Source organism: Castor canadensis, chromosome 12, assembly GCF_047511655.1.
Source record: "Castor canadensis chromosome 12, mCasCan1.hap1v2, whole genome shotgun sequence".
Taxonomy (NCBI): Eukaryota; Metazoa; Chordata; class Mammalia; order Rodentia; family Castoridae; genus Castor; species Castor canadensis.
This window is the reverse complement of record NC_133397.1, coordinates 75,574,589-75,697,319: the sequence shown is the minus strand read 5'-3', so window position 1 is coordinate 75,697,319 and position 122,731 is coordinate 75,574,589. Positions and strand designations below refer to the sequence as shown.

The 122,731-nt window shown below is 44.2% G+C and overlaps 1 protein-coding gene, 4 long non-coding RNA genes and 1 other non-coding gene across 8 annotated transcripts; 3 read left to right on the top strand and 3 right to left on the bottom strand.

The window, feature by feature from the left end:
- Positions 1-685: 685 nt before the first annotated feature.
- Positions 686-41,632, bottom strand: LOC141415052 (uncharacterized). The gene is made up of 3 exons (XR_012440080.1): positions 41,334-41,632; positions 31,542-31,713; positions 686-1,006 (listed from the first exon to the last, which is right to left on the bottom strand). It is a non-coding gene; the product is annotated as an uncharacterized lncRNA (long non-coding RNA).
- LOC141415181 (U6 spliceosomal RNA) lies at positions 24,265-24,371 on the top strand. Its single transcript, XR_012440196.1, has one exon. It is a non-coding gene; the product is annotated as a U6 spliceosomal RNA (small nuclear RNA).
- A 2,651-nt stretch (positions 41,633-44,283) lies between the features above and the next one.
- LOC141414854 (uncharacterized) lies at positions 44,284-58,031 on the top strand. Its single transcript, XR_012439782.1, has 3 exons — positions 44,284-44,795; positions 45,827-45,907; positions 56,030-58,031. It is a non-coding gene; the product is annotated as an uncharacterized lncRNA (long non-coding RNA).
- Positions 58,032-58,488: 457 nt separating this feature from the next.
- LOC141414852 (uncharacterized) lies at positions 58,489-72,167 on the bottom strand. Its single transcript, XR_012439780.1, has 4 exons — positions 66,518-72,167; positions 63,361-64,175; positions 63,167-63,261; positions 58,489-60,596 (listed from the first exon to the last, which is right to left on the bottom strand). It is a non-coding gene; the product is annotated as an uncharacterized lncRNA (long non-coding RNA).
- A 142-nt stretch (positions 72,168-72,309) lies between these two features.
- Positions 72,310-119,766, top strand: St3gal5 (ST3 beta-galactoside alpha-2,3-sialyltransferase 5). Of its 3 annotated transcripts, none has more exons than XM_074050129.1 (7): positions 72,310-72,449; positions 99,469-99,592; positions 102,190-102,301; positions 112,871-113,214; positions 114,962-115,148; positions 116,486-116,644; positions 118,540-119,766. In XM_074050129.1, exons 2-7 carry the CDS (start codon positions 99,471-99,473, stop codon positions 118,786-118,788), a joined length of 1,173 nt encoding a protein of 390 aa, XP_073906230.1. In that variant the 5' UTR covers positions 72,310-72,449; positions 99,469-99,470; the 3' UTR covers positions 118,789-119,766. The 3 variants fall into 3 exon arrangements, with proteins under 3 accessions (XP_073906230.1, XP_020034610.2, XP_073906231.1); XM_020179021.2 differs by lacking the exon at positions 72,310-72,449 and adding an exon at positions 77,721-77,879; XM_074050130.1 differs by lacking the exon at positions 72,310-72,449 and adding an exon at positions 96,278-96,425.
- LOC141414853 (uncharacterized) lies at positions 80,618-92,962 on the bottom strand. Its single transcript, XR_012439781.1, has 2 exons — positions 92,162-92,962; positions 80,618-89,486 (listed from the first exon to the last, which is right to left on the bottom strand). It is a non-coding gene; the product is annotated as an uncharacterized lncRNA (long non-coding RNA).
- Positions 119,767-122,731: the final 2,965 nt, after the last annotated feature.

Below are 122,731 nucleotides of genomic sequence, written 5' to 3'. Positions count from 1 at the left end.
GGGCAGACAAGTTATTCCAAAACAGACCTCAGTATATTTTAAAAGAACAAATTATTACTTGAATATTTTTTTCTACAATGAGTAGAAATTGATCCTGAGTAAATGAACTAGCAGAAATAGTCCTACTTAATGAGAGGAGAGACTCAGGCTCTTGAGTGTCACATTTGCATTAGTTGATTTGTGCATTTGATCAGCCTTTCGTTCCTGACTGTGATGGCTCTAGGCCTCATCCCGAGAAGCCACTAGCCCAGGCTTCATTGTCTTAGGTTCACAAAACACAATCTCAAAGAAAAAAACTCATTAAAAATTCTAAGACAATGAACACAGAACACTAAACTCCAAATTTGGGGTCCCTTTGAGTATGTGGCCTGTGTGACAGCACTGGTCTCACACCATAAGGCTGGTCCTGCTTCAGGTTATTAACTCATGTCATATATGTCATACCATCAGTGTTGCCCTAAGGGTAGCTCACACCATAGCTGGCGATGAGAAGCCATTTGGTACTATGTGCACAGGCACTTTAAACATTCCAATAGTTGAATATTTATTTTAATGTATATTAGAAAAATATATGACTGTAACAAATGTATACAGTGATACATAGACTCTCAGAAGCAAATTCACTGAAGGAAAAAAATCAGTTTGTTTAAAGAAAAAATGTTAAGTAAATAATGATAATCTGTGTAGTACTCAGAGCTGACAACATACGAAATGGCGCTCAGAGTCTGGGAAAACCCTGCTAGGCTGTGAGTTCTTTAAGTCTGTGAAAAGGCTGGTGGGTCTCTCAGCAGCAGCAAACCTCTTGTCCAGTCTACTGCAGGTACCCGGTGTGGAGGTTGTGATCCCCTTGGGAATGGCCTGTCCACCATGGCAGGGTGACAGGACCACGGGAAGGGCCAGTGCCTGACTTGCACGCGCATTCAGCAGATGTTCTGTGTTGAGTGGTGAAAGACAGGGTGGCCAGGTGCCTGGGAGGGTCCATACTTGCTTGCAGCATACTCTGTGCCTAATGGCACACAATATTAAATAGAAAACAAAAATTAACACGAGAGTTAGAAGTACTTTTTTTTCTTTTTTGGAGTGGTAGGGATTGAACCCAGAACCTTGAGCACGCAAGGCAAGCACTCTACCACTGAGCTACTTCCCCAGCCCTTGATAGCATGAGCCAAACTTGTGATCCTCCTACCTTAGCCTCCCAAACGCTGGCATTATAAGTGGGCACGCCATGCCTAGCTTTTTTCTTCCTTTTTGAAAATAGAGTCCACATTTTCATTCTACATTGAGCCCCACAAATTATGTAATGGTCTTGCCTTGCTAGATCCTGAGTCAGTCTCACTGAGTGTCTCCTGGGGGTAGTGTGAGAACCTGGAGAAGTTTCTTAGTGAACACAGCCTCTGAGACAGGCCTTGGAGTCAAAGGAGATTAAGATCTGCAGGGACGGGTGTTAGGCACTCCTGGAGGAAAGACCCAGGCCTGGGACACCCAGGATCTACCCAGGGGCCAACAAAGATGTGGTCTGGTTGTGGCCCAGGTACAGAACAGGAGGCTGGAGAAGTTGGGGATGGGGACAGAAAAGGAGACTGGCTGGGAAGAGGCAGGCTTGGGCATCTCATGTGTTCTTACAAGTTAACAGTAACAGATTGCTTTATGAAGTTTTAGAGGCAGGGACTGATTTTCAACAAGACGTAATTCTGTGAGAAGAGAATGAGACAAGCTTGGCAGGGCATTCAGAGTCCAGAGCAGGAGAGAGGCCAGATGTGTGTCATTCAAGCCAAGGAAGAAGGCTCTGTGGCAGACATTCCCCAACTTTTTTGATTACATCCCTGTGAAAGATTTTTGAGGACACACCCTAATATAAGTGTCTATTATACATTCATGCAACTGTACTATTTAGGATGGATATTATGAAATAAAAGCAAACTGAGAACCAGATAACAAAAAAAGAATGTAAGATAGAAGGCTCTATGGCCTGGTCCTGCTCACAGTGGACTGCTGTCTTGGGCACATTGGAGATCTCAAGGTTGGCGTTATGACTGGGGAGCCCTTTTTCCATTTATATGTCCTCAGTGGCAGCTCAGGCTGTACTCCCAGACTTCCAAGTACACAGGGACTGGGCTTCGGGGCTATTTGTGTCCTTTATGTGTGTAGAAGAGACTGTGTACAGAGTTGTGCAGATAACTGAATCAGGTATGGGGCAGGAATTGCTGAAAGAGTTCAGTGTCTGGGAAGATCTCAGAGGGCAAGTATCATAATGATCCAGCTGGCAGGAATTCTACCTCTGGGTTATTAGGAGTGAAAGGAATAGGAGGCCTCAGCGGGCCCCAACCCCCTTGTTGGAGAAACCAGTACCAAACACCCCATGTAGATAAGATAAGCAATGTGGCAGGGCTCGGTTAGGGCATATAGAATGTGAGGAATGTGAGCGGGAGGTACGTGCAAGATGTGAGGTACGGGCAAGATGTGAGGTACGTGCAAGATGTGAGGTACGTGCAAGATGTGCTCTGCCTGCTTGCCCAATGTTGATAACGAAAATATGCACACCACCGCGGTCTATATAAGATTTCCCCTAAAGAGGCTCAGGGTCGTGTTTTCCTAACTGGTCATGCGTGTCCGTGTGGGAGCTCGACCCTGGCTAGCCAGCCCAATAAACTCTGCTTTGTTGATTGCATTCACGCCTGGCTCTCTGTCTCTCGGGGGAATAGGATTCCGGGTCCTAACATTTGGAGGTTCCACCGAAATTTCATTTTTTCTCGAGAGACAGAACCTGCCTGCGAGAAAGCAGGGGCGACCCCAAGTCCTAGGCGTTGGGAGGGGATCCCAGACCCTCATTTGGAGGAACTTGAGTGTTCCATTTGGGCCGCGGCGGGGATTCGGCCAATCCCCAGGGAGATTCATTCTGGGAATCTCGCAAAGAGGACCACAGGGTCCTATTGGGAGAGACTTTCCTCTCATCTGGGCTTGAGCATTTTAGGAACCCTGGCACCAGGTGAAGAACTAATTGAACTAGTTGACCGACCACCCGTCAAGTGGACGCCTTTCGGCCTGATATCCCAGTTGGACGGTGAGGAGGTTGAATGGGGTGCGCACCAGTGTGAGAGAAGGACCGGTCCGAGCGAGTGCTGGAGAGTGTTTTGTGTGTGTGGAATTATTGTTGTCTTCACCCTTTTTGTTCTCTCTCTCTTGGTGGTTGATTCTCCTTCCACAATGGGACAGGGACAAACAACCCCAAAGTCTTTGATCCTTTCTCACTTTTCAGAAGTTAAAGAAAGGGCCTTAAATGCGGGTCTGGTCATCAAGAAAGGTAAGTTCGACACCTTTTGTTCTACAGAGTGGCCCACCTTTGGAGTCGGGTGGCCCATTCAAGGTTCCCTCTCCCTAGACATGATCACTAAGGTTAAAGCAGTCATTTTTCAGCCAGACAATCGAGGCCATCCAGACCAAGCTCCTTACATTTTGGTTTGGGAGGATCTGGTGAGGAACCCTCCCCCTTGGTTAACAGTTTTTCTGACCCACCCCTCCAGTTCGGCCCCCGGGGCTAAAACCCCAGTCACGCCCGCCTTGGTCATAAAGGAGGAGGAAAAACTTCCTCTTCCCACCTTGACCGGTCCTCAAATTAGGGCATCTCCTTCACCATCTCCGGTCTTACCAGAGAGTTCCCCCCTTTACCCATCCCTCGCAGGGGCAGAGGAAGATCGGCCGCCTCCATATATGACTCCCTCTAGCCAAGCCAGTGCCCCGGAGGAGGAAATTTCCTCATCCTCCTCAACAGGACTGGCAGCAGGAGGAGAAATGGGTCGAAGACTTCGCCCCCGAGGGATCCGGGAAAGGGAAGGGGAAGACGGGCCCTCCTCATCAACACAGGGGGAGGAAACTGTCCCTACACTTCCAGTCCGGATGGTGGGCCAAGGGGGACCGGGAGGAGGGCAACAGTTTCAGTACTGGCCCTTCTCCTCCAGTGATCTATATAACTGGAGGACGCAGAACCCGCCCTTTTCTGAAGACCCCAAGTGTCTCACAGATCTCTTGGAGTCCATCATGCATACACACCGTCCCACTTGGGATGACTGTCATCAGCTGCTCAATACTCTTTTTACGACGGAGGAACGAGAGCGCATCCTCAACGAAGCGAGGAAGAACGTCTTGGGGGATAACGGGAGACCCACAACTCTCCAACAAGCCATAGACGAGGCTTTTCCCCTACACTGCCCTGATTGGGATTTCGGGACCGCAGAAGGTAGGGAGCGTCTTCGAATCTACCGCCAAACTCTTATGGCCGGTCTCCGAGCGGCCACTAGAAGGCCCACCAATTTTGCAAAAGTGAAAGCAGTCGTTCAAAGGGAAAACGAAAGCCCGGCCGGTTTCTTAGAGCGCCTCTATGAGGCATACCGTCAGTATACCCCTATTGACCCTGAGGCGGACCTCCACCGGTCTGCTGTGGTACTCTCATTCATCAATCAGGCAGCTCCAGACATTAGGAGAAAACTCAATAAGCAGGAAAACTTAGGGGAGATGACTACAAGGGAAATGCTACAGGTAGCGGAAAAGGTCTTTACCGCTAGGGAAACTCCAAAAAAAAGGGAGGAAAGACGGAGAAGGGAAGACAGGGAGGCCCAGGAGAAATTGAGAAAGGAGGACCGGGAGTTCCAGGCTAAGAAAAACCGAAAGCAACAGAGAGAAATGGCCCGTATTTTTCTAGCGGGTGTCCGGGACCAACCCAGGGGAGGGGGCCACGCCAGAACCCCGGATAAGGAACACTGTTTTTACTGTAAGGAAACTGGGCATTGGAGGAGAGAATGTCCTAAGTTAAAGGAAAAAAGAGGGTTTGGAAGGAGACCGGGGGAGAACAGGGAAAGGGAACGAGCAGTAGAGCAGGCCAGAGTCCTCCTAGCCGGAGAAGAGGACTGAAGGAGATGGGGCTCGGACCCCCTCCCCGAGTCCTGGGTAACAATACATGTGGAGGGGAAGCCGATGGGGTTCATGGTGGATACCGGCACCCAATATTCGGTTTTAAACAAGGCACATGGACCTTTGTTTTTTTTTTTTTGTTTTGTTTTTTTTTTTTTTATTTTTACTCCACCAGCCCTTTTTTGTGAAGAGTATTTTTCGAGATAGGGTCTCACAAACTATTTGCCTAGACTGGCTTTGAACCATGATCCTCCTGATCTCTGCTTCCTGAGTAGGTAGGATTACAGGTGTGAGCCACTGGCACCCAGCACATAGCACATTTTTACAGACTATTCAGTTGTGGCTAGAATTACTGGGGTGGCTGTTCGCTATGACTGCTGAGAAGGTTCTAGTTAGTACTTCCTGCAGTAGAGAAGCTGATTTTCTATTTCTCCCTATTCCAGTTGCTTTCCCCGTCCTTGGTGTATAGGAACACCAAGGTGTGTCCTAGGCATAGACATCTTCAGAAATGAATATCCTTTTGTCAATTTAGGTATTGACATCTGTACCTTATGTAATGCTTTTACTACAAAGTGACACCAAAGATAAAAGTAAATACAATGTACTTGACACTACTCCTGTGGAAACTGGGAGAAAAGAGGGGGCAGTGTGGCCAAAACAATCCTTACTAAAATTCCTGGGAGAAGGTGTCCTGGGGCTGATTTTAGGAGGAGTTTCTCTCCCTTTACGAACATTTTGCTTTTTTCTTAAGGTTTATTGTACCTCTTATTTTTGTTTTTGTTTTGTTTGTTTGGTTTTGGCATGAACAAGTGTTGTTCAGGGGGCCACCGGTACGCAGTTATGTACATGGACTACCAAAAAAAAGGTGAACTTAGGAAAACACCAGGTCACACACTCCTTCTTGGTCGTCCCTGAGAGCCCCGCTCCCCTGCTCAGACGGGACCTACTCACCAAAATAGGGGCCCATATCCATTTTGAACCAGATGGAATAATTGTGACTGATCGAAAAGGGAGCCCGATTCATGTCTTGTCTCTATCATTGGCTGACAAGCATCGTCTGTTTGAGAGTCAACAGGAACCAGGAGGGGACATGACTCATTGGGTAAAAAGATTTCCCACGGCCTGGGCAGAGACCGCGGGAACCGGCCTCGCCAAACACCTCCCGCCTGTAGTTATACAATTGAAGGCTTCTGCTCTCCCCATTCGGGTAAAACAGTATCCTATGCCTGAGGAGGCCCGAAGAGACATAGCCCCTCATATCCACAGGCTAATAAAGGAAGGAGTACTGCGGCCTTGTCAGTCTGCCTGGAATACTCCTCTGCTCCCCGTCCGAAAGCCGGGAAGCGGGGACTATAGGCCTGTGCAAGACCTACGAAAGGTAAACGAGTGGACGGAGGACATTCATCCCACCGTTCCGAATCCCTATACCTTGCTCAGCCACCTACCCCCCTCGCAAGTATGGTATACAACCCTTGATTTGAAAGATGCTTTCTTCAGCATTCCATTGTCAGAAATTAGCCGCTATTTGCTTTCGAATGGCAAGAAGATGGGGGCCAATCCGGACAGCTCACTTGGACCAGACTGCCGCAAGGATTTAAAAACTCTCCCACCCTGTTTAATGAGGCCCTGAGCCAGGACCTGGAACCTTTTCGTCGGGGCCACCCACGAGTCACTCTATTACAGTATGTTGATGACTTACTGTTAGCGGCAGAAACCCGAGAGGAGTGCATCAAGGCTACTGAACACCTGCTAACGGAATTAGGTGAGCTGGGGTATCGGGCAAGTGCCAAGAAAACTCACATCTGTAAAAGGTCAGTGACATATTTGGGTTATCGGATTGCAGATGGGGCAAGATGGCTGACTGATGCCATGAAACAGACTATTCTGGCTATCCCATCCCCGACATCCACTAGGGGGGTGAAAGAATTCCTGGGCTCCGCGGGGTTCTGTAGACTCTGGATTCCAGGATTTGCGGAAATAGCCAGACCCCTATATGAGGCTACCAAAGAAGCTCCGGATTGGAGTTGGGGAGAGAGAGAACAACAGGCTTTTGTTCAGCTAAAAGACGCTCTTTTACAGGCCCCTGCCTTAGCCTTGCCAGATCCTACAAGACCATTCACTCTGTTTGTAGATGAGAAAAAGGGGGTAGCCAAAGGAGTCTTGACCCAACAGCTAGGTCCCTGGAAGAGACCAGTGGCATACTTTTCCAAGAAATTAGACGCAGTAGCGGCAGGTTGGCCCCCCCTGCCTCCGCATCATAGCGGCCATTGCCGTGCTGGTGAGAGAAGCCGATAAACTAACCTTTGGACAGGCCCTCTGGGTAACGGCCCCTCACCCGGTGGAGGGAATCCTTAAACAACCCCCTGGGAAATGGATGATGAATGCCAGGCTCACTCACTACCAGGGGCTCTTGTTGGATTCCCCTTGGATCACATTCACAGATCCCGTAGTCCTGAACCCTGCCACCTTGTTGCCTAACCCGGAACTACAGACACCTGTCCATAACTGCAAAGAATTCCTCTCCGAAGCTACACAGGTACGGGCTGACCTAAAGGATACCCCCCTGTCCGGCTGCAAATTAAACTGGTACACGGATGGAAGCAGTTTTTTCCAAGATGGAGCCCGAAGGGCAGGGGCAGCTGTAGTCGACCAAGAAGGAAATACGGTATGGAGTAGCGCCCTCCCACCCGGAACATCAGCCCAAAAAGCGGAATTAATTGCCTTGGCAGAGGCCCTGGAGAGGGCAAAAGGAAAGCGAGTCAATATCTACACTGATAGCCGCTATGCTTTCGGTACCATCCATGTTCACGGGGCCATCTATCGCGAAAGAGGATTCCGCACAGCAGAAGGAAAACATCTAAAGAACCTAGCCGAAGTCCAGCGTCTATTAATGGCAGTGAAAAAACCGAAGGCAGTGGCAGTGATGTATGTCCCAGGCCACCAGTCTGCCAAGACGCCGGAAGCTATCGGTAACAACAGAGCAGATCAAGAAGCAAAGAGAGTAGCAATGGTGAGTCCTCCCATGGAGACAGGGCAACCTTCCACGGTTGCAGCGATAGACGTACCGGTCCCAGAGCTCCCTCCGCTACCCCCCCCACCGGACCAGAATACTCCACAGAGGATTTCACTTGGATGAGAGCCCACTCCCCCTTTAGAGAAGGGGAAGACGGATGGAAAAGCGACTTGGAAGGCAAGTTAATTCTGCCTGAAAAACTCGGACGATTCCTGTTGGCTAACTTACATAAGTCCACCCATTTGGGCAGAAAAAATTACTAGACTTGTTGACATCTGCGCAGCTCCAATTTCCGAACCAGACCATAGCAGTCCGCCAAATTGTGGAAGATTGTGCCAGCTGCACAGTCATGAAACCAGGACAAAGGGAGGGGCACCATACAGGTACTCGGGAACGGGGGAGGGCTCCGGGAAGAAGTTGGGAAGTGGATTTTACTGAGGTAAAACCGGAAAAGTTTGGGTACAAATATTTGCTGGTATTTATAGATACCTTTTCAGGCTGGGTGGAGGCTTTTCCTACAAAGAAAGAGACGAGTCAGGTAGTGGCAAAGGCTTTGCTAGAGGAAATCATACCCAGATATGGGGTGCCCGAGGCAATTGGGTCAGATAACGGTCCGGCTTTTGTTAGTAAAGTCCTGCAGGGACTAGCCCAGACTATGGGGGCCAATTGGAAGCTACATTGGGAATATAACCCCCAGAGCTCAGGGCAAGTAAAAAGGATAAACAGGACACTAAAGGAGACTTTAGCCAAATTGGCCCTGGAGACTGGCGGTGATTGGGTGACGCTCCTTCCCTTGGCCATCTTCCGAGTCCGGAACTCCCCTTATGTCCATGGGCTAACCCCCTTTGAGATCTTGTATGGGGCTCCACCCCCCATCATTCAGAGGACCTTAAGCCCAGAACTAGGTGATCTGGCCCCAAATTACCTGACCATGTTGCAGGCTTTAGCTAAAGTGCAACAACGGATTTGGCCCTTAATTCAAGCATACCACGCTGTTAAGAGGGACCCGGCTCCGGAACATGGCATAGTCCCGGGTGACATGGTATGGGTTAAATGGCATCAATCCAAAACCCTAGAGCCTAGATGGAAAGGACCTTATGTTGTACTGTTTACTACCCCTACCGCCCTCAAGGTTGACGGCATCGGACCTTGGATCCATTACTCCCACGTGCGTCGAGCCAATCATCAGAAACACGAAGAGGCCAGAGAGTGGACTGTACGGCGGCACCCAGACAACCCATTGAAGCTGAAGCTCTTGCGGCCCCAAAAACATGCAGAGTCTTCAGGAACCAACACGAATAAACTGGATGATCTCCCTGATCCTGCTCACTGCCCAGAGCGGGAGCCTTGCGGAAACCAACCCTCACCAGCCTTATAAACAAACCTGGATACTTACCGATGGGGAGACACACACCACCCTCAATGAGACCACTCACATCGCCCCCTTGGGAACTTGGTGGCCAAAACTACAATTCTGCTTCAAAGACATCAATCCTGCCTACAAGGCCGCCGCCCCGGACATAGCTCGACGCTGGGGTTTTTATGCCTGCCCAGGGCACCAAAAGAACAAAGACTGTGGGGGGATACAACACTCTTTCTGTAAGTCATGGGCATGCATCACATCTAACGATGGTGACTCAAAATGGGCAGTATCAAAGCCAGACCTGCTCACATTTGCATTTGTAAATGGGGCACCAAGGATAACACCCTGGAGAGGCAGTGGGGGGGGCCCGATTTTCATGGGGGGCACAGGTTTTGGGGGCCGAAGCCTTCCGAGTTCCAACCGGGGTTGCTGGCCCACAGATCTAGATAAAATCAAGGTCACTTTCACTGAAGCTGGCAAAAAGGACACCCCTGGCTGGATACAAGGAAAGATATGGAGACTTGTGTTTTATACAACTGGATATCCTGGCTCAACCATAGTAGTCAGATTAAAAATTGAGCCCACAGGGCTACCATCCACAGCATTAGGCCCTAATAGGGTACTTAGGCCACCCTATGTAAAGCCACCTCCCCGACCTTCCACAACTCACCACCTTTCCTTTACCACAGCTCTGGTTAATGTAACAACTCCAAGACCATTAAAAACCCGCCCTCCCAGGGGAAACCCAAAACCCAGTCTCAGGACCGGGTCTAAAGACCCCCTCTGGGACATGGTGGATGCTGCATTCCTGACGTTAAACCACACCAACCCTAGCATGACTACCTCCTGCGGGCTGTGCTACAATGTGAGGCCCCCATTCTATGAGGCAATAGGGCTAAATATCACTTATGATAACTCAACCAGTGACAACCCCACCCAATGTGCCTGGGGAAACCGTAAAAGAGGTCTAACCATACGACAGGTAAGTGGCCAAGGAACCTGCTTAGGGAAGGTGCCAAGGGATAGACAGGGTTTGTGTACTGTTGTTACAAAAGGAAACAACAACTGGGGCAGCACTATTAAATGGGTAGTTCCAAAGGGCGAGGGATGGTGGCTATGCTCACGGTCCGGGCTCACCCCTTGCCTATCAACTAAGGTGTTTAACAGCTCCAAAGAATTTTGTGTCATGGTGGCTGTGCTGCCCCGTATCCTCTATCATTCAGAGGAGAGTCTATATTCATACTGAAATACAAAAATGGTTAAAAAAAAAAAAAAAAAGAGAGCCTATTTCTACTTTAACCATTGCTACCCTGCTTAGCTTAGGGGTGGCTGGGGCAGGGACCGGCATAGCCTCCCTGGCCACTCAACATAAAGGGATGTCTTCGCTGTGCACAGCCATAGACAAAGATATAGAGAGAATAAAAACCTCCATTAGCCACCTAGAAAAATCCCTCACTTCTCTGTCTGAGGTAGTACTTCAAAACCGACGAGGTCTGGATTTGTTGTTCCTCCAAAAGAGGGGACTATGTGTTGCTCTAGGGGAAAAATGTTGTTTTTACGCTGACCATACCGGAGTTGTTCGTGACTCCATGTCTAAACTTCAAAAGAGTCTGGAACAAAGAAAACGAGAAAGAGAGGCCGGGGAAAGCTGGTTCGAGTCTTGGTTTAACCAGTCCCCATGGTTGGCTACCCTTTTATCTGCATTGGCAGGGCCAATAATAATCATCCTATTACTTGTTACCATAGGACCCTGGATTCTAAACCGACTTATGACTTTTGTCAAAAGTCGAATTAATACTATCCAACTTCTGGTCCTCCGCCAACAATATCAGGCTCTTCATCCCCTTGAGAATGATTCCTCAATTTAGGCCGTAAGAAAAGGGGGGAATGAAAGGAATAGGAGGCCTCAGCGGGCCCCAACCCCCTTGTTGGAGAAACCAGTACCAAACACCCCGTGTAGATAAGATAAGCAATGCGGCAGGGCTCGGTTAGGGCATATAGAATGTGAGGAATGTGAGCGGGAGGTACGTGCAAGATGTGAGGTACGGGCAAGATGTGAGGTACGTGCAAGATGTGAGGTATGTGCAAGATGTGCTCTGCCTGCTTGCCCAATGTTGATAACGAAAATATGCACACCACCGCGGTCTATATAAGATTTCCCCTAAAGAGGCTCAGGGTCGTGTTTTCCTAACCGGTCCTGCGTGTCCGTGTGGGAGCTCGACCCTGGCTAGCCAGCCCAATAAACTCTGCTTTGTTGATTGCATTCACGCCTGGCTCTCTGTCTCTCGGGGGAATAGGATTCCGGGTCCTAACAGGACACTGAGAAATCCAATAACTTGCCTGAAGTCATACAACTAGAGCAGGATTCAAACCCAGGCTTGGACAACCCCAGAGCCCATGTCTGTCCTGCTGGTTTGCAAGGCCTCCCCTCATCAACTTGGGGTCAGGCCTGCTTTATCTGGAGGACTGACTGGTTGGCATTGAGTGCCACCGTCAGAGCAGGGCTGCCTTCCTCAATGAGGAGGTCATGGCAGCAGAAGCTGTTGGCATCTGTTCATGCATGTCAAGGGTATCTTCCAATGAGCTCTGTTACCACCTTAGGGCTAGGAGCCTGAGGACACCGGAAGATAATTCCCCTCCTCCTCTCAGGCCCAACAACTCTGAGGCTCATTCCTGGCACTCTTCCAAGGATCCAAGGATGTCCCAGTTGATTTTCAGGTGCCATTGGTGGCAACCCACTCATTAGCATACTGGTTTCCTTCTCCTGTCTTCTCCCCCTTCCTTGTCTTATTCACTCCACGCCCCTGTGTCCCTTCTCAAATAAACTACTTGCACATGAGTCCCATGTTGTAGTCTCCTGAGAACCTAGTCTAAGCAGGCATGTTTGGGAAGGCAGCCTTGTGTCAGGAGGTATAATTTATGTGATTTAGTCCTTCATCCTAAACCTTGACAGATATTACCAATCAGTCACAGTGTTTTTTTCTAGAAGCCTGGCCATCTCAACATAGCACCTCAGGCCACTGTTAGCAATTGGTGACACTGACAAGTAAGCTGAACCTTATTTGCATGGGACAATACCTAGCTGGGATCCCTGTTGGAGGAAAACATCTGTTCATGCCAGCCCTTAGCTCTAAGTGAACTGATGCTCAGATTAACAGAAGGGAGCAAAGAAGGAGGAAAGAGAGGGGTCCCCTCTCACACTGCACCCCTACCCTTACAGTTTTGGTGACAAGTCTCAGCCAGCTACAGGAATGGAGAATAACAGAAATAAAACTGACAGCATTTAGTAAGTGCCTGAAGCCAGCCCCCAGGCTAAGGCTTTTATGGTCATAGCTAATACTCTCTAGCATTTGCCCCCCACCCCCAGAGCTGTACTGGGATGCAACAGCATCACAGCAAACCAAGGACCAAAATGCCAAAGCCTGATTCTTCTCACCACACGGGTGCTGCCCTGCACACAACATGGGCTTAAAATTCAGCACCAAATCGACAAAGCCTGTTATTTGGCATCAGATGTTTGGTGACCATATTCTATCTGAAGTGGTCTGATTGTCACAGATTGTGCTCTTTTTAGTCCAGCAAGCATCTGGGCAAGAAGTGCAGAACCAGATTTTTCCATATGAATACAACTCCAAACCAGAGAGTGTCTCTTTCTTTCCTTTTTTGTTTTTGAGACAGGGGATCATTATATGGTCCAGGCTGGCCTCAGCCTCACTATCCTCCTGCCTCAGCCTTCTGAGTGCTGGGATTATATGTATACAGTTACCTTCTTTCTTCTTCTCCTCTTTTTTCCCCCAGCATTCTTCCTTTCTTCCTTCCTTCTTTCCTTCCTTCCTTCCTTTCTCTCTCTCTCTCTCTCTCTCTCTCTCTCTCTCTCTCTCTCTCTCTCTCTCTCTCGTCACAGGGTCTCATGCTTTCTAGGGAGGCGCTCTACCACTTGAGACACATCTCCATTCCTTTTTGCTCTGGTTGTTTTGGAAACAGATTCTCACTTTTTGCCCAGGCCGGCCTGGACAACAATTCTCCTATATGCTTCCTGCTGTCACTGGGATAACAGGTGTGTGCTACCACAGCGTTTTTTTTTTCCATTGAGGGTCTCTCAAACTTTTTTGCTGGGTTGACCTAAAACCATGATTCTTTTGATCTCAGCCTCCCACATAGCTTGGGATGACAGGTGTGCAAACCACACCCAACTATTGAGCGCTCTTAATTGACAAATAACAAATTGTTTCTATGATATACTGAGGTTTTGAGATGTATGTATAGATAAATATTGTGGAATGATTAAATCAAGATAATAAATACATCCATTGCCTCACAAATTTATCATTTTGTGATGAGAACATTTAAAATCTATTCCCTTGGTAATTTTCAACTACACTATACATTAACTATTGTCATAACTATGCTGAATGATAGAGCTCCAGAACTTATTCCTCCTGAATAACTGAAACTGTGAATCCTTTGACAAAACTCTCCCCAACCCTGGGAGGCACCATTCTAGAATCTGCTTCTATGAATTCAAATTTTTAGGTTCCACATTCAAATGAGGTCTTTGTGTTTGACTTTCTGTGCCTGGCTTGTTTCGCTTAGCATAATATCCCCAGGTTCATCCATGTTATCACAAACCGCAGGATTTCCTTCTTTTTAAATGATGAATTGTATTCCATTGCAAATATATACCACCTTTTCATTACCCATTGGTGTTTTGTCCTGGCTTTTAAATTGGAGACTAGAATAATCCCTGTGTTTGGAGAGACAGGATACAAAGGAGTATCAGACGGTCCCATGGGTATATTATCCATCGGTGGGTATTTCTGAGCCACTGGCTTCTACAGGCCTTTCCATCAGGACCTCTAGACCTGTTTCTTTTGTGGAATGTGACATATTAAAACAACACATTTGCCTGCTTCCTGTCTGAGTCTAAAGAATTTCTGGGAGGTGCTTTAATCTTTTATTTTTTAATTTTTAAAAGTGTCTAAAACAAAGCAGACAAAAGCTTCTGTACTTCCATACAATTTGAATTTATTTGCCTTCAGCCCAGTTCTGTTTTCTCTGCTTGGTGATGCTGCAGCCTGGGCCTCCAGGGAACAGCTGTAGGCGCCCACCAGAGACCCAAGTTCACATGGAAGCCCTCAGTCAGTCTCCTGGCCTATGTCCCAGCAGATAATTTCCTAAAAACCAGCTCTAGGTAGACATCGCTTTCCCCTTTTAAGAACAGGAAACCTATCCCTAGTACTCCAGGTTAAAGACTCACTCTTGACAGTGCCCTAGAAGAATGGCTGAAAGATGAAGCTGGGTGCCCCAGAACTGGGAGGAGAGAGGACAGAAGCTCCTGGAGCACCAGTGGCTGTTCTTGGCTGTGCTGGCTTCCTGGATAGTGCTCTCCTATGAAGTATCACTCCACACCCCACTAGTCTTCCATTAATCCTGAGTCCTATACTACAGTGTTTGAAGGCTAGGCTTTGCCATTGGGGAAGTCTTGGTTCACTTCATCTAAAAAGTGGGGATCCAGCCCCTCCCTCTCAGAATTGACATAGGATTAAGTGAAATGAGAGAACATGGGAGAGCTCTCACAAGGGGCGGGCTGCCCCAGGTGAGGAGGCCAATGGTGTATGTTAACTGCCTCAGTGTCTGTAAGTGAGGATGCCCATATTTCCTTCACAAGGCATTCTTGTGAAATGCAAATAAATATTCTCCATAGGAGAATCTGCTCCAATAAATGGTGTCAATTCCAGTCATGTACTTGCCTACCAATGGAAATACCTTCTGAAATGTATTTCTCCATAGCCCACGTCACGATCTGACAACTAAACAACTATGTTTCCTGAGTGGTCTCTGCCCTCACCCCCCTTGCTCTGCCATGCCCCAGCATGTAACCTTACCACTTGTGTGTTTTGTTCACTGCTACACCTCTAGAACCTAGAACAGAGACTGGTCACAAAATACAAGTTCAATAAATATTACTGAATGAATGAATGGTGAACAAACGAGTGACAGAAACATTGTCAACAATAGGGAAACCACAGTCAGGAGACACATAACGATGTTTCAGTCAACAAGGGCCATGTATGCAACAGAAGATTATATCACGTAGTGACATAGTAGCCATCTTAGTGTGCATAAGTACACACTAAGATGTTTGCACAATGACGAAATCACCAGACATGGCTAAAGTGAGTGAGTGGGAGACTAGGATAGTGGAGTCCAAGGCCATTAAGGACTTTGACTGTTACTTTTCATGAGATAAGATGGCTCAGGAGCATTTTGGACAAAAAGAGAAATATGATTTGAGTTGAGCTGTGAGAGCACAGGCAGACTATGAGGTAATTGGTGAGAGATGCTGGAGGCTTGGGCAGTGGTAGAAGCGGTGGTTACTGATGTTGGGTTGTACATATATTTTGATCAATGGCACGCACACAGGGCATGAGGAGAAGAGAGGAATCAAAGATGATGCCCAGGTTTTTCACCAGAGCAACCAACAGGGGTTGCCCTTTCCTGAGATGGAAAACCCACTGGAAAGACAGATGATGCCAAGTTCGGGATGCCTGGTAGACATCCACATACAGAGGACTGGTTGAAGTTGGATATAGAGGTTTGGAGTTTGTGCTGGAAATCTAACTTGAGAATGATTTGGTCCTTGAGACAACAAGAGCTCACAAAGAGTGACAGAGGAGAAATCCATGGCCTGACCTTGGCACACTCACTTGTTTACAGTCAGAGAGATGTGAGAAGGAGCGGCCAAAGTGGTGGAGGAGACCCAAGGATAGTGCTTGTCCAAGCCAGGAGTGTGTCAGGAGGGTGGAGTGTTCTCCTCTGGAAAAAGGTGCTGCTGATGCGCCATATATAAGGTGAGATCCCAGAATCCCAGAAGTGGCCTGGGATCAGCAGATGAGTACAGCAGAGAGTTGGTGGTAGAGTTTGAGATTCAAAGGAAGATAAGCTCAGTGCATTTTAGGAAGAAAGGAAGAGAATGGTTTGAAACAACAATGAGGATTTGGGGACCAAGGAGGGTACTGCGGGGACTGGAGAGAGAAAAGCCACCACTGGAGGGGCTGCAAGGGGTGGTAACAGCTTCCCTAGGAGCACTTGTGATTTGGGTTTTTGTTGTTGTTGTTTGCTGGTACTGTGGTTTGAACTCAGGGCCTTGTGTTTGGTAGGCAGGCACTCTACTGCTTGAACCACAACCCCAGTCCATGTGTGAGTTAATGAATTTTTTAAATTAACTACTCTCAGGTGTTTTAAATTAACTCACTTTCAGGTGTTCAGCTCAGTTTCTAGAGACCCCATTTTCCCTTCCACCTCAGTTGCTTGAGAGACAACCCTTTTCAAACCCACACGTGATGCTAACCTTGGAACATCTATCCCAGACCACAATTACCCATTTGCAGACATTAGGATGTTTTTCTCCCCTTACTCAGTAGGTACATATTTATCATCTCCAGAGCTTGCATTTTAAACAGAGCTTTAAAAGCTTTGTTTACAAAAACATTCAAGTCTTCGCTATGAGGTCATATCCCTAAGGAGACTTACTAAATCTGTGTTCAAGTTTCTTTGCCTATTTTTTTTCACCGTTGTCATCAGGTGACCTTTACAAACATACAAACTAGCATTGATTGAAGGAAGGAATAGAGGGAGGTTAGAAAAGAAGGCCTGAAAGCAGAAAGGCAGGAAGAAAGGGAGAGAGAAGGGGAAGGTAAGGGAGAGCAGAAGAAAGAAAGAAGGGGGGGGAGGAAGAAAGTTAAGGATTAAGTAGTTACGACTGCTTGGTTTTGGTTTGTTATTGTCATTTGGCCATATTGGGGATGTCGAGCTTTAGGCAGGTGCTGTACTACTTGAGCCAAGCCTTCAGCCCAGTATATAAGACTACTCAGAATCAGTCTTCTGAGCAATAATTTTAAGAAAGAAACACTTGCCTTATGTTCAGCCACCTCTGGAACTCATTTTTGTAGTTCCAGTATCTAGAACAGCACCAATAAATTTCTGTGGAATGCATTAACCTTCTAGCCAAGCAAAGATTCCTCCATGAAGCCCAGCACCATGGGCTCCTGATTCTCGGAGAAGCATCGTCCCCAGACCCCATGCTGTGCCTCTGCCTGATGTCCAAGCTCTAACTTGCTTCTTTTTCCCTTCAGCATATGTATTCAAAAGCTCTTTGGCTTTTAGTAAATGCAACTCTACTGCTAATACATTTCAGAACTTAATCTCACGCCAGCCATATACTGGCATTGGACCCGGCTGGGCAGGGTGCCAGATTTGGAATGATGTTCTCCCTGCCTATGATCAAGTTTGGTTAAGAAGTAAGATATTCATTGCCAGATGCAAAAATTCCAGAATGTTTTTCCAGCTGCATTTAGGACTCTGGTAGTTTCTGTCTGTGGAGTTGGAGGTCATTGGAACTTGGAATGACATGAGGTAACAGAAAGAAGTGAAAAAACAGAAGTGAAGACAGGGGGTAGCAGTGTCCAGCCCGGAGGATGAGAAAATGAACTGTGTTGTTAGAAACCTCTTCAGTCTTTTGTACCTTTGACTCTATGTCCCTCCACAAGCCATCATTTGGACAGGAATAAGCTTTGAGAGTTCTGCAGTGTCTGTTTCCATAGCATGTGATCAGTTTTCAGATCAAAGCACACTGAGTTGATTGTTGTTGAGGAAATGCTGGCTAACCCAGGTTGGCCTCACACTACCCATGCAGCTCAGGCTGGCCTAGTACTTGCAATCCTCCTGCTTCAGCCTCCTGAGTGTTAGAATTATAAGCGTGTACCACCATGCCTGGCCAACATGGAGTCTGCAGCCTCTGAAGGGTCAGAAGTGCTTGGGTTCCACTAACTACTGTGCTTCAGTCATAGGGACACAGAGTGATGGTTATGGACAGGTAATCACATACCATCCCCTTGACTCGAGTTTCTAATGGAATCTTTATGTGAGAAGCCAGGCTCTTATAAGAACAAGAAAAAAAGTAAATGAAAGACCTCCCAGAATGAGACTCTTTTGAGGGTACCCGGATGAAATAGTTATCTATCTATAACAATATGATGGAGAGTCGTGTATTTTTCCTGGGTCCACACTCCCTTCTGGAGCCTTGGGAATGACAGGCTTTTGTAACACCACTCAAGCCTAAGGAGGCGAGAAATACTGTTTTACCACAACCAGGTGTAGCAGAAATGTAGTGAGAGGTTTACTCTGCATAGATTGACCATCTGATGGTATAGATGAATCACCCTGACACTGGTCACAATGAGAGCTAGTCAAATTCAAAGGAATCTGCCATTCCACCCCTCACCTCCCCCTGCCCACAAGCCAGCTGTGGAGATGAATATGGCTGGGAAGGCCCTGACACCCTTCCTGAAGGGTGGTTTGGAGGCTTGTGTATGAAAGGCCCAAGAGGCAGAGATATGGAAGGAGCAAGGAGAAACTCTGGGGAAGGCGGGGTAGTCTTTGCTTATCAAGAAGGTGACACTCACTGAGTCTTCCAGACTGTGGCATGGCCACACAGACACCTTCAACTGGGTAGAGGAGTTACACCAAACCTTGATTCCGTGGGTTTTCTGTGGATACAGCATGAAATGAGGAAGGGCCTGGGGACCCTTCCCTGTGATGGGCAGGCTGACAGAAAGGCTGCCTGGCTTGGGTCCCAACAGTTTCTTCCTTCACAATGAGTGCCAGAGCAGGGGTTACTCTCACCGTGTTGAACACTTCGTAAAGGCCAGGCACCATTGCATTCTGAATCCCTCCATGAGAGAAGCCAAGTCACTGTATAAGCTCTAGAGTGACTGTACTGGTCAGTTTTTAATTGCTCTAATGAAATACCTGAGACAGACTCACCCATAAAGAAAGGAAATTTGTGTAGCTCCTACTTTTGGAGGCTGAAAGTTCAACAAGCATCATCCAGGCTCTGGAGAGGGCTCCCCTTGTCTGTGTCACCTCATGGCAGACAGCAATGGCAGGGGCAAGTGTGGGACAAAGGGATCACATCTCAATACAGGAAGCCAGGGAGAAACTCACTTCTATGAAAATTCACTTTCACAAGGACGCAATGCAGTGTCCCCTTCTGAGGGTAGCAAATGCCATGACCTAATGACTTCTCACAGGTCCCATCTCTTAAAGGACTCATCAGTTCATTGCACAGGATGAAGGACCAAACTCCAAATACATGAAAGTTTGGGTAACTCTGACAGGCTTTCTTTTTCTTTTTCTTTTCTTTCTGTTTTTTTGCACAAGCTGGGGCCTATCTCCAGACTGAGGACACATTGCCCTGCCAAGGTCTTCCCAACAGAGCCATTTCCCTAGCTGAGTGGGTCACTTCAGGTACAAATCCATTTCACACTCTCCTCTGGTTTGTTCTGTGCTGCCAAACATATCACATTCATCATTTTCATTTAGGCATTTTGTCCAAGGTCAAAAACCCATGTCAAAAGAGAGCTGTGAGAGTCACAAGAATGAGAAGACACATTTTCTTATGGGACTTCCTCTGTTCAGTCCCATTCAGCCCTTGAAAAAAGACTTTCAGCACAGATCAGTGGTTCTATTTGGGGGGAGGAGTAAGATTATAGACAGTTCACTCCTACATCCCTCTCAAATTTTGTTGTTCCTAAAAATCCCCTGTAGAGTTTAACACATGTATTCTTGGGCCCCATTCCCAGAGACTGATTCAGTGGGTCTGCGTTTGGCAGGGGACAGAATTGTCCTTTCTGATAAACTCCAGATGGTGCACATGCTAGGGCCAGCAAGTCAGGCACTGAGTGCCCCTGCCTTAAGGATGTCACAGTGAGTCCTCTCCTTATTACCTGGTATTGCCTGCCAGCACTAGAAGAATGGGAGCTTTCTAGATTGCCTTGGGAACTCCTGGGAAATATAATTCCCTTGGGTGTTGCTGGTAAAGCAGTTGCTTGGCTAACAGCTCCCCATTCAAGGCTGCCACACATAAGGGAAGGGCCTGTCCTCTCTTGACAGTCTTAATCATTCACAGAAAGCAATAAAAGGGTGTTTGGATTAAATAGTTATTGAAAGCTCAACATAGAACTAATAATTCTAATAGCATTTAACAGTACTTAATAGCATTTAACAATGCTTAATAGTGCTTAACTCTTGCCCCAGGGCTCTAAGGAGAAGTGGGTCCCTCTGATCTCATTACTATTACCCAGGATATCATATTGTCCCCCACTTTCTCTTTCCCACACTCACTTGGTAGGGAGAGGAGAACAGAAGATTGGGAAAAGATGAAAGAACTAATAAACTCTGTCTACTGGTCATTTTGCTGAGTCCACCCTTGCCAAGATTTATATTTGACCCAGATATGAAGATTTGAGGTTGGCTAAACATATCAATTTTCTTATTTATAAAATATGGAAAATACTACTAACTTTGGGGTTGTCATGAGGATTAAAGTCATACCTAGTGAGTACAGTACCAGAGCCTAATCTGACTTCTTAGAACCTCAGAGCAGTGAACCAATAGCAACATAGTAGCTGCTCTTGTGAGTGAGTGCTTACCGGGTTCACTTTCTACAAATGGCTCCATGGATGATGCTTCTAAACTCTCAGAATAGGGCTGGAGGTATAACTCAGTGATAGAACACTTGGCTAGTATGTGTGAGGCCCTGAATTTGATTCCTAGCACAGCAAACAAACAAGCAAACAAATAATGAACCTCCTAATATGCAAGAAGGAAGATATTATTACATATTCTTATATTCCTCTGGAGATAACCCAACCCTACGCATTAAGTAATTTGCCTATGGTCACAGAGAGGGTTGAACGGGGTCTTACTCAGAATCCAGGAATCTTCCAATTCTTCTTGAGAAACATCAGATTGGTTGTAGTCCAAACTGGGTTGAGAGTGGGGAGATCTGGGGTATAGAACCATCTCTGCTATCATGGAGTTATATGGGCTTGGATAAGCCACTTTGCCTGTGTGGACCTCCATTCCTTATCTGTGGAGTCTAAGGCCCTTTTCCATTGGGTCATTGGCACCAAACTGAGTTACAGAACTTTCTCACGTTGCCACTGTGTCATCTGCAGGGTTCCAGCAGTAGACTAGGTTTCCAAGGATTATTTAGCCTCCTGTGATTTTCTCAGGTTTGGAGAGAAGGGGACTACTTGGAATGTCAACAGGGACAATAGGGTCTCAAAAAAAAGGAAAGGTCAGGTGAGCTGCTGGTTCTCTATAGTGAGTACTTGGGTCTAACATGGCTTCTTGACCTTTGAAGAAGGGAAAATGTAAGTAGTAAGGTATGTGCCCAGGTGAAAATATTTTAACATTAATTCTCTTTACATGAGATACTTTAAAGACACTGGGTCTAGGTATCAGGCTAGGATACACAACCAGTCCCCATCAACTCTGTTACAAGGCAAACTAGATAATCTATTTTAGTTTTATAGAGAACACTCATTCCCTAGATTCTACAATGGACATTTTATTATACTTCCTCTATCTGTCTAGTCATTGGTTAACCCATCTTATTTCATATGTGACCAAAATACATCTCTACCTCAGTGTACTTTTCCATAAACATTCAAGCATTCATATCAGTAACATTCTTTATGTAAAATTTATATACAGTGCAGAGTACAAATCTTAAATCTTCACTAGCTGAGTTTTGCCAAGTGCATTAAACCTGTGTAATGTAAACCCTCACCAAAACAATGTCTTCCTCATACCTCTTCTCCTCACAATTTTGTCTGTCTGTCTGTTTTTTGAGACAGGGTCTCACTATGTAGCTAGGGCCAATCCGAAATTCACTATGTATCCCTGGCTGGTCTTGTGATCTTCTGGCCTCAACCTCCCAAATTCTGAGATTATAGGCATATACCACCACCCCCAGCCTCCATTATGGATTAGTTTTGCCCAGAAAAGTTTTTTAAAATTAGCTTTTAGAGTTATAATTTACATATAATAAAGCAGAAACTCTCACTTTTGGTAGTATTGGGGTTTGAACTTAGGATCTTATGCTTGCTAGGCAAGTGCTCTGCCACTTGAACAGCTTGGATAAGTTTTAGCAATGTATTTAATTGTATAACCACCACCAGGATCATGCTGTAACATAGTTATATCACCCCAAAACATTTCCTCATGCTCCTTTGCTGCCTGTTACCTCCCCTAGCCCTGTCCCTGGAAACCACTGATCTTTTTTCTGACACTATGGCTTTGTCTTCTGTAGAATGTCACATGAGTGTTACCATACAAGATACAGACTTTTGCACTTAGCTTCTTTCACTTAGCAGCATGCTTTCAGATCTGCCCATGTCTGTAGGTGTGTCAGTAGTTTATTCTTTTCTATTTATGAGTAGCATTCCATTTACCTACTGATGAACATTCAGGTCGCCAACTTTAAATCTCAAATGAATACAACATAGGAGTGGTGTGGAGTTGAAAGTTGATTGGAAGAATTACTCTGTGCTCTTATCTTGTTTGGGGCAGACAGGGGAATGTCCACCTAAATGGGGTCAGCAAATATTCGGTAAAGGCCAGACCACCACTGCCTGAGGCTTTGTGGGCTATCCAAGTATTTATATCAACTATTCAACTCTCCCGTGGGAGCACTAAAGCATCCACAGTGGGTATGTAGACAAATGTGCAAGACTGTGTTCCAATAGAACTTCATTTATGAGCAGTGAAATTGGAATTTTAGACAATTTTCATGTGTGATGAAGTAGTATCCTTCTTTTGGTTTTTTCAGTTATTTAAAAATATAAAAATAATGATCAGCTTGCAGACTGTGCAAGTGTGGGGCAGGCTGGATTTTGCCCACAGGCCATAGATTGTGGACCTCTACTCTAGATGATTCAGAATGTTCTAGAAAGCATGTCTGCAATATTTAATTATAATCACTAGAAGAACAAAAATGGGGTACATAACTCCCAACCCAGAAGAGGAAAAAAAATGGAATTAGAAAGATTGGTCAGCTGAAGAAAAGATAAAAAATAAAGGAAGCAAAGGAAGAAAAAGAAGGAAGAGAAGGGGAAAAAAGTATCATAAACAGAAAACAAATCCACACGACAGGGATAAATTTGCTTGTAAGAGTGCCCACGGATAGGTCAAACTAGCTTGTAACAAGACAGAATTTAGGTCTAGGTGAACAAAAGAAAAAAACTGAACATGTGCTGTTTCAAAAAGTTATAGCTAAAACAAAATTATAAAGATATTTGAAAACAAAGGTATACAAAAATATTTATTACCTAAATGAGTATCAAGTATTAGGTAATTGCTGTAAAATAGGCAAATTGCTGTATTAATGTCAAGATATTACTGTATTGCTCTATGAAGTAAGTTGCTATAAAAACAGGAATAGCAATATTAAATATCTGCAACAATTTAAAATAAAAAAAATCCAAGATAAACAGGGACAATTCATATTGATAAAAGTTATAGTCCACCAGAAAGATATAGTAGTTATATGCCTCAGTATACCTCCCACTAGAATTCTGAAATGTATCTACTTAACAGATATAAAAATAAAACATTGTACCCACCAAATATTTCCCCTTTGCCAAACTCCCCACAGTCCTTTTAACAAAACTGCCAAGTATTAGACTACAAGGAGATTGTTTCTAAAAGCAGAAGTCAAACAAACATATTCTCTCGCCACAGTGTAATAAAACTAGAAACTAAAAAAGCGAAACAAAACCTAAGTAAGAGGTATCAAAAAAATGCTTGCATTGGAAGTTTCAGAGCAGCGACTCTTTTTTGGGGAGGGACTTGAACTCAGGATCCGGGCTTGCGAGGCAGGTGTTCCTACCGTTTGAGCCACTCCGCCAGCCTGAAAGTGTCACTGAAGCCTGCGTCAAATCTTTCTCTTCCCCGGCCCTCCCCCAGGAGCTCTTGTGTTAAAGAAGGATCTGTAGCATAGAAATGAGTCACAACTGGGGACTGACTCTGTTTCGAGGGCGTGTTAGACATGGTCCAAGGAGGTAGGAGAAGTTTATGACGAACAAGAAAGGCTAAGACTAAATGAAAGAAGCATTAAAATCAAGAAGCTAGGCTGGTGCTCGCTTCGGCAGCACATACACTAAAAGCGGATCGATGCAGCGAAGATTAGCACGTCCCCTGTGTAAGGATGACATGGAAATTCGTGAAGCATTCCATATTTCAAACAACCAAAAAAAGACGCTAGAATGAAAAGGCAGCAAAACAAACCCAAAGAAAGTAGGTTAGCATATAAAAATCAGCAGAGTTTAATGAGGTAGGACACTCACATAAAATTAATAAAAGAAAAAGCTTAATCTCTGAAAAGATCATTCTACTTACAAATCTAGATCTCATAAGTAAAAATATAGGAATAAATTTTTAAAAGATTAACAGTTGAAATGTGAAGGGAAACATAAATATTAAGATTTTAAAAATATTTCAAGAGAAGTCTGAAAAGAAATTATTAAAATAATTTGAAAGTGTAGATTGAAACAGAATTTTCTAGGAAAATGAAAATTACCAAAATTAACACAGGAAGTGATTGAATGCCCATATAGGTCAATAAACAGAAGAAATTAGAACTGTTGCCAAAGTTTTTCCTCTAAGGAACCAGCTTGCAGCCAGATGGTTTTACTGGTGAATTACATGGAACCCCAGGGACCTACTCATTTCTATGGAGCATAAATTCTTCCAGAGTGTAGGAATGGGTTGAAAGTCTACAAGGCTCAACACCAAACTGGAAGGGTAGCAGATATACCAGTTGGGTGCTATGGGAAGCTGACACTAACTTGAAGTTAGGATGGGAACAGTTCACACCTGGGAAAGAGAAAGGAGGGGCAAGCAGACAGCTTTCTAGTTAGGACACAGACCTGGTCAAGCCTTGCCGGCCCCACAAGAAACTCCACAGCCAAGAGTGTGCATTAGGGGAGCACCATGTTAGGGAGAAATGGTCAGGCCCTTGTTCCTTCTTCAGTCTTGCTTAGTCATGTTGCAGGAACCATGAGGGAAACAAAGTCACCAAGACCACTTTTACAGGAAGCAGGGAGTTTATTATGCTAGCCGACTCAAGGGAGACAATTTCTCAGAGCCCTGAGCCCTGATCTGTGTCAGGGCTTTGGTTAAAAACTTACAGTTTGCCCCTTAATTCCCCCTTACTACTCACCGCACCCCCCCCTTTTAGTATGTGGTTACAGTTGCCGGAAACTTTGCAAGGCTAGCAGGTGGCTGCAGTGTTTCAGAGCCAGCAGAAAGCTGCTTGTAGACTCAGAGTGTGGAAAGCAAGGTGAAAAGAAGATACAGTAAATCCCAGGAAAATAGCCAGGCTGGCCCCAATGGTCATACCTGGAAACATCCAGAGAAAAGCATAGCTTCATCTTACCACAGTACATACAAGTAAGCAATAAATAAATAAAAAGAAAAAGAAAACCACAGGCTAGCTAATTACTTTAAAATCTTAAAGGCTAAAAACCCCAAACAAAACAAAAACTATTAGCAAATTGAATTCAATGGCATTTTAAAAGAATTATACATAAAGAATGCAAAAATAATTTAAAGCAGAGACTCTATTAAGGTAATTTGCTATGTTGATAGACTGAAGGGGAGAAAAGATATTCCCATCTTTCATCAATAAATGCTTTCACAAATGGATTGATGAAATGTGTTTATTTTTAAATAAAAACATAAAAGTCTTAGCAAGCTTTAGGCAGAAGAAAACTTTTTGCCCTGATAAAGGCAAACTACCAAAATGTTTTTGCAAAATCCTATTTAATGTGGAAAAATTAAGCGTTCTCAAAAAAATCAGGAACAAGAAAAACATTGCTCATTACTACCATTACTACTTAATTTAAGAGTGTGCTGGCAATCCTAACCAATTCAATAAGGAGAAAAAGAAAAGAAAAGAAAAAAATATGAACTTAATAACCACCACTCATTGTTCTAAAATATGTGTGGTGTTAGTTGCCTAACTTTGTGAATTTATAAAATGAAATTGAATTGTCCATTTTAAATGGAATAATTCTGTAGTGTATAAATAAAATTTCAGTAATGCTATTAAAAGTCTCCACTATCTGTTACATAACTGCCTACATAGAAAAAAAACTTTTAAGTTATTAAAAGTGACAATTTACAAAGGGGGCCACGTACAAAATTAAGGTAAAAAATCATATTCCCATACACCAGCAACAGACAATTCGAAACATCACAAAAGAATCCCATCTACCATACGCAGAAACATTAAACACTTAAGAATAGGCTCAATAAGAAAGGTGGAAGACTTAAATTTGAAACTACACAACTTTACCAATGGACATAAATCAAAGTGTAAAACAAGCTGCTGTGCATTCCTGGCTCCCAGCTCTCCTTCAGAAATGACTAGGGGATTCCCTTTCTGTGGATATCACAGAAAGCACAAAGAATGCAACTTTGTGGTTCTAATGAACTATTTTAAGTGTTTTTTACAAAGCCAGGCAAACAGTGAGCATTCAGCAATTACAGTTGTTTTTCTGTATCGGGGCTTCTGAATCCTTGCATTCTGGCAACTTTGGATGGAAAACACTCAAAGAAAAAAGAAAGAACTGTGTCAACAGGGTGTCATAGTTGCCTACCTGCAGTTCCAACTACTCAGGAGGTGAGGCAAGAGAATCATATGAGCCCAGCGTTAGAAGCCAGCCTGGGCAGCATAGCGAGACCTCCACCTCAAACAAACAAACAAACAAAAAACCTATGTCCATACCAAACATACATGTACGTATGTAAATAGTATACCAACATGTATGTATGTAAATAATATACCAACTATTTACACAGCATTAACACTGAATTAGGTGTTGTAAGTAATCTAGAGATGATTTAAAGTATATGGAAGGATGTGCATAGGTTCTGTGCAAATGCTACACCATTGTATAGAAGGAAGCGGGCATCGGTGGAACCAATACACCCCAGTTACCGAGGAACACTGTATTAATTATTCTTCCGTATATATCCCACATGCAGCCAAAACTCAGGGTTATGAAAATTGAAAACTTGATCCTGTGGTGTTCACTGATTGAATGGGTTGACAGAAATGCTTAGGAAAGAGTTGCCATTTCCCTGAACTAACTATGTCACTTAGAGATGAGAGAGTCTCATCCTCTTTCTCCCCTTCAGTCTATTAATATAGCAAATTACCTTAACAGACTCTCTGCTTACAGTTATTTTTGCATTCTTTATAATTCTTTTAAAATACCATTGAATGAATACAAGAGCTCGCAGGAAAACAAGTCACTATAGTTCAGAGGTAAAACTCAGTGTGTGTGTTTTGGGGGGATATTGGGAAGCTGTCTCATTCATGGTGACCAGATCATGAGGCCCTGGGTTTCCTTATGTTCATCCGTGCTGCAGTTTGGCTCTTAAGTGTCTTCCAAAGGCCCATGTGTTGGTCCTTAGCTTGGTATTATGGGGAGGTGGTAGAGCCTTTAAGGAGTGGGTCCTCGTGTGAGGTCTTTAGGTGGTCAAGGGCGGGCTCTCAAAGGGAAGAGTGGGAGCCCAGCCCCCTTCTCATCCTCTCTTTCAGCTCCATCCATGAGGTGAGGGCTTTTGTTCTATCATGAGTTCCCACTGTGATGTACTGTCTCACTACAGGCCCAAAGCAATGGAGCCAACCAATTGTGAACTGGAGCCCAAACCATCCTTTTGTCTTCATATCTCAGGTATTTATTACAGTATTGGAAAACGGACTAGCACAATTCCCAAACACCCCAACTCAGGGATCTACTACAACTCCCTCTGCAAGGCACGGTGAACTCAGACTCCTCTCTAGTCATTCAAAGTTTTCCACAATCTGGCCCTGCTGGTGGGTGATGCTGGTTCTCAGCTTGGATTATCCCCCTTTTTTTTTTGTTTTTAAACTGTTTTCATTCTCCCTCATCCCCAACAGCCAGCACCTGCTCATTTTTTTTTTTTTTTTTGATTATAGGGTACAGGAAATACCTGAGAATTTTCTTTGCCAACAATTACTAGGATGGTGCAGGTCTGCGTAGGGCCTCGACACCTCTGCTCCATAACTACAGCTGACCTCTGTTCTAATTGGTTGGATTCTGAAGCTGCTATAACAAAACTCCACAGTGACTCAAGGACAAAAGCTGTTTGCTTGTTTGTTTTCAGGTGAAGTACTGATTTGAGGGTGGATATCCTCTAACTGGGTATTTGGGGCCTAGGGTCCTTCCTTCCTATGCTCTGCAAGTGCAGCACATATCTTCCACAATCATGTTGACAAGTTGGAAAATGAAGAAAGACTATAAAGGGACCTGCATGAAAGATTTGGGGACCATCAACAAGGAGGCTTGAAAATGTAGTCTAGCTGTTGTTCCAAGAAAAAGAGGCAATAGGCTTTGCCTATTAGGCACACTTTGCACTGTGCCTGTGCCATATTAGTTATTCAGTATTTTTGGTTACCATCCCTAGTCAGAGGTCACGAATTGGAGACTTGACTTTGCCTCTTAATAGTTGAAAGAACCTAGACAAATTTTTTTAACTTTTCTGAACCTCTGTTTTTTCATCTGAAAACAGGAAATGATAATCATGATAATAAATAATGCCTTTAAAGTTGTTTGTAATTATGCAAAAGATTATGTTTATAAAGGGACCTTCCAAACCATGAAGACCTTCTTCATTCACCCTACCTGGAATGATTTTTTTTCATTCCCTTTACCTAATTTCTATCCCTTTTTCCCACCCTGGATCTAATTCCCTGTTAGGAGAGAGTCCCCTAGGGCTAGGGAAATAGAATGTAGCTTAGTGGTACAGTGCTTGCCTAGCATGCACAAAACCCTGGGTTCAATACCCAATACCACAAAAGAAAAAAAAAAGAAAAGGGTTCCTAATCCATCAACTATGGCTGTCTGGAGTCCTAACACACTGAAAAGAAGACAAAATTCAATTGATTTAGAACAGCTTGGGAATTTTCATTAATCCAGGGGAACCCAGGAGCAATTCTGGCTACTCTAATACTTACTCATTCTACCAAATTGGTTGTCCCCTCTCCTGGTGAGTTTTGGAAGTGTATGACACACCTTCCAAAAGTACAAGGACTCTGAACCTTCCCCTTGGCTAAGGGGTATCCAACCCAACAACCAAAAAAGGTGAAAGACTCAGTTTCAGAGACATGGGAAAGCAGCTAGAGGCCCATACTTGAGACCATACTCAAGGAGCTATGACTTCAGACCCCCAGGAGCCCAGAGTGCCCTTGCAATCCTCATTAAAGTCCATTTCATAAATGCCACATGAGAGAATCCTCACTGAAACTCGAAATCTTCCTTTGGTTAGTTCTGTCTCTCACACAGATGATGAGTTATTGAGATCAGGGATTGCACCTTTTGATTCCACAACAGAGGACAGCTTTTCAGTAAAAATTTGTTCATCAAGGACATTCCATGGGGAGTGTCATTTCCTGGAATGAGACAGTTATGTCACTATTAGAATATTGTGATCCTTGAAGTCTGATGTCTTTTTTTTTTTTTTTTGGCAACACTGGAGTTTGAACTCAGGGCCTCATGCTTGCTAGGCAGGTGCTCTTGCAGCTTGAGCTACACCTCCAGAGTCTGATGTGCTTGAGCCTCATCTGTGCAGTTCTAGCACTGACCCAACTCGAGGCACCAATCAGACCAGAACAGGGCATGAGAGGATCACAAAGGGTTTCCATTCATTCTTTCTTTCAACAAATAATTATTGGGTTCTAAAACTCTGCTCAGCAGTAACAAGGTGTTAAAGAGAAAATGGAGATATGTAACACAAAGAATAGCTTCCAGCCTAGTAGAATGAGACCACATCACAGGTAGAGTAATAAAATTGGATGAAGAACAGGTTGAATTGAGGCAGGGTCGGCAGATGAGGCGACAGGGAAATTAAAAATAATAAATATTAAAAGAGCCAAGCTAGGTATAGTGGCTGATGCCTAGCTACTCAGGAGGTAGAGATAGGGAGGATTGCATTTCAAGGCCAACCCAGGCAAAAAGTTAGAGATACCCCATCTCAAACAATAAAAACTGGGCTAGGTGGCGTGTGCCTGTCTTCCCTGCTGTGCAGGAAGTACAAATAAAAGAATTCCAGTGCAGGCTGGCCCAGGTATAAATGTGAAATCCTATTCAAAATATAACTATAGCAAAAAGAGCTGATGGTGTGGCTCAAGTGATAGTGTCTGCCTAACAAGGAACTGAATTCAACCACTGGTACCACAAAAAAGGGGAGGAGCCAAACTCAGGAAGTAAAACTGAAAAATCAGAACACCAAGCTCTCTTCCTGCCTTCTCTTTCCAAATCTCAAGAAGCTGCAAACTTTTTAAATTGATAGAGAGACAGAAAATTGGAGGGCATGTTTGGCAAATAGAAGTCCTGAAACTCACACCTATTGTCCCTGTGTTTTGGGGAAGCCTAGAACCACATCTCCAAATTTTTGAACAATTACAAAACCCATCTTAGCCGTGTTTTGGGTAACACGCCCACCCTAAATCTATTGCCTCAATGCCTGGAAACTTAGCAAAATGATTAGAGGCTGTTAGACTACATGACCAGGATGTGACTCCTCCCCAGCTCAGAAAGTATAAAGACCCCACATAGAACCATCATTTTAAGCCCTCACTTCCTCCAAGGAAAGCCGGAACTTTTTCTACCTTTCCTATTTCTCCCTATTTTATCATGTTTTACTAAAATAAATCCTTGCTAAACTTTTGCCCGTGAGACTCTTCTTGTGAGACTACTGAAATGCTTTCTGATGTGGATCTCAAATTCCTGATAATTATGTGGAAATTCATGCTCCTTTTTTCCAGTAACAAAAAGATTTAGAATCAAGGTTAGGGACAGGCATGTGGGAACACGACCCAAAAGGAGGCTGAGAGCTGGGAACAGACTTTAGCAGCTGTCTTCACTTGGAAGGGGGCGGGACCACACATATTTGAAGACTGACAATACCAGGTGTTGCTAAGGATTTACAAAACAGACTCTCACATGGTGCTGGAATGATGTGTGTTTGTGCCAATCTTTCCATAAGACAATTTCACAAAGTGTGCCAACATTCAAAATACACACATAACAGTAATTCAAAACCAGGCATTTCTTTTGTGGAAGTAACTGGACAAATGAAAAAAAGATATTGCAGCCATAAATCACATTAATTTATCATTACTATTGCTATTACATATTCATTGTAATAATTGAGTCACATGCTTATCCCCGCACAAGTCACAATGACTGGAGGGATCAGGTCTACTGATGGACTAGCCTCATTCACACATCTTTTCTTTGATGCTAAGGGATGGAGGAGGATCTTGAGAGAGAGAAAGGAAGAACACTGTTATCTGAAGACTAATAATAGGATACTTACGGAGTAAAACACATGTCCAGCTGCCTCTGTCCATGGCTGCAGGAGTAGCTGGTACAGAGGGAAGACTATTTCAGGAATAAGCTATTCTTTTCAGAGTCTCAGAGAGGCTTTATAGTCTGTGCCAAAGTTCCATGTCCTGAGAGGATGAGGATGGAATGGGGAAGGTCTCCTCCTGAAGAAAGAGACCCATAATTATAAATCTAGTCACAGGAATAATCAAATAATTTGAAAGATGTGGTTGAGACTGTGAGGGAGTTGTAAGAAAAATAGAAACCAACAAGACAACTGAGAATGCTAAGGGTGGGCCTAGGAAAGGGCCCCATGACACATCCACAAGTATCACTATGACATTGGCTAATGTTGTATCATTTGCTGCCTGGTGACTTTGGACAAATGACAGAACCACTCAAGACCTCAGTTTCTTTATCTCTAAAACTGAGAAAAGAAACAGTCTGAAGGGTTAGCATTAGAATGTCATGAGTCTGAACAGGTGAAGATACGTAACAGTGTGCCGGCCAGTCAACAGGAATTCAATCTCTCAGCAAGGTGAAGGGCAGACCAGGATAACCTTCATATTTAAATAGAAGAAAAAAAATTTAAACAGAACAGATGAATTATGATGGCTCAGGAAGTGTGAAAGCCAGAGCTTTGTTCTAGGGCAAAAGTAGCCCTGGAATTTTGCTAAGGGGATTACAATTGTACTTTCAACTTGAAACTATGTTGAAAAACTAAAGCTTCTCCTGCAAGCCCTTAACCGTGAATGAATGGGACACTGTTTACTTTTATGTTTTTATTCTTCATGATATACATTCAAGGACTGATGACAGTTCACAATAGGAGCTCTTAAACTCTCCAAGGCAAAGCCAGGGCCCTCACCACTGTCATCCTGTTATTCCGTATTGCCCTGGGCCAAGAACACCCCAGGACTTGTGCCTGGCTCAAGTGCCCTTCCTTAGGGCTGAGGATGGACAACTTGTATAGTGGTGGGCTTGAATTTCCTTGCCTCAAAATCAAACCTAGTAGGACTTGCACCAGTGAAGTGGCAAATGCGTGGTGTGCTGTCCAGGAGGGAAAGAGAGAGGGTCGCCTCTGAGAAGGCGCTGATGCCGAGAGGGGACAAGATGTTCCCTTCTTAACCCTCACATGGTCCAATCTGTGAGGAAAGAGCATTGAGCCAGGAGCACAAAGGCACCTCTGTCTGTGTGGTATTGTGCAATCTTCTGGCAGTCCAAGCCTGTTTCTTCATCCTGAGAATCTGGCCATGCTATCTTCTCAGGGCAGCCACAGGAAATGGAAGAAAGCTTGTGGTGACAGATCCTCCAAAGCAGCCATACTCTGACAGGTGTGTGTCCTTACTTCCACCTCCAAAGGGGTTTACAGTATGTCACAGCTAGGGTCTGTGTCCCAATGAAAGAAGTGGATTGTCCATCTGGGTTAGATTACCAGGCACAAAAATGAAGCTAAGAATCAGCAGGCACTGCCTACAGCCCTGGGTTAGGGTTTTCTGATGGGGGCTCCGAAGTGACAGAGCTGCTACAGACATCTGGAGTGCCTTGCCTGAGGCCAGAGGGAGAACTGATCTGTCAGCCAAGAAACCCCAGAGGTGCCTGAGGAAGAGGCAGCTTCCACAGGGTTGTGGAAGAGAGTAGAGAGAAAGAAAACAAGAAGGTGAGCAGAACAGCTGCTCATCATCACATGTCTGGGGACTCAAGCAGCCTTGGGGTCAGAGCCTGGTTACCACCAATGGCCTCACTCCACTACTCACCCCCAGCTGTGGACTCCTCCTAGAAGGGAGGCCAAGACCTTACCAAAAGATAGTACTGGTTAGTATCCCTTGTCTAAAATGCTTGGAATCTGAAGGGTTTGGATTTTGGAATATTTGCATATGCTTATGAGCTATTTTGGTGATGGCATCCAGGTTTAAACATGCAATTCATTTATGCTCTTTTTTAAGGGGGTACTGGAATTTGAACTCAGGGCCTCACACTTTTTGGGCTAGTGCTCTACCACTTGAGCCATACCTCATGAAATTTATGTATGTTTTGGATACACCTTATGTACCATAGCCTGAAGATAACTATATACAATATTTTTAATGTGCCCATGTTTTGATTGTGACTTCCTTTTGCATGAGGTCAGGTATCCATCATGTCAGCACTCAAAAAGTTTCAGATTTGGAGTTTTGGATTAGGGATGCTCAACCTATAGAGTTCTGTGGAAACACAGCCATTCCAGACATCATTCACAAGACAATTCCTACCTGCCTGACTCTGTACTTGGAGCTTTAGGAACAAAACACAAGCTGCGAGAAATAAACAGCTGTATTTGCACAGCCAGTCCTGTAGAGGCACCTCCCTGGGTCTAAGCCACCAGGACTCATAGACGCCACTGTGGCTCACCACAGACACATCCCTGATCACTGATGTCCAAGTGGATGACCTGAGTGACATTAAGGGAAGGTTAACTGGAATGTGACATGGACCCTAGCATTGTGGGGTGGACACTCTGGAGGTGAGATAGGTTACTCAGCCAGAGAGAAAACACCAGATCAGGACAGCAGATCCAGCAAGCAGAAGGGTGCCTCTGGAGCATGTGTCAGGAGCATACCAGGTTTGACCAGGTGAGTTGGAAGCTCCAAGGTCAGGGTAAGGCTGAGTATGTGGTTAGGATGATAAGGAGAGAGGGGCTGCTCCCTTAGGGCCCATGGGATGAGCCTTCCTCTCCTTCCTCTTCTCCTTCCTCTGGCCTTCCTCCTTCCTTCCTTTCTCTAGCTTAGCAACTTTTTGCTGGACTATTTCTAAACAGAGGATTTCCCACAACCTTTAACACTCCAATGTGCACTGGGAGTTTAAAAACCACCTTGACTACTCTTACCCATCAATATTCCTTGGTTGTCACAAAGCATTTCTTCCTGAAGGACAGGAGCAGCTGCACATTCCAGCATGAGGCTGACCTTGTGTTAGTTAACTCCTCTTCCAGCATCATGAAAACTGTTGCTAGAAAACTCCCTGGTCTTATCAGTGTCACAGCAGCCATCCCCAGGGTGAGCTATTTCCTCAGAAGAGACCTATAGGTAACTCATCCAATGTGCTTGAGTTTCGTTCCCAAACTCGGTGTATATGATCTGATCATTCCCTCCTGTGTGGGGCCACAGACACCATTCATCCTGTACAGTCTCTTTGAGGTACTGCACCTCCACAGGGTAAACTGAGTCAGGTAGAGACCTGGTGAGCACAGATTGAACAGGAGCTCATGCCTCACTGCCCAGGCTGGAACCTTCCTACATTTCACCCCGTGAGTTCTCCGGGTTCCTTGTGCCCAGAAACTATGAGATCCTAATGAAATCTTTCTAGACAGCAGGCGCCTAACAAGTCTCCCTACCCCTACCACCATCCTCTCTACCATGCTGACTAGAACTATTTAAAACACCAATCTGAGCTGGTGGAGGCAGGAGAAATTTGAGTTGGATGCCAGCTTTGACTACATAGTGAAACCTGTCTCAAAACCAACCACCCAGCCAGCCAAACAAACAAACAGCCCCAACAATCTGAGCCCTTCCTGCAGATACAAACCATGTCCCATCTCATCATTACCTCCCCAACCCCGAACACCCTTTGTCCTGCTCTAATGATCTGCTCAGAGTGGCTCCACTTCCCCTCCTGGCCATCCCATGGCACAGCCACACCCTACTGCCAGTTCCTGATAACTCCATGTTTGCAAATGCCATGCCTCTCCTGGTAATCATTACTCATTCTCCCCTATCCTTAGCAAATGTCACTGCCCTCCACACCTTCGCCACTCCCAGGCAGTGTGTGGTTCTGTACTCTAGTCTGGCTAACAGTGCTTGCCACCCACACAGATGTTACAAAATTTCAGCACATACATGGGGATGCTAGCAGGGGCAGGGGTTTGATTAGCTCTGTCCCCTACTTCAATTCAGAGGAAGTTTCCATTTGAGCACAAGGCCAACAGAGGCAGTGTGTTATTACTGGTAGTCAGACACTACAAGGGCAAGTCCAGTTCAAGGACTTTGACCAGGAGTAGATGTCTGGAGTTAGTTACTAGTTAACAACCCTTGTAAAAATCAATTAGAACCTCTAGGTTCTAGGGTTCACTAGGATATAGGGAAACTTTCTTCGCAGAGAACTCCAAGCTTGGCAAATAGTGGTCTGTGATTGCTTACACCCCAGGTCAAGTCCCTGGCCCTATAATAACAGAGGAAGTGGCCATAAAAGTAGCCCCCACTATGGGGAGCCCTTTGATACATTCTTCTCAGAAATGACTATGGAAAACCCTGGACAGGGAATCTCCTTGCAGTCAGTAGGAAGGGGGTAAGGGTAACTGGGTTGGCTGATAAAGGGATGGCCAGTACTGCTAAGGGGCTGCCCAGCTGCAGCCTGTGCAACGTGAGCATCCCTGCAGTGCTGTTTTCCTTCCTCAGTCAGTGGGAGATTTCACTGCAGTCTTTCTGGTTTTCCTTTGTCTTTGGGTCCCTGTTGGGGGGGGGAGTTGCATGACAGTGATGATGGTTAAACTCTAGGCTGGAGGTGTGGCTCAAGTGGTAAAGTGCCTGCTTGGCAAGTGTGAAACCCTGAGTTCAAATCCCAGTCCCACCAAAAAAAAAGCAGCAGCTAAGATGATGGCTAAACTTATCTTTTAGCTGTAGGCTACTAAATCTAGGAAAGGTTGTTTTAGAATTTGATGAAGGAGGAGAACACATCACCCAGAGACTGACCCTCGGCTTGGAACTGGATCTGGAACTACACACGATTTTGGTTGTTACGTTTTTGTTTATGGAGTCAGTGTTCTATATTAGGCTGGAATGTGTAGAATTGTTTCCGTGGAAGAAGGTGATTGTGTTTGACTAGCTTCCCTCCCAGGAGGGACCTCTTCTCTGACTCTATGTGATTCTGGGGGTTCTGGGAGTCATAATTCCTCCACCCCATCTCCATCTCCATAGAGGGAAGTCACAGCCTAGACCCCTTCTCTCCACCCCTGGTGTTGCTACAGTTATGAGCACATGACCTAGGCAAGGCCCATCTGGATTGGCATAAGAACACCAAAGAGTTCTCCTTCACCCAGCATGAAAAAGATGTCAAAGCAGCTTTATAGTCAACATCAGACTGTCAATCCTCACACCACAGAGAGTTCCTAGAAATTTGAAAGGAAAAAAAATTTGAGAGGAAAACTTATCAGTTTTCCTTTGATCCATCCATGAGTTACTTAGATAATGTTTTTATTTTCAAGCCTGTAGAATTTGTGTTGTTACTGATTGGCCTCATTATTTCTGTTAGAGAATTCTATCTATATAAATGCTAATCCTTTGAACTTTATATTTATTTATTTATTACTTATACCGTATTGTGATTACTTCTTTGTATCTCTGTCCCCTCCACTATAGACTGCTTTAGAATGAACTTCATAATAGGCAGTGATCATAGGAAGCTAAGTGTCTTGAGGCCAGACATTTTCTAATTCACCCTTCCAATATTCCTGGGTGGGTGTATTATTACTATTTTCCATTTACAGGTGAAAAAACTGAGGCACAGAGGGGTTAAGGACATACAGCTGGTGCACAGGCAAGGCGAACTCAAACCTAGAAGCAATCTAACTTGAGTTGATAATACTGCTTGCTCATCTTTCTATCTTTGGTACTCTTCCTGCCAAATCAGGGACCCTAGGAAGTTAACTGTTGGTTGGATGAATATATAATTGAGCTCTAGCAACTGGTTATAAAAGTCTAACATGTAACTTTCTTTTTAAAAATGTCTTAGGAAATATGTTTTGAACTCTTTGATATCAGGGTGTATCTATGTTGTCACATGAATCCTACAATGTAAATCTCTTCACCCACACTTTTAATAGTGTCTTTTGCTGATTAGAAGTTCTTGTTCTTAATGTAATCTGATTTAACGTTTTCCCCTTATGATTAATTTATTATATGTGTCATGGTAAGAAACATTTGCCTACTTCAAGTTTTCCTACAAAAGATTTAAAAAAAAATCTTTTACATTTAGACCTACTGTCCATCTGGAGTTGATTCTTATGAATGATATGAAGTTGGGGTCAAGATTAATTTTACTCATTTGACTATTCAATGGCCTCTGAGAAGACCAGCTTTCCCCTTTCCCCACTACACTACAGTTGTCATTTTCAGCATCAGTCAGTGAATATTCGTGAGCTGATTTTCATCTCCCTGAAGGCTGCTGATGGTGAGTAGATTTTCATGTGCGTATTGATCATTTGTATGTCTCTGGAGAAATGTCTGTTCAGGCTGGGGGATGGCTCAAGTGGTAGAGTGCTTGCATGAGGCAGAACCCAATACTGTCAGAGAGAGAGAGAGAGAGAGAGAGAGAGAGAGAGAGAAAGAGAGAGAGCTACTCAGATCCTTTGCTTATTGAAAAAATTGCGTTGTCTTTTTGTTGAATTGTAGAAGTTCTTTAGATAGTCTAGACACAAACCCTTTATCAGACATAAAATTTACCAAAAATTTTCTCCCATTCTGTGAGTTATCTTTTCACTTTCTTCATGTTCTTTGAAATACACTTTTAATTTTGAGGGAGTCTAATTTGTACATTTTTTTCTTTTGTCCCTTGTGCTTTTAGTGTCATACATAATTCAAGATCATGAAGATTTATGCCTATATTTTCTTCTAAAAGCTTTATACTTTAAACTCTGACATTTAGGTCTTTGATATATTTTAAGTTAAGTTTTGTACATGATATAAGGCTGGGGCCCACCTTCATCCCTTTGCATGTGGATATCACTATTTCCTGAAAACTCTATTCATTTCCCCCATTAAATTGTTTTCACATCCTTGTTGAAAATCAATTGAGGGCTGAAGATATGGCTCAAGTGGCTGAATGCCTGCTTAGCAAGTATAAAGCCATGAGTTCAAATCCCAGATCCACCCCCAAAACAAAATAAAAAGAAAAGAAAATCAATTGAATGAAAATGTAAGGATTTGTTTCTGGATTCTCAATTCTATTCAATTGATGTATATTTCAATCCTTACTCTAGTACCACACTGTCTTCCTTTTTTTTTTTTTTTTTTTTTTTGGTACTGGGGCTTGAACTCAGGGCTTCCTGCTTGCTAGGCTTTGTTAGGCAGGCACTCTATCACCTGAGCCACTCCACAAGCCTACACTATCTTAACCACCATAGCATTGTAGAAAGTTTTGAGATTAAGGCTGGGGATGTAGCTCAGTGGCAAAGCATTTGTCCAGCTTGCGAAAAGGTCCTGAGTTCCAACCCCAGCATCTCTCCAACCGTCATCCTCCAAAAAAGAAAGAAATTGGAGGTGTGAGTCCTTCCACTTGGTTCTATTTCTTTCAAGATTGTTTTGGCTCCATTGGGTCAGAGATGAACAAAATGTCCTATTGCATAAGAGATTCTTTTCTTTATAAGACAGTTATGGTTGACCTTCAAACTTGTTCCCCTGTCACAACTAATAGAGGATTTGACAATAATCAGTGGTTCCCAACTGTGGACAATTTTGTGCCTCCCTTCCCTCCAGGGGATATTTGCCAATGTCTGGAAATATTTTGTGTTGGGAGAAGGGGATTGCTACCAGCATCTAGTGGGTGAGGCTAGGGAGGCTTCTAAACATCCAATAGTTTTGGATCCAATAGATCCAAAAAAGATCATCTGGTCTAAAATGTCAATAGTGCCAGGTTGAGAAGCCCAAAACAATAGTTCCCATAAACTTCCCTGGCTTCCAATCCATAGTCTGCTTCAGCCTGTGACATCTTCCCTCCAGGGCTGCCCTTCCAGGAAACAGGAAATTGAAAAGGGACTTGAAATTATGCTAAATAGTGTCAAACTCTTGTGACTGACTACAGGGAAAAAAGAAAACAATATTCATATAGGGCCATTAAACCCGAGGAATCTCACATCGTTGTCAGCGATGGGAGCAGTGAGCAGGGATGAGATAAGAAGCCATAAAGCACAGATGGAAGAAGAGGTTTATCCTGATTAGCAAGGACAGAGCAGAGTGCTGCAAATGAGTCTGACACAGTGTCCAAACCCAATGGGAAAGACTGCAGCTATCAACTAATGATAATTGATATATGACATGTTTGCTATTCCTGCAGTAATGTCTTGCTTTCATTTGAGAAAGGAAATGGTACTGACTGTCTCCTTTAAGTCATTTATTCTGGCTTAAGAGAGGTCATCCTGTTCTTAGAAGCACACATTGTAGAAAAGGGTACAAATCCAGCCAAGTGTTGGCCCATTCCTCAAATTCATCCACCACCCCACTCTGCCATTGTCCCATAACCATTTGCTACTCTGTCGTCTTTCCTGGCTTTCCACTGGGTGGCTCAGTGAGGAGCTCTAGATTCTCTCTCCAGATGCTCTCTTTGGCTTTCCAAACCCTCTGGAGTGTGTGCTACACTTCTTGGATATTGCCCTTTGGACCTTACCCTGACATTGAGTCCCTGATGCCATGTTTTGGACTGTTGGTAAATGATACAGTCAGTATCCACCTTGTCTCAAGACAAAACACAAAACACATACGGGTACTTCTAATGATCTTTTATCAGTTGGAAAAGTCTGCAGAATTGCCAGACTTTCATCAGAAGTTTTATCAAGATTGCTGTGAAGTATCTGGGTAAGAGATGACTGGATAATTGACTTGGAAAAGGATACTCTGATGGGTACAAACTAACCCTGACCTTTCTCCGGCTTGAGACATCCCTCAGCCAGGACTCCTAGATAAGGCTTTCAAATAGCATACAATATGCCTAGTTAAAGTTTCATTTCAGTTATATAAGGAATATATATGTATAAACATACATATCGATGTTTTAATTTGCTAAATCTAACAACCCCACTCCTGAGTGCAGCCAACACTGGGTCGCCAAGCAGACCTGGAAGCTCCCTGCCTGGGGGACCAGGGCTGTGTAGGTGTCAGCTTCCATCAACCTCTGCCCTGGAAACCAGCCTCTACCTGGTGTGGTTGTACCTCAGATGTTAGCAACTCCGTCATGTGCTGTGGTACCACCCACAGCTGATGCTGGAAGAGTGAATGCTGCCTGCCAGGCTTTGGGGTGTATGTGTGTGTGTGTGTGTGTGTGTGTGTGTGTGTGTGCATGTGTGTGTTGGGGAAGGGGGACTGCTCTTTCATGGTTCTTATGGTGGGATTTCCCCAACTCTGGGTGGGTTTTTGGTACCATTGGGTAAGTGAAAAGACTGACTTGCAAGACATCATCCCACAAGTGTTTTTACCAAGCAAGTTTTGCCTGGGACACAGATCACTGAAGGAGCTGGGATGGCCAGGCCCTGGACACAACCATCCATTCCTGTACATCTTCTATGTGCTCTAGACTGAGCCTGGGTTAGAAAGGAAGAGAAAGGAGACACTCTGCTTTCCTGCATTCCACTGGCCATTCAGGGACGGACCTGGGGTGGGGTCAGAACAGCACCAGGCAGCCTTTCCTTGTTCTGCAAGTCTTCTGAGACCCAGCCAGGCCCTTTTCCGAAGGACAGTGCCTAGGCCTACACTCCTCACAGAGATTCTCATTTGCCATTGGGCCACACTGTCTGCCTACATGGTCACTGATTTTTACTTTGCTTTGCAAAATTAAACTGGCTTTGTTACCTCACTTGTAATATGCACACCTGCTTCAAAGATCTGTTTCTAGCAACTTCTGCAATAAGAGGAACTGGGGATCCTTGGAGGAAGGACTGATTCTAGGACAGAGGCAGGAGACACCAGATGAGATAGGCCTGGAACATCTTGTAGTGCCAGAAAGTGACACACTGGTATAAAACACGTCCATCCACACTTACCAAGCAAACCCACGTGGTTAGGCGTATGTCAAAGGGACACAGAGAGGTACAGCTGAAAAACTGAAAACACTTCCAGTGGCCAAAGCAGGAGAACTTTAAGCAAAAAAATAATTGAAGTAGTAGGGCACCATAACCTAAAATACACAATAAGCATTGTGAGTCAGTACAGGTAAAAATAAATGATTGAATAAGTAAGCAATGGGATAAATAAATTAAAAAGCAATGGAAGAAGAGACAAATCTCTCATGTTAAAGAATTCTAAATAATTCGTGGAACCAGCTCACCCTCTAAGAAGTAAAGCACAGCTCCTGGCTCCTTTAGTGTGGACTGCCCACAGTGACTTTCTTACAAAGAGAATAATACAAGAAAGGAGAAAATAATACTTCACAGTGGAGAACCTTGACAAAATCTACAAAATCTAACCAAGGTTAAAGCAAGATATCAAGTTTAAAGTCGAGTAATGTTATATTAGCAGTGTGCACTCTGCATATGCTGCGATGGGAAGAGCACTTTCCCTCTGTGAGCTTCCTTCCAGTAATCTCCAGAGCAGTCAATTCATGTGAAAAACATTTGAGAAACTCCACTTGAGGGATAGTCTATAAAATATCTGAGAATGGTAGTCCTCAAAAGTGTCAAGATCATCAAAAATAAAGACAGAAGTCCAAGGAGACCTGACAACTAGATGTAATTTAATAACCTAAATAGGATCTTAGAACAGAAACGGAGCCATAGGTAATTACTAAGGGAATCTGAATAAAGTATGTTTCTAGATAATACATTATTGATATTGGTTCATTTATTGTGACAAATTTGCTGTGTTGATGTAAGACTGGGTGTGGAGACTTGGGGAACTCTGAACTGTCTTGACAAGTGTTATGTAACTCTAGAAGTATTCTAAAGTGAAGTTTATTTTAAAAAAGACAAAGAGGTAAATGCTGCTTTATTGAGTTTTCTGATTATGAAAATAAATAATACAAATTCAAGTAATAAAGAAAGTATAAAGACTAAAGTAGCAATCATTTGAAATCTTAGCCTTCCCTTCACATTTTGATAATTTCTTCCAAACTGTTCCTGTCCAGAGTGGAAAGTGAAAACCTTTTTATAAATCAAATTCAGTATGAATTGCTACTTTTTTTTTGCTGCCAGTATTGGGGTTTGAACTCAGGTCTTTGTGCTTGCTAGACAAGGGACTTTACTGCTCTAGCCATATCTCCAGTTCTTTTTACTGTGGTTATTCTGGAGAGAGGGTCTTGCTTGTTTTTGCATGTGCTGGCCTAGACAACATCTTCCTATTTTAGCTTCCTGACACAGTTGGGATGACAGGTGTGTACCACTAAGCCTAGCTTTTTTCCAACTGGGATGGGGTCTTGCAAACTTTTTGCCTGGGCTGGCTTGGAACCACGATCCTCCCAATCTCAGTCTCCCATATAGTTTGGGATGACAGGCATGTGCTATTGTACCCACCTATTGGATGAGATGGGGGTCTCACAAACTTTTTCTGGGCTGGTCTTCATCTGTGATCCTCCTGTCTTAACCTCCCAAGTAGCTGGGATTACATGTATGAGCCACATGTACCCAGCTTGAATTGTTCTCTTGTTATTGCTTATTTTTACGCACAACAATACATCCAGGATACCTTTTCATAACAACATCGAGCTACATAATCTTAACTATTATTTTAATAGTTATTTTATTATTTTATAATCTGCTTACGTAAGTTTATATGCCATGTAAGTGTTTTTCTTTTTTCTCTGAACAACCCTGCATTCACACACACGTACAAACAGCTTTGAACCTTTGTGCAATTATTTATACAAGTTCCTGGATCTGGACTTGGTAGGGCACAAGTGATGGATATTTATTATCATGAAATATATTGCCAGATAACCTACGGCAGTATTGCTTCATTTTCACTCCCATCAGCAGTACGTGACCATTCTTGTGTCTCCACATCCTGATAAAACTTGATCTCTTCATTCTTTTTAGTATTTTCTAATCTGATAGTATCAAACAGCTGCTGATTTTGAGGTTTTTTTAGGGGGTGGCACTAGAGTTTGAATTCTAGACCTTGTGCTTGCCAGGCAAGTATTCTACCACTTGAGCTGTGCCCCTAGTCCTTTTTGCTTTCGTTTATTTTTCAGGTAGACTCTTGCTCTTGGCCTGGGCAGCCTCAGACAGAGATCCTCCTACCTCTTCTGCCTCTCGTGTAGCTGACATTACAGATGTGTACCACTATACTCAGCTCCTTTTTTGAGATGGGGAGGGTCTCATTAACTTTTTGCCCAGGCTGGCCTTAAGCCACAGTCCTCCCATCTCTGTTTTCTGAGTAGCTGGGATTACAAGATATTCACCACCATACCCAGCCTGATATCTTTTGATTTTTATCCAGTGTTGTTGGCCCGTTGTTCAGACTTGTGTCCTCCACATGTCTGCTACTAAAATTACTCTACTTACTCCATGTTACCACCTTTTTTTCTTTTTTTTTGGCAGCACTGGGGTTTGAACTCAGGGCCTCATACTTGTTAAACAAGCACTCCTACCACTTGAGCCACTCCATCAGTTATTTGTTCTGATCTTTAACTATCCCTTGAATCTAATGGTTAAGTCCCACCACTAGAAAAAGATTGTGGAAGTCAGGATCCTTATGTTTAAATTTTTTCTTTCCCTTTAAAGTATCCTGGGAAGGTATAAGACAGACAAAAGAAAAAGGAGAAGGAGAAGGGGGGAGAGGAGGAAGAGAAAAGAAAGAGAAGAAGGAGGAGGAGGAGGAGGATGAAGAGGAGGAGGAGGGTGGCTAATGCCTATAATTCTAGCTACGCAGGAGGCAGAGATCAGGAGGATTGCAGTTCAGAGTTGCAAATACTTTGTGAGACCCTGTCTTGAAAAAATTCATCACAAAAAAGGTCTGGGGGAATACCCCAGTATTGCAAGCAGGAGGAGGAGGAGAAGAACAGCAACAGTCATCATTAACTTGGAGCCTGCTCACCCCTTGTCTTACACAGTTCCCATGCCCTGTCCTGCTGCTCTGGGTCAACGTGGCCTCTAACACAGTGACTACAGGCATGGCCTGTCCCTCCTCACACTGGCTACACATTCTGATCTTACGTTGTGAGTGACTAGACAAGGGAGCCTCACATTGTCCAAGAGCCACTCATAATCCAAGACTGTCTGGTATGGATCTCAAAATCTGATTCCGACAAGCACCTGGAGTGATGCATGCTTCAGGGACAGGCAGGTGCTTCTCTACTATCACCCTGCTCCCCCCATTTATCATCTAGCATGGTAAGAGCTGGTCCAGATGATCGTTCTTTGAGAAGACCGCTGAGATCAGAAGTTCAGCAGGTGGGCTAGATGCTGGCAGCATGACAGACAGCCATCCCCACCAAGGCACCATCAAAGAGGAGGGCTTGGAGCGGCTCTCCCACAGCTATGCCTGGCAACTGGTGATCCCACGGGATGCAGGTGAGCACTCTGGGCAGTACCCTGGGAGTCAATGTGCATACCCATTGTCATGTGGCCCAGAGTTGCCCTTTGAAAGGCAGCAATTGCTGTTCTGCTGCTCTTGGCACCAATGGGGCAAGGGGTATAGGGGAATATCTTGAACCTCCCACTGCATGTGAATGAAGGGCTTAGAGGACCTGTCCATTCCAGGCACCAGACTTTCCAGGCAAACAGCCTCAGTTTCTTTTTTTCTGTAAAAAGAGAGGCCCCTGGCTTTCATCCCAGGATAAGTTTTAAGACATCAATAATGGAGTAAGGAAACTCCATTGCAACTTTTCAAACTCTATTTGAAAGAGATATGTGTTTATCCTAGTGTTTATAATGCTGGGTGTGGTTTATTTGCTATTGAGTACATCTTTTAAAGATTGACTAGCTTTAGCTACACTGACCTGCAAGCCCAGCCTGTCCCCTATTCCAGGACCATTTCTTCTAGCAGAAGGATTTAGTAGCTCTGAGATGGCCAATGTGAACGGACAGTTATTCCATACCAGGTAGTTCTAGGTGTGTTACCTGTCTTCACTTCCTTGAAAGGTAAACACTTTCATGATTCTACTGAGGCAGAAAAAGCCAGGTAACTTTCATGTGACTAGAAAGTGACAAAGCCAAATGTCACCCCAGGTAGTCTTTTCACAGAGCCTTTGTTCTTGACTTACCTGCTCCATTACCTTTGGCATCTGTAAGCCCAGGTGCTTCCTGCCCAGTCCCTCACCAACCTCATGTCGCCTCCCTTCCCTACCACAGATCTGCTCAATTCCTTGTTTTTGAATGAATTGGTTTGTTTCTTGTCTCAGGTCTTTGCCCTCCCCTAGAACAACTCTGTCTATGACTTAGGTCTTAGCTTACTTTAAGAAGCATATCCTGAACTCTTCAAGTCCAAGTAGGTGCCCTACTCTATGTGTGCCCCATAGCGTGGGCTCGCCTCCCATCCTGTGGTATTCATCACCCTGGACTCCAGCTGCCTCCCCTCACCTTGTCTATCCATCTGTCAGCAGAAGACTAGGTCAGTGCTGCTGCTGTGTACCACCTGGAGGAGGAGGAATGACTGACTGACTGCCAACACTGCCTCCTCCACGGTTAGTCCACCCTCCCCTGTCTCCACCTTGTACTGTGCACACTAACCCTGTAGCTGCTGAATCCTGGGGTTCTGGAACAGGAGCCAAAGCAGCAGAGAGTATGTCCTTAAAGGGGCTCAGGACAGCAAGCTTTTCTTCCTTCCTTCCTTCCTTCCTTCCTTCCTTCCTTCCTTCCTTCCTTCTTTCTTTTCTTCCTTCCTTCCTTCCTTCTTCCCTTCTTGCCTCCCTCACTCTACTTCACCAACCTTATTTTCTTTTCTTTTTAGCAAGTCATGTTCTAGTTTTGTGCATTTATTCTACCAGCAACTTCCCTGAAGTGCCTTGAGACTGTGGTCACTGACAAATGATACGGAACTGGCATGAGTGCAATGATAGGGAAGACAGCTTTGCTGCTGGTCGCCTAAAATCACATCACATCATTGGTGAGGATCAGCAAATTATTCATGGTTGAGATGAGGAGACAGTAATTTCCCACAGCCATTTCCCTGGGACCTGTGGTTTAAGAACTTGAAGCTGGGAGAGGATTTGAGCTGTTATCCACTCTGTTCCTGCCCAGCACAATAGATGTGTGTGTGTGTGTGTGTGTGTGTGTGTGTGTGTGTGTGTGTGTGTGTGTGTTTGCATGGTGAGCATGTGAACATGTGCGATATTTGTTTATGTGCAGCGTGAGGGTACATTTGTGTGGTGTGTGTACCCGTGCCATATGCCAGGGATGGCGTATGTAGGCATGGTTGTGTGTGTGTATTGTACGTGTTATGAAGGTGCTGAGATAAGCACACTGAATGAGAGTAAGAAGATGGTAAGTGAGTAAGAATGAGGGGGGTTTCCTTTCTGGGCACCAGTGAATCACACTTTAATCCCTGCTACTTGGGAGGTTAAGATGGGGAGGATTGTGGTTAAGGCCAGCCTTGGCAAATAGTTCTTAAGACTCCATCTCCAAAATAACCAGAGCAAAGTGGACTGGTGTGGCTCAAGTAATAGAGTGCCTGCTTTGCAAGTACAAAGCCCTGAGTTCAAACCCCAATCCAACCAAAAAGAAAAAGAAAAGAAAAGGGGAGGGCTGTTCCTTTCCTTAGCCAAGTCCTTAAAGTCATTGTATGTGATCATCCAAGTGAGCAGAATGAACGGCAGACTTGGTGGGAACCACAGCAGCTGGTGGGACAGAGAAACATTGAAGGGAAGACAGAGCACCCAGAAATAGTTGCACCTGCTTGGGAGGCCTCCTGCCTGTGCTCTGGGGAAGGGAGCAATCCTATTTATTTATTTATTTATTGCCAGCACAGGAGTTTGAACTCAGTGCCTCATGCTTGCTAGGCAGGTGCTCTTAGTGCTTGAGCCACTCCACCAACCAGGCAGCACATTCTAAAGACAGAAAAATTTGGCAAAAAAAGAGAAAGGGCTCCCAGTTTCCTTTGCAGCTTCTGCACTGTTTTGTTTGGTTTGGTTGGTTTTCAGGAAATCTCTGTGCCAAAAGAGCTCACCCAATTGAGGATGCAGAGGAAACCCATGACCTGGGTCAGTCCCAGGCCACACCAAACAAACCAAGACCTTCCAGGCAGACATGGCAGCATAGGGAGTAGCAAGGACAGAGAGCATCCTGACTAATGTCCTGTTCTTGGAGCCCTGAGGTGTAGGATGGATTGGAGGAGAAATGACAAATGCCTTGTTCAAGGTCACACCACTACTTCTGATCGTTGAGGGTTGGCAGGGCCCCAGATGGATTTTGTGGTCAGTGCAGGTTATTGCAAGGGCAAAGTCTCACCCCAGGATTCCCTCTCCCTCTCCCTTTTTCCCCACCTCCCAGCTCTTTCCTCAGCTAACAGTAGTCTCCAACTCTCTGGCATCTTTTGATCTCCTGTTTTGCCTGATACTTCTTTCTAACCAAAATCTCGCAGTGTCCTTAGACCCAGGGTCTGAAGGTTTGGATAAGCCCTGCTCCTCAGCAGAGGCACACTATGGAACCTCCACATAAAAGCTACCTACAAGCCGGGAATTGGGGGCTGTGCACACCTGTAGTCTCAGTTACTCGAAAGGCAGAAGCAGGAAGATTGCAAGTTGTAGGCTTGCCCAGGCTAAGTTATGGAGACCTATCTCAAAACAAAATACAAACCAAGAGGGCTGAGGGCATGGCTTCAAGTGGTAGAGCACATGACTGTGAGTTCAATTCCCAGTGCCAGGAGAAAAAAACCAATCCTCCTATAATATTTTGAGTCTACTGAACTGAGCAGACCCTGCGATCCTCTTGCAAAATTATTGTTACCACTAGCATCATCATTATTTCTGCCTCAGCCCTAGTAGCTGGGACTGCAGGTACATGCTCCCATGCTTGGCCCATTTGCAGACATATCTCATGGACCTAACTTGATGCATCTTGTGTCCCTTTTTTCTTTTTATTATTATTACTTTTTTATGATACTGGGATTTGAACTAAGGGCTATCTACTTACTTGCCAGGCAAGAACTCTACACTTGAGCCATGCCTCCAGCCCTCTTGTTCCATTTTTAGAAAATCCTTTCACAGTGACTTATTGATGACCCAAAATAAAGATGTTGTCTGTTGTTGCTGATACATATTGCTCCAGCTCAGGGGTCACCAGTGCCCCAATATCATTCGGGACACATTTCTCCTTCATTTGCTCTTGCAACATTTGAAGAAATAGCCTGATATTTTAAAAATTAAATTTTTATTGAGATACAACTTGTATATAGTGAATTGGCCAGTTCTAACCTACAGACCTTGAATGAGTTTTGGCAAACATCTCCACTGTGCACCCTCCACCCTGTTGAGACATCAAACATTGCCAGCACAGCCAGTTCTAACCTACAGACCTTTTTTTTTTTTTTTAAAGTAATCATTGTGCTTTAATTTTTCTCTTTTGCAATCCAAGTTTCCATACATACAATTTGTTTAAATTGAAATGTATCCAAATATATAGAAAGGAATTGAATCATATAGTTATATGTGACTTTTTTTTTTTTTTCATTTTTCTTAACCTACAGACCTTGAATGAGTTTTGGCAAACATCTCCACTGTGCACCCTCCACCCTGTTGAGACATCAAACATTGCCAGCACTAAGGAAGTTCCCATTGGCCCTTTTCCAACCAGTCTCAACTGTCCTGATTTTTATCACCATCAACTGTTTTTGTCTTTTCATGAGTGTTGGATAAGCAGAATGATATAATATGTGGTCCTTGGTGTCTGGCTTCCTTCCTTACCATAATATTTATGAGACTTATATATGTTCTTAACTGTATTACCAGTCCCTTTTTAAAAAGTTGTGGAATAGCTGTCCATTGTATATAAATATTTCCCAATTTGTTTATTCATTCATCTGTTCATGGACATTTAGATTTTTCTAGTTTCTGGCTATTAAGAATAAAACTAAGCTGGGCATAGTGGAGCATTCCTGTATTCCCAGAATTTAGGAGGCTGAGTAGGAGGATTGCAAGTTCAAGGTCAACCAGGGCTACATAGTAAGACCCTGTCCCAAAATTAAAAAAAAATAAAGTTACTGATACTGGATTTGTTGATCCCGAGTTCATGCCCTGGCGAAGTTGATGATTAAAGACATGAGACCAGGAGTTAGGAGTAAAACAAGCAAAAATGTATTGAAAGGATAGCAAAGCTCCCACATGTGTAGGAGTGGTTTAGGGGAAAAAAGCTAAAGTGTAATAGAGCTGAAGTCTAGGGGTGATATAGGGCTCTGCCTGGCTTAGGCCCAAATATTCTACCTTGAAACTATATCTGTGATTGGTTGGCACCTAGTCAACATCTCGATGAACCCTTCCACCTGCCCATCCCCCTCCTTATTGAACAGAACATTCCAGGAAGGTCAGCTTGTCCTGGCCTTTTGGGCCCACCAGCCATATCTTGCAGCTGCATTTTGTTATTTTGGTGAGAGGCTTGTTATTTCTCTGAAAAATTTCTTGTTTCCCAGAACCCTTTACATGTCTGCTTCTAAAGTGCCTCTCTCATCCAAAATGGAGTCACCTCTGTCATTACTCCCCTTACATTACTATGAACAAATCTTTGTGTAGGGTAGACATAAGTTTTCACTTGTCCAAGGTAAAAAATGCCCAGGAGTGCTGAGCACTGGTGGCTCACCCCTGTCATCCTAACTACTCAGGAGGCAGAGATCAAAAGGATTGTTGTTCGAAGCCAGCCCAAGGCAAATAATTCTTGAGACCTTATCTCAAAAAAACTCATCACAAAAAGGGGCTGGCTGGAGTGACTCAAGTGGTAAAAGCATGAGGCCCTGAGTTCAAACCCCAGTGCTGCCAAAAAAAAAAAAAAAAAAAAGTCCAGGAGTGAAATTCCTGGGTCATGGGATAGGTGTATGTTTAACTTTGAAACATATGTTTGTTTTTTTGTGTCACCTTCTTGAAAGGATGTGTTAGAAACCAGTTTGAATTTCTAAGCTGTGCAAATATCGCATCAAAAGAAGGAAGAGGGTGCTATAGCCTTATAAAAAACAACTGTCATTTACTGAACTCACCACTTTCTGAGTAGTTTCCATACTTGGTGCTAATGTTGGGCTGAACCCAAGGAAAGGTTCCTCAGTGAAGTGCACTAAGCAGAACGGCATTATTGAGATAAACTGAAGATTATTTATGCCAAACCTTTATTTGACCAAACCTTTCGGAAATTTGCCTGAAGCTTAACTAATTACCACTTAGCAGGGTGACTTACGGAAAATGGAAACTATGGAAAGGTCCCCCTTTGAAAAGCTAATCTGAATTCTGAATTTTCGCTGCTGTAAACTTCAGTGTTAGTCCAGTATAGCTAACCAGCTAATCACAGACCTCTGTGATTCCAGGTCTGGAACGCATCATCAAGCCATAACTGCAACAGAAAGTGACCTGCTAAAGATTTTGTATTTGAGGGGATAGAATGGGAAAAGGTGTGGGGGGGGGGGTCGGGGGGCGAGGGATCCGACTCTGGCTGGGTCTCTGGGAACTGGAGCACAGGATGATGAGTGCTGGTCCCACGTGAGGAGCCTTTGGAGGCCCTGTTTCTCCTGGCAAGACCTCAGAGAAAGCCTGCGGGACGGCTGGTGGGGCAGGAACTAGGAATTGTGGCCCGGGAAGTTTTGGTCAGAGGCTGGCCCAGCTTAGTCTGTCACCTGGAAAGTGGGATCATCAGAACTGGGAAGCCACCAGACCATGAGCAAGGTTCTAGGGACAGCAGCAGCAGCAGTGACAGACTCCGGTAGATCTCTGGGGGAACTCAGCACTGATCCTGAGTCCTGACAGTGTTTGTGGTCCTCTGTGGTAGACTGTGTCATTGTTCACCAATCTTCAGGCACTTCCTGTATTAGAATTTTGTACTCATCTCCTTTGCCATGTGATTTTGCAGTGTTATGAGTCAGTGTGAGTGGAAGAGTGTTAGTGGAAGCTAACCCTTGGTGTTAGCTTGACCTTGTGACTCGCTTCAGTTGATAGAGTGAGGGAAAAAGCGATTCAAGAGGCCTCCAGACCTTAATGTAAGACCTGAAACTGAAAGTGCTACAGAAGACATAGGGGAAAACTTCAAGATACAGGTATAGGGGATGACTTTCTGAACAGGACTTCAATAACTCAGCAAATAAGAGCGAGAATTGACTAATGGGATTGCATCAAATTATAGAGCTACTGCATAGCAAAGGTAATAATTACCACAGTAAAGAGACAGCCTACAGAATGGGAGAAAAACTTTGCCAGCTATTCATCTAACAAGGGATTATCATCCAGAATATACAAAGAACTCAAAAAATTAAGCACCTACAGAACAAATAATTCAATCAAGAAATGGGTAAATGAATTGAACAGACAGTTTTCAAAAGATAAAGTACAAATGACCAGTAAATACATGAAAAAATATTCAACTTCTTTAGCCATCAGGAAAGCATAAATCAAAACTACATTGAGGACTGGAGGTGTGGCTCAAGCAGTAGAGTGCCTGCTTTGTTAGCATGAAGGCCTGAGTTCAAACCCTAGTCCCATATAAAAAACCCAAAACACTACATTGACATTCCATTTCACCCCAGGCAGAAAGGCTATCATCAAGAAAACAAACAGCAACAAACTTGGCAAGGATGTGGGGGAAAAGAAACCCCTAAACACTTGGTGGGATGGAAATTAGTGCAGTCATTATGAAACGAAAAAACCTGAAAACAGAACTACCATACTATCCTGCTATGTCAGTCCTTACTTTGACTTGAAGGATCAGAGACAGCATACAATAAAGACACCTGCACACCCATGTTTATTGCAGCACTACTCACAATAGCCAAGTCAAGGAATCACCCTGATGCACATCAATAGATGGCTAAAGAAAATAGGGTATTTACACAAAACACACATATTCAGATGAAAGAAAAACCAAATAATATCATTTGCAGGAAAATGGGTGGACCTGAAGACCATGATAAACAAAATAAGCCAGACTCAGAAAGACAAATGTCTCATGCAGAATCTAGATTTTAAAGAAAAGACATGAAATTGGAAGGGGGACTTTTAGGGAGGGCATAGCAGGAAGGTGGATGGGGCCAAGAGAAGGTAATGGGAATGAATGTGATCAAAGTACATGCTGTACAAGTGCTGTCATAACAAAAGCCATTATTTTTTATCATTAATAATAATAAGAAGAAAGCTTTAAAAAGAGGCCTTTAGAGGCATCCATGTCTCTACCCCACTTCCCATGGTCCTGTCATTTGCCATAAAGAGAACATGCCCTAGGAGTCCTGGTCCAAGGAAACTATGGAGACAGATGTGAGCCAATTTCAAGCTGAATCCAAGCCCTGTAGCTCAAAGTACAGCCTTTCAGTCAACCCATAGACCCTGAGAACCAGAAAAACAAAAGTTCATTGTTCTCCTTTTCTTTCATAATAATGCAAATGCCAGTGTTTTAGTGTCTGTTTTGAATAAGGCTAAATTCCTAGCCTTCCTTGCAACTAGATGTGGTCATATAAGTGAGTTCTGGTCAGTGAGATGTTAGTAGAAGTGTTTGTGCAGCTTGATATTCTTTCCTAAAAACCCCGTTCCTTCTTCTTGCTGTTTGGAACAAGGATGTAATGACTGGAGCTCTAACTGGCATTTTGGATCCTGAGGAAAAAGTTTGTACCTTAGGGAAGATGGAGATTTGAGTTACCTGGAATATTCTGTGAAAGAAAATTAAACTGTGTACCTCTGATATCCCCTGCTGAGCTGACCCCTGACACAGTTCTCAAGCTAGTTTTCACTGCATCTGAAAAATACTTGTGATAATACTTATCAGCAGACTAGTGACTGTCTTGTACTAATGACCAATTGTTACCCATAACAATCAAAATGGGTACAGCACTGGTTCAAAAGTAATCCCTTGGAAGGAAAAATGGTGAGTGACTGATAATGGATACAGTTTCTTTCGGGTGATGGGGTCTGATAAAAATATTCTCATGTGAGATTGTGGTGGTGTTTACATAACTGAATATGCTAAAAGCAACAGAATTGTATACTTTACATACATAAGTATACAACATTGTTTATTTTATTGTTATTTATTTATTTTTGTGGTAGTGTCTTGTGCTTGCAAACAAGCTTTACTTTACTACTTGATCACAGCCCTAGCCCTTTTGCTTTTAGCTTTGTTTTTCAGATAGGGTCTCACTAACTTTTACCTGGGCTGATCTTGAACCATGATCCTCCTAATTCTGCCCCCCTAGATGGGATTACAACCATTAACCACTACACCTGGCTCGTATACTTTAAAAGAGTGTTTTTTTTTTTTTATGGTATGTGAATTATACCTCAATATAGCTTCTATAAAAAGCACTGTACTAATGTGACCTCCAAGTCCATACACCCCATAAATGTAAGAGACAAAACAATGTCAGGCCTCCTGACTCCAGCACTTTATGGCTTCCACTACAGTCCTTTGTGTGTTTGGCCCTCACCAGGACCCCAAGCAAATAGATTCAGAAGCATGAGACAGTGCCAAGTGGTGGATAAAGCTTGTCCTTGGCTCTTCTATTTAGCTCCTTCTCCTCTGCAATTTCCTCCCTTCTGCTTGCCTTTCTCACATGCCAGCATGGGTCCCTGTAACACCTTCTTTTACAAGGACCCCTGCCAACAAATGTAGATATATTTAAAAAGATAAAGAAATACAAAATCATATTTGACTCATAGAAACCAACATATAACACAATTGCAAGTAGTTTTCCCATGTACCCTAACTCTTAAATGTCTTCCACATCCCCACACATGCACACACTTAGGGTGGCTGGAGGTAGATAGAGCCTCTTATGAAGGCTCTATCAACTGGATGATTTTCAATCAACAGTAGCACATGTCTATGGGAGACCTCCTATGGATCAGCAACTTCGAGGGATCCTTTTAGATGCATTCTTTTTAAACATCTCAGCATTCCACAGAATATGAGCATCACTGAGTCAAATTTACAGATAAGGAAACTGAGGCACGGAAAGGTCATGTAACCCATCCAAATTTTGCAGATAGTGAGTGAGTAAGCCAGGGATCCAACTCAGGTCTCCTAACTCTAAGTCCAAAGTTCTTTTTCTTATTTTGTACATGTGTTCATTTGTCCATATCACTCATAAGGACGAACACTGCTCTGGGGCAGGGGAGGAGTCCCAGAGAGGATGAAAAACAAACAAATGAAAGCCAGCCTTTGCCAGTGTGCCCAAAGGTCTTTCTTCCTTCAGCAAGATTTATGAGTTAGTCTTCAACCCAAGTACATATGTGTGTGGTGAAAAGATTCACACTGGAGTTTTCAGTTTCAGTTCCCAGAGTGCCAAGTGCCCTGCATTGGCATTGTTTAGGCATAAAACGGGCAGAAGGAGGATGAGGGAAGAGAAGCAAGAGGTTTTGCTCCACCTTCTTTGATGTGTGGAAGCCAAGCACCAGGAGAGAGGAGTCACTGGGAGGGTTGGAAGGGGATGGAATCTCACAGCAACTCCCAAACTACTGAAGGAAAAGGAAAATTGGAAAAGTCACACACAAGCTGGCACGTCCTTGAAACTTTGCAAAACTAATGTCACAAAACATCATTCACAGCACCTTACCTGCTTGCAAAATGTGTTGTAGTTAGCTAGCCACTGGGTTCTCTACTGACATTGTGGTACCATTCGGCCCCTGTGCTACACACAGGACACTAGATACCTTTGCCATCAGCACCACGAGAAACAATTCCAATTACATTGTTCAGTGTAGATTTGAAAGTCCCAGGTGAGGATACGCTTGGCTGGACTTGGTTTGTGGGTCTGCACTTCTGTTCCCAAAGTTAAGGACAACTTTTCACCTTGTCAGTCCTAGGACAAGGTCCTCCCCTAAGGACAGATTCTTCCCAATCAAGAAGCAGTCTCAAATACTGCACAGCAACAACACATATCGTTCATAATTGAGACAGCGATGCCTACTTTTGGGGCTGCTGGGAGCATCAAATGAAATCATTCATTTAGTCTACCACCATTTGTTGAGTTATCTGCAATGCTCCCAGCATGAGCTAGAGTTGGCTAGCATCTCTAAGTCCTGGAACATAACGACAGTCAATAAATTATAGCTATCTTAAAAGAAGCTCTAAATGGAAGCAAAAAGGAACTGAATGCTACTGAGGAGGGTTTCTTCATTGAACACTCAACTGAGCTCTGAGCTTCCTGGAAGCCAAGGGGAGTCATTCTAATGACACTGACCACAAATAGCTATTTTATTGGGTATTCACTGTGTTCCAGGCACTGTGCTCAACACTGTAGCATATGGCCTCACAATCCTCATGATAACTCTATCAAGTAGACATAACTCCTCCTCCTCTATTTTTCCACACTACAAAGAGAAGTCCAGCCTAGTTAAATAAATTGTTTAAGATCAGTCCATTGGGAGTTAAATCTACAGCTGTCTGACCCAGGAGTCCAAACTATTAATTCCTGCTCTATAGTTCTGTCCAGCACCAAACATCTGGGACAAACTACTGAGAGCTGCCAGCCCTCACAGGCATAGCCAAGCCTTTGCAAAGCTCTCAAGTTCAGTTCATAAAAGCTGCAAAGATGCAATGAGTTATTCCTTGTCATCTATTCCATGTTTTTGTTTGCTGGGCTGGTTTGCATTTTGTGCAACTTACTAAAATTTCCCTTCCGTTTTCTCTCCTAGAAATAGCGCAGAAGCAAGTGAGAAGTAAGTGAGAAGGTGCTGAGGATGAATATGGAGTGAAACCATTTCCCTGGTCATGGTAGATTTGCCATGGCAGGAACCTGGCAGGATATGGACCTTTAATCATCAGTTTTCCATTAATTCTTGGAATCAGAGCTTCCCTGGCACAATGGTGAAGAAGACAAGGTTGATTTTTATGCTCAAAAATGGCTGACCTGGAAGGGACCTTAGAATCTTCTAGTCCATCTCTTAAAGCTATGGAACACTTTTTTTTTTTTTTTTTTGCAGCACTGGGCCTTGAACTCAGGGCTTGCACCTTGAGCCACTCCACCAGCCCTTTTTTGTGATGGATTTGTTTCAAAGATAAGGTCTTGTAAACTATTTGCCTGGGCTGGCTTCAAACTGTGATCCTCCTAATCTCTGCCTCCAGAGTAGCTGGGATTGCAGGTGTGAGCCGCCGGCACTCAGCTTGGAACACATTCTTTAAGAAGTCCAAGCCCTGTGATGCAGGTCAGGAAACAGGTCTAAAAATGAGAGTGACTTGTCCTTGGACTTAGGGCTATTTAGTGGCAGAGTTGGCTCCTAGACCCAGCACCCCATGCCCCAGGGAAGTGCCCTCTGCCTGAGCACAGCTCCTCAATGCCATTCCTTTTAACCTCCCACTGTGAGGGTAAAATATCAGAGTGCAAGCTGCCCTAAGCTCAGACATCCTCTCAGACCCGCCAACACAGTAGAATGGAGCAGGGAGAGGTGGTTCCTCTCGCACTGCCACAGGGCTCTGTGATCTCTGCTTCAGAAGGATATAGTGGAATGGGGTGGGGTGGTCTGGGAATGTGGATCAGGTGGAAACCCACCAGTATCTGTGTGATCAAGGTCCCAGTGGAAACAAATGTCATCTCAAACTGGCATCTGAAGAGTTTATAATGAAGGGCCATTTGTGAAGGTGTTGTTAGGATTCAGGGAAACTTGCACAGGGTGGGGAACCTTTACAGGCTTGTGCCAGGGAGGGAGTGGTTAGCACTGACAAGGGCTGCAGCATCTGAGTGGAATCAGCCATGCGCTGTGGGAAGGAAGCAGAAGATAAATGCCTCAATCCTGCCTCTGGTGCCTTTCACCTTAAACCTGTCCAGGAGCCAAGGTCTTGGGTGATGTGGATCATGGAAGTCAATGTTGCAAGGCACAGAGTGGAGCAGAGAAGGGGGGGACAGAGGATCTTTTGGGAGTCTTAGTCCACTTCATACTGCTTTAATGGGATATCACAGCCTGGGTCATTTCTAAAGAACAGGAAGCTATCAGCTCACAGTTCTGGAGGCTGGGAATTCCAATATAAGGTGCTGACAAGTGGTGAGGGCCTTCTTGCTGCATCATAACATGGTGCAAAGCAGAAGGGCAAGAGAGGATGAGAGAGAGAGAGGGAAAGAAGAAGAAGAAGGAGGAGGAGGAGGAAGAGAAGAAAAAGAGAGAGATAGATCCCATATGAGTACAGCATCCTCATGAACTAAACACCTTTTAATGTTCCCACTTCTTTTCTTTTTCTTTTCTTTCTTTCTTTCTTTTTTTGTTTTTTGTTGCAGTATTTGTGTAGAGACCTTACATCCTACACCTTGAGCCACTCCACTGGCCCTTTTTTGTGATTTTTTTTTCGAGATAGCATCCTAATCTCTGCCTCCTGAATAGCTCAGATTACAAGTGTAAACCACTGGTGCCCGGCTCCCACTTCTTTCTTAAAGTTCTCCTCCCTTTGCCCATGACTTTAAAAATGGTCCTTCATTACAAGCTCCTCAGATACCTAGACTGACCTGGAACTCATGGTCCACCTGCCTCAACCTTCCGAGTGCTGGGATTACAGGCATGTGCCACTGAGAAGGCCCCACCTCTTAATATAGTAATAATGGCAATTACATTTCAACATGAATTTTGAAGAGAACTCACATTCAAATCATAGTAAGGGGCAAGTCCGACCCTTCCTTATGAAGAGGAAGAAGTTTATGAGCACACGCCAGTCAGTCCCAGAAACTCTCACAGGGCACAGGAACCATGTTGGCGAATGTGGGAAAGAATTTGAAAATTAAGATCATGAATGTGGAACTGGAGGTGTGGCCCAAGTGGTATTGTGTCTGCTTTGCAAGTGGGAAGCCCTGAATTCAAATCCCAGTGCCATGAAAAAAAACCCCAAAAACTGACCTAATGCTAAGGTCATGAATGTGACCTCACTTATACCTATTAATACCTAGAGAAGCACAGTGTACTTCATTCCCAAAGCCCTGCTCCTCTGCGTTTGTTGGTGGAGGGAGAATGTCCTCATTGAAAAGGCAGGTGAGGCTCCCAAAGGTTTGCTTTGCCCTCAGAGACCTCTTCATCTCCAGAACTCTAGCTACTATGGCAGGCTGGAGGGAGGATGGCTTCCTCTTGCCTTTACATCTGCCATGCTGCAATACAGTTCTGACACTAACTACCCAGGGTGGGAGTAGTTTAAAAACACAGCCCCCGCTTCTCAGGAGGCAGAGGTTGGGAAGATGGTGCCTCCAGAATCTAGGTGTGTGGTGGGTGGCGGGGCGGGGGGGGCAGTATCCAGAGTTTTCATTGGGGCTGCATGACCCAGGAATGATTGACTGCTAGACTGAATGCCATGTCTGGCTCCCCGCCCTAAGGTTCAACATCCTTCTAATTACATGATTCATCTTTCCAGCATGCCAGCCTCATCCTGCAAATGTAGACGGGCCCACCACGAATAACAAAGACACTCCTACCACTCAGGACGGTTTAGAAACTCTGTCTCAGGAATTCAGGACAGGGACCTGACAAATGCTTTTTTTATACAACAACGTCCCATAGCCTGGCTGTTATAAGGCTGAAATATTTCAGCTGGACCTGAGAGAAAGCTAGCACTGTGAGTCTGGGGGTTTCCTTAGTTCTAATCTGCTGTGTCCTCAGTGGCTACTGGAGTACTGCGAGGAGGTTTCTGAGACCACATCTAGGACTCACTGGAAGGAGTGATGTGGCTAACCAATCATGCATGACAGCCTTGGCACAGAGTGGAAGAGAAGCAGAGAGTGAGAACACCACTAACCTTAGCCTAAGGGCTTTTTTAAGGGAATAAAATTTTACTACAGAGCAATAAAAACAATCACGATGTTTGCAAATGAAGGCTTGCTCACTAGAAAGTGTAAGACTCATCTAATTTTAGCTACCATCCTAATGCCGTGTAGCAGGTGCCATGCTTAACTCCCATCACTCATGAAGACATGTTTCTTTGTCTCTCTTCCTCAAAATTGAGACTTAGCAAGGGGGACAAAGATGGGAGCTTCTGAGCATCCCACCTGCCTGGCTAGGACCTCTGAACTGTGGTCTCCAAGCTAAGGAATCACATCTACTCCAAACAACTGTCTTAATGAATATGGGCCCCTTTGGGGACTATCAGGTCAACCTACCCACATACAAGACTGATATCCAGTTGGTATGTACTAGTTCTCACACATATTGTTAAAAGATTGAAACACTTCACTCTGGTTGGTGAATTCTTGCTGTTCCCACTCTCAGAATGCCCTCTTACCATTCTGACTTTTGTCACCCCTGAGGTTAGGATGGCTACATATAGTAATTTGTTGATTCTAGTGCAAAGTAAAATGCATAACTCCTTGTTCAAAAACATGTAAAATTTCAAGATAGTGAAAGCAGAGCACTCAACCAAGTGCAGGATTCTTTGGAGCACAAGAACTTGCTAGCTCATCGGGCCCATGCAACTGTATCAGTCACAAGCCCATGAAGCCAGCCCTGCTCGGGACCTCTCCAGTCCTCTTACTAATCTATCAAAAGGGTCGATCCTGCCATTACAGAGGAGCCCCTTCCAGCTCCATGGCCAATGTCCTTCTGATTGACAATAGACAGTAGAGCCCTCCTATTATTCACCCCCAAATGCAGGAGGAACTTGTGTTGTGACCGAAAAATCAATCTGTCTTTCACACTGACATCTGACACAGTGTAATTCAAAGCATCCAGCTGAATAGTCTCCAAGGCCCTCAATGTTCTTAGGTATTTTGCCAATCGCCTGGCCCACGTGGTTGTATCCACATAGGATATCTAGAGTTGTTTTTTGGAAGGAAGGGGGCGGGATTCTGTTATTGGAAACTTCTTCTCAGAATTGTACAAGGTGAAAGAGTATTCCCAACCCTTAGTTTTGACAGACGTCCTTTGCCAGCATAATGAAACAGATGCTGCCTACCAACATTCCAGTAAATAGTAAAGTGGGTATTTATAAACACGTTCTAAGGTTCCCACAGCTAAAAGGACTTTTGCTTTTTGTGAATGTTCTTTCCCTCTGCTTTTGTGAGGTTTTTTTTTTTGGTAGCTCAGGACCTCATCCTTGCTAGGTAGATACCAGCCCTTTTTGCTTTAGTTTATCTTTCAAATAAAGTCTCACACTTTTTCCTGGGACCAGCCTTGGATCCTCCTACCTCCACCTCCCAAGTAGCTGGGACTGAGGGTATATGCCATCATGCCTGGCTTGGATGCTCTTCTTAAGTGAGTGCTGACTTCTTACCACTTCTTCGTGACCTGATACAGCAGCCTGGGGAGGAGCAAGAGGAAGAAGGCAGTGAGCTTGGCTTTGATGACTTTTGATGGCTTTGAGTTCCTTCCTGGAGGGAAACTGGGGGAACAGAAGAGCAAGAGGCTGAGGACAGCTGGCTGCCAAAGGAAGCTCTCAGCCTTCCAGCCCTCCAGCCCTCCCTGCTTCTCTCTCTCCTAGGTACCCCTGGAGGAGGGTAGAGCATTCAGGATTAAAAAGTGAATGTGGTAGGGAAAGGAGTGGGAGGACTGAGAAGAGAGCTGATGGGGAGAATAAGTAGGTGGAACAAAGGGCAAGGCACTTCTTGGAACTCCTGTAATAAACACACCAGGTTTTTGGGGCAGTAAAACTGTTCTGTATGATCCTGTAATGATGGATTAAATGTTTGTGATAACCCATAGAATGTATAACACCAAGAGTGAGCCCTAATGCAAACCATGGACTCGAATTAATAATAAGGTATCAATATTGGCTTATCAGTTGTAACTAATGTATCCCAGTAACATATGACAATAATAGGGAAAATTTGGTGGAGGTGAGAGGGGATCAGGGGACTCTATTTTCTGCTTAAATTTTTGTAAGCCTAAAACTTTCCACCAAAACCCAAATTCTATTAATTAAACAACAAACAAACATATATTGGAGAAAACACTCTTGTTCTTGCTTCCAAGAACAAGTTATGACTTTTTCTCAACCAGGCCTGTCTAAACCAAGAGGATATACAAAATAAAGGCCAGATTTGGCTGTGAGCTCAAAGGATAGACAAAATAAAGGCCAGATTTGGCTGTGATCTCAAAAAAGGCCAAAAAAAAAAAAAAAAGACCACCTGGCCATCAGTGGCTTTGGACCCAAGACCACCATGTACAACTGGCCTTGTGCACACACCAAGAAGGACATATTCTTCTTATAGACTTTAGAGCTTTGTGTATTTATTACATGAATCCCAAGAGAAGGCTTTTTCTAATTTTCTCAAAGGCTAGTGGTGGCCCTTTCTGGACCCTAGTATTCTCAAGGCTGGGGAGGGGCCTTCATGTGGCCCAGTCTTGTCTCTGTATGCAAACCTCTGTTATCCCATGAACAACTTACAGTGATGCTTCATGAGAAAGGATGCTATGAGGAGACAAATAGCATTTTGGAACCAGGAAAGCAAATAAGTGAAGAATACCTGACTTAGCAAATTCCAGAAAGCCAAATCCCAAACCACAGGCTCCTCAAATTTAGAAGAGGGAGCCCTAGGAACTTGGGAGCCTGTCTCAGTGAGTAGTTAAAATGGAAAGGCCTAGGGGCCTAGTTCCAGTCATATGCTCAGATGGCTGTGGACATACGGCAGCACCATTTGCATGTGGTAAGTCATGAGGACTGCTAGTCTTATGCTCTGGTCTCATGAAGTCTCTCCAACTCCATTCTCCTGGACACCTGCCTTCTCTCGACACAGCAGAAGTCTGAGCTTTTGCTATATAGGGAGGCTGACAGTGTGGGGATGCAGACAGGGAGACAGTGAAATGTGGGCTGTAGAGTGGGATAGATGGCAGGTATTACTTTCTAACTCAGGGACTCATGGCCCTTCTCACTGCTGGAGCCGGAATGTGCAGGCAACCTGATCCCTATCTTCTAGGCAGGAGCCCAGAGAACTCTGCTCAGGGGAGACTGGGCACCCAAGAGAACAAACCTAAAGACGCTGTGCACGGGTCTCTTCTTTAACCTCCCACCAGGATCCCCGATGATATGGTCAGACTCCATGTGCACCTCACTGATGAGGAGGTGCCATCCAAGAGGGCCTTGGTCTTTGAAGAGGGAAAGTAAAGAATTTGGAGTCTAAGAAACAGTATGAGAAATGGGCAAAGACCGGATAGAGTGGTGCTTATAAACTAAACAGTGACTAGGGTATTGCACCAGAGAGCAGGTAGGGGAAAAGCAAGCACAGAGATGAAGACCATCTCTGTGGGACCATCAGGTACCTGATGAAGGCACCACGTGGGTGGGCATGATGTGCTAATACCCAGGTCCCATACCCCTTTCCAAGTCCCACAGACCTGACCCGAGGCTACGTCTGCCAGCAGAATCAGTGAATCTGGCCCTGGGTCCACACTGGCTGTGGCCCTGGGGACCAGAGGAAGGCCTCAAAGGCTGGGCTCAGCTGATGGAAGTTAACTCAGGAGATTATGGGGAGCCTGGTGAGGGATGTGTGGAATTGAGTTATATTTAAGGACAAATTCATTTATAAGCCAGACGCTGTGAGAGGTGATCCTGGGCTGCACCAAGTTAATTGGGAAACTCTTTACAATGAACTGTTTATTCAGTGTCTGTCTTTATAGGATAAGGAAGCAATGGGAGATGAGAAAACAGGCATTAAGTCCTTTGGATAGGAGACAAGAACGCTGATGGAATGCCGGAGTCAGGATTCCATTGCAAGAAAGAAAGCATCAAGAGAGAAAGAACCTGTGACCTGTGTGGACAGAAACAAGTACTTTCAACATGGCAGGGGACTTCAAATGTCACTAACCTTGCTAGCAGGTTGCTGTCCCTTAACCAGCCTCAGCCTGGAGCAGAAAAAAATGAAGTACACTTACCAGGTTGGATTTCCTGGCCAATGCTTTGTCCTTGGATACTCTTTTCCCTCGGCCTTCTGCACAAGGATGTCCCGGACTGGTAACCAGTCCCCTTTCTGTTAGGAACAGAGACAGCATCACCAGCAAAGGAAAGAGTATAGCCTGCTTAAAAGTGATTCTCCCCTGCGAACTTGGTATTCATCCCCTCCTCTTACCTCTGAATAAAGTCTTGGTTTCAAGTGTAAATAACAATCCAGAAAAGGAAGCAAAAAAAGTTCATTACTAGCCACTGATGTCTTACTTAGTTCATTTCACAGGGCCCAAAGGAAGGTGGAGGCTTCAGGATAAAGAATAATAAATGTTAATCACACTTTAGAGTAAATTGAAGACTTTTGCACTCATTAGCAACCCTGAGAGCCTTGTAGGAGTGTTATATCCCTTTTACAGCTGAGGGATTGAATCCAGACAGGTTCACTGACTTGCAGAAGATTACGCAGGTAGTTGGCAGAGTTGGAACCTGACCCCAGGGGTCCTGACTCTCAGTATGGTGCTCTTTCCCAGGTGTGGATGATGGGGTGGCTGCTGAGACAGTGGCGTGTGGGTCACTGTCCTAGAATTATGTGTGGCATAGAAGGCTTTTCCAGAAGCCTGAAAGGACCAGAGCTGGGGAGCTATTTGAGGCCCATCACCACCTGCCAGGACAGACAGTCAGGCTTCCTTCACATCTCACCCATTGTCCCCTCTTCTTCCTTCAGCTCTGAGTGAGATGTATTAAACAGGAAAGAGAATACTGGGTAGCAACCTGAGGCTACCCTTTACCCTAAATTCAACACTTCATCTCAGTTCTTGGTTCCTCTGAAGGACCTGTCTTGGATAGCTCACCCCACAGCTCGAAACTTGAGCTTTCTGTCAGAGGCAAGATTGCTGTGCGAGGGCTTGGTCCTGACTGTGCAGTTCCATCTATCTGGCATGTGACTGTCCTTCTTCATAGTTGAGCTCACCAAGGTGCTCAGAGTGCAGAGTTGATTTCCTGTGAACAAGTTACAATCAGTGGGTAAACCCAGGCAGTTGACTTGGGTAGAGGAGCTAGGAGCTAGGAGCTAGGAACTTTCCATGGAGGACCTTGACTCCTGGGCTTAGGCTCTGGACAGATGCTTATGGGATCTGTGTCTACAACACACTAAAAATGGCCTCCCTTCTGGATTTAAACATCTAAATTCCAGGTAAGCTGCCTCTTGAGGCCAAAGGTCCCTTCGGGAAGTCCATGCACAAAGGAAGAGGCCAGGGGAAGGGACAATTTATAACTTGTGGGAACTTTGGCCCCAACCTTGGACACAATGACCAATGAGACTCATTTATCTTTAGCAGCAAGACCAAAGTGCTCCTTGGAGCTAAGCCCATTTGGGAGTTCAAGAACTTTGAGTTTTCACTTGCTCCCACACACACAGGGCACACCCACTTAACAGGTGGCACTCCATTATTGGAGATTAATAGATCCAAGGCTACTTTTAGATGCTCTAAGATTCTTAGATGAACCTCAGCTGGAGGTGTGACCCACAGTGAGATTTGGTGACTAATCCTCCAGCAGACCAAAGAAAGACAGGGAAAAGACCCATTCTGTGCCCCACCCTCTTCTCAGACCATGTCTCCAGATTACACTGTAATTAGAAAAATAACTATTGTTTAAAAATATTGGGATGAGCATTCATCTGTGACACTTTAGAACATCTTTCATGCTCTGGTGTTCTTTTATTTGTTTTTTGTTTGTTTGTCTTTGTTTTGTTTTTGGCAGTACTGGGGTTTGAACTCTGATATTCTAACTGGGTTCGTGGATGTAGCTCATACAATGTCACACCATGAAGGGCCTCCTGGAGTCAGGCTCGTGGTGAGTGCTAATGATACAGAATGGAATTCGGTGTGATCAGAGAAGCCCTCACAGTGTAGTTAACAAGACAAAGACAACTAGTTACTGTCCCAGCCAGTGCTGTTAGAGTCACCTGAGAACAGAGAGGCAATGACTATTTGTGGATAGAGGGGAAAGATAAGCAGTGGGTTTATAGAGGAAGAGATGTTGGGTTGGGCTTTGGACTGTTGCCAGGAAAGACTTCTGATCAAAGGAGAGAGGTTAACGGCAGATGAATCAGAGAAAAGGCAACGCTCTTGGTACTGATTTGTGACATAGGGGAGGAGAGAGAGCCATTATCACAGTCACATTCAGGGCTCAGCCGAAACTAGGACAGGAAAGGAGTGTAAGAGAGAGATTAGTAAGAGGACTTTGTCACACTGAACACTTGGACTTGGTTACCAGAACCAGGCAGCTTCCCCTGGGAGAAGCATCGTCTATGGTGAAATACATTTGCTCAGGGAGGCCATTCCTAGCTCTAGCCCTCACAGGCTGGGAGATCTTGGATGAATTCACTCCTAGAATCTTCGCTAACATCTGTACAGGTGCAAGGAATGTGTGCCGACCCTTGGTGGCATTTGATATTGCATTCCTCTTAGCAGGAAACAGGTGGCCCTATGAAAGGGGGGGAACTGAGGAGGGTTTAATGAAGGGACTGTTTACAAAAGGATGGGCACCATGAAGGGAGCCAACAAGTGGTGGGGGATTTGCTAGGGCTTTGCAACCGTTGGAAGCTATTATCACACTTGGACTTGAAGGGGCAAAATGATGAAACTATTGGCCGTGAGAGAAGGGGTGCCTGACCAGACATGTGGCCTTTGTTAGAGAATGCAGTCACTACCAATCAGGCAGGGAAGGTTGGAGGCCACAGTAATAAACACCCCAATCTGTATCTACCCTGCAGTGCCTCTCAACTGAACACATGCAAAAGCCAGAGGACACGGCAGCTGGCGGAGGCAGTTCATAGATATCAGCTTCCCAGACACAGCAGGGCACACAATACACCAGAAGCAGCCAAGAGGGTCTATCTCACACAGATGGCAGGATGACAAATTTATTTGAATAGTTAATTATATGTTTATTTTCATGTGTAACAAAAAGAATATAGCTAGCATATGAAAAAAATGAGTTCACAAATGTAATTGCTTAGGATAGGGTTAAAGCAGATATTTCAATGATAAAATGTTAAACACTAAAAAAATACTAAGTAAGCACTAGGAAGAGTGAGTAGTATGAGGATATGGCAAAAATCACAAAGACAGCATTGTGAAACTGAAGTACAGAGAAAATGCCAGCAAGCACTATAATGTGTGTTTAGATCACCTGACTTCAGTAAAATGTTGTGATCATGAGTAATCAGGTGAGATGACCATAAGACTCTTAGTCATTCCACTGCTCTTTTTATATTTCTCTCCCTCTGAAGGCTAAAAAAACAGAAGGGCACCAAGGACTGGAGTGAGAAAACTCACAGCAGCACTATTTGTAGTCAAATCCAACTGGAAGCAACTCAAATATCCATCAAGAGAATAAAAAGATTTTGATATATCCATAGTGTGCATATGAACAAACAGGACTGGAGATGTAGCCCAGTGGTACATTGCTTGCCTGTCACATGTGGGGTCCTGAGTTTGATCCCCAGCACTGAAAAACAAACAAGCAAAACCAAACATAAGCCACACACAGCAACCTAGGTGAAACTCATAAAGTCAATTCTTTCTTGTGAAAGAAACCGAAACAGAGAGTCTCAACTGAAGGGCTTTTTTTCATATAAAGTTCAACAACAGGCTAAACTAACCTATGGGATAGAAGTCAGAAAAGCTGCTGTCAAGGCAGGAGGGAAGGGTGGTGACCGGAAGCAGCCACAGGAAAGCTTTGGGAAGGCAGGCCTTGTTCTGTGATCCGGGTGGCTAGTCTGTTCATGAACATAATTCATTAAGCTACACATTTATAATTTTTCAACTTTGTGATAGGTCTCTTATATTTCTATTTTAAAAAGCTTAGTAAGCATACAGAAAAATGAAAAGCTGTGGTAAATGGCACAAAAATGAAGTTCCCCTCTGGGACAAGCAGTTCACGTGTCCCTGAAGATTAAAGACTTGGTTGTATCCTGTTTCCGGCTCTCTTCTGCCACCCTTCTTCATCTCAATTCTTGGTGGAGCTCTTGCCACACAAAAAACCTTCACATATATGATGTGATGGCATCAACAGTGCTCTCGTCTCTAAACCCACCTTTCTAAATCGGGTTCCATCTGCTTGGTCTGATGACTGATGTTAGACTCTAGCCCTGTATCGTGCCAGGAAAATAGGTCAGTGGGCTTGCTCCTTGGTTGATGATGGTTGGTGTCCTTGTTACCACTTACCTTTACACATGGCACTGGACATCTGCTACTCTAGGGCTCTCAGAGATGTCCTTACCATGTGTAGCACAGCCATGGTAATGACCACAGGACCTCCAGTTTCCTGCACAGTTGTGCCTCCAATAGTCAGAAACCTGAGCATCCATGGACATTTCCAGTATGGGAATTTCAGGGGAACCAAGTATAGGACTTTGTCTCTGTAGGAGGCCCGGCCTCTTCAATATTCTTCATCCCAGGGGGTGGGGAAAGGGGGGAGAAATGACCCAAGCATTGTATGCACAGATGAATAATAAAACAAAAAAAAATTCTTCATCCCACTACACCTCAGTCAAGGGAAACCCACACTGCTCCCTGGTTCAGCTCTTCTGAAGGGGAGGAGACAGTATCTTCAATTCTTTCAGAATGAAATGGAGGGTGGAGGATGAAGACAGCTAAGTTTTCTATGAATTTGTTTGCACTACCCACTGAAGCCAGGCAATACGCTCTGTCCTGTGGAATGATCAGAAATTTAATTCCTCATGTAAGGACCTAACAGCCCAGTTAGGAACGTGAGAGTATCCCTGAGTTGAAAACAAAAAAACAAACCTGACCAAACCAGCAAGAGTTTGAAGAGGCAAAGTCCTTTGCAGTTGAACTTGAACTATATCTGCATCATTACCTTTACCAGTCCAGAGGTCCTCCATAAGGAAATTTTGTTCCATCTCAGTTTCATTTGTCTTGCAATTAGAATTTTTTTAAAAAATTTTCTTTTAATACTTAAAGAGAGCGTTCACCCAAAAATCCAGATTTCTGGCCTTTGTTGAAAAATCTGAAGATCTAGCAACATAGTGTGCTAAGCTCACACATGGCAACAATTGCAGAAGCTGAGCAGTGGCTGTCCCTTTACAGAACGCTCTAGCTGCCATGGTCCTGGTGTATCATCCCCACTTCTCACTGTCTCACACCCCTTTATCTTACCCTTGATCTTGAAAGGTGATTCCCTTATTTATACAGCTCTAGGTTGACAGTTGTATCCCAGAAAGTTGCAGATATTAATTCCCTGTCTTCTGATAACTTTCATCATAGTCATTATTCTTTGTGATAATTTCTTTCTCTTTGGCTTTTTTTTTTTTTTTTTTTTTGGTGGTATTGGGGCTTGAACTCAGGGCCTCACACTTGCTAGGCAGGCGCTCTACCACTTGAGCCAGTCCATCAGCACTTTGACTGCTTTTAGGATCTTTTTTAAAGATCTCTAGAGTTCTAGAGAGTATATAGAATTTTGTCAATTTTGGGGGTTCTTGAATCTGAAGACTGTGTTTTTCATCAATTCTGGGGAAAATTTCAATCATTATTTCTTCACTTATCACCTCTATATCATTTTTTCTTTCTTTTTTTTTACAGTGCTAGGGCTTGAACTCAGGGTGTACACTTTGAGCCACTCCATCAGCCTTTTGTCATGAGTTTTTCGAAATTAGATCTCTCAAACTATTTGTCCAGGCTGGCTTTGAACCTCCTGATCTCTGCCTCCTGAGTAGCTAGGATTATAGGCATGAACCACCAGTGCTCAGCTTCATTTTCTCTATTTTTTCTCTCCGGAAATCTGATTAGGTATGTGTAGCTTTTTTATTTATTCTATACTCTACATCTTTTAATCTCATTTATATTTTCTAAAACTTTTCTCTGTAAGTGCTGCATTTTGAGTAATTTCTCTATATCCATCTTTCAATTCACTAATTGTATCTTTCTCTTTCTCTCTGTGGTCGTAGTAGGATTTGAACTCAAGAATTTGTGATTGCTACATAGGTCTCTACCACTTGAGCCATGTCTTCAGCCCTTTTTGATTTGGACAGGGTCTTACATTTATGCCTGGGCCTACCTAGCCCTTGATCTTCCTATTTACATTTCCTGAACAGTTGGGCTAACAGCCACTCACTTTATGCCTACCTTGATTGATATGTGGTTTAACACTTCTATTGTTATTGTTAGAAGTCTGGTGTTTTTCTTATTTTTTAGATATACTTTCTACACTTTTTTAATTTCTAGAACTGTCTTAAACCTCATTTTATATTTTGAAACTCCTTATTTCATTCTCTGAGTCTTCATTTTATTATTTTTGCTAATTCTCATGTATAGTAGCTTATTTCTTTATGTGCAGTATGATTTTTGTGTGTTGTGGGGGTGTGTGTGTGTGTGTGTGTGTGTGTGCGCGCGCACGCGCGCGCGTGCGCGCACATGCACGCACTGCTTCAGACTGAACCCAGGACCTCTCTGATGCTAAGCAGTCTACTTCTGAGCCACACCCCCATCCTGTATTGTGATATTTTAAATTACAAACTCAAATTCCTTGAAATTTTGGGGGGATTGTCTTGGGCTCAAGTCTACAGAGAATGCCACTAAGAGGTCATTTGCTTTTTTGCAAGTACCTAAGGGAATTACAAACCTAGGGCCAATTTAAAATAACATTTGGCTCTGAAAGGTTTTGGTTTCAAAGGTGATATAAATTTCAGCTGCAAACCTGTTAGGAGTATGGGCTTTGTTTGCATTAGGAATTCTCAGAGGGAAACTTTTTTTAAAGCATACACAGATTATATATAATAATGAGTTGCATTAAGACATTTTTCTTTTTTTTTCTGGTAAGAGGGTTTGAACTCAGAACCCTGTGCTTGTTATGCAGGTGCTCTATCGTCGACCCATTCTCAGCTCTTTTTTATTTGAATAGAATCTCACATTTACACCAAGGCCAGCCTGGACCTTGATCCTCCTATTTACATTTTCCCCATAGCTGGAATGACAGGTGCTCACCAGCACACCTGGCTTATTGATTGAGATGGAAGCCTTGTTAACTTTTTGCCTGGACTGGTCTCAAACTGTGATCCTCCTGATCTCTACCTCCTGAGTAGTTAGGATTACAGTCTTGAGCCACTGGGCCTGGCCATTACAAAATTTTCATGCACGTATATAATGCACTTCAATCACATTCGATCCCCATATTACCCTCTCATCCGCTATCACCACCACTGTTCCCCCTCATCTTCCTCAATGGTCTCAATGGGAAATTTATCTTTGTCTTGGTTTCAGTCTGAACTAAAATCAGATATTTTAATGCAAGTATATATGGCAAATCTCCCCTTGTTTCCCTCAGGGAGCAAGGCCCCACTATCCCACTGAAATTTCCACTCATTGAACGCTTTGAGTGTGCATAAATTTCTCAAATCCAATCTCACGTTCTGCTCAGTCTGTGTTCTGTCTCCTATCCGCAGCCTAGTATATTGAATGGCTCCAGGGCAAATGGAAAAAAAAATGTCGCTAGATTCACAATTTCTCCCAGTTTCTCCTTCAGAGAGGCTTCCTTTTATTCTACCAGCTCAGTCTTGCTATAAAGCATGCTTTTGATGGTTTCCCCAATATCTTAGAGATTTTGACTTGGCACATTTCTCCAGAATCCAGTCAGCCATGTTGCTAGAAACAACTTGTTTTTCTATCTTCACTTTCTAACATCTCCCATAATCCTTTGCTTACTCTATTTCCTCTTCCTGGGTTATTTTTCCTTATCTTCTCTATTTGCTAAATCCTGCTGTGGTGGGATAGAATTCTAAGATAGCTCCCCAAATTCCTGGCTGTTGGTGCACACACACTTTCTTCCACTTCTTTGATCAAACACTAGTCTAGATATTGCTGTGAAGGAATTTTGCAGATGTCATTAGTCATTTAAATCAATTGACCTTAACATAAGGAGACTATCTAGGTGGGCATGACCTAATTATGTGAAGATTTTAAAAGCAGAGAGTTTTGTCTGACTGGTAGAAGAAAAAGAAAGTCATTGAACTATGTTGTTGTAGAAGAAAACAGACATCCACACTGTGAACTTCTTATGGGACCACATGACAAGGAACTGTGGGTAGCTCCTTGGAGCTAAGGGTAGTTCCTGGCCAACAGTCAGCAAGAAAAATAGTTCAATCCTATTAACTGCAAGGAAATAAATTTTTCCACAAACCAGTGAGTTTCATAAAGACCTGAGCCCAAATGAGAACCATAGCCTTGGTCACCACCTTGACTTCAAGGAGATCCTAGGCAAAGAATCCAGTTACATTGTACCCAGACTTAAACTATAACATAGTAAATTTGTGTTGCTTTAATTTCAATTTGTGGTAATTTGTTACATACCAATAGAAAACATATATAGCCCAAACTAAAATCCTGATCTTATTCTTGAAAGACAGAATCAAATTTTAACGGTCTAAGAGGTGTCCTTGAGGTCTGAAACAGAGTCAGCTGTGTGTCCTTCAATGCTGCTGTGGCTTTTTGCTAATAGTCTTTTTCTAATATCTTGCATTTCGTTTGCAAGATATTAGAAAAAGACTATTAGCAAAAAGTCTTGTTCGTTTGTTTGAAAGTATCTTTTTTGTCAGTTCGCCTAGGTGGTCCTTCAGGTGGATGCCTATACCTTACTTTGATGGATTCTGGAGCTTTAGGTACTGGGTTCAAATCTTGACTTTACTACTTCTTAAATATGTGACATTAGGCTGGTTATTTCATCCCCTAAATTTCTCTAAAATATAGAGAGGAGACCCTACCTTAAAGAGTGCTGCAAGATCACCTGAAACAATTTACAAGCACTTAGCATGCTGTCTGGCACATAACAGGCACTCGGCAAATGTTTGTGCGGTGAGTATATGGATGGAATGTCAGCTTCCAGCCCAAATCTATCAACATGTGTCCCGCTCTTGCCAAAGGATTCAGTCCATGCAGGGCTGACTGGGTTCTTCACTAGGAACCTCCCTCTGCCAACAGACAGCCTTCCGGTGATGTGTCTGTACGTCTCTTTCCCTGTTTTGTTTGCTTTACTCCTGCTTCTCCCGTGATTGCTCACAGGAAACATTCCTAGAAAAACCTCAAGGGACCCACTTCCTTTGTGCTTCAGGGCAGCAGACAGAGTCTGTGCTGTTGGCTGCCGCTGAGCTCCAGCCACTGGAGGTCCAGCCCCTGGAGGCCTGAAGAAGGGACAGCGGCTCAGGAGGACAAAGGCGGGAGTCCAACAGCAAGGGAAGCTGACCAGGAGTAGTAAGTGAGTAAGCCTGAGCCCCAAACCTCAACAAGCTGTGTTAGAGGGTGAGGAATTTCTTACACCCCTACCACACACACAACCTCAGTCTGAGCTGTGGTACCTCCATTCCTCCTTCCCTTCTGGCCACCTACAAACAGTCATACCACTATCACCCCTAAGAGCTTTGAAGGCACCAGGCCCTGGGGAAGGCCTATGTCCTGATGTGGGCCGAAAGGCACTTGGCAGGTGAAAAGAAACAGGCCATCTGGAGACCTCTGAGACCTTGATAATTTATACCAATGACTCTTCACTTTTCTTTGTTGTAAAAAAAAAAAATTATAACAATATTGAAGGAAATTTTTTTAAAAAAGGAAAAAGAAAAAGATATTCATGACTCCACCACCCTAACATCAAGGCTGTTTCATTTTTCCAAGGTAGCTTTGGGTTTTTGGCTACAACATAGAAGGTTGCATGCAATGTGTCTTTTTCCGGGGGATAGTAACAGTTATTATTTTTTCTTTTTCTTTTCCTCCAGAGTCTTTTCTCTTTTTTATTCTTACCACTCCATAGTATATCTTAAGTCTTTTCCAGTGTTGACATATAATTTCATATTGGTCTCTTTTTATTTTCTAACTACAAATATTCCAGCCAATTTAATTGAGGTATAATTAATGATTCCATAATCCTTGGGCATTCTTGTTTATGGCCTTGAAGCTTTGATGTTGGGTCTTGGTAAAGCTGTAAATGAAAGGAAGTTTGTTTTCTGGGCTCATCTGCATCCTTTTACAGGTCTTTCTTCCCTGTTAGTGATCACAGTCTAGTTCTCTTGTTCTGTCCAATTCCCAAGCTGCTTGCTAAGCTTGTGCTACCACTCATGGAGCTCTCCAAAATGAAATAACATAGATTCTAGCCATTCCTCAATGGAAATGTTTCTGATTCAGGAAATAGAGAAAAGCAACAGAAAATAAAAATCTGTTATAGTATCGCTACTTAAACTTGCATACCACTGATTTGTCCCCATGTCTGTTCTGTCCCTTTCCTCCCAGTCCCTGTGCTGCCTTCCCGCTTCATTTAGAAGCTAACTTGTGTGGCATTAATGATGGCTGAATGGGTAAATCCTAGGAAGACTATAATTCTGAGGACTTAGGCACTTATTTAGGTTAAAAAAAATGCACAAACAGGTACACAATGCCTTTCTTGGGGGAACACGAGGTTGACTAGCTTAACCCATGGAGGAATTCATAGTCTTATGTAACTGGAAGGCATAGAGACAGGATAGGCTGTGGGGCTGGTTTGATCTGTAACTGACAAACAACATAAATGAAATGGTTTCTTTCTAATCTCTGTCCTCTGCTTCTCCAGCATGACTTTCTTCTTAATGTCAGTTCTTCTTACAGCCCAAATAGCTATCTTATCAGCATCTTCTGATGCTATTATTGCCTGGTTCCTGTCTAGCATCTCCTCCATCAGCCAGTAAATTCCTGAGGTTTCCTATGACCAGTCAAGGAACTACTCTGAGTAACTTATACCAGTGGGTCTCAAACTCTCAGAGTTACTTCTAGAAATTACTGAGGATCTCAAAAGAATCTCTTTTGAGAGGTAGGTTTTACCTCTTGATAGTTGTCAAGTTAGAAGCTAGAACTGAGAAAATTTTAAAATATTTATTAATTCATTAAAAATAATTAACCTAGGGCTGAGGATGTAGCTGAGTGGTAGAGTGTGCTTACCTAGCATGCATGAAGACCTGGGTTTGACCCTGAGGATTGCAAAAATAAATAAATATATAAAAATAAATTAATAAAATAAACTCATTACATGCTTACATACTGATTTTAACCATGTTTTTCAAAACAAAAATATTGGTGAGAAGGATGGATTTTTTTTTTAGACATCCTTGGAAAAAACCTCTTTTTACTCTTTCATAATGGAACAAAATTAGACTTTATATCTGCCTTCAATCTGTTGCAAATTGTTTTGGCTAAATACAAGAAGAAAATCTGGCTTCACATTGACATGTAATTGGAAAGTGTGAAGGATTTCAATATTTTTAAAGATAATTGTGTTGGGAGGCAGAGATTGGGGAGGCTCATATTTTGAGGCCAGCCTGGTCAGAGAGTTAGTAAGATTCCATCTCAACCAATAAGCCAGGTGTGTTAGCACACACCTATGGTCCCAGGTACTCAGGAAGTATATGTAAAAGGATAGCAGTCTGAGGCTAACACTGCAAAAACTGCCAGACCCTATCTGTAAAATAACTAATGCAAAATAGGGCAGGAGGTGTGGCTCAAGTGGTAGACCACCTGTCTAGCAAGTGGGAGGCCCTGAGTTCAAAGCCCAGCATCAGAAAAAAAAAAAAAAAGAAAAAAGATAATCGTGGTTATACTTTGATGCAACACACCTATAAAAACTATGCATCTACAAAATTCTACATGCAGTAGTTTCTTTTCTTTTTTGACAGTACTGGGGTTTGAACTCAGAGCCTTATAATTGCTAGGCAGGTACTCTACCACGCCAGCCCTATCGCATTGGGTATTTCAAGATACAGTCTCGAGAACTATTTGCCTGAGGTGGCCTTGAATTGTTATCCTCCTGATTTCTGCTTCCTGAATAGCTAGAATTACAAGCATGAGCCTCCTGTACCTGGCAAGCAGTAGTTTTTTTAAAGATTCATTTGCACTGTAGAATCTGAAAGCTACCTATTTTAAATCAATCTTTGCCATGTATAACTTTGGAAAATAACGAGTCAATGAGTTTTACAGGTCTTCCAAAGGTTGACATGTTAAACATTATCTAAAAATCCATTCATTGTCACCACTGATCTCAACAGAAAAAAATAAAAATCCTTCAGTACTGAGAAGCTGTCAAGCTCATGGTCATAAAAGCTTTCCAAAATTCTAAATTTCTCTTGAAAGTTTTCTGTCATTGGCAAGAAATAGTTACTTGTTTTTCCTTAAAGACACTAGCTTGCTTAGTTCATTTTCAAGAGAATGTCTCTCAAATACTCAAATCAGAATAACCATGGTTTGTCAGATGCTTTCTCAAGGAAAAATGGTATTCTTCAAAAATAAACAACTAATTTTGCTCACAACTCAAAAACTACATGAGCATTTTTCCCTAGACAACCATCTCATTACTCTGCAGCAAGTGTTTTATATGCAGTTTCCATTTTATAGTACAAAATATTAAAAGATACATCATCAAGACTACACTTAATTTACATAACTAATATTATAGATTTTAATAATTTTGGCACTATTGCTTTGATTTGTGATGACACTAGCAGTTTTGTTCACCTTTCTTTTGCGTCCTCGGTGAAAAGGTAAATAACGTCTCAGAAAATTATAAGATAGTTTTAACTTCAACGATTCCCCAAAAGGTCCTCAGAAGGTCCTGGGGTCCACAAGCCATATTTTGAGGTCCACTGGCTTAGAACAATCAGAACCCACATATAGAACTAAGAGTAGGACTAACTTATCTAAATGGTATGCTGCATCACAAAAGAGAAGGGTTAGAGGGATGGTTGAGTAACACCCGCTAGCAGATTGACCAATCTAATAAGTGTAAGGAAAAAAGTGAATTTGGGAAGTTGTAGTTACTGTCTTTATAAGTAGTCCTACCTCTTTGCTAGACAGTGTCTCTGAGCAAAGCCACTGACTTGGAGAGATATGAGTAAGGCTTCGAGATCTAGTGGATGATCCAAGTGTACTATTTGGGGATCTTTGAGACAGAGCTCATTTTCCTGCACAAGTGGTCAAACTCTCCCCCTACCAAATGTGAATAGAATGAATGAGGCTGGGACAAGAGGCAACTTCCACTTATTGTTCTTCCTCACCTTACACCTACCCTTCCAAGCCAGGGTACTGCCGACTCCCATGGCGTCCTTAATGCTAACTGGGCCTGGCTTTATAGCTGGGCGTCTGGGAGACAGCAAAGGCAAGAACAGCTGAAGCAGGCAGGCCCCAGTCTGGTTTCAGAAAGAGAGAGAGGTGCTCAGCATTCTCCTTGCAGCTGTCACTGCCGCAGGCAGCTGCTTTGTCTGGCTAGCTTTGGACAGCCCACTGGCTTTAGATTGCTCAGTGACAGCTTTTCCTCCTTCCCCCCACCCCCCCAAAAAAAATGCTCCTAGTGTCCTCACTTTAGGACAAACCAGAATTTTTTTTTTTAATGGAAAAACTGCTTTGGGAGGAGTTAAAGCAGAGCCCTCCCACTCCGTCCTTTCCAATGCTTTTGCTCTTGGCCTTCGTTACCCAGAGACATTTTTTCCAGTATCCCTGCTCCCACCAGCGGAAGAACAGAGATATCTCCAAAACAGCTGCTCTGTGCAATTTTCTTTTTTTAAACCGACAAGGCTCATGGTTTATGCAAACACATTCGGCTTAGGGTCTAGGATCTTCCTTTTCAAACTGAGAGAGGTATCAGAAACACAGGGTCTCCATGCTCTGTGTCTGTCACCCAGAAAAGAAATTCTGAACCTCATTGGCTTCACCTAAGAATCAATAGGCTCTAAGGCTCAGGAGGGTTACAGTCACATACCGCACACTCAACTATGTTAAAGAAATACCATATCCGTATTTTAAACTCTTCTAAAAATTCCTGAATTTTGAGGTTTACTAGTATCTGTGCTTTTAAAAATTGTATGACATTTCCTTCCCAGAATAAAGGACAGGGGGCGGGAGGGTGATAGTGCTTCTGGAGATACGAAAGTGAGTGCCACCAGGCCCAGGTTTTGCCGCTAAGTGCCCCCCAATGACTTAACCACAACTCACCTTTGTTTTCTGGGCCTCAGTTCCCCCATCTGTAAACCTACTTGGCTGGCTTGGGTAATTAATGCTATCACTTCTCCAACACGTGGAACACAAGGCTGTTCTGCAAATCCCAAGACACATCCAACCTGTCCCCGTGCTTGCCTCGCGGGGGCCCCAGAAACACCCGACCAGTTATGTGCCTGAGGACTACGGGGCAGCCACGTGACTACGTAAAGCCCCTTCATTCACTGGCTCCGCAATGGCTAATTCTGCGCTTAGCAAAAAGCTCCCGACCATTTTCAATCCACCTTTTCTTCCGGAATTCCCCCATCTAATCGCGCGCAGACTTGGAGCGATCGGCGGGCGCCCAGGACCCCGACCCCTCGCCTGAGGGCGCCCTGCTCCTCACAGCACCCCACCAGGCCGGAGGGCCCGCACTCCCTCGCGCGTTCCGATTGGCCGCCTGCGTCCTCGTGATGTCCAGCCCCGCCCCACGCCCCTCCTCCGCATCCGCGCGGGGGAGCGGCGATCGGGGCTGAATGGGCGCGAGCGCGGCGCCGGGGGCGGGCGGGGGCGCGGGGCCCGGGGCTGGAGGCCGGCCAGCGCCCCCTCCCTAGTATGCGCAGGACGGCGGCGGGCGGCGCGGCGCGGCATCCCCTGCAGCCGCGAACTCAGGCGGCGGCGACGGCGGCACCTGCCGGCCGAGGTACGTGGCGTAGCCCCCTCCTCGGCGTAGCGGGGGCAGGCGGGCTGGGGGGCGACCTGCCTGTGCCCACTCCTGGCAGGGCCCCGGCGCCTCCGCCCCAGCCCCCGCGGGCAGCGCCCAGGGTGCTGCGCCTGCAGACGCGCCTGCCGGGCGCGCGCGGGCCGAGGGTCGTGGCTCTGGGCTGCGAAGACCGGGCGGGGGACGCCGCTGCCCGCGCAGGTGTGGACGCAGCGGAGGGGTGAGGACGAACGGTGGGGATAGCAGGTCCAGCTCAGTGGCCCTTTTCCACACCGCTTTGCGCAGCGACTTGGGGTTTAATTCATTACTGGAATCTTCCGAGCTAGCGGGGTCAGATTAACTCATGTCCCCGCAACGGGCTTGGAGGACATCCTCGGCGGGGTTCCTAGGATCTGGTGAAACCGCCCTCTGCATCCATGGGGAAGGCGTGATGTGTGTGTGTCTGCTGGTAGAAATTCGCCAGTGACCTTCCCTGCCCCCTCTCTGCGTCCAGTCCTGCGGAGGAGACACGTTTTGACGACCTTTTGGTTTCTTGGGAATTGTAAGGAGCGGCTTGACATGGATATGCATTCATTGTGCACCTTTTTGAAGGTTTTGAGAGAACACTGCCTAGGAACCCAGCGAATAGAGAGGCGGGTTCCTGTTGGTACCCCCACACCAGCTGGGTGACCTTGGCAGACGCCCCTGGCCGGGGGAAGGAGGGGTCTCGTTTGTACTGAGAAGCTTAACCTGCTGATGGTCCCCTATTCGTAGTTTTGACCATTAAAAATACATTTATGAGTGAAGAGAGTTCTGCAGAATTGCTAGTTGACTTGGAAGATGAATTTTTTATATCCTTCCGTCTTAATTCATGTCTATGGACTCTGCGAAATAGGGTGTCACTGATTTTCAAGAGGAAACAGTATTACGTACTGGGCTTCATCTGGCACCCATGCGTTGCCTGCTCCTGGAGCCGAGGACTGTGCTGGGTTTTGGACTCACAGAGAGGAGACTCATCTCCTGCCCTCTGGTGTTTAGCCAGACTTTCCTCTTGGGTTATGACTGCTAATCCTCGTCTACCTGCTGAAAGATACTCGGCCTGGAACTGGGAACAGGGATTTAGTTCTGTTGAACAGTCAGGACAAGTTGTGGTTTCACTAGTATAATCCCAAAGCTTGACAGCTCAGAGGGGTGTCTACATTTCCAGTTACAGAGCTGGAATCATCTGACTTCCATCCATCGTTTTGACAGGGAAGCTTAATATGAACTGCAAGAGCACTATGATCAGAGTGCTGTGTCTCTTTTACAATATGTCCATTGCATGACTGCTGCTGTTTCTGTAAGATAAAATGACTAAACCTCAGGGATTCTTGGTTATGACTAGCATTTCTTCCTCTAGGCAAGAAAAGAAATGGGTAAGGTGAGGAGGTATGAAACAGTTTATGGAAAAGAGAGAGGGGAGACTGGCAGGTGTATGACTATTTTGAAAAGTTTTATAATTTTGACACATGTTGCAAATTGTAATCAAAGTAGATTAAGTGGTGAATGTTAAGGGTACATTCAAGGCAAGATAAGAAGCCGGTTGTTTTTCATTTGCCTCCATTTCTCCCCGCTTCTCAGTCTCAGACCAGAGGGGAGGTTAGCAGGCTAGATCTTGGGAAGCCCATAGGAAATGAAGTTTACCCTCCACACCCTTCCAGCTCCTGACAAATGATTTAATCCCCACTGCCTGTGGAGACTAGAGGATTGAGATCACCCCAAAAGGCATGTTCCTTGTTGTTAGTGTCGCTGAGAAGCTTTGGCAGAAATTAAAACAACTGAGAATATGTACACATTAATGATGATACATGCTCCCTAACTGCTAAGGAAGAAGAGGCCAGGCTGGATCAGTGTGGGTGGCATAAGTTAGCAAAGCCATCCACCAGGGGGCTGTGAATCATAGGCCTTGGTGTAGAAGGAAGCCATAAATATGGATGGTGACACTCAGGCTGTCCCAGGAGAGAGACTCAGCTTAAGCACATGGGCAAAGGGAGCAAGTGAGATGTGTAAAGGGCGAGGAGAAAAATGAGCTTAAAGAGGCCCAAGGGTGCTTCCATGCTTAGCTTACCTGGAAACCAGATGAAGTTTTTGTTTTTGTTTTTGTTTTTAAGTATAGCATAGATACTAGAAAAGTACACATACCCAAAATATTCTATTGCATAATGACATACTGAACACATTCACACATTCATCACTCAGGAAACAGAACATGATGGGACCCTGGATATCATCGTTCCCAGTCATTGCCTCCTCCAGGATCACCCCATCCTGACTTCCCTTGCTTGTAATCTATATAAATAGAAACCCATGATATCTCCTTTCTTTCCATGGGTGCTAAGTGTCTGAGCATCTCTACCATGCTGCCTGTGGTGGTAGCATGTTCACTCTCCTTGCTTATGGTGGCCATTGGGTGAGTGTACCACCTGTTTATCCCTGAACTATCACTGGGCATTTGGGTGGCTTCCAACATCTGGCTGTTATTACAGATGGTGCTGCTGTGGCTGCTCTAGTGCCTGGCTTTGGTAACGTGTGTATGCATTTCTGCTTGGTCTCTACCATGCAGCAGGATTGCTGGGTGACAGGTGTGTGTATTGCTTACTTTGGGGACCCATAGGCAAAATTATTTTATTCTAGTTTTGGAATAACCACATTGGTAGTTCCTCACTACTAGATGGTAAAGATGACAGTTTTCAGGAGACAGAGCTGTTCCAGCAATAAGGATCAGTTTCTACCTGGCTGAACTCTGTGTGACCTCAGGAAGTATGGTCACTCCCCCCCAGGCTCCATTCTCACTTTGGATCGGACAGTAGGGCAGGCGGAATAGTAGGGAACCCTTAGCTCCAAGACCCTTTGATATTAGGGAAGAGTTTCTATGACCAAACTGCTGAACTTGATTTTAGTTCCCACCTTTCTTGCTACAAACAACCTCTGCCTGAACTTTTGTAACTGTACTTTATACTTTGTGTCTGCTTCTCTGATCTGCTGTCTCTGTAGACCTCTGGATTTCTGCTTAAGATTCCCAGTGACCTGGAGGAAAAACCCATTCCTTGTCTGGGCTTTTAGACATACATGATATTTTTGTTCTTCTGTTACAACATGAAAAAATATCCAGGATAAATTTTGAATGGTTCACCAATTCCTCTAGTCATGAATTCTCTTTTCTCCTTTGTTTTTTTAACATCTGGAATTATAATAGTTAAGTCTCATGGGTTAGGAGTTGGTAGGTTTGACAAAAATAACAAATTATGTTGAAAAGGTCTACTTTGATGGAATACTTACATCTTTTGTATGTTAAGACTCTTTTTAAGATTGTGTCATTTTCATAGTTACAGGCTTACATATATTGAGATCATAACAGTTTTTCTAGACTTGTAGAGTTTCTTCTTTCCTGGCTGCCTTCTCTCCTCAGTCTCTATTTTCTCATCCTCTTCTGTCTTATTCTTCACCCCCTTTCTGTTTTTCACAAACAACTTGTTCTCTTATCTGGACTCTTATTTCTTATCTAGACTCCGACAACAAGAACGTCAAGAGAACAGAATGTGGCTTTCATACTCTTCTTTTTGCTTGTCATTTTCTTTAGTCATATTGTTAGTCATCCAGGGCTTAGTGACTGGTGTGGGCTTCTTGTTTATCCTTCTTCTGGGTCAGTGCTGTCCAGAGTATAACCTGAGCTACACTTAACAATTAAAAATTTTCTAGTAACTACTAGAGTAACTACTAGGAGTTTCAATTCCTCAGGAAGATGTGAACTTCTAATCTCTTATGTACCTAATAACACAGCTTCAAATTATATAAAGTAAATTATTAATAACCTACTTGATATTATTCTGTTTATACCAGATTTTCAAAACTTAGACATGCTACAAAACATAGACAGAAGGAGGCACATGCTTTACCCATTCACTCTGTCTCACCCATTGTAGACCTATTTTACATAGGCACATTTAATTTTCCCCATGGCCCTATGAGTTTGGTACCATTATTGTTCCCATTTTATAAAGGAGGGCATTGAAGTACAGAGAGGTTTAGGAACTAAGAAACTGTAGGTGGCAAAGCCAGGATCAGATCTGGAGGTGGTAAATGAGACAATCATATCCATGTCTTTGTAGCATATAGCACATTCCCACCCCCAAGGAGGCTCTTGTCAAAATGTGTGAGGTTGATCTGAGGTGGCAGAGGCAACTCTGGTCCCTGTCTAGGTGTGTGCACCACCAACCACCATGTCATTGCTCACTGGGTCTCCACAGCAGCCTCCTAACTCATGAGAGGTCTTCCCCATTTCCAGTCCAGCCTCAAGAGAGGTTTCTCAAAATCCAATTCCACTTTAACACCCCACCCCCACTATTGACTCTCTTTTATTCTCAGGATAAAATTCCAGACCTCATGACAGGGGTCTGACTTTTCCAGCATTCTCTCAGCATATTGTGACCTCTCCAGCTGTGACCCTTCAGACACACTGCATTTGGACTTCTCTCATCTGTTCCTGCTGTCTCTGTGCCAGTGGCACCTGCTTCCCCCATCTCACTCTGATTCCTACTTAGACCACAACAGAAGCATTCCTTCCTCAGGGAAGTCTTTTTCTAACACCTGCCCCCAAATCTTCTTATAACACTCTTCCCTAATGTCCAACTCAGAATAAATTAAGAAGAAAAGCCATAAAAATAATTACATTGGTGATCTACTGGTCTGCTTTTACAAATGAGATCATAGGCCTTTTGAAGGAGGGGCTGTGTCAGTGCTGCTGATTGCTGTATCCCCAGGCACACACTCCATGTATGATTAAAAACTGCTATGTCTGTCTGGGAGCCTGCCCAAATGCTGGCTTAAAATTTTTGGCCAAGATGAAAGGGATGTGTGATTGGGGTGTAAAAGGAAATCATGTGTTTTAGTCATTCCTCTTACAGACCTAACTATATGTTGTTGGTTTTAGAAATACAAACATGTTTAACTTGTTTTGAGTTTAAAGTGGCCCAAACAAAATCTTCCTTTGTCTCCTTCTCCTTTAGTCCCTCAGTCATCAGGTCCTGCCAAACCCCAGGTTGTTCCTGGGTACTTTCCTTCCAGATCCTTTTCCAGGGTCCTTACTGCTTTCTGATTTGGGGCTTGATCAGACTAGTTCTTCTGTTCTATAGGACACATAGGACTTTTGAATACATGGATTATTGTCAGTGATGCCTTGCAAATCCCCCATGTCTCTAAGGAGAATTTCTAAGGTCCTGTCTGATGATGTTCACGTTCATACTTCACCACTTAGGAACCTTACCTTTGCCCCTTCTTCCATTAGCAACCTGAATTTGTTCCACACGCTGGATCTCTGCCGGCCTGGTGTTTTAAGAACAGCCCCTCCTAGTTCAGTGACCAAGTTCTGAGGCATTTTCCTGCCCCATGGCTCCTGCTTATAGCCCTCTTCTTGCTCCTGGCTCTAGCTCAGCTCTTCCATCATTCCTCATAGACATGATCTCAGTGGCCTCCTGACCACCCACTCCCTTGGCTTCATTTATCCCAGGGTGATCTCACCACTCTCCTACTCTGAACCACTATTTGGGGAGGCCCTATTGTCTTTGGTTTTTGTTTGTTTGTTCGTTTTTTGGTACTGATGTTTGAACTCAGGGCCTTGTACTTACTAGGCAGGTACTCTACTACTTGAGCCATGCCCCCAGCCTTTTTTTGTTTTAGTTTTTTTTTTTTAGGGAGGGTCTTGCATTTTTGCTTGAGCAACCTGGACCACAGTCCTCTTACTTATGCCTCCTTGGTAGCTGGGATCATAGGCTTATGCCTATATCACCTCCTCAGGGAAGCCTCCCTGATTTCCCCTGATGGACATGTGGTTCCCTATTCAGGACTCTCAAGGTGAATAGCAGCTCCACAATTGTAGTGTTCAGAACTTTGAGTATTTAGGTGTTTTTAGTTTTCCTGCTGGATTATTTGTTTAAAGAGGAAAGGCTGGTATGCATGGTGCAGACATCTGTTATCACAGAAAGAGAAGGATGGCAAGTTCTGGGACAGGTTAGGCAAGGTTAGAGACCCTGTCTCAAAAACAAAATACAAACAAATGCCTGGGGGGATGGCTGAAGTGGTAAGAGTACTTTCCTAGCATGTTTGAGATCCTGGGTTTAATCCCCAGTCCAGAAAAAGAGAAAAAAAAAAAAAAAGGAAAGGAACTGTGTCTTTTTTATTCTTATATATGCTCCACTCCTGACACATGAAAGTTGCTCATTAAATATATATTTAAAGGGTTGTGAGGTGAGCAAAGCAAATTATACAACAACACAAACAAGCCCTTCTCAGCTGAAGCTTTGTAGGAAGATAAAGCATTGCTATTCCAAGGCACCGTGGTTTGTTAGGAATTAACTTGTCTCCTGTGCTTCTGGAATGCTTCTAGTTGTAGACTATCCTTAGGAGAGTTGAGAAAATTAGGCGTACCTTTGCTGTGGGGCTTCATCACCAGTGGAACTCAGCTCAAAGAAGGCAGTTATAGACAGCTCCATCTCAGTCATGGTAAGGTATACACAACTGTTTAAAGGCTAGAGACTTACAGAACATAGGCAAGAATGTTAGCAGTGAGCATCGCTGGCTTGTGGGATAGCAAGTTGTTTTTAAATGTTCTGTTTTCATGTATTTCCTGAAGTTTCTAATTTTGTGATAACAAAGTTGTAACAATGTTTCTTGGATAAGGGAAATTGGAGTCTCTAAATCTAGTCATGCCAGAGCAAGAGGTGGTAGGGAATTGAGTTTTTATTTTTAAATTTAGCTATGCACACTGCCCCACAGCAGATCAGGAATCACAGAGTTGAACCCCACGGCACTGCCCCTGGTAAGTCAGGCATTGGTGGGACCCTACCTGAACCTGGGCATTTCTTCTTGCTGCTACTGAACACCTTGTGAAATTTCTAATAGACATGAGGCACAGAAAGAGAGACTAGTGTATGCCAAGCAAATCTATAGGTTGTTTTTTTTTCTTTCTACCTAAGAGCAAATATAAAGTGGGCTTACTTACTTGGTGTGTGAGAGGAATTGCACATGCGAATTCTTCCTCACCACCTGTATTGCTCCATCCAGCCCTAGTTTTAGACCTGAGATTTGATCTTCCCTGACCTCACATGGGGTCAGATAAGTTTACCCATCTTCTAGTAGGAATCCATCAGTGGGTATTGCAGCAAGTAGATTTGATGAAAAACTGGATATTTCCTGTGTCTAGTTATCCCCCATCAAGTTACTTATTAACCACAAAGGGAAAAATAATAAGTTGGTGGTGGAGGAACCTGACATACACCACATAACTGGCTGCTATCACTGGTACGGCAGCTCAGTACCTCCTGAGAAAACGCTCTGTGAAGGGCACAGCCTCACTGCTGTGGTATTCCAGCCAAAGCCGCATAACTTGACTTAGTCCTGAAGCAATGGCCGATGAATCCCAACCGAGGGACATTCTACAAAATAATTAGGCTGTACTTTTCAAAATGTCAAGGTCCTGAGAGATAAAGGAACTACTTCAGATTAAAGGCTGAAGAGACATGACACAGTGAACCCCACATGTGATCCTGGACTGTATCTTGGAACAGGAAAAAAAAAATTGTTGTTATTGCCAGTTTTGTTCTAAAGTCATCATTGAAACTGTTAGGGAATTTTTTAATAAGGTCTTTATAGTAGATTCCAGTATCAAATCAATGTTAATTTCCTGATTTTGATTATTATGCTGTGGTTGTATAAAGAATGTCTTTGTTTTTAGAAAATAAAATACTTGTATCATGTCTTTGTCTTGCTTTCCACTGGTTCAATTAATAATATGCATATTATATACTAACAGAATGGCAGAGCAGATGTGGTAAAATGTTAACAACTGGGGAGTCTGGGTGAAGGAGATAAGAATTCTGTATACTTTTGCCATTTTTCTGTAAATGTGAAATTATTTCAAAGAGCAAAGTTGAAAATTGCAGCCTCCAGGGCTCTGCTGTGACTGTGTCTAGCATCGAAAGCTGTAGTGGGGCTTCTCTGTGCCCGCCCCTCCTGTGGTGATCGTGGTCACTTCCGTATCTTCCCAGTTTGTCTCTGGCCTCAGCAGAAAGCAGGATGGAAGATCACTAACAGTGTACTTCACTATACCTGAAGGTTTCTTTCCCTAGTGCCTGTTGCTGCTGGAAGACTTCATGTCTTGTGGCTGTCCCCAGGCATCTGGTCAACCAGTTCTGACCCACACTTTTCCTTGCTTTTGACTGGCCCTACAGCTATCCAGGGTAAGAGACTTTCCAGGCAGAATATAACCCCTGAAGAATATTAAGCCTAGCTGAAGATGTTTGTGCACAGGGATTGGTACACTCCGAGGGGCTGTGGTGCAGCCCTCGATAGCAAACAAGGCACAAGCCTTTACATGGTGCATCCTTCCCTAAGCCAGCATTTGCCCCTTAGACAGGCCTGCCGCCTTGTATGTTTTGGCAGAAATCCCTCATTCTCTTTGTTCTGCATGGGAACAGGTTCCTTTTCCTGTCCTGTCCCTACTTTTAAAATCCAGTTTGGACAATCTTCTGTGCTTCTCACTGGGTTCTCCTGTTGAAAGTGGGGTGGCAAGGCTAGTTTTGGATTCAAAGGAGGCTCTCCAAGTTGGGGCCTGTGATGGGTTTTGAGGGTGAGTCTGCTTATCAGCATTTGCAGAGTTCCTCCAAAACTGCCCAGCCCAGGGAGCAGAGGTGGGAAAAAAAGTAATGTCGCTTCTGGTCCTCCTTCTAGTTCCCCTTCCCTAGAATTTCCTGTCTCCACCCTCCACCCCTGTTTTCTACACTTTGTGTATCCCCCACTCTCTTTCCCCTTTTGTCTGTAGGCCACCTTCTCCCACTCATTCCCACTTCAATGTTACTCTCCCTAAATGGCCCTAATGTTTTAGCACCACTGAACAAGCTAAGCTTTCTGTTTCCTGTTCTTACTTTGAAAAAGTAGATGAGTTGAGAATCCTACCAGTTTAGTGGAGGAAGAGCAATAGAAATGTTCTTGTCCGACACTGCTTTTTACAGATTAGCAAACATCCTCCAAGGCCTTAAGTGACTTGGTGCTATTAAATTACCAAACAGTTGAGCGTTTTTAACTCTTTCCTCTTCTCTTACTGGGGGGAGGAGAGTCAAACAGAACCAGTTGCTTGGCTTTTCCCTTGCTGGTGGGAGGGACAGTCATTGGATTTTGTTTACCTACCTTTCTCTCACCACATACACATTCATTGGGTCTTATTTGAAAGAGGATCCCAAATCCTGTTCTCCTTGTGCCTGGTACAGCCTGGACACTTAATAAATATTCAGTGATTGTTACATTTGGACATTTGGGAGGTCTGGCCTTCACATCGGCCCTGGTGATATTAACCATGGTGATTCCCAGAGTCATGGTGAATTCAGGTTAGCTTTTGATGGAGATCTGATTGCAGGCCACTGCCCAGTGCATTCATTCACGCATCATTTCACTCTCTCAGCAGGTGCCTGTTGAATGCCTTTTACATACTGAGTTCCTGAGTTACAGAAGTGAACAAAATGGACCCTTGATCTAGGATTCTTACATCTTAGTAGGGAGAGCAAAGACTAGGCAAATATGGATCAGTAGTAATGAGTGCTAGGAAATAAAGAGAAGCAGGAAAGCAAATAACAGGGTTGTGGGATGAAAAGCTGTTTACAGAGGGTCATCAAGGAAGGCAACTTCTGCATGAACACTCCATCCTGAGAGAGTAGCTGCCTTGCTGACAGCTTTGCCTTTTAGTAAAATCTTGGAGAAAGACATCTATACTTGCTGGGCGTGTTTTAGTTTTGCAGACTGTTTTATGTAGTCCGATGGTTCAGAATTAATTGCCGTCATACTTTTAACTTGTGAAAAGTAGGGAATTGAATGCTAATAATGATAGAGTCTCTACGTTAGAGGAATTCCAGTTGATGTAGATTAAAAAGCATACCTCAGAATCAGCAATGTGCTCACATCTTGGTCGAAGGTCAGAATTAGTACAGTGTAGATTGTGCCTTCATCAAACAACAGTTTTACTTTTCTTCATGGAGACGGACCCTTATAACTTTGCTCAGTTTGTAGACAAATCTACATATCTTCAGGCTGTTGTTAAGTCCATGTTTTTCTCAAAGTGCCGCACCCACAGACCTTGAGGGAACTTGCTTAAAAGTGCACATTCAGCATCTTCCCCTGGACCTACCAATTGCCCTGCACTGGTGCTCCACCCGCTGTGTGTGGAGTCAGGCCTGTGCGTATTTATTGGCTTGCATAACCTTGTACAGGCAGGGACACAACCACATATCTTAATAAATCAAGATTTCTTGAGATTGCGCAACTCAAAACAGATTAGATACTGAAACTCAACTGTCATCCATTTTAACCCTTGATTTTAGTTTTTGCATGAAGTCTAATTGCCCTCATTGACTTTAAAAATAAGACAACGTTGAAATTTTAAGATATATGATGACTATCCCAATGGCTAGAGCTGGGAGTGATTTTGTCCTTTAGGGACATTTGACAATGTCTGGAGACATTTTTGATTGACACAAGTGAAGGGGAGTATGAATCAGAGCTGCTACTAGCGTGTGATGGGTGGATGCCAGGGATGTTTCTAAACATCCTACAATGCACAGAACAGACAGCCTCCATCACAAAGAATCACCCAGCCTAAAATCAGGGGGTGGTACTGAGGTTGAGAAACACTGCAACTGAATACCACGTATGTGTGGTTTTATAGATTAGGATTTTAAGTGAGCTTGCATATAAAATAGAGTTCTGCAGTTAGCTTAGATTGTACTAGGATGGAAATCTGCTTGGATGAGGAAAGGCAGGTTGATTGTAAAATCATAAGACAGAAGTAACATGCAATAAGAGCTCTGTAAGCCACAGGCAAGGCTAGTTTACGACATGATGTTATGGGACACATAAAGAGAGTAAAATGTTACTATAGTAAAGCATATTAAGGTATCTGTCACGCCACATGGTTACTCTTCTGGTACAGGAGCAGCTAAAATGCACTTACCTAACAAAAATGCTTAATACAATGCAATGATACTAACTTCAGTTAATGTACTTTAGTATATTGGATCTCAGAAATTGATAACTTTGTACCTTATAGCCTCCTCTCCATTTCACTTCCCCCACCCAGCCCCACCAGTGGGGTAGTAACCACATGTAAGTGAGATCATGCAGTAATTGTCTGTCTGAATTTGACTTATTTCACTTAGCATCATATTCTCCAGGTCCATCCATGTGGTGACAAATAGCAGGATCTTTGTCCTCCACCCCAAGTTGCCAGTCCCTTTAGGGTAATGATACAAGAGAGTTTAGTTTCAAATTTACCTGCATTCCTGAATCCCAGGCTCTGGACCTCAGCTATGCTGCTTTTGTCATGGTGGCCATGGTTGGGAGTGGAGACTGCCTTGGGATCCAGCCAACTCTTGGACCGCTCCATGTCTGGCTGGGTCAGGTACACACTTCTGCACAGCCCCCTCTTCCACATTGCCCTCGCCACTGACTGTCCTTTTGTTCCTGATATCATTTCCCCTGCGTTGAGTTCAGGAGAGCTGGGACTTCATCTGTCATTTCGTTTCCGTGTCCCTACATAGCACATTGGAGGGATCAATGAATTAACTTTTCAAATCACCCTTTTTTGTGGATGCAGTCGGGGGGGGAGAGGGTACCTATGGGTTGTTTTTTCCAAGTAAAGCAATTTAAAATGCTTTTTGTTCAGAAATAAGAGTTCTGTTTTCTTAAATAAGTGGAGTTTCAGAGTATTCTGAAACCTACACTTGGAATTGGCACATCAAAGTTAGAGATTTTTCTTTTATTTATTTATTTATTGTGGTACTGGGGCCTTCACCTTGAGCCACTCCACCAGCTCTATTTTGGTGAAGGGTTTTTCAAGATAGGGTTTTGCAGAACTATTTACCCAGGCTGGCTTCAAATTGTAGTCCCGATCTCTGCCTCCTGAGTAGCTAGGACTACAGGCATGAGCCATCGGTGCCCGGAGTATTTTTTTTTTTAATTGTTGTGCTGGGTGAGGGTACACTGTGGCATTTACAAAGTTCTTACAATATATCAAATATGTCATACTTGAATTCACTCCCTCTACCATTCTCCTTTATCCCCTTCTCCCTCCAGCCCCCGCCCCGTTCCTGGAATAGTCTCAACAGGCATCATTTTTCCATTCACATAACGTGTACACAGCATATTCATTCTCCCATACCCTTTTCCCTCATCTCCCCTTCCACGGGTACCACCTAATACCCTCCTGTTCTCCAATCTGTTAAAAAATAAAAAAAGACATTCTTGCCTGTTTAAGATAGCTACACAGAGCGTTTCCTTGTGGCACTTCCATGTATATATCCCGAATTGGTTCATCTCCTCTTTTTTTCTAGTCCCTTATGGTGGTTTCAACAGGTTTAAAAATTCTGTAATTCATTCTTGTATTGAGAATATTATTGTTTCCTTTCTTTCTTCCCCAATCCCTTCAAGTCACTTTCTCAAATACAACAAATCTGCATCTTTATCTTCCACACTGGGGATCTTATTCCTCCCTGCCCTCTGGGGATTGAACCCAGGGCCTGCTGCTTCCTAGAGCTACACCCCAACCAGGGATCTTACCTCTTTAGAGTGCCTTCCCCATCTTCCTCATCCAAATGGCCCTAGATCCTTATCTCTGCAAGCCACAGACCCCTCTATTGCCCGGTAAAGACTTTTCCCTCCTCCTTCCTATTGTCAGAATCCTAATTTTACTTGGGGACACAGCCTGCCCAGCTTTAAAAAGCTCCTAGCCAACTTTGCACCTGGGGTGAGCAAACCATGCTAGTTCTGGCCAAAGGGATACAAATGGAAACTGTCCCTGGTCACTAGGAAAGGTTTCTTTCTCCTAATTCAGGTGCCTCCTCTTCCTTCCTGTCTCTCTCAGTTTTCCTTCCTGCCTGGAAGATTGAGCAGAAGTTGGTTACATTCTGATGCTGGAAGAGCAGAAGCTGTAGGAGTGGGGAACATCCATCACATCACAGGGCTGCAGTGTCAGCCCTGGTCTGCTGACCCCAGACTTCCTGTGTGCGTGTGTTGGCGGGGAGGTGGTAAAATTAACCCCTGCCTGGTTCAAGGCTATGTGACTCACACGTTTCTTACAGGCAGTTAAATACAACCCTGATCATACTCAAGCCTGGGTTTTCCTCTATCCCTAGGATTTACCAATCTGGTGGCCCTCAGACATTTGAGACAGCAAGGCCAACTGACCTTGTTGTCACCATGTCCTCCCCTAGACAGAAGGCTCTACCACCTTCCTTTAACTTTTCTTCCCTCTGGCTCCTGCCCTGCATCTCGCAGCCCCATCTACCCTGAGGCTAGCAGTCTGGCTTGAGAAGCTTCTTCCTGACCAGCCTCCCTCCTCCTTGTCCCTGCCACTTGTCCCTGGCCAGGGACAAGGATTTTCCTCCACGTGTTTCATGAAATTCCTCATGGGCTCCTTGTTATCCTCCATGTTCTTCTGTATTCTTGACCTTGCTGTCCTAACTGCCTGTCCTAGGAGAACCTGAAGCTGGGGTCAGGGCTCCTGGCTTGTGGAGCGTGCTCCCAGGATGAAGGGAGCAGGCAGGGCAAGGAGCTGAGCCAAGCTGTGGTCTCTCTGACTCCCAGGAGCTCAGCTTGCTCCCATAGGTGGTCCCACCTTGAGGTACCGGGCCATCCCCATCAGTCAGCCATTGGCTGGGGAGGAAGAGCAAATGTTCAGAGAAGGTGGCAGCTGTGTGCTGTTAGCATCCTGCCGATGGAACCACAGTACCACATTCCCTCCTGCCAGCACCCCAGTACCATGCTTTCTTGGCCATTCCCAGTCATCTTCTGTTCTCCCCAGACTAGCTGGCCTCTGTGCTGAGTTCATCTCCATCTGCCCACAGTGTGTGTCGTTCCTCCCCACCCCACTCCTGCTGAAGCTGGCAGCTATTGCACAGTCCCCATCAGCAAATTAAAGGTGTGCTCCCCATGCTGACCCATGGGGAGTGTTTCTGTCCTGTCACCTCTGCTTCTTTATAAATGCATTTCTTCATCTAGAACACAAAACTCCAGAAGTGACTTGATAGCTGCTCCCCACTTCCCACAGATGGTAGGTGACTGGTAGCAGTCTAGGTCCTTTGTTCCGTGTGGTGGACAGCTTGCGGCTACGTCCTCTTGGGACTGCTGAGAAAGGCTGGCCAGCAGCTTTGTTGAGCCCTAGTTCACATTTCCAGCAGTCTCGTGAGCATTGTCATCTGGTTACTTACCATCTCAAGTTCATCATCAACGCTCACAAGAGTAGACTTCCACTTCTGTTTCTTTCAGTAATCAGCACTCATATCTTTGCATGCTTCCTTTCATGGCCATCTTCATTTCACTGTAGATCTGTCATGCCTTCCTCTTTCTCTTCCCCAGGGTCTCCCTTGGGCTCTCCTCACACCTGGACCACCAGGGAGTGCCGATATTCTGCCTTGATGTCTCTGAGCAGTGTAGTATGCAGCAGACTGTCTTCCTCTGTTCCTGCTGTGAAGCTCTTTCTTGCTCAGAAACCTCCCCCACACAGGGTGAGCCCCACACCGCCACGTCAATGTCTAAGCTATGTCTGCTTGCCTTCTAGACAACCCCCTCCAAACATGTTGGTTGAGTCACTGCTTTCACAAGTTCAGATTTTTGTTTGAAACAGTATGTGTCCTGGCATGCCTTTAAGATTTAAACACGAAGGTACACACACGAGCACGCACACACGTGCATGTTCCACCTCCTATTCCAAGTCCTACACTTCCCAGGCAACCCCAGCTGATAGCATGGAAGGTGGAGATGGAGAGATGAGGGTTGGAATTTTCAGTGTCTCTGCTTACCCAGGTGTGTCCTTGGCAGGTTAAATGCAGATAGCAATCTAATGAAGTGGGTGTGTGTAGGATTCAGAGAGATCGTGTGTAGACTTATCCCTCTCAGTAAATATTAATACCTTCCCATTTTCACACCAATAATTACCCATGCAGTTAACATGGCAAGTCATCATAGACTGCTTAGAAGCATCTGTTCTACTCTTGCCATTCTTAATTTTATCAAAGTTAAACGTTAGCTAGGCAAGGTGGCGCATACCTGAATTCCAGCACCCAGAGATCCGAGGCAGGAGGATCACAAGTTCAAGGCCGGCCTGGGCTACATTGCAAGACTCTGTGTGAAAACAAAACAAAACATTAAATGTTCTATAAATGTACTGGGGGCTTACCCTTACATTTTTTCATCAGGTCTTTAATAAGAATTATTTCTTCATGAGACAGAAAGGCTCTTAAGAATCCATTGCATTTTTATATGTGAATATAAGCCTTTTCTATGTAAAAATGATCAGAGAAACCACAGCGTTGGAGGCTGTTACCCCTGTAGCCTGAGTGAGAAGAGGGTAGGATTGATATGCTCTTGGGACCCAAAGACATGAGAGATTGAGAAGGGGAACCAAGAGGGAACCACAGGCTGGAAGGCAGGCTAGCCCTGGTGATGGCCTGCCAACAAAAGCCTTGGAGGAATGCCTGCAACCGCCATCGCCTCTGCAGCTATCAGAAGAAACTGAGTAATTATTCAGTAAATAGATACTGGATGCCCGTGAGTTGCCTCTTATCATCCTAGGCACTGTGAATACCATAGTGTGCAAAGCAAGGACCCCTGCTTACACAGAATCTATAAGCAGTGTGGGGGACAAGGAGGAAGTTATGTTAAAAGGTTGAAGTATGAGCAGCACGTCTTTGATGACAGTGTTATAAGACAAAGAGAAAGTGTTATACACACAGAAGACTCCTGTAAGCAGTTTTGGTAGGTCCGGCCTATCTGAAGTTGTCTGATCATTCTAGCCCAGGCACTTTCCACATTATGTAAATTAATTGAGTGGACTTGTTCACAGAAATGAATGGAGGTGGTGTGTGTACAGGCACACCCTTGGCTAACAGGTGGCTTTCCTGTGTGGGAAGATGTTTGCCACTTGCCACTTCTCCAGCTGACCCTGCAACTGCAGTAGCAGACTGTGTCAGACCAGAGTGCCAGTCCTCTGAAAGGAGGGCCTCTGAGTCCTCTATTGGTCCATTTATTCACTCACCCACTCTTGGGAAGCCCCATGAGGCTTCCGCAGAAGAGCGGTGACCAGTGTTTGCTCCACCGTGAACTGGACTTGTGACTGTGATAGCCTTGTTTGCCTCTCTATAAATATATCTTTGGCCAGCTCAGCAGATGTGTGGTCCTTTCTTAATGAACTTCCCTCTGAAAATCTAGTAGCTTAGCTTCTGCTTTAGTGTGAGTGAGACAGGGTTTTGCTACATAGTCCAAGCCGCTTGGACTCTTACCCTTCTGCCTCAGTCTCCCACATGCTGGGATTACAGGGCTGCACCACAAAACCTGGCTTTGCTTTTTCACTCTTAAATGCCTACTTTATGAGCTATTGTTCCTAACATACTAAAGAGATGATCCAGGATTCCTAAAAAATAGTTTGTTTGGATGTTTTTCAAATAGCTCTTCATAGCTTAGATATCAATCCTAGCTTAAGTATTTTCTCCAAAAAGAAAATTGTTTTAGTTTCTTAGAAACAAAACTAAGAAATGTACAGGATACAGGTGGTAGTAAGAGGAATGTAAAAAGAGAAATTAACTCACCTACAGTTGTATCTGTTCATAACAAATAGAGGCGCTTTCTTCCTGATGTCCTCATACCTGTAATCACTTTTGGATAAGCAGTCTTCCCCTGCATTCTGATCATATTTAGTAGTTGAAGGTGTCATTGCCACTGAGATGTATGGTACGTAGTCATTCCAGAAGTTAACAAAGCATGCCTGTGGTTCAATATTGATATAATTGAACCTTTAATTAAATCCCTCCTCCACCAAACAGTCCATTAAAGATAAATGTGACTGGAAACTGCAGGTAGTGGAGATCTGATTATGACTTTCAACTAATAGTCTGTAAGTACCTGAGGCAATTTATAAAGAGAAAAGGTTTATTTACGTTCACAGTTCTGTAGGTTTCAATCCAAGACCAAGTGGCCCAATTCCTTTGGGCTTCTGGTGAGAACGGCATATCGTGACAGGAGTGGGAACTCATGGTGGAGCAAACCACTTACATCATGATTCAGGAAGCAGAAGAGGAAGACACTGGTGTTCCACAGTCCCTTGTAAGGGCATTTCCTCTATGACCTAAGGACGCCCAGTAAGCCCCACCTCTCCCAGATTGCACACCTACTAAAAGTGCCGCCCTGGCCATCAAGTATTTGACATATGGAAACTGGGCAACATATCTCCAAACCATAGCATAAGCCTTGAGTTCACCAAAAGAGCATCTTTTTGTTGTTGCTTACTTCAGGCTTGTTTGCTTTTTTTGAGATAGGGTCTTACTATCTAGCCTAGGCTGGCCTCAAACTTTCTATGTAGCCCAGGCTGGCCTCGTACTCCCAGTCCTCTGCCTTAGCCTCCCAAGAGCTGGGATTACAGGTGTGAACCACCATGCTTACATTTGAAGAGACCACCTTACTGTTCTTCAGTTGTTTGTCAGATGGGCAGCTGTGGAGAGGACTCAGATTGGCCCTCCTCTCTCGATGCTGAGAGTATGGAATTCAGATGTCCCTATAAAATCAGAAGGAATAAATGCCTGTCGAGCCCGAGTGGGATATTTGATGAAACTTGTGGGAAGGTAACTTCTTGAACACATCAGTCCCAGAACATGACTACATGTGTGTCTACATACATTTTAACAAAATTGCTTTTTCCCTGTAAAATCTTTGGATGCCCTCAGTACTTTAATCCAGTGTTGCACAACTTTAATATTTACACAAATTTCCCGGAGATCTCGCTGATGTGCAGGTGGAAGGGCCTGAGACTGCATGTCTCACCTGCTCCCAGGTGTCACTGACGTAGCTAGTCAGAGAGCCTGCTGTGTGACAGGGTCTTAATGGCTTCGGAGTGCTGGGGGGTTCGTGTCACAGTTCACCAACATGCTTCCTGTTGTTGAATGTTCTGGATGTTCTGACAGATCTGCTTTGTTGTTGCCATTTTAATTTCTATCAACATTCAGCTTGGGTTTTAGTCTTAACCAATATTGAAGAAAAAGCTTTTCTTGGAAGTTCATCTCATTCGATGACAGCCAGACACATAATGCACATTCATTCCATTTGCAGTGTTTCCTAGGGGCCTGCCATGGGCTTCTGTTGTAGATGCTGGGACTACAAAGACCAACAGAGTCCTGGCCCTGCGGCTCAGCCTCCCCCAGACTGCAAGAAGAAATTTCAGTTAATTGTAGTAAACGGGAGATGAGGTAATGCCCCCAGGTTGGTACTGTGTTGAAAACCGACCCTGTAGATAAGGAAGGAATGTACCTGAGCTGGGTGTAAGGACAAAGAGTTGTTCACCAGGCGTCTGATTGGAGTGGGGTTCCAGACTGAGAACACACATGCAGAAGCACTGAGGCAGCAACTGTCTGACACACTCAGGCTTCTCCCCGCTCCTTTGTGGAGGGTAACGCACAAATTTCTCATGGAGGCACAAAACCTGAGGTGAGCTGGGGGCCAGAAGCAGATGGATATCTTAGGAAGAGGGCTTTGAGGGGACAAAGCTGAGATGGGAGTCCAAGAAAGTGACTCCTCCTGGAGGAATGTGGTAGGAGGGCAAACCCAGAAGCTGGTGTCCAGGCCCTGGAGAGTGCCTGGGCTGAGCATGGCCATCAGGGGTGAGCTGCAGCTTTGGGCCTGGGTGGCAGAATGGCTAGTGCAGCTGCCAGATGATGTGGTGATAAAGGAAATGGTGGGTCATGGGTAGGAATGTTGAGGTGAAGAGTACAGGCAGTCATGAGGGACAAAGGTCTGTGTTTGGATGAACCATCTGCAACAGAGAGGGATTTGGGGAGAGAGGAAAAAGGCAAACGGTGACATCCTGTTGGTGAATGTTTGGGGCAAGAGCAGAACAGTGCAAAGGAGGAACGCAGGACTCTGGAGTCATGTTTTGCACACATGGGAATTTAGGGTTGTGGCACTGTCCAGGAAAGTGTGGTTCTAGGGTGTCCCGGGTGTGGTGTGCACACTGAGTGAAGGAAGAGAGACCACGCACAGCATAGTACCTGTGGGGAGAAGAGGCTTATGGAGGCAGCACAGAGGCTAGAGGGCCTGTAGGTTTAGACAAAGGCAGGGGACAGAGGGAACTGAGCAATCCCCACTCACGGCAAGGGCTGGAGGGACTTTAGGACAAAGCTCCCTCTCCAGGGAAACCTGAGAAGATAGGCAGAATGAACTGAAGAAAAGATCAAGCTACATCTCTAACAGACTGTAGCTGAGGCCCAGGGCCAGGAGGGGGATGACTAAAAGATGGCAAGTACCTTAAAGCGTGTCAGATGAGTTGTGTATAATAATGATATACAGTGCTTTTGTGCACAGCCCTGTTCTTCACACTCCACATTCCTCATATTAATCCTGGAAGGTAGGTAACACTGTTGTACCCATTTTACAGATGAGGACACTGAGCTACAGAGAGTTACAGTAACTTGCCCCGAGGGACAGAGGAGAGCCAGAGCTAACAGGGCTGTCCCGTACACAGAGGTGGAGGCTTAGATCCTTTCTCCTCCTTACCACTGTCAGCTTTGTTCTCTGGAGATCCACCTTGGTGTGATTTGTATGACTTTCTGGTCATAAAAAGTCAGGTATCTCAAAAACTTCTGTTTTGTGCATATACTGGCTATGGGTGGTCTGCAGACTCCTACCACGTGACTGACACATTAGGTAACAGTGTTGTGTCTAAAAGCCTTCCAGGGCCTCCGTTGTTCTAACTTCTCATTTAACAATTCAGGTTCTTCAGCAAAGGCTTCCTAATAAGGTCTTTGGCACTATTGTTTGAAACTGTGCAAACAGAATGATACATGGTGATAAAAATTCTTGCAGTCTAGAATTGGTAAAGGTCTTGCTTCACACAATTGGAGTTTAGGAAGAGATTGCTTATAGTACCAAGGAAAAAAGAAAGAGAAAAAAAAAGGAATACGAGAAGATAGTTTAGTTTAAGATAAAAAGATTTTTTCCACCAAAGGAAATAGCAAAACTCTGTAACTGAGCATGGTGGCACATATCTATAATCCAGCACTTGGCAGACTGAGGCAAGAGGATTGTGAGTTTGAGGCCAGCCTGGGCTACATAGTAGACCTTGTCTTAAGCAAAAAAGAGGGAGGAGGGAAAAAGGGAAGGGAAACTAATGGAGGAAATACAATGTAATAAATAACTTGAGTATATTTAGTATTTCAGTCATGAAAACCATAGCAAATGCATTATTTCTTAAATCAGTATGTAAATGTATCATACTAGGAATTGGTGCCTATATTAGCCGGGATATAGCTTTGCTCTGAACTAACAATTGCTTAAACAAGATGGTTTATTCCTGTATCACAGAATCCAGAAGTGAAATAGCAGTTGTTCAGGGACTTGGGCTCCTTCTTTACTGTTGTTCCACCATCCCTTAATGTGACACTCTTTCTCTGTTTTTAATGTAACTCTTGTTAAGCTTTTATTGTGGAAAATTTCACACATGCACAGAAGTGGAGCAAATCATAGAATGGACCCCATGTGCCTGACTCCCTAGCATTAAGTAACAGTGTAAACTCAGCCCAGTCTCAGCCATTCTCCTCTGGCCTTCACTTGTCCCTGTCCCGGTTTTTTTTTTTGTTTGTTTTTGGTTTTTTCCTAAAGCAGATCTCATAGCTACTGTTCCATCTGTAAATATTTCTATATGTATCTCCAAAAGGTAAGGGGCCTTTTAAAAAATTTAACTTTTGGAATAATTAAATTCAAATGCAGTTGTAAAAAATAACTCAGAGAGATCTTCAGTGCCCTTTATTCAGGTCCCCTGATGGTAGCATCTTCTAAAACCATAGCTCCACATCATGGCTGGGATGTCAAAATGTGTGTGGTAAAGATGCAGGGCATTTCCATCACACCAGGTCCCCCATGTTGCCCTTTTATGGCCATTCTTCCCTACCTTTTTCATAGCCCCTAATACCTTATAATCTGCTCTCCAGTTGTAATTCTGTCATTCCAAGAATGTTAGGAACTTTTAGTATCAGCTCAACATAAGTCCCTCTAGATTCACCTGCATTGTTGTGTGGATTAAGAGTTCAGTACTTTTTGTTACAGAGTAGTATTCCATGGTAAGGATATATCACATTAAAGTCTCTTTTAGGGCCAGCACAGTGTCTCCCAGCTACTTGGGAGGCAGAGATAGGAGAAAGATCACAGTTTGAGGCCAGCCTGGATAAAAAATGTTAGCAAGAATAAGCAGGGTGTGGTGGCACATACTTGTAATCCTAGCTGCTTGGGAGGTGAGGTAGGGGGATCACGGTCCAGGACCAGCCCAGGAAAAAGCATGAAACCCTATCTGAAAAATAACGGAAGCAAAAAGGGCTGGAGGCATGGTTCAGGTGGTGGAGTGCCTACCTTGCAAACACAAGGGCTTGAGTTCAAGCCCTAGTACTGCCAAAAAAAGAAAAAAATGCTTTAAAAAAGTGTACTCCACCTAACGCTTTCCTCTTTCTTCCCCCACTGTCCTCCTCTCCTCTCTGCGCAGCAATGCCAGGCGAGTACAACCCTGTAAAGCTGAGAAGCGATTGTTCAAGGCCCCCCCTGCCATGGTACACCCGAGCCCAGAACAAGATGAGAAGACCCAGCTTGCTGTTCAAAGACATCCTCAAGTAAGTAGGGCCCAGGCCTTGACATCCCCGTTTGGGTCAGTGTGTGGAATTGGGAGAAAAACTCCTTAAGAACCCAGAAGGTGGCGGATGTTAGAAAAACATACTTGGTCTGATGGATCATTTAACAGCTCATCTGGGTGAAGGTTCAGTGAGCAGATGGAGCAGGTCCACATGTCCATCTGCATTTAGTGGGCACAGTGCTGGTAGCCATTTGTTCCCTGATCCTGAGCTTGGAATCCTGGAAGAGTAACTCACAGCACCCTGCTCTTCACACCATTGTTTAACGAAGCAGGCCTTTCTCCCTCAGCCGTTTTAAGTTATCCAAATATGGTTCATTGAAGTTCCTTAAAGACACTGGATACCATGACATACTGAACACTAAAAAGGATGACAGCTGTTTCTGTCAGACCAGCCTTATGTCCTAATGTGGGGTAAAGTTAAAGGAGGAGCCTGTCAGGTTTTTTGGTACCAGCTAAACCAAGTCGACAACTGGTTTTTTGTTTTGTTTTTAGTTGGTTGATTAGTTTGTTTTGCAGTTTTGGGGGTTAAACTCAGGGCCTTGTGCTTGATAGGGAGGCATCCTACCACTTAAGCCACTCCCCCAGCCCTTTTTGCTTTGATTATTTTTTGAGGTATTGTCTCAAAAAATACGATATGGTCTAGATATGGTCTAGCCTGGACTGGTCTGGACCTTGATCCTCCAATTTGTACCTTCCCACAGTAGCTGGGATGACAGGCATGCACCACCAAACCCAACCGTTGATTGAGATGGGGATCTCTCAAACTTTTGCTCAGGCTGTTCTTGCACTGTGATCCTCCTGATCTTCACCTCCCACATAGCTAGGATTACAGGCTTGAGCCATTGTACCTGGCTCCAAGTCGCAAATGCTACAGATGTCTAAGGATAGAAAATCTTCAGATAAAGCCAGCTGTGGTGGTACGTGCCTGCCGTAATCAGAGCATTTGAGAGGGTGAGGCAGAGGAGGCGGTTTTTGACCCTGTCTCAAAAAGCAGAAAGGAAGGAAGAAGAAAAGGAAGGAAGTGGGGAGGGAGGGAAAATCTTTACATAGATAAAAGAAATCCAACCCCGGAACCTAGTCTCTGACCTCACTTTAGAATTTTGAAGGAGGTGTAAAAGGAAATTTATGTGAACATAGACTTATAGCACATTCATTGCCTAATTTTAGTCATAACCATAATTCATGGAGATCTGCAGCCTGGCTCTGTGCTGGTACCAGCTGCATGGCTGCAAACAAGGCTGATCCAGGCCCTGCGCTGCTGTGGTGTGGACAAGACAGACATGGGCAAGGAATTACAGCACAGTGAGAGCCATGCTGTGGATGCTAGGCCTGTGTAACACACCTCGCTTTCATTTAAAATAATAATCAAAATAAGGGAAGTACTACATGCACTAAATATAAAACACTAGGGGCTGGAGAGAGCAATAGGGGAATGCTGAGTCCAAGAGATCCACAATTCAAAAGATACTAAAGGGACTCAGTGGAACGTCTTCTCCTTCTCACTCCCCACGTTTTCCATCCACTCCAAAAGACAACCAATGTTACCAGTTTCTTGTAGGAGGAGAAACTGTGTGTTCTCTCCCCACCCAGCCAGCCAACCTGTTGTCATACACAAACGATAGCATCCTGTCCACCTAACGGGATACTCAGTCCCAGGGAAGATATCATCCAGGATTTCTTGGGGAGTCTATTGGTAGGAGAACCATGACATCTTGAACACATCCCAGTAACACTTGCATGCAGTCTTCAGGAGATCTCATCTGTTTGATAGTATATTGTGCTCAGTGCTTTATTTAAGTCTTGGTCCCTTTCTTTAGAACATGTACTGTTTTCCCCTTAAGATTATTCCTTACCTTTGCTTTTTTTTCAAGAATATGGGTTATTTAAAGCAGTGTTCTTGAACTGTGGTTTAAACTTTCTTTAACCTTTTGCTTGTCAGTGTCACTGAGGAGGTTATTAAAAATGAGATTCCTAGAGCAAAGACTAAGCTCAGCTCTTTTCTCTATGCCTGTGGGCGCACATACACATGCTCCTGTTAAATGCTGTGATGGGGCAAATTTATCAGATCATTAAAAATGGGTTTTTTAGATGGTCTTAAGGGTAACACATGGTGCTTTCTGACTTCAATCAGTCTCATTGATGGGTAGAATTCTTTAGAAATAGTATGAGTACATTATTTCTTGTGTATGTGTACATTCGTGTGTGTGTGTGTTCGTTTTTAAGGACTGACAATACTAAAGAAGCTAAAAAATCGAAGCTGACATTGTATAGTTCAAGTCTATTGCCTACCCTTTTTCAGTCCAGTAATCTACATTATGAGTTAGATTTTCTTGTGCCCTTGAAAAAGAAAAGGGTTTTTTTCCTATATTTGCTTATAACAAAGACAGTCACAAATTTCCAATTTATCTTGTCAGGAAATAGCACCTTCCTTCCCCCCCTCCCCCCGAGGTGACCTAAAGATTGTCCTTCTGTGTTGTGTGACAGGCAAGGTTAGGTTTCTGCTCACATGACCCTTTTGCTTTTGGTTATCACGTGACTGCCTTGGTATAGCTGGTTAATTTATTTATTTTTTTCCAGATGTACGTTGCTTGTGTTTGGAGTGTGGATTCTTTATATCCTCAAGTTAAATTACAGTTCCGAAGAATGCGACATGAGGAAGGTGCATTTTGTGGATCCTGACCGTATAAAGGTGACATGTTCCAGCACACTGAAGCTGTCAAAGCGTCTGAAATGTGTTACAAAAAAATGCTAATGAAAGTTTGAAAGGAAGGGGAAAACACTTAATCTCAGCACTGTAAAACCAGAAGCAACCAACCAACCCATTTACCCCACTTACTTGCATCTGTGGAGTGTGACAGCATGGGAGCTGACACACCTAGGGTACCTGCCACAGGGTTCATTTGCCCGGATGCTGCCCATGTACAGGAAACAGATGAGGAAGAAATTCTTTGTAGCATCACTGGTCATTCCCAGGCTTTACTTTTACTTTTAATGATTTCATATTGTTTTTCAGGGATTTTAGGGCTGGGGGTTTAGCTGGTGGTAGAGCACATGTCTAGTATGTGGAAAGCCCTGGGTTTGATCCCTAACATTGCAAAAAAGGGAGGAGGATCTATTAATTTATTTTTCTAAGTTGATTGATAGTTGTGAATTTCACTGATGAAACTGGATTGGGTTGAATTGCCCAACAGGTTCATCCCAGGATGAAAGAAGAGTTGATTATAAATAAGGGAGCAGATTAAGAATGAAAGCTGTCATGGGCACATGTTATCATATTTAGCCATCATCCTGATGGGGAGACATCCCAGAACATTTCCACCTACAGACGATGGCCTGGAAGGTTGAACCACTTGCCCAAGTCCACATCTACTCTAGTTGACTAATTGATTTAACCTAACTTAGCATTGCTGCATGTCAGGAACTGCGCTGTGAGCGCATTAGTGGTCATGATAACCCTGGGGGTGAAGGTATGTGATCTTCTCCATCTCTCAGCTGAGGCAACTGAGGGGCTGCAAGTGAAGTAACCCGCCCATGTTGCCTCAGCCAGTGAGTGTGGGGCCGGGTCAGAGTCAGGTCAGTGGTGTGGTTTCACAGCCCAAGTTCCTCTCTGCTCTGTGCTGCTCTGCTGGAGAAGAGAGGGAGTGTCCTCAGAGAAGCCACAAGTTATAGACAGTCTGGTACAGACAGGAGAGTTGTTACCTAAATTCAGATCTAGTTGAAACTGTGTGCAGGTTACTCAGTTGTTTTGAGTCGTTTTCTGGACATCTTGTATGTGACAAGGTGTAACAAAATCTATGTTAACAGGGTCTTCATGAAAATTGAATAAGATAATACAAAGCTCACTTCCTCCTTCTGATTTTTATTCATGTTTCTACTTTAGTCTAAATATCCTTTGAAGGGGTTCAGATAGGTATAAACAAGTCAGGGAAGGACCAGGCGTGGTGGTGCGTGCCTATGTCAGCACTCGGAAGACAACTCAAGAGGATTGTGAGTTTGAAGCCTGCCTCAAGTAGCAAAACCCTGCCTCAAAAAAAGAAGAAAGTCAGGAAAAAATATCAGTGAAAAGCTTAGTTAATAAGTGCAGAGCATGGCCTCCACAGAACTGTCGAGTCTCGGGGGTCTTGTTTGTTCCCTGCTGTATATCTGTCCTCAAGTGTTCGCTGCCTCATTTCATTTCCTTGGCATTAATACATCTGCTCTGGTGGAGCCAGATGTGTCCAGTGTCCTTTCCTTGGGCTTCCCTCTTCTTCCAGTCTGTCTGACCTTGCAGGCATCTTCCAAATCCCATTCAATTCCAAGACCCTTCACAGCTAGCTCTCTTGAATCAGGTTGTTAGATATCTTGTCTCTGTTTTCTGTCTCCTGAGAAAAGCCTCAAATAATGGCATTTGGTACTAAGTACTTACTGCTGTGTGGTGAATTCTTATTTGTTTCTCTGCTTCTCCACTTTCTCTGTCCATGTTTATTTTCCTGTCCACTGACCATCTGACCAACTGCAAAATAATGACTCTAGAGGCATTCATGGAGGAGAAGTGAGCTGTTCTGCACAAGATCAAGCACATCATTTCACCAGCAGAGGCTGAAGAAGGTGTTTTCATACTGCCTTAGAGTTTTTCCCTAAGCTACGTTAGTATGCCGGGGATGCTCTGCTTGTCCCTGCAGAGGTCAAACAGTGTTCTGATTATTGTGGCCCTTACTCTGTAAGGTTCTTCCAAGGAATCCTAGTGATTTCTGAAAAAGACCAGAGAAAAGACTCAAGACCACATCCCTGAAGCACCATTGAAGGGATAGGAACATGTATATGACCTAAAAGAGAAACCTAATCCAGGGCACATGGTGGCTAATGTCAACAAACTGAGAACACCCAGCACGTGGAAGGTTAAGACCTGCCTAGGTGACCTTAGTGGAAGAAATGTATATTGGGACAGCAGCCAAGCACAGAAAGAGGGGCTTGATAGTGTACACTTTGCATCTTCTCTGTCACTCTCCAGACTCCTTCTGGTGTAACAATATATGTGAGCATTTGTCACTTCATCTAAACAGAATTTATTTGAAAGCAGGGGCTGTGTTTATAAGAACATAAGTTTCTGAGCCAGACATGGTGGCACACACCAGTAACCATAGCTGCTCTGGAGGCAGAAGTAGGAGAATCGTGGTCTGAGACCTGCAAAAGTCTGAGATGCTACCTGAAAAATAAGCTAAAGCAAAGGGGCTGAGGGTATGGTTCGTGTGGTAGAGGGCTTGCCTAGTAAGCACCAGGCCCTGGTTCAAGTCCCCAATACTACCAAAAAAATAATGTTGTGTGTATGTGTGTGTGTGTATTTCTTAGGATTCCAAGCAAAGAATTAGTGCCGAGGATGTCCCATATGAGCCCTCTGCTTCCACCCATTGCCCTCTGCATAAGATACGCCCCACAGTGGCCATTGTGGTATTTCTAAAAGCTGAGCCTTATCTGTTGCTTCCCTTCTTAAGATGCTTTGCTTTCTCTTGGTTACCCTTGGAACACCTGTAAGACTCTTCATGACTTGGTCCCTATCCATTTCTCCAGCTTCCTTTTGCCACCCATCATGCCATTACTGTCTGGGTCAAGTGTACTGAACCCCTTGCAGGACTTTGGTTGAGCTTCTCTCTTGCTCTCACTGTCTCTCTAGCATCTTTATTGAGATGTAATTCACACAACATAAATTCACTATTTAAAGCATATGATGCTATGGTTGTAATGTATTTACAGAGCTGTGCAACCATTACCCCAGTCTAAGTTTAGAACATTTTCATCATCCCAAAAGGAAGCTCTATAGCAATTAGCAGTCACTCCCATCCACCCCTTTCCACATCCTAGGTAACCACTAATCTACCTGCTGTCTCTACCTGCCTGTCCTGGACATTTTATGTAAATGTAGTTGTTCAGTCCATGGTCTTTTGTCACTAGCCTCTTTCCCTTAGTATAATGTTTTCATTATATATGTTTTACCCATGTAGCATGTATCAGTAATGAAGTAATAAAGCATTACTTGTCATTTCTGGATAATATTCCATCATGTAGATATGCTACATTTTAGCTATCCACTCATCAGTTGATGGACATTGGAGCTGTTTCCACTCAGCATAATGGTACTCTGAACATGTGTACCTACGTGTTTGTTTGAGTACTTGTCAGCAAACTGTCTTCAGTTCTTTCAGGTATATGCCTGAGAGTAGGATTGCTGGGTCACAAGGAAACTCCATCTTTAACTTTCTGAGGATCTGCCAAACCATTTTCCAAAATGGTTTCGTCCCTTTACATTCCTGTGAGCAATGTGCTAGGAGCCCCAGTTCCCACATCCTTGTCAGCACTCGTATTGTGTCATAGCATCCTAGCAAGCGTGAATAGCATTTCATTATAATTTTGCTTGCATTTCCTGGGTGGCTAATGACGTCGAACACCTTTCCTATCCTATGCTCGTTGACTGTTTAGCATGTCCACAGGGATGATTATTTAAATCCTTTGCCCATTTTTTATCTGCGTTATGTGTCTTCCTGTATTGAGTTGCAAGAGTTCTTTTTGTATTCTGGGTACCAGTCCTCTGTGTTAAGTACATGGTTTGCAAATATTTTTACTCATTCTGTGGGTCGTCTTTTAATTTCCTTACCATTAAGGTCTATAATTTTGATGGAGCCCAACTTGTATTTTTCCTTGCCCCTGAAGTGTTACATCTAAGAAACCATTGCTTAATCCTCTGATTTTCTTCTATGCATTTTATAGTTTTAGCTCTTACATATATGTCTTGTGCCAAGTCCCAGTTACTTGGGAGGCAGAGATAGGTTCAAGTTTCAAAGCCAGACTTGGCAAAAAGTTTATAGAGACCCCATCTCAACCAATAGCTGGGCATGGTGGCAATACCTGTCATCCCAGCTACATGAGAAGCGTAAATAGAAGGATCGTGGTCCAAGCTGGCCCATGCGAAAACTCAAGACCCTATCCCAAAAATAAAGCAAAAAGGAGCTGGGCTTGGCTCAAATGGTAAGCAGAAGGCTCTGAATTCAACCCCCAGCACCACAAAAAAAAAAAGTTAATTTTTGCATGTGGCATGAGGTCAGTGTGTAGCGTCATTCCTTCACACGTGGTTCTCTGGTTTTCCATTTGTTAAACAGGCTTGCCCTTGGCTTGCTTGCTGCTTTCTTTCTTTCTTTCTTTCTTTCTTCTCTGCCTGGAGCCTGTCCTTCCTTTGCCTCAGTTACTCGTCTTTTAAATCAAATCTCAGCTCAGGGATTACTCCCTTGATAATGTCCCTCTCTGTGTTCTAGAAATCTCTTCAAACCTTAATCCTAACATTTATCACACAAAGTCTTTTAACTATTTGTCTTCCAGGCACAATCCTGGGAGAGAGGGGCTGTGTGCTAACATTTTGTATTGGTCAATCTGCACTCCTGTCTGTCAAACTCCAGAGAAAAGGAGAAATGTTTACTTCAACCACAGTGTGATCGCTTATCTTTGAACCACAGATTGTATAGAAAATCCACAATTAACAGCCAATTCTTTGAGTATGTTCCATTATGCACTTTAGATTTATTATCCTTTTAAGGAATATCATGGATACATCTGTTCAACTCTAAACATTCATTAGGGAAAAGCTTCCCCTTCCTTTTCTCCCTGAATGATAGAATATAAGTCCTTTCATTTAGACAGAAGGGGCCAGTTTAAGACCTAGGTTCACAGCTGAACCAATAACATAAGCTCTTCACAGGTGGCAGTGCCCTGCTTTGATTGGCTTCAGTGAGGATTCCTGACCAATCACTGACAAGGGGGTGGGAGTACCTGAAAGGTGGGATCAGCCTCCCAGGTCCCACTGCCTACACAGAGAAGGGCATAGCTAACTGAACCATAGTGCCCACACATCAACCAAGTTCTGAAGGAGTTCTAAAAGGCTTTCTTTTTCCAGTTAAAAAATAATATTATAGCTGAGCATGGTGGCAAGCACCTGCAGTCCCAGGACCCAGGAGGCAGAGGCGGGAGAATTTTGAGTTCAAGGCCAGTCTGGGCTACATAGTGAGACCCTATCTTAATATGGCCATGATAGAATTGAAGGCATCTTTTATTCTGTTACTTGAGACTTTTTTTTTTTTTTTTTTTGGAGACAGGGTCTTGCTATGTAGCTCAGGCCAGCCTCAAACGTATGCTCCTCCTGCTTCACCTTCCCAAGTGCTGGGATTACAGATGTGCACCACCATGCCTGGCAAGACAGTTTTTTAAAGTAGCTTTGTAACATTTTTGACCCCGTCAAAATGCCTTACTTTTCAGAAAGGTCCTGACAGAATGTCCCCTTCCTTCTGGTGTGTGTGTGGAAGTACAGGCCTCTGTGTGTGCAGGTGAAAGGGATGGCAAGAGTTGCCTGTTGCTGAGGGTTTGGAGATAGGACACAACAGGACATGAGACAAAAAATTATGGCAGGGCCAGATAGTGAACTGTATCAAAAGCCACACTAAGCAGCTCATTTTGGTACTTGGTTTTATACCACTGACTTGGGAACAGAGACCATCTCTCACTTCCTCAGAATGGAGAAAATGGTCACTGTGGTCCTAGAGCACCGAATGGCTGAAAGATGAAGTTCAAAATGAGCTCTTGCCCAAGAAAACCCTGGCTCCAGGCTGTCTGTGGAGATCTGATCCTTGCCACATGAGCATGTAGACAAATGTGAATTATTGTGGATGCATATTGGCAGAAGAGCATCTCAGAGCCAGGGGGGCAGGCCCTGTTAACTTCATTGGTTACATTCAGCATCTTGCAGCTCGAGTGGCACCCTGTGTGCCCTGTCAGACTGTAGCAATGTCCAGCTGGACCAGACCCAGCCCACCTTAGTCCAGCAGGAGAGGAAAACTAGCCACCAAACTTGTGAGGTTTGGATTTTCTATTTTTAAATGTCCCTTAATGTGCCTGTTGTTAACAAGACCAACAGTAGTCTCTGAAGGGACTCTTGGACACATTCAAAGTGTGGTTCAGATGTGAAATTGCACTTAAAAGATATTTGAGGAGAGATGGGCACATTTGTGTCAATTTAGGCTTGAACTGAGTGGTGGCAGCAATTTGAACTTGGCCAGCTCTCCGCTCAGAGAGCTAAAGACCACAGATTGCCCTCGGGACTGCATTCTGTGCAGTGTAGTTAATTATGGCCCAGTTTCCTTGGCTTTGCCCTCATAGTTTTCTGTCTGGCTCCACAGACCTCCACGTACCATGTTTGTAGGGAGCAGGGTTCACCCCACTGAGCTATGCTGTGAGCTGAGGCAGCAGCACTCTACACCCAGTCTTTCCTCTCCTTGGGGCCACTTCCTCTTCTAGACCACCTGGAATGTGGCTAGAAGCCTCCATCCAGGGTCCCGTGCTTTCACCAAGGTGATGCTGCTAGTTAAGTAGATTTAAAACTGTCTCACCTTGGGGGTCTTCTGATTGAATTTTTCTTGACAGTTGATGTTGATGAAATCGATCCACAATAGCATTTAGTCCTTTGAGTCACATACTTTGATAAGTGTCAGGCACATCACTGTGGCCACTGTTCAGTTTGGGGACATTTCCATCCCTGTAGTTAGTCCCCTTGAGCCCCTTTGTAGTCAGTTTACTACTCAAACCCCCAGCCCCAGATAACTAAATGGTTGAAGCTTTATTATAGTATTGTTTTGTTAAGCTTGTTGTTTAAATTTTACCTGCTTTTAACTGCATTAATGTTGTAGACAGATAACCTAAATGAATACCCTCTCATGTGCCAGGCACCAAGCAAAATGCTTAGGCATCTCAGCAACCCTGGGAGAGAGATTACAGTGTCTGAGTCTAAAGGTGTGGAAAGGAAAGTTTTATAAGGAAACCAATACCCCCAATCACACAGGCCGTCGTAGAGCTGGGCTCTTGCCTATGCTTCGTTAACTCCAGGCCTGAAGTTCTCCTTATACCTAAATATTCTGTCCTGTCCTGAAATTCAAATAATAATAATAATAATAACTATTACTGTCTCTTTCTAATAATAAGGCCATGTGCCCATATTTCTGAGAAGTATAGTGCTTAAACTTAGGGAGTAGAAATGGAAGTGGAGATTTTGGTCAGGAAAATCACTTTGGTTTTAATCCCATCAGTGCTCTTTCACACTGTGGTTTTCCATGGCCAATCACTGCATCACTGACAATCAGAACCACCAGATGTCTATGTATTCTTAACTCTGCACAGCCTGTATGCTCAGCCTGGAAGAGGTTAAAATCCAAGGCCTTTATTTCCATCCCTGGACTTGAGACAACTGTATTAATATCTTGCAAGAGTGTCCTGGGGACCTCACCTGGCTGGTGCCACCAGGCCCCAGACAGATGCCTCCCATTCAGTCCTCCCTCACTTAACTACTTTGGAGGCATCTGTGGCACAGCATGGGCAGTGGGGGGGTGGGGGGGTGTCTCTCTGCTTCTTTTTATTACCCCACCTCCTTAAGGTGAGGCTTTCCTTGGCATTATTTTCTGAGCTTTGAAACCCAGACAAGCAATGAAGAAAGGAGAGAGGCCGAGATTCCAATTAGAAGATAATATTCTGGGGGCTCTCTGAGCTAGGCCCATGTCTTTAAACAAAACAGGGGAAGGATTTGCAGTGGCTTGAAGTTTCCAGCAGCATTTAGAGTGCTCACTCGGTTGCTCAGGGTTTATGTACTGCCACAGCGGGGAGTCAGCACAGAAGGGGTTACAGCTAAAGGATGATTGCCCAGCCGTCTGCTCTGCTCACAGTCTAGAAAATTAAATTTGAAGCCTGAAATTGAACTCTTTGCCAGAATGGGAATGGAATGAAATTTCACTCCTTTCCAAATGAAACTTCTAAAGAGAAGATCTGGCAGCACCCGAGCGCTGTGCGCACACTTCCTGCTTACTTGTGACCTTCTCTTCCGTTGTGAGTCAGTCGATGGTAAAGCTTCCCTGGGTCACTTTGGCACTTCTCATCCTTTCCTTTATATCAGAGGAGATTTGTAAAACCAGGTGCTTGGGTGTCACTCTAGAGTGACAAATTGGGCCTTTGGGGGCTCTCACAGTTGCTGTTCATGACCTTCAGGTTGGAGTCTGGAGACTAGTGTGCATGGTGTGTGTGGCCTTTCTCTTTGCTTGCCTCTCCCAGATTGCATTAGGTGCTCTGTAGGCGCAGGGCATCACCTGCTCAGCATGTGGTTCAGAGCAGCCACCTCCATTTAGGGATGTGGGGTCATGACAGGGTCCTGGCTTGGCTTCTAACACATTGCTCAGGAACACACCTTACACCTGCAAACTTGTTCTCGATAGTGTTGTTTGTGTACTGTTTACTGTGGGTAGAGGCTGTTACTTCAGGAGCTGGGGAAGTGATCAGCCCAAGTTGCTTGCCAGCTCAGACCTCTTCTGGTGATGCTACCTCGAGCTCACAAAGGGACGACACCAATGACTGTCTCTCAAGGTCCACAGAGGTCATGTGACAGTGAATATGGCAGTGTCTGTAGCATTGATGCTGAGGCTCTGCTTCAGTAATGGGCTGGATCTCCAAGATGTAGGCAGTGTGTGCTTCACAGGCACTAATGACTTTTCGGAGCTGTAATGTTTTTAAGTGTTTCTGCTATAGTGGGGTTGATACATTCCTTAAAAATGTATTTTATAAAAACCAGACAATAAGGGTAGGAGGTAAAAGGGTAAGGGAGAATAGTGGAAGGGGATGGGCCAAAGTAAAGTATACCCACAGTGGGGACACATTAAGAAACCCCTTTGAACATCATCTTAAGTATTAATAATGAAAAACAGGACTGTAAAATAGGTACAGTGTATGGGGAGGGGCACTAGTGAGGGGGGAGGGTGAATGAAGGAGATTAAGGTGATGGTATATGGCAGACGGACCTCCTAAACCTATATGAAACAGAACTAAGAAACCTCTTGCAATTGCTTGAAGTGGGGTGGGGAGGGGGCGGAGGGGGAGAGGATGGGGGCCGTGTGACTAATGTATAATATAAGCATAATTGGAATTGTCACTATGAATTCCCCTCCCCATATAATGAATATATTCTAGTACAGAATTTACAAAAAAAAAAAATAAACAAAAAAAAATCAGACAATAATAACATGGCCCTAAGAAGAAACATAGTTGGGTAAGCATTTGAAACTCTACAATGAGAAGAATCCTCATAACATACCGACAGAATTCAAAAGACATGGTATGTCCCTAGAGCTTGCCCTGGGGAGCGTCAGACTTCACACCACACACTTGTGCACACATGCACACACAGGTAGTTTGATGGGAGCAGGTGTGTTTAAGACAGGGCCAAGGCTCAGCATGGAGATGAGAACCAAAAGCACCAAGATGAGGGAGGCAGCCTTTGGGCAGACCGAGGCAAGATGAAGCATATGGGGTAAACAGACATTTGCAGCCTGTTCCTCCAGGCTTCTTGTGCTCAGCCAGCCCAGTGTGCTTGGCTTTCAACAGCTATTCCTTCCTTATGCAAACCATTAGCACACTGAGAAAATGCATCTGCAACCAGCACCATGTCTATGTTAAGGGGACATTGCTCCTGAAAACATTTAAGGTAATTTGCCATCCAGACTGTGTGGTGCTCATTACCCCAACTGACAAACAACCCTGCTTCTTATCCTGCTAGAGGAAAACCTGAAATATGAAGCCTTTTTGTATTGTGATTAAAAAAAAAAAACACATAGCATAAAATGTACCTTATTAACCATTTTTAAATGAGCAGTTAAGTGTAGTCACATCACTGTAAAACAACCTCCAAAACTTTTTCCTCTTGAAAACTGAAATCCTGTACCCCTAAACAAGTCCTCATCCTCCCTCTCCTCAGTCCCACCACTCTCCTTTGTGTTTTTTGAATATAACTTTAGATACCTCATATAAGTGAAGTTGTACAGTGTTTGTCTTTTTGCAACTGGTTTATTTCACTTGGCATAATGTCCTCAGACAAGTCCCATGTTGTAGCATGGACCAGAATTTTATGAAACATGCAGTCTTCAACACTTCCAGGTTCATTTTCATCCCAAATGTGTTTGTACAATATTAGGCCAGGGGTGGGAGGTGGGAGATCTTTCTGCTTTACCTGTGCAGTGAATAACCACCCTGTGATGTCCCCAGGTTGTTTTCTTCTGTCCCTGAGTGTAAATTAACTTTAAAAGGTGAACTTTCTGTGTTAAAAGATAATCAATAGAGATGCATCAGACACCATGGGATAAAATGTTATCTATGGGAGTGTTTCTAATGCCGGAGAGGTTTTCAAACTCATATTGGTGTGACTCCATTCCAGAGAGCTCAGAAATACGCGCAGCAAGTCTTGCAGGAGGAATGTCGACCCAAGTTCGTGAAGAAGGCAATGGCGCTGTTATTTGAGCACAGGTACAGCACAGACTTGGTGCCCTTCGTGCAGAAGGCTCCCAAAGGGAGTGAAACCGAGTACAAATACGATCCTCCTTTTGGATTCCGGAAGTTCTCCAGCAAAGTCCAGACCCTCTTGGATATACTGCCTGAGCACGACTTTCCTGAGCACTTGCAAGCCAAGCAGTGTAGGCGCTGTGTGGTTATTGGAAGTGGAGGAATTCTGCACGGACTAGAACTGGGTCACGCCCTGAACCAATTTGATGTTGTGATAAGGTACCTTGCTTTAAACCAACCATTCTCTAGAATTCAGTCCAGTACTCTGAGTTAGTGCAGCTCCAGAGACAGTGAGGGGTACCGGAAGCTCTTCAGGGTCTCTGACCTCAAGGGACTTAACTCTGAGAAGCTGGAACAAAAACTGGAAGTGATCAGATGCCCCAAACTGTGTAGTACTGACCCTAACTTAAAGGAGCAGGCTATGGAACACAGTCATTGGCAAAGCCTTTCAGAGCTGGGGAAGTCTGGAAGGATGGGTAGATTCAGGTGAGCCAGCAAAGGAGGAAGGCCACTAGGCAAGGTGACAGGAGAACACAGTAGGAGAAAGATGCCAGGGATCGCTGGGCTTCAGGAGCTGGGCTGGGGGCTGGTGAGCCCTGGAAGGCAAAGCTGGCTGGAGTAGAAAGCCCACAGCAGAGATAGAACTCACCTCGACAGCAGTAGATAGTCATTTCCAGACTGAAGGTGTAGCTAAGTGTACTTGCCTACCATGCATGAAGCTCTGGATTTGGTCCCCACCACAGCAAAAATAAATAAATAAACAACCAAATAAATAAATAAATAAATGTTTTTCTAATGATAAAAGTAAAATAATATTAATTATTAAAGATCATAAAAATCTGAGGAAGAAAATAACCACTCATAGCACAAATAGCCAACATTGTTTTTTCCACTTTATTCTAGACACACTTGTGTTTTTATAAGGTTGGTTTTTTTTTTTTTTTTTTTGCTGAACATGATGGATAGTTTCTGAGGTTGTTAAATATTCTTAGACTTCCTTTATATGAGGGTATTTTAAGTTATTTAGTGGTTATGTTGCTTAGAACACTGCCATTTTTCTTTGTTACTGTGAAAATGCTTTGTGTGTCTCTTTGGACAGCTTTGATTATCTCCTTAGAAAAGTTCTTCAGAGTAGAACCATTGGCTCCAAGACACGTGGATTTTTTTTTTTTTGAGTAATGTACACTATTGTAAATTAACTGTCAACGTCCTAGGGATGTGCAGAGCCAGAGGCATGGTGAGAACTGGGTCCTAACTCACTTTGTCCAGCAGTTGTAGGGGTGAGAGGTTGAAAACAGGCGAGGAGGGACAGGGCCTGGGTCCAGGGGTGTCACAGGAGGGCGTGAGTGTGTGAGCCTGGGGTGATGCACAGCAAGCAGAGACAGTGACAGAAGATTGATCTGAGAGGCATATTGGAAAAGTATGACTAGAGTTTTTGGTAATTTGACAACTAATGTCAGGCTGGAGGTGTGGCTAAATGGTAGAGCGCCTGCCTAACAACCGTGAGTTCAAACCCCAATATTGCTGTGTGATGGTGGGTGGGGGGACAAAACAGCAGAAGACAACTGTGTCAGGAGACACCAAAATTTCTCCTTTGGGGGCTTAAGGCATTACTGGAACTGCGTCACAAGTGGGGGAGTGAGGAGGAAAATCTCCAGTTCTTGAGGGGTGATGACAGTCCATCTGGGACCCTTTGATCCTAAAAGCGGTCACGTATTCATACTGTACCTTTGCCATGCGGGGAAAGTCCCCTAAGTGCCTGTGCCTCCATTTCCTCATTTGTAAAATGGAAGCAGCAGCAGCTCCTCTGCAATTCCTGTGGAGACAGCCCGTTAGCAGGCGGATCATGCAAACGCAACAGTGACAGAATTGCAGGAGATGGTCATGACACAGGAGGCCGTGTGATGTGGCAACATGGGTGATGGCCGGCTCTGTCGATGTGTCTTCTTCCTTTTTACTCGAATAGATTAAACAGTGCACCAGTCGAGGGATATTCTGCACATGTTGGGAATAGGACCACCATCAGGATGACGTACCCGGAGGGCGCGCCTCTGTCTGACACTGAATACTATGGCAGTGACTTGTTTGTCGCTGTCTTATTTAAGAGTGTTGATTTCAACTGGCTTCAAGCAATGGTGAAAAATGAAACCCTGGTAAGCACTAAAAAGTAAAGGAGTCTCAAATTGTAATTATGAGCTTTTATTTTTAAACACACATAGTGGAATGTATACTTAATACGTCATCTTTCAAATGAAAACCACCCTCTTGGTAGAAACCCCACAGAACTCCATGCTGCAAACTGCTTCCAGAACCTGAATAAGAGTTACTTGTAAGCTGAGGACAGCGCCTCACACCTGTAATCCCAGCTACTTGGGAGGGAGACTTAGGGAGGTCACAGTTCATTGTCAGCCTAGGCAAAAAAATGAGACCTCATCCCAACAAATAGGCTGGGTATAGTAGTGCATATTATAATCCCACCTACATAGGAGGCCTTAGGTAGGAGGATTACAGTCCAAGGCTGCCCTGGGCAAAAACAGGAGACCTTATCTAAAAAACAACTAAGGCAAAAAAGGGCTGGTGGAATGGCTCAAGTGGTAGAGCACCTGCCTAGCAAATGGGAGGCCCTGAGTTCAAACTCCAAAGTTGCATGTGAAAATGGTGATCTTTAGTTAATGAGAATATCAAATGGGATGTCAATGGGCCAAATGCCTTCTCTAGACTTGAACTTGCATGACTTTGGTCAGTTCTAGAAATGAGGTTTACTAGGAATGAAAACCATGTGGAAAATACTCAAAAGAGTGTATGTAAAATCCAAATGTGTTAGTCGGTTGTCCTCTTGGAGTAAATTCAAAGCACTCCAGAGGGGCAGATGTGAAGGACATGGATGACATTTGGTCACATTCCTTTCATCTGTCTTTACAATAATTAATGACATTACTTTAGACATTACTTCCCCCTGTTATATTGAATTAAATTTCAGAGCTTAGCATGTGAGCATTTTTCTACACAACCACAGATTAGCTGTCTGCAAAGCTAACAGGATTTCTCACGAGCTCTGTGTGATGCAAGATTCGTGTCTCCAACGCTGGAGTCTGAGCAGGCTATTGTGGTCTTCTGGATTTTTTATCAGGTAGAAAATGAAGCACATAGGAAGTGACTTAGGTCAGTTTACAAGCGACTTCACCACACTAGGAAATAAAGTCGGTGGAGAGCAAAGGTAAGGCAGGGCCCCCTGGACAGGACGCTCACAGCATTTGATACCCTTAGCCTTCCCTGGGCAGAATGAGGGCTGTAGATGGTAATAAGTCTTCTGACTCAGGCCATTGCCTGAGAGGTGCTGGATTTCCGCAGACATAAATGACTTTGCTGCTGCAGGATGCAGGGCACAGGGCTACCTGCTGCTGTGCTCATGACCTTGACCTAATTATCAGGGACTGCTTCCTCACCCTGTGCTAAACATCCCTAATGATTGCTTGCTGTCTTTCCTTAGCCATTTTGGGTGCGACTCTTCTTTTGGAAGCGGGTGGCAGAAAAAATCCCACTGCAGCCAAAACATTTCAGAATTTTGAATCCAGTTATCATCAAAGAGACCGCCTTTGACATCCTCCAATACTCTGAGCCTCAGTCACGATTCTGGGGCCGAGATAAGGTATGTTTGTCACTATTCAGAGTTAATTGTTTTCTCTGTGTTCGAGGGGAGACGTGTGAGCTTAACTGTATCCCCAGAGCATCTCAGGTGGAGAAGCCCAGTCATTGATCAGAACACCCCACCTTTATCACTCCATACCTTGGCTTCAGGGCTCTTCATGGTATAATTAGCCTTCTTCCCGTCTTCAGTGGAGTCCGCACGTTAAATGCTCGTGACACTGAGACATTCATTAAGGCATTCTTACTCCAGGATTCCGTTTAACTGCAGAACACCGGAAGGCACTTTGTTCTTACATTTAGCTCTGGGGGCTCCTCAGGTGAGCATTGCTATTTGTGCTCACTTTTCGGATGATGGTGGTAAGTGAAGTCCAGTCGATGCCTGGGCCCCATCCCAGACGCTCTGATTTAATTGGTCTGTATGTTACATTGGGATCTTCAAAATTCCCAGGATGATTTTATTTTGCAGCCTAATTTGAGAACCTTTGTGCTCTAGGCTGTTCAGTGCACCAGGTTATGAACCTGCAGTTAACGTGCTGCTGGCAGGGGTGGCGTGGGATGGCGTTGCTACTTGTGCCTTTGTGATCTGAGCAGCTAAACCTGTGTCTTTAAAATTCTTAAGACCTGTGGAGAAATCGTTATTAAACAAAACTTAGCACGTGTGTGATGGAACAAACACTCCCCAAATGAAAAGAGCTCCTTCTAAATCCAAAAGAAAAAGACGAGCCATAGTCAGCATCATCAATAATCAAATAAAAGCAAAGGAGAGTCACAATGACATTTTTTGCTCACTTTCTTAGTAAAGATTTTAAAAGTCGCTAATGTCCTTGTTTGGCAGTTCTGCAGGTAGAAGAGGCTGGCACTTTTTCTGGAGGATAGTTTAATGATATAAATCAATTTTAATATGAATAGTCTGGGCCAGGCATGGTGGAACACACCTGTGATCCCATCACTTAGGATTTAAGGTAGAAGGATTGCAAGTTCAAGGTCAGCCTGGGCTACATGGGGAGACTCTTTCTCAAAAAAAAAAAAAAAGAAAGAAAGAAAAATTTTATCTATCGATAGACAGATAAAATTGGGTCTTTGACCCAGCAATTTTACTGTAAAAATTTGATATTGAAGAAATTAGAGAAATGTGGAACCTCTCATATTCTGGTCCATCATAGGATTAATAGCAAAGGACTAAAACCAGCCACACTATTCATCAAGAGATTGTTTAAAACCAACCATGATGCAGTCAATGCAATATAAATATTGCATGTTTATATCCTAATGGATATAAAACATGTCCACAACATATAAAAACTGGAAGTGCGTGGGCGTATGTATGCACGAGTGTGTGCACGCATAGGACATGCTTGGAGAGGGACACTAGCTGGAGAATGGCCCCTCCCAAGGGGGAGTCCACATAAGACTTTACTTTTCACTTTATAATGCATTTATTATATGCATTAGCAAAAGCTAAGGGTCCCAGTCCTTGGGGAGGGTTGAGCTCCAGAAAAACATCCCTGGGAAGGACTGGAGGGTTCCCTGGCCACCCATCCTGGAGCAGACCCCAGAGACCGCTGTCCTGCAAGAAAGGAAATGGGCTTGCTTTGTGCTTCTGCCATTGTGTGAGGGACCAGTGGGTAGACGCTTTAGAAAGAACACCTTTCGTGTGATATAAGAGCTGTCTGGCTGTCTCTTGAGGGTGGGTTAACAGGGTACACATCACACCATGTGTTAGAGTTGAGATTTCTAACTTGCATGAACAGTTAGACTTAAAATTCTGTGATAGGTAAAACTGTCTGGTGTGTCAGGTGCGCCTCTTGTGACTGCACAGCATGTACAGTACCTGCAAAGGAGTGAATTGGTGGACTTGGGCATTACTTTTAAACTTTAGTCCTTGCTCTTTTTCAGAACGTCCCCACAATGGGCATCATTGCTGTTGTCTTAGCCACGCACCTGTGTGATGAAGTCAGCTTGGCAGGCTTCGGATATGATCTCAATCAGCCCAGGACGCCCTTGCACTACTTTGGCAATCAGTGTATGGCCGCCATGGACTGGCAGACCATGCACAATGTGACCACAGAGACCCAGTTCCTCCTGCACCTGATCAAAGAGGGAGTGGTGAAGGACCTCAGTGGCGGCATCCATTGTGAATTCTGAACACAGCAGACCTCACTCGGAAATGCAACTGGGACACTCAGGGCTGTTTTGAATAGCCTTCTTGATGCATTTCATCCTGCAAATACTTTGAAGTGCAGCTGGCGTTTTAAACTTTTAATTTAAAAAACAAAACAAGAAATGTTTTAGTTCTTCCCACTTTTCTTTCCTATTTATTTGAAGTCAGTGTTCATCTTTGCACAACATCTTGTAAGTTAATTTTCAGGATGGAATCGGAAAGACTTTTCAAAGAGTTGTATGGAATGATGTTTTATTGTATTTTAAGAAAGTAATTTAATTTGTAAAAACCCTGTGCATGTAGACTGCACATGGAATAGCAGGTGATGAGGTGGAAGGAGGAGGGTCTGCTCCTTTAATGATGGCCTCGAATGCCTGATTCAGGTTCTCTGCTGCTCTGTTTGGTGGAACTCATCGAGATGTTTCCAGGATAACAGCGCAGTCACTATGCCAGCTGCTGGAGGCCCAGGCCAATGAGATGCATGCTTGGGCCCATTCTCTTGGTTAGCCCTCTGCCGAAGACTCAAAAACACAAAGACTGGCAGGAATCAGCGGGGGGAGAGATCCTTGGCTCCCTGGCTGGGGAGGGACACAGCACACGTTCTGTGTCCTCTGACTACTGTGAACTTGCCCTGGGCTGCAGAAGCCACCGTCTTCCCAGCAATTATGAGAACTCTTGAATTTCTTGAGAATTTTTTTTACTGCTCTTCCAAAGCACATAAGTGTTCATCTAAGACGTTCTGCTGACTGACTGAGGTGGCTTCCACAAATTAGGACAAAACCTCTATTATCCAGAGTCATGGGGGAAGAAATCCTTTCCAGGAATAACAATGCTTTCTGAAACACTGAAATGAAACCCCCAGTGTTACAAATCAGTTATTTAAAAGCCTACCTGACACTGTCTACCGGTCAATGTGCTGGTCAAAAAAGAAAATAAAAGCTTTTGAGGAGCCCTGCGGTCTAGTGAATTCGAGTGCTTATTTATTTATTTATTTATTTATTTATTTATTTTAGGGAACTGCATCGTTGGGTGCTGCTGCTAAGTCAAGCCCTCACTGTGGGTTTTGCAGTGGTAAGAAACAGAATCAGGGTGTCTTGTTCCTCAAACCGCTTGATGCAAGACAGCCTTGAACCCTCTGGAGAGATGGCAGTATCAGTGGCCTCCTCCCCAAGGACAGGCTTGCTGTAGCTTATGTCTCTTAGTGGTCTAGTCTCTGGTGTCAGCTCTGCGCTCTGCTCCCCACCACCCCCATCTCTGCCCTGCCCTCTCTGTTCTCAGCCCTGTTGCTGCTGTGCCAGAGTCACCTCCCTCAGTTCCCATACCTCTGCACTGCCACCCAGCCCCAGGGCAGCCTTACCCAGCTCATTCTAATGTCTGTTCCCTCAGCCCTCTTGGCACATGCAGGGCAAAGGGCAGGTCATGGCATTTGGTAGAGTCCCTGCTGTCTCCAGGGATCTAGGGTCCAGTTCAGAGAGGCTGAAGTTTGTATGAAGTTTGGGTTCTACTCAGAAGACACTGTTTAAAAGAAAGTGCTTTTTAAATTTTCACCAGTTAGCTGACTTCATTTTGAAAGTTGAGAACATGGAAGATGGTCCACAGCTAACCTGTGGCTCAGGTTGGCCTGAGTTGACACTGCACAGCCCTTAGCCCTCAGGAGCTGTGTGTGCGAGTATACGCATGCATGGGGCGGGAGGGGCAGTAGTGGGGTTTGAACTCCAGGCCTTGTGCTTGCTAGGCAGATGCTCTACCACTTGAGCCACTCTGCCAGCTACACCCCCACTTTGTTTTTTTAGCCAAACTTGAGACTTCTCAGACAACTTTCTTAGTGTGGTGGTATGTCAACTCAAGTCACTCTGGCCTGTTGGGGCTTCTGGAGAGTGTGGTGCTCTGTCAGCAATGGTCAGGCCTGGTCCTATCCCCACCCCATTTGTATCTATATGTTGGTTTGCCCTCTCCTCTCACTTTCTGCTTTGTCACAGTAAGTAGGTGCCCTAAATAAACAAAAAGGCATGCCTTTACACCTTTGCTGGAGTCCACCAGCCTTTGGAAGTGACCCACGATCATCTTTACGGGCTTCTAACACTTAAAGCTGAACTGGGATCTTATAAAACAACTTCACGTGTTCCTTTGCTTTCTTCACTGCTCCTTTTGTGTCACATGCTGTGTTTTTCATTTGCCAAGAAAATGAATAAGGCCTATTTCCATAGATTATGAGAGTGTCATCATTCATTGGACCCATTAGTTAAAATTAGCTGCCACGCCAGTTCTTATGACTGGACTGCTTTTGCTGAATGATGACACCTCTTGGTCACTAATGGTTTGAGTGGCAGGTATGGACTTAGTTATAACAACAAAAGCAATGTCACACCATAGTCTAAGTTACTAAAGATTTCTAAGTTTAAGAATCACTTTGTTTTTCCAAAAGCAGAATGCGAGGGAGGAAAAAATCACTTGTTTTAACCACATTCTGACCCCAGCACTTTGATACAGAGAGTACTGTAGAACTTGCCCTTTTACTCTCTCAAGAACCTTCTAGACCAGAGCTGTAGGAAGATTAAGAAATGGTAGCTTACATCCTCCTCGTAGTCAGGTTTACAGCATCTGAGCATGGGATATATTTTCATTTGTTCTTTGGGACCCTTCAGCAAGTCCATTTGAGAAGGAAGCATTCAGCAGAATTCTCTTTAGAAAGAAGTGAGCTTTAGTACGTTTGTGTGCAGTAAAGAACTCTGGGACCCTGGTTCTTCCCTTCACACACACTCACACACACACCCCAAAACTTCCCTCAATCGTGGTTCCAGGTCAGCCTGTGCAAAAAAGTTTGCAAAACCCCATCTCAGCAGAAAAAAGCTGGACATGGTGGCACACACCAGAAATGGTGGGAAACCTACAAGGAGGATCATGGCCCAAGTGAGACCCTATCTCCAAAATAACCAGAACAGAAAGACATGGCTCAAGTGGCAGAGCACATGCCTTGCAAGTGTGAAACCCCAGATTCAAACCCTAGTACTGCTAGAGAAAAAAAAAAAAAAAACGTTTCCCTCAAACAAAGGGTCCTGTGTCTGCTGCCCACAGGACCACTGCCTTCTTCTGGAGCACTGACCCGCATGGAGGACCCCAGTGACCGCACTCTCAGCTCTCTGAAAGGCAGCAGATTCTATGCAGCAGGGCATGTGTGAAAACACCCCACACCCACCTGGGGGCTGAGACACCGGCCCAACCTTCTGAGTTTTCATCCAGGGTCATGTTACACAGCATGGATTTGCATTCGCAAAACAAGGTATTTATCTGTTGGTGTGACCCTTACCTACAGCCGCTCAATGGAAGACTGAACTAAGTTGGGAAGGATGGTTATTCATTAAACATACACAAATTTTATTGAGTAAAAATTAATGTTCTCCCAAAATTAAATTGCAGTCTTAGTAGTTCAACTTCCATTATCTGAATGATGAGATGTTACTAATTCCCAAAATTAAATTGCAATCCATTTAGCAAAGAAGAAATGCAGCCCTATTAGCATGAGATGGTGCAATGAATATGTTCAGTTGTCACTTTTTAAAAAGCAGATTTTTCCAGTGAGTTGTCCCCAGTACAACACCCAGGAAGGAAGAGAAGTTTATAGATTTTCTTCTGTCTGGAAGGAGGGAGATGTGACGTCTTGTATTGGTACCAGGCTGCCATCCTACACCTGGCGGGTACAGTAGTTACCACCTTTGTGTAGCTGCAAATGCAAAAATACGAATTTCCAGGAAGCATAACGGAACTGACTACCGAGTCGATACCTCAGAGCAGCAAAGCCAGCAGCCACAGGAGCCCCGTGGTCTGCAGGGGATGCCTGAAACCATAGGTAGTACCAAATCCTGTGAGTTCCATGTTTGTTCCTGTGCCCAGGTAGTCATAACAAAGCTTAATTTATAAATCAGGCAC

Bases quoted from the DNA above. Each gene is read 5' to 3' on its own strand.
- St3gal5 (XM_020179021.2), top strand. From the start codon at position 77,792: ATGCGCAGGACGGCGGCGGGCGGCGCGGCGCGGCATCCCCTGCAGCCG. The intron at 102,302-112,870 runs GTGACATGTTCC...ACTCCATTCCAG, and splicing joins TGGATCCTGACCGTATAAAG to AGAGCTCAGAAATACGCGCA. The intron at 113,215-114,961 runs GTACCTTGCTTT...TTACTCGAATAG, and splicing joins CAATTTGATGTTGTGATAAG to ATTAAACAGTGCACCAGTCG.